This window comes from Eumetopias jubatus, unplaced genomic scaffold (genome assembly GCF_037043125.1).
Source record: "Eumetopias jubatus isolate StellerSeaLion01/CBP00866 unplaced genomic scaffold, mEumJub1_p1.0 scaffold_11, whole genome shotgun sequence".
NCBI classification, from domain to species: domain Eukaryota; kingdom Metazoa; phylum Chordata; class Mammalia; order Carnivora; family Otariidae; genus Eumetopias; species Eumetopias jubatus.
In genome coordinates, this window is record NW_028274817.1 from 77510144 (window position 1) to 77616574 (window position 106431).

At 39.6% G+C, this 106431-nt stretch overlaps 2 protein-coding genes and 1 non-coding gene across 4 annotated transcripts; 2 read left to right on the forward strand and 1 right to left on the reverse strand.

Moving 5' to 3' along the window:
* The first annotated feature begins 2316 nt into the window (after nt 1-2316).
* LOC114200794 (small nucleolar RNA SNORA11) lies at nt 2317-2445 on the forward strand. Its single transcript, XR_003607522.1, has one exon. It is a non-coding gene; the product is annotated as a small nucleolar RNA SNORA11 (small nucleolar RNA).
* A 230-nt stretch (nt 2446-2675) lies between these two features.
* Nucleotides 2676-5938, forward strand: TRO (trophinin). The gene is made up of 3 exons (XM_028093092.2): nt 2676-2790; nt 3766-5678; nt 5854-5938. The coding sequence occupies exons 1-2, from the start codon at nt 2764-2766 to the stop codon at nt 5665-5667; spliced, it is 1929 nt and encodes a 642-aa protein (XP_027948893.2). The 5' UTR covers nt 2676-2763; the 3' UTR covers nt 5668-5678; nt 5854-5938.
* Nucleotides 5939-7784: 1846 nt separating this feature from the next.
* On the reverse strand, nt 7785-102154 carry PFKFB1 (6-phosphofructo-2-kinase/fructose-2,6-biphosphatase 1). 2 transcript variants are annotated; one of them, XM_028093086.2, is made up of 14 exons: nt 101707-102154; nt 42353-42478; nt 38758-38785; nt 37880-37946; nt 36911-36985; nt 36360-36416; nt 32970-33091; nt 28945-29152; nt 26051-26197; nt 22310-22414; nt 12153-12282; nt 9416-9478; nt 8300-8364; nt 7785-7956 (listed from the first exon to the last, which is right to left on the reverse strand). In XM_028093086.2, the coding sequence occupies exons 1-14, from the start codon at nt 101801-101803 to the stop codon at nt 7897-7899; spliced, it is 1350 nt and encodes a 449-aa protein (XP_027948887.1). In that variant the 5' UTR covers nt 101804-102154; the 3' UTR covers nt 7785-7896. The 2 variants fall into 2 exon arrangements, with proteins under 2 accessions (XP_027948887.1, XP_027948886.1); XM_028093085.2 differs by having other exon boundaries at nt 38758-38851.
* Nucleotides 102155-106431: the final 4277 nt, after the last annotated feature.

Sequence of the window (106431 nt, forward strand, 5' to 3'; positions counted from 1 at the left end):
CAGCTGCTCCCACCTCACCCTTCCTACAGACATGCTGAAGGATGTCATCCAAGAATATGATGACTATTTCCCAGAGATCATTGAACAAGCAAGCTACGATCTGGAGAAGGTGAAGGGGCAGCCCTGGGGGATGGGCCCAATGGGGAAGCCTTGAATCAACAAAGACATACATGTCCCTTCTGGGATAGACCACAAAGACTCACTAATCCATCTCCATCACTATGCAGTTGGGCATACAGTGGTCCAACTAGGAACATAGACTAGCCCAGGGTCATACAGCAAATCAGTGGTAAAACACAGCTAAGACTCAATCCTCCCAACTTAGTCCTGTCTGATGCTGGATGTGTCCTGTAATGTATTTCAAATGCTCACCTCTCCTTTTCATTCCCTAGTCTCTATCTCCCTAAATCCCCACTAATTACAGAAGTGATGCTGATAATAGTACATTTCTTACCTGTTTTCTGTAGTGGGGACCACTTAGCTAAGTGCTTTACCTGCACTATCTCACTGATTTCTCATATACACTTAAAACTCCAGCTACACAGGGAACTGTGGGATTCTCAGGAAGCTCACTGATGCCTAGGCTGAATTTTGTGATCTCACGGGCTATTCTTTTACTTGGCAGATGTTTCGAGTCAATCTGAAGGAAATTCATAAGCAAAGTAGCTTGTATATTCTCATCAGCACTCAGGAATCTTCCGCAGGCATACTGGGAACGTAAGCTGGGAAAGGGCTGGGGTGGGAGGGCGGCTCTACTTCTGTCTCTGGCACTACCCCATCCCTGTCATCTCTCCCCACATCTCCTTGGAGAGGCAGGAAGACAGGACCTAAAAAGTCCCCGTTCCAGTTCCTGCACATAGTTGGAGTCCTGCACATGGTAATGGTGCTTGATTATGATTGACTGAAGGGTGTAGAAGCCTGGAGCAGTGCAATCCTCCTGTCAGGTTTTCTGTTTCTCCAGAAGCTTCCCAGGAAAGCAGCCCTGTCATTGGTTGTCTCCTCCTACTGGCTTTGGTAGTGGGGTTCTGTAGGAAAGGTTTCCTGGTGTGGGTGAATCATGATGCTTGAAGGACAGGAGCACCACTGGGGCTGTGCCTAGAATTCTTTTGGGGCAGAGGGGTCTGGGAGAGAAAGAAGGGACTCACATTGGCTGGGTCCCTGGGTTGTCCCAGGTTGACAGGCATTCTTCCATCCTCTTGGCTACCTGGGGTGGGGTAAGATTGGATTTTCCCCTTCTACTCAATAGGAGACTGAGACTCAAGAGTCTAAGAGCCTTGCTCAGGGTCATATAGAGCTTGAAGCATAGACTGGGCAGAATTCTGTCACGTCTGAGGAATCTGGGAGAGGATAGCCTAGTGAGCTGGCTGGTGTGTTTTTTGCAGATGGCCGCTGGACATAAACCTTCTCTCTACCTTGTTATTCCCCTAGGACCAAGGACACACCCAAACTAGGTCTTCTCATGGTGATTCTGTCATTTTTATGAATGGCAACAAGGCCAGTGAGGGTGAGTGGCTGGGCATGCAGCTGAATGGGTGGCACAGTTGGAATTCTACATATTCATTTTCTGTCCCTGTCTCCTTTTGCCTCCCCTTGCAGCTGTCATCTGGGAGGTGCTGCACAAGCTGGGGCTGCGCCCTGGGTATGATTGGGCTCTCTCAGCGCTTGCTGTCCATGTTGTCGTTTGGAAAGAGAGGATGGCCCCAGGACTGCATCAGCTTGGTGGTCTGGTGGAGTGGGTGGGGGTGCTGGACTGGGTAGCGGGTCCAGGGCTCTGACCTGGGTGGATGGGTGATATGGTCCTGAACTCTCTGCATCTTCCCACCCCTATGTCATTCTAAGCTGAGATAGAGGATAGAACTTAAGGGGCATCCCTGACAAAGAACCAGCTGGCCTCAACTTGCTGCTTCTAGTGACCATGTGTTTACTACTTTCCTGGCGTCACTGGGACTGCTGCATGTGCTAGAGAGGTTTCTTCCATGTTGAGAAATGCCTCTTCCCTCATCTGGGAAGTTTTCATTTCTGCTTATGGGTTATTTTTCCCATTGTCAGGGTGAGGCACTCGCTCTTTGGGGAAGTAAGGAAGCTCATCACAGACGAGTTTGTGAAGCAGAAGTAAGTGGTGTTTGGGGGCTTTGTCTGGCCCTGAAGTGTTCCGAGTGTGCTGGTCTGGTTCAGAAAGTGCTCAAACAGCTCTTTTATTACACTAGCTTTAGAGGTAGTATGGGTATCCTATGCCCTAGAAATGAATCCTGTCCACAATTCCCATGAGTGGACAGTTCCAGGACTGGGCTAGACCAAAGACAAGGCCCTTGCTTTGGGGTGTGCTCAGAGCAGGGTGCCTGAAGAATGGCTCCTCTGTTTACAACACACCCAATAGGAACTTGGGTTTACTCCTCACAGGTGGCAAGATACTTTGGCCTTCCTGTGACATCATGCCCTATACATGCCTTCTCTGAAGCATCAAGCGACTGCCTTGCACAGGTCCAAAGGGAAATGACTCAATATTGGAGACCAATACCATGAACTGTGTTTGGGAGTGAGTCTGGGGAAGGAAGGTCTTAGAAATCCTTCTCCAGGAGCTGAGTTTAGTATTTGAAGGAAGTTGCCACCTGGTGCCCAGTGGTTGCACAACAGATTTGTTTGGTTAGAAGCAAGTTTCATTTCCTTTCTCTAAGGTATCTGGAGTACAAGAGGGTCCCTAACAGCAGACCACCTGAATATGAGTTCTTCTGGGGCTTGCGCTCCTACCATGAGACTAGCAAGATGAAAGTCCTCAAGTTTGCATGCAAGGTAATAGGAGAGCTGCCCTGACTTGTCATATTAAGGGTACCCTAGCTGAGGCACACTGTGTGCAGGGATGGTTAGGTACAGGGCAGCCTGCAGTTAGTATATAAGTGTATGGAACTTCACTGATGTCTGAGAATGCTGTCGAACATAAAGTTTACTTTGTTTCATTCTTTCTTTCATAATTTGTGTTAGTCTGCTTGCACTGTCTTAACAAAATAATACAGACTGGGTGGCTTAAACAACAGAAATTTATTTTCTCATGGTTCTGGAGGCTGGAAGTCTGAGATCAAGGTCCAGCAGTGTCAGTTTCTGATGAAGCCTCTCCCTCTGGCTTGCATATGAATGTCTTCTTGCTGTGTTCTCACATGGTTGAGAAAGAGCATCTTATAAAAACACTAATCTTATTGGACCAGGGCCCCACCGTTATGACCTCATTTAACTCTACTTCTATAAAGGCCCAGTCTCCAAATATAGTCACACTGGGGGCTGATGCTTTAACATATGAATTTGGAGGGAGAGACACAAACATCCAATCCATAACATACTTTCTTTTCATTTCCCATCTTCTCAGTGAGGTTAAGTAACTTGTCCAAGGTCACACAGCACCTTAGTTATCAGAGCTGAAATTGGATCTCAGGACTGATAGAGCCCCAGAAAGCTAAGAATTAAAAAAAAAAAAATACGGCTGGAGTGCTGGTGGCTCAGTTGTTAAGCAGCTGCCTTCGGCTCAGGTCATGATCCCAGGGTCCTGGGATTGAGCCCCACATCGGGCTCCCTGCTCTGCGGGGAGCCTGCTTCTCCCTCTCCCGCTCCCCTTGCTTGTGTTCCCTCTCTCACTGTCTCTTCTCTCTCTGTCAAATAAATAAATAAAATCTTAAAAAAAATACGGCTATTGATTTTATACGAAGCTCATAGTGTGTACCTAATGCATAATTACAAATGTTATTGTCCTTATATTGATTATCATTCCCATTTCAGGTACAGAAGAAAGACCCCAAGGACTGGGCTGCTCAGTACCGGGAGGCAGTGGAGATGGAAGTCCAAGCTGCAGCTGTGGCTGCAGCTGAGGCTGAGGCAAGGGCTGAGGCAAGAGCCCAAATGGGGATTGGAGAGGAAGCTGTGGCTGGGCCCTGGAATTGGGATGACATGGATATCGACTGCCTAACAAGGGAAGAGTTAGGTGATGATGCTCAGTCCTGGAACAGATTTTCATTTGAAATTGAGACCAGAGCCCAAGAAAATGCAGAAGCCAGCACCAACATCGACTTCAGCAGAGGAGCTAGCACCAGGGCTACCTTCAGCGATAGTGCTAGTATTAGCTTCAGTGGTGCGCCCAGCCCCAGTGGTGGCTTTGGTGGCAGAGCTGGCATTAGCTTTGGTGGCACATCCAGGACCAGTGCCAGCTTCAGCAGTACAGCCAGCATTTGCTTTAGTGGCATACCCAGCACTAGCACTAGTTTCAGTGGTGCAGCCAGCATTAGCTTCAGTGGTGCAGCCAGCACCAGCTCTAGTTTCAACAGTGAAGCCTGCATTAGCTTTGGTGGCACATCTTGTAACAGTGCCAGCTTTGGTGGTGGGGTCAGCTCCAGTTTCAGTGTCCCACTCAGCAGCAGTCCCAGTTTCAGTGGTGGAGCCAGCTCTGGCTTTGGAGGCACACTCAGCACCACTGCTGGTGCACTCATTACCAGTAGCAGCTTTGGCAGTATACCCAGAACCAGCACAGTTTTTAGTGGTGCACTTAGCACCAGCACTGGATTTGGTGGCACACTGAGCACTAGTGTCTGCTTTGGTGGCTCTCCCAACTCTGATGCCAGCTTTGGTGGCACACTTACTACCAGTATCTGCTTTGGCAGCTCTCCTAGCACCACCACTGGTTTTGATGGAGTACTCAGCACCAGTGTCTCCTTTGGTGGCTCTTCTAGCACCAGCGCTGACTTTGGTGGTACACTAAGCACCAGCATCTGCTTTGGTGGCTCTCCCAGCACTGGTGCCAGCTTTGGTGGTGCATTCAGCACCAGTGTTGGCTTTGGTGGTGCACTCAACACCAGTGCTGGTTTTAACAGTGCTGCCAGCACTAGTGCCAGCTTCAGCAGTGCACCCAGCACCATCTCTGGCTTTGGCGGTGTGTTCAGCACCAGTGCTGACTTTAGTGGGGCACTTAGCACCACTACTGACTTTGGCATTGCTCCTAGTACCAGCATTGGCTTTGGTGGATTTCCCAGCACTAGCCTCTGCTTTGGCAGTGTGTCTAACACCAACCTATGCTGTGGTGGCCATCCTAGCACTAGCACCTGCTTTAGTGGTGCTACCAGTGCTAGTTTTGGTGATGGATCCAGTGTGACTACTGGTTTCATCTTTGGCAATGGGTTAAGCACCAGTGCTGGATTTAGTGGTGGACTGAGCACCAGTGCTGGCTTCGGTAGTGGACCAGGGACCAGTGCTATCTTCGGTAGTGGACTGAGCACCAGTGCTGGCTTTGGTGGTGGACTGATCTCGAGCAATGGCTTTGGTGATGGACTGGGCACCAATGCTGGTTTTAACAGCACACTTGATACAAGTGCTGGCTTTAGTGGTGGCCTCAGCATCAGTGATGGCTTTGGTGCTGGGCCTAATAACGGCTTCAACGGAGGACCAAGTACCATCATTGGCTTTGGCAGTGGTTCCAACACCAGCACTGGCTATATTGGCGAACCCTGCACCAGCACCAGCTTCAATGGTGGACCCAGTTCTATCATTGGCTTCGGCAGTGGACCAAGCACAGGTGCTGGCTTCAGCAGTGGACCAAGCAGTGGTGCTGGCTTTGGCGGTGGACCAAGAAATGGTGCTGGCTTTGGTGGTGGAGCCACCAGCCTTGGTGCCTGTAGCTTCTCCTATGGCTAGTGAGGTTTCAGGTAATTACAACATTGCCACAGCCATGGCCCATGGGAATGGATATAAGAGCTGAGAAATGTTATAAGAAACCCCAAAGTGGGAGGTTTGGGTGGGAAGATGAGGACAATGAAGGAAGTATGAGAAAACAGTATATTTGGTGCTAAAATGTGTTCGTGTTTGGTGTTTTGTTTTCAGGTGTATTTCCCAGGTTTACAGATACGGCTAATGAATTGCAGCAGTTCTTCCCAAGGAGCCAAGGTACATCCTTGGAATTTTTGTCCACACAGCAGTATAAGCAGATATTATCAATTAGCTGAGGGTGACACGCTATGAAAAATCTGCTTGCTGATCCTACTTTGTTGTTTGCTTCTTGTGTGCTGTCATATTTTGGTATCAGAGTTACATTAAATTTGCAAGATGAATTGGAGGTTTTTGTCTGTCTTTTATTGTGCTTAGGTTGTTGTGAGTGACATTACAGGTTCATAGAAGAACTAGAGATCAGTGTAGCTCTTCAAAGAAGGTGGGCTGCAGCTTTAGGCTAAAATGAAAGTATGATTTCAGTGGGATAGAGACCTGGAGAGAGCATGGCAGGCAAGGGGATTATAGATAGAGCAAAGATATAGGGGGGAAAGCCTAGAATAGAAGGCAGAGGGAGAGGGTTCTGGACAGTAAATATAGATTCATTTTGAGATATTTGTATAAGAATGGAGAGATAAAGTGGGACTAGATGTGGACACAGGAACAAGGGAGGGTTTTCTTGAGATAAGAGAGAGAGAGATCTGAGCATGTTGCAGAGAGTGTGGGGGTAAAAGCCAATAAAGGACAGGAGATAGATATAGAATAGTCAAGAATTGACTGAAGTAGCCCATGCCTGAGAAGGTGGGATGGGATAGAGTGCCGGGGAATAGAGGGTGACCCTGACTGAACAGGATTTAAGGGTGGCTGTGGAAGCAGATAAACGTAGGTTTGTTTCAAGCAGTAGATCCTCCCAAAAAAGTAATGTAGATTATACAAGGTTTGGGTCTTGCTGGTGGCTATGATGGAAGAACAAAGGAATCAAGGCAGTGAGTATATGAATGTCTGTCTCTTCACCACTGGGTTGCTGATACCTAGATGCATGGAGTGTGGCTGAAGAAATGGAACATAAGGTTTAATCTGGCTAGGGATGGTAGAACAATGAGGAGGAAGAGAACTGGTGGATTGGAAGACAATGGAGGAATCACAGGATTATACTCTTGATGCAGTACAAGACAAATATTGTTCATTCAAGAAATACTACACACATGCCCACTATGTGGGAGGCATGTTTCTAGGGATCCTGTGGATGACAGAGTTGTAAGGACTTGGGGCCAGTGGTCAGATAGTGGGATCCTTGTATTTAAGAAATCATACTGGAGGGGCACCTGGGTGGCTCAGTCGTTAAGTGTCTGCCTTCGGCTCAGGTCATGATCTCAGGGTCCTGGGATCGAGCCCCACATTGGGCTCCCTGCTCAGTGGGAAGCCTGCTTCTCCTTCTCCCACTCCCCCTGCTTGTGTTCCCTCTCTCGCTGTGTCTCTCTCTGTCAAATAAATGAAATATTAAAAAAAAAAGAAATCATACTGGGGGCGGGATGTCTAGATGATGCCAAGATCCATGGAGTGGATGGCTGAGGGGGAAATGGTCACTAGAGTTGAGGGGGTCAGGGGACTTGGAGGCCAGGGTATTATTTGGACAATTTGTATGGACAGTGAAATCACTCAGGATGGCAGCAGGAGTTGGAGAAGAGAGGAACACTGTGGTCCAGGTACAGATTCTTCTGAGTGTAGGAATGAAAGTGTCAGGTCCTCAGCCATGCTGCCCACCAAGGAACAAGGCCCATATGTACTCATAGAGACTTAATCTCCTCCCTCACTTTTAGAGGTGCTACCTCAGAACCCTTCCCTTCAGGAAGTCCTCATCCATTCCATACCCCACAGCACCAGAAGAATTTCACAAGGTTGGGATCTTAAGAAGATCCTGTGGGAGAAGACTCACAATGACTTCCTCTCCCCTTTTGTGGGCAGCAAGAAAAATCTTTATTGATAAGTGTTTAGCAATTAAGAAAGTTTCATTCACAGCTAGACAGCTCCTTGGTTGTAGCTAGAAATCAAGACCTGTAGGCCAAGTCCAGGGTCTTAAGGTAGGAGAAGTGCAAGGATAGCAGCTCTTAAAAGTGGGAGACAGTGAGAGCAAAGGCAGTTTGATTTCTTGGAAAGGGCTCAGTAGTGGGCAGGGACAGTGTCCAGAGCTTCCTCAGGTTCTCGGGTGATGTCCACATTCTGAGAGGAGAGAGCCCAGGATTAATAGGAAAGAGCCAGCACTGTGGAGACCCAGCCCCTCTCCTGCCTCTTGTTCTCACTGCCAGGCTCCTCTCCTTCAGCCAGGCCTGGATCTTTTTCTCAGGCAAGCCCCTGGGGAATCTCAACCAGAGGACTTTGGAGTAGGTGTTGCTCTAGCCCTGCATCTCTATGGCACCTCAGGCCTGGGCCACGGTTCCAGCATTTCTGGGTGCTGGTTATTCTACCTTGGTATGAAACAAGCTCTGTGGGATTGGGGTGGCCTTTCTGTGCAGGTGGGTGCTTTCACCATGTGCCAGCTTAGGCCACAGAGTCCCTCACCTACCTCAGGTTTCTCCCGATGTGTGTTTACGGCTTCCACGTTCAGGTAGATGGACTCCACTTTGCAGCCTCAGAAAAGAACAACCAGTCCATCCATAAGCCCCCAAGGTATGTACAGATCTTCCCTGAGTTGTCATTCGCTCCCTCACCCATCACTACCCATACCCTGAGCTTCACACAGTGTGCAGATTGTGACTACTCTGTAAGGAGGGGAATGCAGACCAGCTGTGTGTTGTATGGGGAAGACACCAGGTCTAAGAGAAGCCAATGGGATGTTCTCCCAGTTGCCCCTAATAGTCTCAGAGTTCTCTGAGCCTCAGTTGCTCAACTTTGAATGGAAAGGAGATGAGAATAGATGATCTCTGGGGACTCCCCCAACTCTTGTGCCCTGTGAGACAGGAATCTAATCTATATAATAGTGATGGAGCCCTGTGGACCAGCACTTAACAGTGCTGAAGTGGTGGAAGAGTCCTGGGGCCATTGCCTTGGGGCAATCAGTCCCAGGTAAAGTTTATTTAGAGGACAAAATGATTATGGCAACAACAGAGGTGTGGAAGGTCACAAAGAGGTTCTGAGAGCCTGAAGAAAAAGGAGAGTGGTATCACTGGGTGCTGTCAGAGGTGGCCCAATGCCTGTGGAAGCCCCCCTTAGCTCCATCCCTGTGGATTGCAACTTACTCTGGGCTTCAGTGCACTGTCTTCCCTATTCACACCCCAGAAGGTATTTGAGTCTCTCTCTCCACTGCTCATAAATATTTCATAGCAAACCAATGTCCCAAGAGACAGTCTAAACTGACCAGGCTGGTCTTTGAGATCTTTCTTCAATCTGGCCCAACCCACACTTACTCCTCTGGTCCCCTCTGGGGATCTCTTCTACAGGTTAGTGTTCCATGTTTGGTGCTTTGGTAGAGCCAGAGAAAGTTGAGGACAGGCCCCGGATTTAGAGGCCATCCCAGTTCTTCCCTGTTCTCACCCTAATATTGCCAATTCTTCCTTCACCAGGACATCCAATTACCCACCCAAGAAACCTCCCCCAGGACTCTGCTGGGCAAATGGTATGCACTGGAAGCATGCTTATGCTCTCTATGTGTCTTTCCTCAGATGAGGGTGGGGGCACTCACCATAAGCCACAGGTGTGAGTTTAAGCACTGTGTGCAAAGGACACTTGAGATATGGCAGCTCATCTGGAAAGGAGGAGAAAACGGCCATCAGAGACAAGGTACTGGGGAGGGTGCCATCCCCCCAGGCCCCCAGACACTCTTCCTTATGGTCATCTTCATCAGGGTCACACACCCCCACACACACTCTGCAGTGAGCAGTGTTGAGAACAGGGTGGGCAGTGAGGAAGAATGCAGAAAGGTGGCCTCTAGAGCAGAGAGGAAGGAAGGCCCTGGGAAATGCGGACAGACTCTGAGTTCCCCAGGAGAGACAGGCTGATTATTTGGGCTGTGGCTTATCTCCTCACTCACAGGGCAAACATGAGACTAAGGCAGACCTCCCTCCTGCCCCCAGTTTCAGGTCTTCCACAGGTTCTTCTAGCATGAAGGCCCACAAATGTGTCTTGGCAAGTGTTTTCTGAGAGCTTGTTATGTGCCAGGGCCCTTGGAAATGTGTACATGTACCTTGGCAGCTCCCACAGTTTTCTCTCCAGCCCAGGCCTGTGCTTTCTGACTCCTCTCACGCTTGTTGATGGACAAACATTTCTCAATTCACTTGTTTCCAGTTGTTGACTATTGTTCATAAAGTTGTTTTGAATATGCATGTACCATTTCTTATATGAACCTAGGTTTTCATTTATTAGACATCCTTGAGAGGAGGAGATGATCAGGCCCATTCCATGGGTGAGGACACTAAGGCTCTGAGAGGAAAGACACTTGTCCTATGTCACAGTCAGGAAGTGGCAGCATTGGGACTTGAACCTAAGAGCCTCTGAGGCTAAATGCATGCTCTGCCCACTGCAGCCACCAGCCACTGCCTTGGAGGGGCTCACAGTGTCATGGGAGCGACACCCCCATCCCTCACCACTCTCCAACAATAGCCACCCTCTCCCAGCCAGGCTGCCCTTACCACTTCCCAGCTCCCTTCACTGGGCCAGATCCAAACCCCTCATGGCTTCCCTGCCCCCAAGGCTCATCCTGGGCTTTCAAGGCTCCCACCACACTTCCAGCCTCCTGAGAGATCAGGTTTGGTGGTATCCTGGGCATCCATCCTGCTCCTCCTTGTCTTTGTCATCATCATTGTCAGGCCCTGGGGCCCGGTGCTCTGGGTGCAAGATCTCATTCCATCCTTGCTGATACTCTGCGGGGGCTACTGTTCCCCATGGCACACATTTCAAAATGGACCCGGAAAAGGGAAGTGACTTGCCTGAGGTCTCTGACCTAGCTCTGCCACCACCTGGACAAGTGATCTTGGCCCAGCCTTTTCTCTCTCTGGCCCTCAGAGTTCCCACCTGTCACAGCACGAAATTGGGCTAGATAGATGTATTCTGAGGGTGCCCCAGCTCTGAGGTCCTGTGGGTCTGCTTTCCCAGTCACAGCATCTCTCTGGGCCTCAAGTTTCCTCACTGAGTAATAGGGGTAAGAGCATGTACCCAGCACTGCCTGGTCCAGCTCCCAGGGCTGCTGGGCACAGCTGGTGTGGCCTGCTTATGAAAGAAAGTAGGAAGTGGGTAAAGCAGTGGGACAATGACAGGTGCATGTGCCCCTCTCCCACTCTATGCATGTCTGAGGTGGGGGTCCTCTGGAAAGCACCTGAGGTTGACACCCCTCCCTGTCCCACTGAGCCCCGTGACCTTGGGCAGGTCACTTCACCTCTCAGAGCCTCCATCCCCTCATCTGCACAGTTAGGGTTACTTATGCTGCTTGCCTCATGGTCCCAAAGACAGTACCAAGCAGTAGAGATTGGAAGTTATCGGAAATCTAGTAGCACAAGAACCCTAACCCCAAACCACATCCCCTTTTCCAGTGAGGAGACTGAGGACCAGGCAGAGGAAATGACTTGATCAATGTCAAGTTCTCAAGTTCCCTGGGTTTCAGTTTGGGATGACTCCATATTACAAGTGCCGTTTATTTGGCAACTAGCATAGTAGAGAACATTCAAGTCTGTAGGACATTGCACAATATAACTTTCAAGTATAACTTTGCAAGGTCTTCACACACCCTCACAGTATCCTGGAGATGCTAATACTTCAGCATCCACATCAGAAATGGGCTGTCAAACCAAAGAGTGACATAACAGTTCCTTGCCAGTCTCCCTGCCCTAGTTTGCAGTTCAGCATATGTTGTTAGTGTATAGATACTTTGTAAATTACAGTGTCTAGATATCTTTTAAAAAAGAAATTATCATTTAAAAAAGTAAAATGAAAATATCACTATCTTGGGAGAAATCCCCACAGCGAAGACAGAAACCTATAATCAGAATCATGAAGCAACAGAAGGGTCCCATTACCACCTGATGACATCATGTTTCAGAGAAATACTGTCTCAGCTTTTTCAGGTTGATGCATACTGTTAGGGTTGGCTTTGAAAACATTAACTCAGAATAATACTAATACTAAAAATAGCAGCTAACACTTATATAGCCCATACTATGTGTCATGAACTGTTCTAAGCTCTTTACATATTTAATTTATTTAAACTTTATTATTGTTCTCCCCATTTTACAGATGAGGAAATTGAGCCCAGAGAGGCTAAAGTAATTTGCAAAAGCTAGTATGTGACAGAGCAAGAATTTGACCTCAAGCATTCTTAATCTAGATACTGTGCTCTTAACCACTAAGATATAAACCACAGACTGCTGGTGTCAGGGTCCCAAATCATATCCAGTTCCCTATGCCAGGAACAGAGAGGAGAGTGGTACCTGAATTCTTATCCAGGAAGTAGGCCAGGAGGCAGCGCATGACAGCCTGATGGCAGATCACCAGTACATTTTCCTGCCGTTCTAGCTCCATTATAACTGGCTCCAGACGCTGAACCAGATCCTCATAGGACTAAAAATGACAGAATATTTGGGTAAAAAAGGTAGATGAGGAGATTTGCCCAGAGAAGAACTCAGGACTAGGAATCAGGAAAAGTTGGTTCTGGCACCAGTTCAGTAGTTGACCCAGTAGTATGACCTTAGACCACTCACTTCTTTTGTAGGGTCTTAGTTTCTCATCTACTAGATGGGAGCATTCAATACAGTGGACCAAATAACAATAATAATAAAACTTCTCAATATAAAATTCCTAGATTTCTTCCCCTTCAGTTTTCCCTCCCTTCCCTTGTTGTCCTCCATGCTATTCCTTATGTTCCATGTATGAGTGAAACCATATGATAATTGTCTTTCTCTGCTTGCCTTGTTTCACTTAGCATAATCCCCTCCAGTTCCACCCATGTCGATGCAAATGGACTTGGGGAAACAAACTGAGGGTTACAGAGGGGAGGGTGTGGGGGATAGGGTAATCGGGTGATGGGTATTAAGGAGGGTACGTGTTGTGATGAGCACTGGGTGTTATACACAACTAATGAATCATTGAACACTATGTCAAAAATTAATGTATTATATGTTGGTTAACTGAACATAATAAAAATAAATAAAAATAGTATTTTTCTCATTAAAAAATAAAATTCCCAGAAAACTAGATAAAATAAATGTTTGCATTGCTGATCTTTCAACAAAATAAAGGAAAACATGAATGTAGGGTTCCAAAATGAAGAAAAACTTGGGGAAAAAAGAGAGGTAAATGGATGTAGAAGCCACAACTGCCCTGGGGGCATTTGCCAATCACAGTATCTGAGAGGCTTGAGATTTTAAAACCTCATGGAGACAGAGGACAAGGCCTTAGGTGTTCACAAGGTGGAGAATTGGGACTGAAATTTTCACATAAATCTGAGACACTCAAAGGGCTACATCATTAGTAGAAGTGTAAACTAGAAAAAAATATATATCTACAGGCAAAAGGAAATGATAACATTTATCTGCCTCTGCTTGACTCAGTGGAAAAATTAGGAAAAGCTTCCTATAATAATATATTAACCACAAGCCTACTCTCAGGTGGGTTTGTGGTTCAGACTTACAATACACATGTGTTTTAGAAAATGGTAAGATGGGAGTTTAATGCAAAGCAATTTCAAGTCATTAGTTCCCAGAAGTATATGGAAGAAGCAAATGGAAATTATCTCTGAATCCTCTCAACTTAGTCTGTGCAGAATTCTTACATATAAATTTTCTCAAACTGAAGCTCACATTATATGCATGGGAAATAAGCTATCATGAGTGAAAATAAACAGAAACAATAAGAGGAGAACCCTAAAAACATAAGATAAAAGATCCACTTAAATATATATATGTAAAATAAATAAGAAGAAGATATGTTTGAAACTTATAAAGAAATAAAAGATGGGATAAAAGTGTGAGAAAAAATAAGATGCTATTAAATATATGATACAGATTTAAAAATAATAGAATTTTTAAAAATAAAAATATATTTATTAAAATTGAAATGGACTGAATAAACGAAGATTAGACACAACTTAAGAAATAGTGATTTGGAAGATAGAGCTGAAGAAATTACTCAGGAAGCAGAAAAGACATCAAAAATAAGTTAGGAAACATAAAAGATAGGGACAGGATTAACACACATTCAGTTTTATTTCCAGAAAGAGATAACAGAGATTATGCGAAAAGGGGAAGAAGCCATAATGTCTGAGAGTTTCTATGAGAGTTTCTAGAATACAAGAAGATCTAACAGTTGTAAATATCTATGCCCCCAACATGGGAACAGCCAACTACATAAACCAACTGTTCCCCAAAATAGTCATATTGATAATAATATGTTAATTGTAGGAGACCTCAATACTCCACTCTCAGCAATAGATCATCTAAGCAGAAAATCAACAAACAAGAGCTTTAAATGATACACTGGACCAGATGGACCTCATAGATATATACAGAACATTCCACCCTAAAACAACAGAATTACTCATTCTTCTTGAGCGCACATGGAACTTTCTCCAGAATAGACCACGTACTGGGTCACAAATCAGGTCTCAACCAATAGCAAAAGAATGAGATTATTCCCTGAATATTCTCAGACCACAGTGCTTTAAAACTGGAACTCAATCACAAGAAAATATTTGGAAGAAATTCAAACACTTGGAAGTTAAAGACTACTCTGCTCAGGAATGTTTGGGTCAACCAGGAAATCAAAGAACGTAAACAATTCATGGAAACCAATGAGAACCAAAACACATCAGTCCAAAACCTATGAAATACTGAAAGGCGGTCCTAAGGGGGAAATACATAGCCATTCAAGCCTCACTCAAAAAAAACCCAGAAAAATCCCGAATTCACCAACTAACTCTACACCTTAAAGAACTAGAGAAAAAGCAACAAACGATGACTAAGCCATGCATTAAAAGAGAAATAATTAAGATTAGAGCAGAGATCAATGAATTAGAAACCGAAAACACAGTAGATCAGATCAAGGAAACTAGAAGCTCTTTCTTTGAAAGAATTAATAAGATCGATAAACCAATGGCCAGACTTATCCAAAAGAAAAGAGAAAGGACCTAAATTAATAAAATGATGAGTGAAAGGGGAAAGATCACGACTAACACCAAGGAAATAGAAACAATTATTAGAAATTATTATCAACAATTCTATGCCAATAAATTAAGCAACCTGGATAATGGATGCTATCCTGGAAACCTATAAACTGCCAAGACTGAAACAGGAAGAAACTGACAACCTGAATAGGCCCAATAACCAGTAAGGAGATTGAAGCAGTGATCCAAAACCTCCCAAAAATCAAGAGTCCAGGACCTGATGGATTCCCTACGGAATTCCACCAAACATTCAAAGAAGAAATAATACAGAAGAAATATTCTACTGAAGCTGTTTCAAATAATAGAAACAGAAGGATAGCTTCCAGACTCATTCTATGAGGCCAGCATTACCTTAATCCCCAAGCCAGGCAAAAACCCCATCAAAAAGGAGAATTTCAGACCTCATGAATATGGATTCCAAATCCTCAACAAAATCCTAGCTAATAGGATCCAACAATACATCAAAAGGATTATCCACAATGACCACGTGGGATTTATCCCTGGGATGCAAGGGTGGTTCAATATTCGCAAACTAATCAGTGTGAAGGAACACATTAATAAGAAGAGAGAAAAGATCCATATGGTCCTCTCAATTGATGCAGAAAAATCATTTGACAAAATACAGCATCCTTTCCTGATTAAAACTATTCAGAGTATAGGGATAGAGGGAACATTCTTCATGTTCATAAAATGCATACATGAAAAACGCACAGTGAATATCATCCTCAATGCGGAAAAGCTGAGAACCTTCCCCTTAAGATCAGGAACAGATCAAGGATGCCCACTCTCGCCACTATTGTTCAACATAGTACTAGAAGTCCTAGCAACAGCAATCAGACAACAAAAAGAAACAGAGGTATTCAAATTGGCAAAGAAGATGTCAAACTCTCTCTTTTCGCAGATGACATGATACTTTATGTGGAAAACCCAAAAGACTCCACCCCCAAATTACCAGAACTCATACAGCAATTCAGTAATGTGGCAGGATACAAAATCAATGTGCAGAAATCAGTTGCTTTTTTACACACTAACAATGCAACCATAGAAAGAGAAATTAGAGAAACAATTCCATTTACAATAGCACCAAAAACCATAAGATAACTCGGAATAAACCTAACCAAAGAGGTAAAGGATCCATACTCTAGGAACTACAGAACACTCTTGAAAGAAATTGAAGAAGACACAAAAAGATGGGAAAACATTCCATGCTCATGGATCAGAAGAATAAACATTGTTAAAATGTCTATACTACCCAGAGCAATCTATACCTTCAATGCCATCCCGATCAAAATTCCAATGACATTTTTCAAAGTGCTGGAACAAACAATCCTAAAATTTGTATGGAATCAGAAAAGACCCCAAATTGCCAAGGAAATGTTGAAAAAGAAAAACAATGTTTGGGGCATCACATTGCCCGATTTCAAGCTATATTACAAAGCTGTGATCACCAAGACAGCATGGTGCTGGCACACAAACAGACATAGAGACCAATGGAACAGAATAGAGAACCCAGATATGGACCCTCAACTCTATGGTCATATAATCTTCGACAAAGCAGGAAAAAACATGCAATGGGAAAAAGACAGTCTCTTCAATAAATGGTGCTGGGAAAATTGGACAGCCACATGCAGAAGAATGAAACTCAACCATTCTCTAACACCATACACAAAGATAAACTCAAAATGGATGAAAGACCTCAATGTGAGACAGGAATCCATCAAAATCCTAGAGGAGAACATAGGCAATAACCTCCTTGACATTGGCCACAGAAACTTCTTTCAAGATACATCTCCAAAAGCTAGTGAAACAAAAGCAAAAATGAACTTTTTTGACTTCATCAAGATCAAAACTTCTGCACAGCAAAGGAAACAGTCAACAAAACAAAGAGACAACCCACAGAATAGGAGAAGATATTTGCAAATGACACTACAGATAAAGGGCTGGTATCCAAGATCTATAAAGAACTTCTCAAACTCAACACCCATAAAACAAATAATCAAGTCACAAAATGGGCAGAAGATATGAACAGACACTTCTACAAAGAAGACATACAAATGGTAAACAGACACATGAAAAAATGTTCATCATCATTAGCCATCAGGGAAATTCAAATCAAACCCACACTGAGATACCCCCTTCCACCAGTTAGAATGAGAAAAATGGACAAGGCAAGAAACAACAAATGTTAGAGAGGTTGTGGAGAAAGGGGAACCCTCTTACACTGTTGGTGGGAATGCAGGTTGGTACAGCCACTTTGGAAAAGAGTGTGGAGGTTCCTCAAAACGTTAAAAATAGAGCTACCCTATGACACAGCAATTGCACTCCTGGGTATTTACCCCAAAGACACAGATGTAGTGAAAAGAAGGGCCATATGCACTGCAATGTTCATAGCAGCAATGTCCACAATAGCCAAACTGTGGAAAGAGCCAAGATACCCTTCAACAGATGAATGGATAAAGAAGGTGTGGTCCATATATACAATGGAATATTACTCAGCCAACAGAAAGGATGAATAGCCAACTTTTACATCAACAGGGATGCAACTGGAGGAGATTATACTAAGTGAAATAAGTCAAGCAAAGAAAGTCAATTATCACATGGTTTCACTTATTTGTGGAACATAAGGAATAGCATGGAGGACATTAGGAGAAGGAAAGGAAAAATGAGGGGGGGGGAATCGGAGTGGGAGATGAACCATGAGAGACTGTGGACTCTGAGAAACAAACTGAGGGTTTTAGAGGGGAAGGGGGTGGCGGGATGTGTTAGCCCAGTGATGGGAATTAAGGAGGGCAGGTACTGCATGGATAACTGGGTGTTATATGAAAGCAATGAATCATGGATCACTACATCAAAAACTAATGATATATTGTATGGTGACTAATATAACATAATAAAATTAAATTAAATTAAAAAATATATAAAAAATAAAACCTTTGGAATGCAGCAAACGCAGGCAGAAGGGGGAATTACATATCAATACATGCCTTTCTCAAGAAGCAAGAAAAGCCTCAAAGAAAGAAGTTAGCTTTACACCTAGTGGAGCTGGAAAAAGAAGAGCAAATAAAGCCTAAATCAAGCAGGAGATGAGAATTAATAAAATTAGAGCAGAAATCAGTGATAGAGAAATAGAAAAAAACCCAAACAGAATAGATCAATGAAACTAGGAGCTGGTTCCTTGATAGAATTAATAAGATTGATAAACATCTAGCCGGACTTATCAAATAGAAAAGAGAAAGGACCCAAATAAATAAAATCATAAATGAAAGATGAGAGATCACAACCAACCCCAAAGAAATACAGACAATTTTAAGAACATATTATGAGCAACTATATGCCAACAAATTAAGCAATTTGGAAGAAATGGTTGCATTCCTAGAAACATATAAAATACCATAACTGAAACCAGGAAGAAATAGGAAATTTAAACAAACTCATAACCAGCAAAGAAATTGAAGCAGTAATCAAAAATATTCCAAAAAACAAGAGTCCAGCTCCAGATGGCTTCCCAAGGGAATTCTACAAAACATTTAAAGAATTAATACCTATTCTTCTGAAGCTCTTTAAAAAAATAGAAACAGAAGGAAAACTTCCAAATTCGTTCTATGATGCCAGGATTACTTTGATCCCAAAACAAGACAAAGACCCCACCAAAAGGAGAATTAGAGACAAATATCCATGATGAACATGCATGCCAAAATTCTCATCAAGATACCAGCTAATAGGATCTAACAGTACATTAAATGGATTATTCACCACGACCAGGTGGGATTTATTTCTGGGCTTCAAGTGTGGTTCAACATCTGCAAATCAATCAATGTGATACACCACATTAACAAAAGAAAGGACAAGAACCATATGATCCTCTCAATAGATGCAGAAAAAGCATCTTTCTTGTCAAAAACTCTCCGCAGTGCAGGGAAAGAAGAAACATACCTCAATATCATAAAAGCTGTATATGAAAATCCCACAGCGAATATCATTCTCAATGGGGAAAAACAGATCTTTTCTCCTAAGGTCAGGAACAAGGCAGGGATGTCCACTCTCATCACTATTTTTCAACATTGTACTGGAAGTCCTAGCCTCAGCAATCAGCCAACAAAAAGAAATAAAATGCATCCAAATCAGCAAAGAAGAAGTTAAACTTTCACTTTTTGCAGTCAGCATGAAACTCTATGTAGAAAACCCAAAATAGTCTCCCCTCCCAAAAATTGCTAGAACTGATACAGGAATTCAGCAAAGTGGTAGGATATAAAATCAAAGCACAGAAGTCAGTTGCATTTCTATACACCAACAATGAAGCTGCAGAAAGGGAAATCAGGGAATTGATTCCAATTATGATTGCAACAAAAAAATAAGACACCTGGAATAAATCTAATCAAAGAAGTAAATATCTTTAATCTGAAAACAATAGAATACTTACGAAAGAAATTGAGGAAGACACAAAGAAATGGAAAAAACATCCATACTCATGGATTGGAAGAACAAATATTGTTAAAATGTCTATGCTACCCAAAGCAACTTACACGTTCAGTGCAATACCTATCAGAATACCATCAGCATTTTTTACAGAGCTGGAACAATCCTGAAATTTGTATGGAACCAGAAAAGACCCTGAATAGCCAAAGGAATGTTGCAAAACAAAACCAAAGCTGGTAGCATCACTATTCTGGACTTCAAGCTGTATTACAAAGCTGTAATCATCAGGACAGTATGGTACTGGCAGAAAAACAGACACATAGATCAATAGAACAGAAGAGAGACCCCAGAAATGGGCCCCCAACTCTATGGTTAACTAATCTTTGATAACGCAGGAAAGAATATCCAATGAAAAAAAGACAGTCTCTTCAAAAAATGGTGTTGGGAAAAACTGGATAGCCCCTTGACCTTGGCCATGGCAATTTCTCGCTAGAACATGTCTCCAAAGCAAAGGAAACAAAAGCAAAAATGAACTATTGGGATTTTATCAAGATGAAAAGATTTTGCACAGCAAAAGAAACAGTCAACAAAACTAAAGGGAGCCTATGGACTCAGAGAAGATATTGGCAAATGTCTTATCAGATAAAGAGCTAATATCCAAAATCTCTAAAGAACTTATCAAACTCAACTTCCCAAAAGCCAAAAAATCCAGTCAAGAAATGGGCAGAAGACATGAACAGACATTTCTCCAAAGAAGACTTAGAAACAGCTAACAGACACATGAAAAAATGCCCCACTTCACAGCCATCAGGTAAACAAATCAAACCCACAATGAGATACCACCTCACACCAGTCAGAATGGCTAAAATTAACAACTGAGGAATCAACAGATGCTGGTGAGGATGTGGAGGAAGGAGAGTCCTCTTACACTTTTGATGGAAATGCAAACTGGTTTAGCCACTCTGGAAAACAGTATGGAGGTTCCTCAAAATGTTAAAAACAGTGTTACCCTGTGACACAGCAATTGCACTCTGAGGTATTTATCCAAAGGATACAAAGATAGTGATTCGAAGGGGCTCATGCACCCCAATGTTTCTAGCAGCAATGTCCACAGTTGCCAAAATATGGAAAGAGCCCAGATATCCTTCAACAGATGAATGGATAAAGAAGATATGGTATATACAATGGATTATTACTCAGTCACCAAAAAATGAAATCTTGCCATTTGCAATGACGTGGATGGAACTAGAGGGTATTATGCTGAGCAAAATAAGTCAGTCAAAGAATGACAAATACCATATTATTTAATTCATATGTAGAATTAAAGAAACAAAACAGATGAACATAGGGGAAGGGAAGGAAAAATAAAATAAGAGGAAACAGAGAGGGAGGCAAACTATAAGAGACTCTTAACTATAGGAAATAAACTGAAGGCTGCTGGAGGGCAAGTGGGTAGGGGGCTGGGGTAACTGGGTGATGGGCATTAAGAGGTCACTTGAAGTAATGAGCACTGGGTGTTGTATGCAACTGATGAATCACTGAATTCTACCTCTGAAACTGATAATGTGATACATATTAATTAAATTGAATTTAAATAAAAAAATTAAAAAAGAATGAAATATTATATAACTTAAATATAGGTGTAAAAACTCAGGAGCAGAAATCTAAAGAAGGGAGAAAAAGAGAAATATAAACTAAGCATAAAGGCTCAGGGGGAAAAAAAGATCTCAAAAAAAAGAATAGAAATAAGCTCAATTAAATCGGTAATTACAATAAAAGTAAATGTATCAGAATTACCATTCAAAAGACATATTTTCAGGTTGTATTAAAAACAACAAAAGCTGGGGCGCCTGGGTGGCTCAGTCAGTTTTGCATTTGACTTGATTTTGGCTCAGTTCATGGTCTCTGGTTCATGGGATTGAGCCTTGTGTTTGTCTCAACGATCAGTGGAGAGTCTTCTTCTTTTCCTCTCTTTCCCTCTCCTTCTGCCCCTCCCCCTGCTCACTATCTCTATATCTCTAAAATAAAATAAATAAGTCTTCTAAAAAAGCAGTTATATGCTGTTTACAAGAGACATAAAACAAAAATACCCAGAGAAATTGAAAGTAAGTGAATAAAGATGAACTAGGCAAATACTAACCAGTAAACACACACACACACACACGCACACACACACACATTAATATTAGATAAAATACACTTTCAGGCAAAAAACATTATAAGGGGAAATATTATTATTCATAATAAAATATGCAATTCATTAAGAAGATATCATTGCTTTAAATTTGTATGCCTGTAATAACATAGCCTCAAAATATATAAGGGAAAATAAAGGCAAACTCAGACTGACTTTATAATGCCATTTCTGAGGATGAGGATGAAAGTGTGAAATTGCTTTGTATCACAGGATGTCTATTGTTTTACCTTCCCTGGTGTCCTGCTTTTCTGATAATTGTTCCCAGGAATGTATATCAAAAATGGAATATGACTAATAAATACTTTAAGTTGTGGAATTGGCTAAATGAAGCTGCTGGGTTGAAAGTGAGGAGGATCCACCTGATATGGGAATTAGGGAACTGATGGTCTGGTTCATGTGGTGGCAAAGAATCTGGTTTAACTATTAGCCATTGTCCCTTGGGACTCTAACCCACTGTCCAGAGAGACTGTATCTTTAGGCAGCTTGGCAATAAAATGACAGGAGTATGTTAAACTACTTCAGGTATCTTTAGTGAAAGGATACCAGAGACAAAATCTAGGATGAAGCCCCTCTGAAAGCAGGTGGGAAATAAGGAGGCAATTATTTTAGCTTTAATAAAAGAGGAATCTTTTGTCAATAGCCGTGAAGCAGAGACAGCCAAGAGCCAGATTATCATGTGCGTTGTGGGATGGGAGCTGCTACAAAATATGCTTTACTCTGCTTCTAAAGCTGTCCAGGGAACTATGGAATTTTGGCTGTTGGAATGAAGATACTGGGAGGAGTTCTAGGAGTCAGGCAATACTTCCAAACCTTACCTCTCCCTTGGGATAGCGGTAGCGATATTTATCTTGGTCCCGTAGTGCAAATTCTTCAGGATAGTGTTCCTGGATTTCTTCATAGGTCATCTCCTCACAGACACCCTGAGAAAAATTATTTGGGGACAAAAGTATTCACAAGGTGAAATCCATACAACCTTTACCATAGTTCTGAGTCCAGTTATTATGGAACAGCAGCACACAAGCACCTGGTTGTCTGTGAAGACAGCTCTATGTTTGTGCCTATTGTCTGAGTGTGTGCACGTGTGTGTGTGTGTGCATGAGGTGTGTGTATGTGAGAGTGTGCACATGTGTACAAGTGTGTTCAGTTTGAGTTTATAGTATATGGTGGGTACGTGTGTGGTGTTTCTCTATGATTGTCCCAATAGGTTTGTAGATGTACGTTGTGCATTTAAGTATGTATTTTATAAATATATGGGCTTGAGGATTTTAGACTGTGTTTGTGTGTATATGTGTATCATGCTGGTATGTTTAAAGACATATGCCTTGTATTTGTGTATTTGTCTCAGTATTTGTAGTGTGTTTGGCGAGTGTGTGTGTGTACATGTTGTCTGAGCATTTGAGAATATGCCCACATGAATGTCTCTGTGGTCTGTTTCTCCATATGTGTCTCAGTGTGTCTGTGGCATGTGTTTCTGTGAGTGTGTATGTCTCTGATTATGTCTCTGGTGTATATGTGTGAGTAGCTGTATGCTTATGCCTGAGGTCATGTGAATTTATGGTAATATGCTTGAGGTTATGCACATGCACTTTGTACATTTCCATCCATTGTATGCCTATCTGTGTCCGTGTGATGTAGGTATATACAAAGATTGCATGTGTGTCTATGGTGAGTGTCTATATGTATCTCTAAGTGTGTCTGTCTGTGAGTGTGTATGTGTGTGCATGCATGGTGCAGGTGTAGATTGGTAGATGTATCTGAAAGGGATCCTATGTCAGACTAGAAGGTCAATGTGCCTGTGAAGTGTATGTCTGTGAGTATAAGCATATTTGTGGTGGGTGTCTATGACTGTGTATGCAAGCACACACATGTGTGCACATACATAGCAGTACTCTCCCATTTTATAGCATTTCCCATCCCCTCTGCTCCTACCTATGCTCCAGGACCTCTGGCAGATAAAGAAACAGGTATCCACAGATATCTCAGAAGACAAAAATTAATAAATTCCTAACAGTTTCAGAGTGGGCCTTGGTGAAATAGTCTTCTCACCCAAAGCAGGAATCCAGAGCTCAGAGAATGAGTTCCTCAGGAGTACATGAGAGCTTCCCAAGTTCACTGAAAAATCCCTGGAAGTGAGGTGGCTGCTGGGAGTGGGGGTGGGAAGCAATGTTGGGTTTATAAGGTTTCCTTTTTGATTGTGTGGATTTCAATTAGACTTTCCTGTAAGGAGCAACAGGCTCTGGTTGTTGTCTTTTGAATCATATACCAGCCTTTCTTTAGGGGTGAAGTTCACCCCTGCCATAGCCCACAAAACAGCTCTGCAGTGTCAAATTTCTCTACTGACACTGTCCATGGGAGAAAGTGCACTCTACTGGATACACAAGATCCTTCCAGATTAGCTTTCACTTTCCATTTTGAGGCATGCTGGGAGCCTGTTGCCTGTGGTAATGACCACTGACTTCATATTGACTTAAGGCAAATACCCTAACCTCTTTGAATTTTATTTTCCTCATCTGAAAAATGAGGAGAATTACAACTACCTCACAAAAGCGTTTTGAATATTAGAAATAATATATGTAGAAGAGCCTAGCACAGAATGTACAAGGCACATTTTAAAGACTCAATCAGTATATATATATTATATACTGATATTAATATATTAATTAATATTATATTATATAACATTATATAAAATATATTATGACATATAATATAACAATAAATTAATATTATATTAATAATTAATTAATTAATAATATATTATTGATCATGGAAAATAAACCAGAAACTTAGGCATCATTCTAAATTATTACTTCTTCCTTACTCCTCCCCTAGAGCAAATTTCTGTAATTCTAACTGTTAAATTTCTCAAAAATCTATTCCTTTTTCTTTCCCATCTCCACTGCTACAATCTTAGTAGTTACACACACACACACACACACACACACACACACACACACACACACACACTACTTTCTTTGTTTATGTGGCTCTCTGCCTGACATACCATTCCTGATTCTCTCTACCTGGCTCACTGTTAAGTAACTCTCAGCTAGGCATCACTTCCTCCAGGCAGATCCTGGCTGGCTCAGATGCTCTGCCTGGACATCTGTGCATCCATGGTCTAGCCTATGAGAGACTATATCACACATACTGTTTTGTATTCCTCTGTTTGTTTTTTTTTTCTATCTATCCTGTTTCGACTGAAAATTCGATGAAGACAAGGATCAATTTCTCTCTCCAGCACCACCCCAGAGTCTGAAACAAAGTAGGTATACAATAAATGTTTACACCACATGTGGGCCAGAAAAAAGTAGTGACTGATCTCTTATGATGAAGGTTTATATATTTGCTTGAATGTATTTTATAGCAACTATATGTGATATGTAGAACAATATTGTATATTCCTTTTCTAAATATGCATATCTCTGTACATCTGTATGCTAAGTACAAGTGTATGTGTGTAGACACACATATACTTCTTTATAATATCTACTAGGCAAGCAAGTTAACCTAACTACATGCAAGTTATCTATACTTGTGATAAAGCTTTTACTTTTAGGTCTAACAATCATAACCTGTGGACTGCTACGTAATGTCAGCTTACCTATAGCTCAGGTGAGACAATGGGGAGGAAAAAATGCCATCGCAAAGAGCACATGGAAAACCTGACTCTGAAGCAAGATTGCTATGTCATGAGGGTCAGATGGTCTTTCTTCTTCATTCTATTTCCAATGCCACTACTCTGGTTCATTGTCACCTCTTGCCTGGATTAATGCAGCCATCCCCATACTGATCTACATACTCATTCTGGCCCTCTTCCTACCTATTTTCCACACATGACCAGAATGGTTTGTTTGTTTGTTTGTTTGTTTGTTTATTTATTTATATTCATCAAGTATCATTAACATATACTGTTATATTAGTTTTGGGTGTATAATATAATGATTTAACAATTCTATTTTTCAGTGCTCATCAAGATAAGTGTACTCTTAATACACTGTGTCTATTTCACTCATCCTCCTGCCCACCTCCCTTCTGGCAACCACCAGTTTGTTTATTTAAGAGTCTGTTTTTTGTTTATCTCTTCTTTTTTCTTTGTTTATTACATTCTGCATATGAGTGAAATAATACGGTATTGTCTTCTTTTTAAGAATGTGAATCACATTCAGGCCACTTCTTAACTTAGATCACATCACTGGCTTCCCATTTTTAGGGCAGCACCCAAATGCCTCAACATGAATTATAAAACTCTTTGAGCTGCCTTCCTTTCCAACCTCATCTCCCTTATACTTCCCTTCTTACAACGTTTTGTCATAGGATATGCACTGTCTTATTTATGGCTTGCTTTTGGGCTCCATGAGGACAGAGAACATGTCTATTCTGGCCTTCACTGGTTCCCCAGCACACAGAACAGTGTATGGTATATGGCTGGTTGTTGAGAAATATTTGTTGAATTAATTGTGTTCTTCATAGGAGCCAAAGCAGAGGCAATCCAGGGGATAAGCCCAGAGTCAAGTCCCATCAGCCACCAGGAAATCCATCCCCCTCTGTCTCACCGCATCAATTTCATTCAGGGCCTTCCACTGCTCGTAGGGAACACCCAGGGCCTCAGCTGTCTGGATAGTCCTCTTCATGTGGCTGGTCCACACCTTCAGGGAGCTGATGCCCTGGGACTGAATGAAGTTAGCCAGGGCATAGGCGTACTGGGGGGTGGGGTTGCAGAGGTTGAGAAAAGGGAAGAAAGAGAGAGATGAAAGAAGACACAGTAGCTGTGAGATCTGCCATAAATGGTGAAATGATGATGAACAAGAAAGAGTAGAATTTAAATGTTTCCAATTTATGAACAAGGATATGACAAGGATCAAGGGAATAGAAAAGGGTAAGTGTGTTTATGTGTGTGTGTGTGTGTGTGTTCATTGATACTTGCTTATTAAACCTCCTACTCAGTTATTCATTCAAATAGCCCACCTCTCGTATTTGTGGAGCCTGGAACAAGACTACAAATGGAGGCACTCTACCTGGTCAACCTCCTTTCTCTTCCCATTTCTGCCTCCATCCTGCACTTGTAGGTGCCTTGAGTACATGTTTGCAGATAACCTAGTCACATGACCAAATTCTGTCCACACCCTATTTCTGCTGATTCCCATGATCCACAAACAGTGACCCTTCGGCCACCCTTTTGCCTAGGGGTAAACACTAAAAACTAGCCCAGGTGGACAGACTCTGGGATAGACCCACACAGGCATGGTAAGCAAGCCAGAATTTTAGGGGATTCTGGGTTTTGGGTCCTCAGAGTGTGGTCTAGAAGTAGGGGGTGTGGGATTTGGGGGACATTTCTCTTTGACTCTGGGGATTCTTATTTGCTTGAGTTGGAGTCTTGGAACCCAGCTTCTAAGGGCATTCAAACATATATTGAGTGCGTGTGGTCATGTGCTGGGCATCAGGGTGTCCTGTTCTCAAGACACAACCAGTCCAGTAAGGGAAAGAATGACAGCACTGAGAGGAACCATGAACAGCTGTGGGAGCTAAATGAGCAAGTGATTTTTTCTTTCACATAGAGTCATGTTATTAGTCACAGGTGGTATGTGAGGAATATTGGCACAAATGTATAGATGTATTTATATGTACACATGTGTATGTACAAATATAAGTATTGTGTATACACATTCTAATTATGGATTATGAGTCAGTAGTCAGTGTGCTCTGATGGAAAGAGCCCTTGATTGGGAAGCAGGCAACAGGGGTTAATCTTCCCAGCATCCTTATATGGTCCTTGTGTGACTTGGGACACATCCCAGTTTCTCTCTGGCCTTACATCTTCTGCCTATAAGATGTGAACAGCATTAGCTCACTGAAACTTGTCCTATGAACATTACATTAGATAGTGGAAGAGGAGCACATGGAGTGCTCCCTGACATACAATAGGTGACAGCCTCTGTGATTGATTATGGGTGAGAGTCTATGGGAAAGTGCTTTGTAAACTGCATGGTGCACTGTGCCCATAAGTATGAAGGTTGAGGCCAGGCATTTATGTGTACATGCACAAGTTTGTGTGCGAAGGCGGTATGCATTGTGGAGATAGCCATGTGTCTAAACTGGGCATTGAGCTATATAAGGCAGGGCCATACCTGGCCCCAACCCAGAGACCTCTGGCTGCAGGTGGTGCCATGGGGCAGGTGTGATGCCACCAGTACCCTCTACTCTGCTCTGAGGAGTAAGACAGGTGGGAGTCAAAGGTCTGAGTCCACCTCAAGGGGAGCCTGCCAGTCTGAAGGAAACAGAAAGGGAGCCATGAGGACCAGGCCTTCCAGTGCAGTGCCTTGCCTAAGATAATACCACCTCTGCAGTGGGGGGATGTTGAGGGGCAGGCAGGAAAGCCTAGTTTTCAATCCTGGCTCTTTTTTACTGGCTGCATGACCTGGGGCTGCTCTTTTCTCCTCCTTGGGCCTCAGCTTCCTCAGGTTTCATAAACCATTAATGGTAATGTCCACCCCACAGAGCTGTTGTGAAGATTGAAAGGGGCCACACACGTGGAAGCAGATGGTGCTGTGACTGTGCACAGGTGCCCAATAAAAGAGAGTGCTTCCTCCCTCCTGCACCTCATTTCCCATTTGTTCTACCCAAGCCATCCTCCCTGCAAGAACAATACCTGTGTTAACAAGCTTAGGCACAGGGCCAAACACTAAGGAAAATGTGTGCCTTTATTTTATTTTATACCCGTAATGTGCAGGTTACTATGCTTGGCTAGAGAGGAGACTCATGCCATAGTCAGAGATGGGCCAGAACTGGGAGAGATGGAGCCCAGGGCACGGTGACCTGCCTGGGAGGGCAGGAGAGGACAGGGGAGGGCTTCCTGGACCAAACCATGGAGCAGCAGATGGGCCCTGGAAGGGGGTTGGGGGGAGGGCGGGAAAAGAGCAGTAACTGGTGGGGGACAAGTGTTGACAGTGGGATGGGCTGAAGTTGGGGTGGGGGCTGTGGCATCAGCCCTGAGTAAGGAAGAAAATAGATTCAAGGATGGGGCACCTCAGGGCAGCTGTCAGGGCATGTTCATGTGGTGGTCACCAGCTGACAAAGGAGAGCAGCCTAGGTGGGGGAAACTGCACAAGCAAAGGCATAGAGTTGTGAAAGAGAGGAGGGGAACCAGTCAGGCAGGGGTGAAGGGTGCTCACTGTAATGGGGCTGGAGGAGCAGCCAGATCTGGGCAGGCCTGAAATATCAAGACCAAGCTAACAGACGTGCAGATGCTGTTAGCACACATGGGAGTCACTCAAGGATGGATCAAGACAGAGTGGCTGATTGGGTGGAAGAGCGGTTATGACCAGAACCTGCTTTTACCTTGTCACTGAGTCCTCCCATCCTCAGGACCCAGGCAGTGGCTGTACCACCCACCCACAGCCCACCTGAGCCAGCTCAGCCAATGTCTCAGAGTGCATGGGGCCCTTCCTACCTGCTTGCCCCGAGCTGAGAGACCAGAGTCACCTCCGATGCGGCCTCTGAGGTTGAGTTCACTCTCACCATGCCGGCACAGATAGATGGAGCGGGGTGTGACGTGGATGTTCATGAGATAGTAGACTGTGCGGCTCTGGATGTGGTCCTGCACTCGGTTCACCATGTAGCGTGTGCCCACATCGAAGATCTTGATGTAGGATAGGTGGCTGGGCCAGCCCAAGCAGGAGCAAGGGCAGCTCAGGGGATGATGATAGAGAGGCTGATCCCAAGACAAATCCCCAACCACAAACCCCACCTTCAAGCCTCTTGTACAATGCAGGTTTCACCTACCTTTCCTCTAACAAAATGTCATGCCTTGCCCTATTCTGGGTACCTGCTCTAGAGACTTGGCTCCTGGCCTCCCCTAAAGAGCTCACTGCCTGCTACCATCTCCCCCTGTTTCCTTTCTTCAGTTTCAGCTTGATCCAGGCTATCTTTTCACATTCACTTTTTACACTCCAGGGATCTGGGTTCTGTCCTTTATAGTTCACATTCTTGACACACTCAGAGAAAAGCAGTAATCTTGTGTCCCTGGCTGCCTTCCACATCTTACTGGCAGCTCCTGAATTCTCTACTCAGTCTTTTAAATTTCAAGCTGAGCTCTGCACCTCTATTCTTTAAGTCTCTGCTATGATATATTGTCTTTGACACCCTACAGGCTGCTACCAGATTTTGTCTGTGCGCACTTGTGTCTGTGTGTGTATATCTCTTCCCACTCAGAAAGGGAAAGGGGTTGGGTTTTTTTTCCCCTGTCATGCAGTCAACAAACACACTCTTCTTTGTTCTAAGCATTGTATTTGAAATGGGGACTCGGCATCTGCCCTTTGGGAGCTCTTAGGTCAGTCAAGAACATACACTTGGAAACACATGACCAATGCTCAATACCCCTTCCATAAATAGTCATTCACTCTTAGGTGTGCCAAGTACTGGAATGTGGGGATACAGAGATGGTCCACAACACGGATATCTTGTGGTCCTTGTTTCAAGCCCCTTTTTTATCCCCTCAATTCTGTGCTCTAGTCATGAACTAATAACTATACACAGAGTGATAATCAAACTATTCAACAACCTGTCTGCAGAGGAGCTGGGAATGAGCAATACTGACTAATCAGAAGTCTAGAACCATGGAGTAAGTCTTTTGAGGCCCCTGCTGTACCAGGCATGAGTCCTTTAGTTGTTGAACTATAGGGAGTTCAAGGAGATCCCTGCGAAGAGGTGGGGAAGGCTGCACCAATGGGGTGGCATACCAGGAACCCTGGATGCACAGTAGCAAAACAAAGTAAATAGAATTAGCTGCACTAACCCAAGGCATGTAAAGCAGTGGTTGATGGGTTTGGTTTCAGAAAGCCTCTCCTCTGATCTTCCTAGAGAAGGCCTTTTTATCTGTACCATACTTAATCATTCCCATCCCTGTCCTCTTTGTCCAACAGTTCCTACAGGACACTTGCACTTGTTGAGCATTTTCTTTTGTGCATCTGGCAGGGAGTGGGGACTTAAAATACATGAATCCTTATAATCAACCTAGGAATCAGGGATTATTACCTTTGTCTTATAGATGAGGAAACTGAAGCACAAAGAGAGGAAATGATTTGTTTAAGGTTAATCTCTCCAACTATCTTGTCTAGGACTCTCAGAATCTAGCAGTAGAAAATATCTGATGTAGCCTTGTTGCCTAATTACTGTCTGTTCCTGCTGCTAGGTCCTGGGTAGCTCTAGGAGAACTTTCAAATTCCTCACCTTAGTCTGACATTCTGGCCCTGCTTGGCCTCACCTCACAGTCCCACACCCACACCCACGCCCATAATTTCTCTGTTTCAATCTAGCCTTCGTGCTTTTGCTGGTATATTCTCTAAACTCCCCTACTTTTATTCAGATTTAACTACATGCTGTTCTGTTTGCTTGAAAAGGCATTCCTTGCCTGATTTCCAAAGCTGAGCTCCTATGCATCCATCCCTTAAGAGCCAGCACGTTCACTCTCTCTAGGAAGTCTTCTTTGAGCCCGGGATCATGTGAAGTCATTTAGAGGTGCTTCCCACCAAAAGTAATATTATTAGCTAGTGCCTATCTCTACCATGTGTAATCTAAAATAAAAATTATAAACTATATTATAAAATGAAGAGGTCTCATGAAATTTTGTGATTTTTTTTCCATTTTGACCACATTGATGCTGGTTTTGAAATTAAAATAGTAAAAGCTTTCCAGATTGTTTTATTCCTATTTTTGGTAGATTCCACCTTTCTGGTACCCCAAACACATGCCTAGTCTACCTATACTGGGTAAACCTACTCTTCCCAATCTCTTTTCCCAAGCTGGGCTGAGTTTTCTCCTTTGTGTTTCTCTAGCCCACTTGGTTTACCATTTCTACAATTCTGATCAACTGCACATTCATTGGCTTCCCCAACCAACTGGGCATTCTATCATAGCAGGGACAGCCCTTCTCTCTTTAGATTCCTAGAGCACAGCTTTGGTTGGGCCCTGACACATGGACTGTAAATGTCTGTTGATATAAAAATGATTAAATAAAGCCAACCTTCAGAATATGTCATCTTTAGGCCCAAACTGATTCATCAAACACTTAACTGAGCACCTGCAGGAGTCTAGGCTGAAGACTAGGGGCTTTCTCAATGCTTCTTTCACTTTAGCTCCCCTTCTTCAAGCTTCTTTCACCATATGCTGATAGTCTATATGGTGCATTTGTGGAAATTTGAATAAGTTACACTTTTCTGAGGGCAGAAACATCCCCACTCCAGTACACATGCCTTGGTGAGAAAAACAAGTGTACCCTTGACCTGGTTGTCCTTGCACAGTGAATAATCTTTACAATTAATTGTCCATAAAGGTCCTCCTCCTTGCACCAAGTGTCTAAGTCTCATGTGACAATTCTTTATGATTTAGGGATGTGGGAGGGGGAGAACTAGGCTGGAAGTCTGAGATAAGGGTTTGAATAAATGTTCTACTGACTCATTATGTGGCCTTAGGTAAGTCCCTGCCCTGTTCTGGGTCTCAGTTTCTCCATTTAAGGTGCAGTGCAGTAACAATACTTGCCTCTTAGGATTTTGGTTGGGCAAAGCTGGAAGGATGTTGCTTAAACTTCTTAAGGTTTTAATGACTATTTGAGGTCTCCTCATACTTCTCACTTGGGGCCCAAGGGGTCTGGGTGACCAGAGTCTCTTCTCATCACAACCCATTTTGAGGCTTCTGGGAATATCCTATGTCTAAAACTCACATATTCCCTGTACTACTAGCTAACATGTTTCCAATTTTTAGCTGGTATTATGAATGAGAGTTTCATATTTTTCATGTGTCTTCCCATATGTTAAGGCATTATGGAAGCTATCTGCAGATAGAAACCACCTCTCTTGCCATTATTTGTACTCCTATGTACACCACAGCTCAAAGAGGCCAAATACTTATTGATTGAAGAGGTACATGGGTTTGTGAAAAGAGACACGAGTAGGAGACAAAATATATGGTTAAAATCCTAGTTCTACCCCTTGATTTGTGTTGGGAGCTTGGCAAGTGGTTTCAGCTAAGATTCAATTTCCTCTTCTTGAAAATTTATTAACATAAGATCTATTTTGGCTTCCTTTATAGGGGTGCTGAGGGGATTCAATGAAACAAAGAAGGTGAACATGTTTGGAAACTGAAGTGTCATCCATGTGTGAGGAATGCTTTTGAAAAAAATAACAGCAACAACTACAGAAGGGAAGCATTTGTTCTTAGAGATCAGGGTCTTGATCTGCCCATATTGGTCAGGAAGGGACTATTTTAACACTCTCATGGACATTTTATATATCAAGGAATCACTACCCTCAGATACTTAGAGCTTGGAGGGTCCTTGAAGACAAATCATCAAATCTAGCTCCATGATTTTACAGATAGAGAAGCTGAGGCCCAGAGAGGGAGGATATTTTCCCAGGTCTTAAAGGACATCAAAATAGAGTTAAAGATCCAGTCTTGGATTTTAGGGTTCTGGGTTCTTACCTGTCCAGTTCATCATCCAAGGGTTGGTAGTTGACCTCATAGCATTCAATTCTCTTTAGAAAGTCTTCCAGAACCTTTTCCCGGTCACAGTCTGTGTAATCAGGGCTGCCAAGTTTTACTTGCTAGGAAAAGGGAGAACAGAAGAACTGTGAGAGACAGAGACTCTAACAGTGACCTTTGGAAGTGTCCTTAGCGATCATTGAATACAACATCCCTCATCATAAAAATGAAAAAAATTGAGACTTAGACAAAGGGTCTTGCCAAGTTACAAATCAGTCAATTTAAGTGAATTTGGAATGTGTGACTCCTTATGCTTTATTTCTATATGATTAAACAAGGTCTGTTACATTGTACTCAGTTCTAGAGCACACAGTGTTTAAGAAGACCACTTAAAAGAAGACGTGGTGGGGTGTCTGGGTGGCTCAGTTGGTTAAGTGTCTGCCTTCAGCTCAGGTCATGATCTCAGTGTCCTGGGATCGAGTTCCGCATCTGGGTCCCTGCTCAGCAGAGAGCCTGTTTCTCCCTCTCCCTCTGCCTGCCACTCTGCCTACTTGTGCTCTCTCTCTCTTTCAAATAAAGAAATAAAATCTTTAAAAAAATAAAAGAAGATGTGGGTTGGCTAATTGAATTTAAATAAAAAATAAAAGATGTGGTGTGTATATATATACAATGGTGTGTGTATATATATATATATATATATATATATATATATATATATATATTACTCAGCCATCAAAAAGAAGAAATCTTACCATTTGCAACAATATGAATAGAAATAGAGGGTATTATGCTGAATCATAAGAAATAAGAGTAAGAAATAAGTCAATCAGAGAAAGGCAATTATTCTTTTTTTAAAAAAATATTTATTTGAGAGAGAGAGATTGAGAGAGAGGGAAAGAGAAAGAGAGAATGAGTAAGGGGGAGGGGCAGAAGAAGAGGGAGAAGCAGACTCCCTGCTAAGCAGGGAGCCCAATGCAGGACAAAGTTCCAGGACTCTGGGATCATGACCTGAGCCAAAGGCAGATGCTTAACCGACTGAACCACCCAGGTGCCCCGATTTCACTCATGTGTGGAATTTAAGAAACAAAACAGAGGATCATAGAGGAAGGCAGGGAAAAATAAAATAAGATGAAATCAGAGAGGGAGACAAACCATAAGAGACTCTTAACTATAGGAAACAAACATCTTTGCTGGAGGGGAGGTGGATGGGGTGATGGGCATTAAGGAGGGCACTTGGTGTAATGAGCAATGGTTGTTATATGTAACTGATGAATCACTAACTCTACCTCTGAAACTAATACTACACTACATGTTAATTAATTGAATTTAAATAAAAAAATTTAAAAAATAAAAGAGGACCAGAAATTGTGATGTGAGAAGTGGTTGAAGAAAAGGAACAGGAGATTTTGACCAGGGGTCATAATGGCTTACATGTATTGAGTGTTTAATGAGAAACATGGCATGTTGACTTTAAATTTCTGAAAGGTTGATGTATCCTAATCCCGCAATGTCTAGCTTCTCCACCCACATTTGTCATCTCAATGAATGGCACTATCTTCCAGTTACCTGAGCCTAAAAAGAATATGAGAGTCATCCTAGATGCGTCTTCATCCCTCATCTCTCAGCAGGCACCAGATCTTCTCCACTCTATCTTCTAAATATCCCTCCTATTGATTTCCATTCTCTTTCACCTGGACACTTACTCTAGCTTTGTGACTAATTACTTTTGTCTATAGTCTTGTTACTTCTGATGTACTCCTCATACTAGCAGCCAGAAAGATATTTTTAACATGCACATCTGACCGTGGAATTCCCCTGCTTAAAACTCTTCACCATTTCCTTATATGTTTTAGGGCACAGTGTGAACTATTTTATCGGGTGGCCCATTTGTCATAATTGAGTCCAAAATGATTTCTTCATCTCATCTCCCATTGTACTCCTATTCTTTCACACACTTTGCCCTAGCCAACTTAAACTACTATAGTTCTCTGGTGATATCATATTTAGTATATACTATTCCCTTATAGCCAATTCTTCACCTGCTAAATTCCCATGCATTCTTCAAGATTCAGGTCAGCTATTGCTCTTATTGAGAAGCTTTCTCTGATACACATCTATCCTTCCCATGCAAGGTTGTGTACTCAATAGTGTTCTCCTAAAGCCTCCTTTATTTCTTCATCTCAGCACTGACTCAGAGTTATGTCTATAAACTTGTCAGTATCTCTCAGTATCTCTCACTAGACTGTGAGCTCAAGGGCAGGACTCTCCTCTAAGTCTCTAATACACAGAATGGCCCAGTGCAGTTGTATAGATCCAATTTGTGTTGAATCAGTAAATGGACAGATGGAAGAGTGGAGGAAGAACAGAGGGATTGGACATGTTTTATGACCTAAGAGGCATAAATAGGACCAATCAGTTAAAATTTCAGGGAGGCAAATTTTAGATTGATTTGAATGCATTTGATGAAAGCAATGAGCCTTTTTCCATTGGAGGTATGAAAAGAAAATATAGACAAACATTTAGCTGAGATTTCAAGTATCTGATGGAGGATTGAGGGAGGTAACCTATAAGGTCTCTTCTGTTCCTGAGCTCCAATAATTTCATGACATAAGGAACAATAAAATGTGGCAGACGATCCAGTTCTAGCCCATGTGTCTAGAATCTAAGAACAGTTCTATTTCTGATACAAGCCTGAGGTTCATTCCCAGTTCAACTTCTTTCTGGTTGTACGAATCTTTGAAAACTCTTCTCTTGGAATCTCTGTCTCCTCTCTCCAACAGTGAAAGATTCTTAACATGCAGCCTTGTTGTAACAAATCAGTAAGAGTCAAGCTTGGTGCCCAGTGCATATTAAGGACTCTATATTATGGCTTCTTTAAATTTCATAGGACTTTTTTTCAGAAAATATGAATTTTATTTTATATATTTTTTGTTATGTTATGTTTATGTTAGTCATCATGGTTTTTGATGTAGTGTTCCATGATTCATTGTTTGTGTATAACACCCAGTGCTCCATGCAATACATGCCCTCCTTAATACCCATTCCCAGGCTAAACCATCCCCCACCCCCACCCCTCTAAAACCCTCAGTTTGTTTCCCGGAGTCCATAGTCTCTCATGGTTCATCTCCCTCTCCAATTTCCCCCCTTTCATTTTTCCCTTCCTTCTCCTAATGTCCTCCATGCTATTCCTTATGTTCCACAAATAAGTGAAACCATATGATAATTGACTTTCTCTGCTTTGTAGGCCAGGGTAGTCAAGAAATACTTCCTACAGGAAGTAGGAAGAGAAGCTCAGAGAAGAATACCACCTTTAATAGCCTCATAGAGGTCTTTTTAGGTGTTATCCAAACCTGAGGAAAAGTAAGGAGGAAAGGGTAAGGTGCTTCTCACCCTGATGTTTTCTGCAATAATGCCAGGGTCATTACAGATGGACTCAATGAAAAAGACCTATAAGAGAAAAAGAATAGAAATTTCCAGCAGGGAATTATATTTGGTAGGGCCAAACATAGCTTCACCTCTTCTCAGTGGCTCTGAATCATCCCTAGGGACATCTCTGACAACATAATTTCATACAGTGCTACTTTCAGGATTCTGAGCTTTATTGAGGCATATTGACTCTAAACTGAATGGCCCTGGATTATTTTTTTATGTTTTTACTGGTTTTTAGTTCTTATATATGCTTTTTGTAGTAGTTCTCTTCTCTCCTTCCTCATTTCCACCCCCCACAGTGTCAGCCTGTCAGCAATTATCTTCCATTGCCTAATATAGCACCTCTTTCCTGTTCTGTTTTGTTCCTCTAACTGTGATCTGTAATATAACCAAATTAAAATGTTGAGCCTGATTTGTAGTTGATTTGACAGATTAGAATCCTCTGGTTTGCCTTTCTTTGGGGTTTGTACTAGATAAGTAGGCTCTAGATAAGAGTGGGAGTGTTACTATACCTTGTAACCATGTTCCTTAGCAAACTGCAGAATTAGTGACCGTCGTTCTCTGGTAGTGTTGGTGGCATCAAAAACCTAGAGGCCAATGATGAGATTGGTTTACTCTGAATCTGGTTTTGAGAGAACACCTATGCCTTGACTATCCTTGTGCTAAGTGGAGGGCTTCCAGGGTGACATAGAACTTGACTGAGTTTTGAAGAATAGGAAGAATTTGAAATTGATTTATTCCAATTTCTTAAGCTTTCATTGAGCCCTTGTTGTCAGTCCAGAAATGTAGCAGACTGTAGGTACAAACAAGAGGAAAATTGTAAATTTTTATTGGGGTAATTTTATAGGTAAAACAGCCAAGGCTTAGAGGAAAGGTTTGCCTTAACCAAGGCCACCAAGGGTTGCTAACAGAGCAGAGCTAGAATGGATCTTCTCAATTCCTACTTGAGGACTCTTCCTTCCCTATCACTTTGGAGCTCTTCAAGAACAGGAAACAACTCCCTATCTTCAGCACCTAAGGTGGGACCATTTGAGGATCTTTTCCCCTTTTAGAATTCACAAATCTTACCCCAACAGTCTATGAGATTAAATTGACTAGATATTTGGGTAAATCTCTTGAACTCAAAAATGTTTGTACTGTAGTCTTAAAGCGTACTGAAGTCTTACTGAATTCTTGGGGGGGGGGAGTGGTAAAGCATAGTGGTTAAGAGTGTAGATTTTGGACCTCTGCAACCTGAATTCTAGTTTTGGCCTTGCTGCATACATGCTGTGCCACCTTGGGAAATTATTTAGTTTCTCTGTGCCATTTTTCTGGGCTATAAAATGGAGTATAACAACAATGCCTGTCTCATGGGAGAGGGTGGAATTAAATTAATATGTGCAAAGTACTTAGAATAGTGTGTAGAACATAGTAAAAGCTCAATACATATTAGGGGTCCTTCATTCTGTCAGAAACTTGAAGGAAAATGCAAATTTCCTTACTGCAACATGACCTTCCTCATGGCTGAGATAGTCATGGACATCCTTCAGGGCTGCCAGGGCACACTGCCTGAAAAAGATGGAGAAAGAAACACAATCCTTGTCCCCAAGTTGAGTTCCTCTCTATTTTTCTCCATTGTCTTTTGCACCATCCCTCAGATATCTCACATTAAATTATTCATCAATGAAACATCTACACAAGTCACACAGTTGAAAGTGGCTCTGTGTGCACATTTTAGGGGCAGGCATAAAGTGGCATACCCAGGAAAAGTGGACTAATGACAGAGACATAATATTAAAAAACAACCTTTGAGGGGATAGAGCTCAAGTGGAACTGGTCCTTAAACCCAGGTAGAGTTTGAGTATATAGTGTGTGAAGTAGAAGGCATTCCTGGAATGGGTAACAGTACAAGCACAGGTATGATGGTGGCAATATATTTATGCATTTGGCAAAAATCTATTTAGTGATTACTCTTTGCTGGGTTCTATTATAAGGGCATGGATCAATAAATGAGACCTAGGATCTGTCCTGGAAGTGCTTGGTGTCTTGTAGAGGAGAGAGAACTTGAAATTGAATAAGTCGTACTGGAGAGACTGGAATGGGCCATGCTACTGAGACTCTTAAATGCCCAGACTATTAAATTTTCCACTCTCTCCTGTAAGGAGTAGGAGACCATTAGTTCCTAAATTCTTAAGTAGGGGATGGTTATGACCAGAAACAGACTTTGGGTAAGCTAGGGGAAGGGCTTTTCCAACCATCCTTTGAGAGTCTGGAAGACCTTCTTGCTAAACCAAATTACTCTGCCCCACACCCCCATTATCTGAACAAAGCCCTCCTTCAACCAGGGGCAGCACTGATCTCTAAAATATTAGACACTTACTTCCTGATATGTAGGGCCTCCATGTTGTCTGGAAGAAAAAATTCATAGTTCTTGTAGCTCACTGCCTCTCGTCGGTACTGGCCTAAATTAAACACTGAAAGCAGGGAGACCTGGTGAAGGGGTTGGAAAGATTCTAGCAGAAAAATATGTCATTGCTGGGAGGGATTTCAGAGATTGAAGGAGGTATAATTTGTAGCTATAGAATATGCTTATAAAGCTTCAAATTATGGCTACCATCTCATTTATTCCTCACGACAACACTGCAACATAGAAATTATAATCCCATTTTACAAATGAAGAAATTGAAGTTCAGAGATAGGAAGTAACTTTCATAGTTAATAAGTGGGAAGCTGGGATTAAAAACCAGGTCTGTTTGGCCCCAAAGCTAGAGGGTTTTCTGCTATTCTATTCTATCATAAAGTCTAACCCTTCAATGCTCTACTCTATTGGAAAGATAAGGAAAGAGATCCAGTGAGTAAAATCAATCACTAAGGATCAAACAGGTCAGCAGGTAACTTAGTGAGTCAGTAGGTAACAGAACTAGACTGGGCCTCCTGAATCCTAGTCCAATGTTACTACATTTTCCTGTATCATGACAGAGAATCTAAATTTATTGCCCTCTCTAAGCCATACTTTCTCATCAGTAACAGTGAAAAACCTGAGAGAAGGTAAGGAAAGGAGGAGAAAGAGAATAAGAAGCTAATGCAATATTTCATTCATCCATTCAATAAATACATTCTGAAGCACACTCTGTAAAGCAGGACCCATGTTCTGAAGTCTCAAAGATAGATGAGATATGCATGATGGGGTCCCAAGGAGCTCACAATCCAGCAAGTAGGACAGACAGTAAACCAGTAAATATAGAGTTCCCACACAGTTTGTTGAGTTCTCTGACAGGCATTCGAAAGAATAAGGGGGAAGGACAAATTAATTACACTTGGGGTAATCTAAGATGATTTCTTGGAGAAAGCAGCATTTGAACCAGTCCTTTTAGGAAGGCAGGCCTTTTATAGACAGGCATGGGGGATGGGAGTGGGGAACAAAGACATTCCAGGTAGAGGAACACCATAAGCAAAGGTATGACGTTGGCAGAAGGCAGAATACGTTTAGGGGATGGTGAGTCATTCACTGTGACTGAAGCCTGAGAGACTGGCTGGGGTGGATTGTGGAGAGCCTTGAACAACAGGCTAAAAAGCTTGGGCTTAAACCTGCAGATCAAGAAGACCCTTGGAGGCTATAGGTATGGTAAGCTTTGTGCTTTGAAACATGACTCTGAGGCTTTGTGCTCTGTGAGAATGGACTGAACTGGAGCAGATGGAAAGCATGTGAATTAGGGCAGAGACCATCCCATGTTCTCCTAACACCCAACAGAAGCTACTTGGAGCTGCAGTCCTCCACAAGAACTATTCCTTCTTTCCTCTTCTGCCAATGTTCTACTCCTCCCACAAGACCAAGCTCAAATATTCCCTATCTAGGAGCTTTCTCTGCCTTCCAGTTGGTGATTTCCTCTGTGAGTCCCCTCAGTACCCTGATCTAGGATTCCTTAAGTGACCATGAGGTGTTAGTATGCATCCCAGCCAGATAGAAAACTCTTCAAGGGCAGTGTGTGAATCTCATTAATTTTTGTGTCTTCAATGCCTAGCATGGGTTTTGGCACATAAAAAACCATTGGGAAACCCTTTGCCAGTGAATTAGAGAAAGTGCATGAAGGAAAAGAAGAAATGGGAGAAAGAGAAAAGGAGAGTTGAAGAAAGGGAGGGAAGGGGGAAGATAGGATGCTGAGATGGGTAAGAGAAAAGAGAGAAAAATAATGGAGAAAAGATGAGTATAGGGTCAAGGTGGGATTATTTTTTCTTCCCCATCAGTAGAGCCAAGTAGCAAACCTGGCACAGTGAGTGTCGGCTTTGGAATCAACCAGATGTGGGCTCATTTCCTGGTTGTGTCACTCGGTGGCCATGTTCTTTTAGAGGTACTTCACCTCTTGGGCATTAATTTAATCAACCGTAGAATGATGATAATACTAGCTTCTTTTTTTATGGGCATTTTAGAACTTAAGAAAAGATGTTAGTTCTTTGAGGATAGGCATCCTATCCTACTTGTCTTTGCCCAATATCCAACAAGGGCTTTCACACAGCTATCTGTTCAATGAATAATTAATGATTGAATAAATAAATGCCCAAGGAGAACCGTTTGCTGCAATGGGGAGCAGTGCTCCATTTCACAAGAGAGAGTCTAAGTACTTAGTGTACCAGTAAAGGAAGAACATGGTCCCAATAAAATTTTTAGATAAGTTGATATTCATTGAAAGTATCAATATAGTCATCAAGGATAAATAAAAAACACTGGTAGATTTTCTTACCATTACTGTTTTTATTCTGAATGGTATATGATGTGGAGTGACCCTATTTCTTACTGTTTGGAGCCTCTAAATGTCTTAATCTGGCCATACTTGAGAGAAGGAAAGGAATATGACCTGGTCCCCTGTTCCCAGAACAGCTCCTGGGGAGAGATACCCAGACACACACTACAACAGCACACTCTGTAATTAGTGTTGGCATAGAGGGGGCTGTTGGGAGGGTTGGTATGGGAGCTCAGAGAAGCACAGTCCTCTTAGGGGGAACAGAGCAATCAAATAGGAATGGAGATACAGGGTGGGGGTGGGTAGAGAAATCAAATGGGGAATAGGAGAGAGTGATTACTAAATAACTGATAGTAAGCAGAAAAGAGATCACACTGAGGAGAATGGAAAGTTGGAAGCAGTGAGTGAAGGAGGAGGTTGACAGGCAGGGAAGGAGGCCCTTCTGGAGGTGGAAAAAGGCAGGACCACTTCCAGCTGGGGAGGGGAAGTAAAAAAGCTCAGACCTAAGGAGAAGCTTGGAGAGAGTGGACATGTTCTGAACTCCATAGGATGAGGTGAATGAAGGTGCCCAGCTTTAGTGAAGACCCTGTGGGAACCTCTGGGCTGTGGCTTCAATATGCTTCATTCTACATACCCTAAGGCTTGAAGAAAATCTTAAGGTTTTGGATAAATGGTAATGCTAATCAAAATAGTATTATTGGTGTGATAATAATAATAATGGTAATAAAATAATAATAATGGTAATAAAATAATAATAATGGTAATAAAAATAGTATATTACTCATAGGATTGTGTTAAGTTCTTGCAAAACTGGAGGTCTTTGAGAACAGACATATTTTTATTATTATTTTATTTTATTTTATTTTTATTTTATTATGTTATGTTAGTCACCATACAATACATCATTAGTTTTTGATGTAGTGATCCACAATCCATTGTTTTCGTATAACACCCAGTTCTCCATGCAATACATGCCCTCCTTAAGAACAGACATTTAATCTTACTAGTTTTCCTATACCTAGTACCTAGAATACAGTTAGGCATAGAGTATGTGCTCAAGAAATTGTAAAACTTTTAAGGGTGTGGTGGTGGTGGTAGTAGTAGTTGTTGTAGTAATAGTATTAGTAGTAATCCTAAGGTTGGTAATAATGTTTTGAGGCATTCTGAAGCCGGCTACCTTACTCTTCAGCCAGTGGCTGGTTGGGGGCTATAGAACAAAGGGTTTCAGAGACATACCTTTAGTTGGTGTTCCTATCCAGTTGAGATATCTTGTGAGCTTCGTGGAGATGTAGGTCTTTCCTCGAGCTGGTAAACCCACCATGATCACCATTGTGGGGGAATTGGTAAACTGGGGTATTGATGCTGGAAAATAAACAAAATCTCAAAGGCTTATCCCCAGGTCCCCATCATCTTCTTGTATCAGCTCAGAGATGTTGAATTGGGAAAACATCTTCCCTACTATTATAACAATGACAACAATAACAAAAACCTGGAAATTTTCAAACTGACTTCCAAATTCATCAGAAAACTGAGATTACAGTGTGAACAGCTAACCCCAAATCCATAGAGACAGGGAGCAATAGGGCCCAGGTATTTGTTTATCTTTCATAGATACTACTGCACAACATATAAACTCATAAGAAGATTCAGCTAAAAATTTTTAATAATTGCTAAAGGTTCATTGTGGGCTAGCATGAGAATGTGAAGCCCCTGGGGCTGAAGACATAGGCTGTTTTGCATCCTCTAGGAATTCCACCAAGTACAGAAGAATCCTGAAAAAGATGTCCTGTAGTTCTGGCTTGGAGAGGAAAACAGAATAGCAGCCATTGCTGAAATTGTGCCGAGGCCATTCTCCCTTTGTATTCTATGAAACAAAAGCCTTAGTCTTCATAGAGAAAGGGAACACAACTGTAGTTTGAGAGCACTGGTGGAAATTAAGTGCAGCTGACAGAGAGGAATGGCCAACACTATTGAAACTCTGCTGAGACCAATCTACTCCATCTCCCCTAAAGAAAGTAAGCCTTAATCTGAAGAAGGAAGGGCAAAAGAAAGTGAGAACACTGGTGGAAACTCAACACAGCTGGAGAAGGAAAATGGAAAAATGCCGTAGCCCAGGAGGCATCGGAATATGCACTAGGAGCACCATTATAGTTAAAGTAGAGTCAGGAACACATGGGAAGGTCACACCTCCAAGACTGAGGAGAAGCCTGCCTAAGACGGAGACTTAATCAGACTAACATGAAATGTCATTAGTCCCCCATTCCCTACTATCGGCTAAAATAAGTAAAATAATAGAAGACTACATCTTCAAAGGATGCAAAAGATCATTGTCTCCAGACAGCAGCCCAAAGGGAAGAATCAAGGCAAGAAAAAAATGTCTGAAGAGACAAATCATTAGGATCAGACTCAGTTATGATATTCATGTTGGAATTATCAGGCAAGGAATTTAAAATAGTTATGATTGATAAGTTAAAAGCTTTATTGAAAAGGTAGACAGCATGCAAGATCAGATAATTTCAGTATGGGGATGGAAAGTATAAGAAATAATCAAATGTAAATGCAAGAGAAGAAACACAGTAATTGATCTGAAGAATGTCTTCAATGTTCTCATAAGTGAACTTAACATAGCTGAGAAATATATGAACTTGAAGATAGATCAGTAGAAATTACACACCCTAAAATGCAGAGAGAAAAAATAGTAAAAAAACAAACAAACCAAACAAAACAACCCAGAACAAAACATCCAAGAGCTTTGGGAAAGTATCAAATAGTGTAATATATATGTAACATAGAAATATCACATATAGACATATATATGTAATTAGAATATATATATAATGTAATATATATGTAATTAGAATAACAGAATAAGAGGGAGATAATGGGAAAGAAGAAATTTGAAGAAAGCACTGCCAAAATTTTCCAAAATTCAGTTATTGATACCAAACCACAGATTCAAGTATCTCAGAGAATACCGAGCAAGGTAAATAAAATTTTAAAAAGAAGCACACCACACGTAGACATAGTAAATTCAAACTGCAGAAAATCAGGCAAAAATAAAATACTGAAGGAGGCCAGGAAAAAGGGGTAGTAGGAACACCTTACTTACAGAAGAACAAGGAGAATTATACTGGATTTCTTGTCAGAAGCCACATAAGCAAAAAAAAAAAAAAAAAAAAAAGAAGCCACATAAGCAAAAAAGATAGTGGAATAAAAAAATTAAAATATTGAAAGTAAACAACAACAGCAACAACAACAAAAACGCTCCACAAACCCTGCCAATCCAGAATTCTAAATTCAGCAAAAATTTCCTTCAAAAATAAAGGCAAAATAAATACTTTTATTTCATACAAAAAAAACCCACAAAAAACAAACAAAAAAAAACCAGGAAATTCATCACAGGCAGACCTTTCTTATAGGAAATATTAAAGAACAATATTTAGGTAGAAAAGATCTGATATAGGTCAGAAAATTGGATCTACATCATTAAAGAAGAGCATTGGAAAAGGAATAAATTAAGGCAAAATATACCTTTTATTTTGCATATTCTCAATTGTTCTAAAAGATAACTGACTGTTTAAAGCAATAATAGTAATAATGTATTGGGTGTTCATAGCATATATCAAAATGAAATAAATACAACATTGACACAAGGAAAGGGAGGAAGAGTCTGGGAATATTCTGTTATAAGGTATTTGTTCTACATGTAAAGTAATATAGTGTTATTTGAAGGTGAACCCAAATTATTTTAAAACATACATTGTAAACCCTAGGGGAACCACTAAAAAAGTAAAAAAAATAAAAAATAAAAAGCACGAAGATATATAAATGATAAGTAAACACAAGCAATAAAATGGGATCATGAAAAATGCTCAGATGAGGAAAAAGCAAAAAAAAAAAAAGATAAAAAAGAAACAAAGAAATCTGGGAAGATGGTGGTGGAGTAGGAAAACTCTAGGCTTGCCTTGTCCCACATATACAACTAGATAACTATCAAATCATCCTAATAATCCCAAAACCAACCTGAAGACTGGCAGAACAAACTTCACAACTAAAGGTAAAGAAGATTCCACATCGAAGACAGTAAGAAGTGGAAACACACTTTGGGAGAGAACCAGATCATTGTCACCATGGTGGGGAAGGAGCTGCAGTTGCAGAAAAGGGTGAGACAGACTAGCACACAGGGGAGCCTACACAGGGAAGACAAGCATCAATGGAAATTATCTTAGAAAGTAAGAGAGGCTGAATTTTGTGAGTTCTTGCAACCACCAAGGCTTAAAGCCTGGAGATTTAAAGGCAGCAGGATTGGCTCTGGGAAAGCACAGAGGGCATTAAGGATGCTCTTGGAGAGAAAGCAGGGCAAACAGTCTGCGGGCATAAAACTTGAAAACAGCAATCTGAAGAGTGCCTGGGACACAAAATGGGGAGGTTATTTGCTCATCTTGGAGTGTGTCACTGAGTGGTAGCATTCAGGGAAAGATCCTACTGGGAACAAAGGGAATGACAGGCACAATTTCTCTCCCCTACCCCTCAGTTTAAGAACAGGACCACTTGTGGGACCCAGCCAAGGCCTACACTTGCAACCAAACTAGCTTATACCAAACTGTGACCCTCCCCACACACACTCTGGTGGAACTGCCCTTCCAAGTCATGCTTGCCTCAGTTCCATTGTGGCAGGACCCTTCCCCTAGAAGACCAGCTCAAACCCCTGCCCACATTGCATCCCTCGAACCAGAGTTTTGCAGGGCCTTGGTTCTGGCAGCAATGGTGGAAGCACAAGCAGACCAGAACACACCTAGTTAAAAATTGCCACACTCAGACCAGATACCAAATATTACCCACAACAGGTGAAGAGAGCCTTTTCAGATGACTAGCCCGAAGGATAAAGCAGCCATGATACAGTGGCAGAGCACATGCAGAACCAATTGAAGACATGCCCTGAAGCACTAGGCCACGGGTAATAGAGGACACTATACTACAGGGTATTATAGGACCTCTTCTTCATAAGGCCATTATCCTCAAGAACAGGAGAAGTAGCTGACTTTCCTCACATACAGGAACATGTATAAGGACTTACACAAAATGAGAAAACAGACAAATTTATTCCAAATGAAAGAATTGGATAAGGCCATGACCAGAGGTCCAAGCAAAATGGATATAAGTGACATGCCTGACAGAGAATTTAAAGTAATGATCATAAAGATACACACTGGACTTGAGAAAAGACTGGAAGGCATCAATGAGTCCCTTAATACACAGATAAGGAACAACATAACAGGGACAAAGGGTTTAATAAATGAAATGAGAAACACACTTGATAAAATGAACAGCAGGCTGGAAAAAGCAAAAGAACAAATTAGTGATCTAGAAGACAGAGTAACCAAAAGTAATCAAGCTGAACAAAAGAAAAAAGAATTGTGCAAAATAAGAATAGGTTTAGGGAACTGAGAGACTCCATCAAACATAATAACATTCATATTATAGGGATCTCAGAAGAGAGAAAATAGTGGGCAGAAAATTTACTTGCAAAAATAACAAAAAAATTCCCTAATCTGAGGAAGGAAACAGATATCCAGATCCAAGAGGCACAGCGATGCTCCAACAAAATAAATAAAACCATATCCACACTAAGACATATTGTAATTAAAATGGCAAAATTTAGTGATGAAGAAAAATTTTACAGGCAGCAAATCAAAAGATACATACAAGGGAAACCCCATAAGGCTGTAAGTGAACATTTCAGCAGAAACCTTGCAAGCCAGAGGGAGGGAAATGATACATTCAAATTGCTGAATGGGAAAAATCTACAGCCAAGATACTCTATACAGCAAGGCTATCATCCAGAATAGGAGGAGAGATAAAGAGTTTCTCAGATAACTAACATAACATAATTTAAAAAAAAGTTTCTCAGACAAATAAAAACTGAAGAAGTTCATGATCATTAAACCAGCCTGCAAGAAATATTAAAGGGGACACTTTTAGTGGAAAGGAAGGATTATAAATGAGAATATGAAAGTAGGAAACACAAAAGCAATAAAAATTAATACTTCAGTAAAAAACCAGTAAAGGAACTCACAAAATAAAAGCTTGCAAAATATGACACCGTATCTTAAACATGGGAAGGAGAGGAGTAAAGAATGAGTTCAAACTTAAATGACCATCAGCTTGATATAGACTGCTATATACAGGAGATGTTATATGCAAACCTAATTGTAACCACAAATCAAAAACCACTAATATGTATGCAAAGAATAAAGAAAAAGAAATCTAAATGTATCACTAAGGAAACCCAGCAAACCATGAAAGAAAGAAAGAAGGAAAGAGAATGATCAGAGAAAAATTTCAGAAACAACCACAAAACAAGTAATAAAATGGCAAGGAATACATATACATCAATAATTACTTTGAATGTAAATGGACTAAATGTTCTGATCAAAAGACAAAGGATAATACAATGGATTAAAAAGCAAGACCGATCTATATGCTGCCCACAAGTGACCCATGTTAGACTGAGACAAGTGCAGATTGAAGCTGGGGGGATGGAGAAGCATTTACCATGCGAATGGATGTTAAAAGAAAACTAGAGGAGCAAAAATTATATCAAACTAGATTTTAAAACAAAGACTGTCACAAGAGACAAAAAAGGATACTGTATAATCAAATGGGGACAATCCAACAAGAAAATATAACAGTTGTAAATATTTATGCATCCAAGATGGGAGCACCCAAATATGAAAAAGAGATAAAAACAAACACAATGGGGAAGAGCAAGATGGCGGAGGAGTAGGAGACCTAAATTTTGTCCGGTCCCAGGAATTCAGCTAGATAGGTATCAGACCATTATGAACACCTACAAACTCAACAGGAGATCAAAGAAAAGAATAGCAGCAATTCTATAAACAAAAAGTGACCACTTTCTGGAAATTAGGACTTGCAAAGAAGTGAATACGAGGTGATATTTGGGAAGATAGACCGCAGGGGGAGGGAGCCTTCTTCAGTCAGCTACCAGCAAGTGACAGAGCAGCAGAGCAAAAAAATGGGAACTTTTAAAAGTCAGTTCCGCTGAGGGACGTCGCTCCAGTGGCTAAGCGGGAGGTGGAACTCTCACTGGGACAGTGTGGTGTCAGGACCCTCAGGGTCACAGAAAGACTCGGGGGGGGGGCTGAGTGTGGCAGAGCTCCCAGGTATCAGAACGGGGAAGCCGGCTAGAAAGATGAGCCGAGAAGTGGGCTCTCAGCTCGGGGTTGCCATAAACTGATCCGCGGCACAGTCAGACAACTGTTCTTCAAGCAGGGACCCAAAAAGCAGCAGATCTGGGGAGACTCTCCTTCCTCCCCTGGGAGGAGTGGTGCAGGAGTGCACTGCAGAAATCTGTTGGGTTTGGAGGCTCCAAACGGGGTTGTGTGTCAGAGATAGAAATGCTTGGTCACAGGCCAGGTGATCACAGAGTGCAGCCAGAGACTGGGGAGACAGGAGTGATTGACTGCTTTTCTCTGAGGGTGCACTGAAGAGTGGGGCCCTGAGATCTTGGCTCCTTCGGGATCAGAGACTGGGAGGCCGCCATTTTCATTCTCATCCTCCAAAGCTGTATGGAAAGCTTTCAGGGAACAAAAGCTACCGAGAGCAAACCTGAGCAGGTTACCTAGCCTGGTCCCTGACAAGGATGGTGCAATTCCGACTTGGGCAAAGACATTTGAGAATCACCGCAACAGGCCCCTCCCTCAGAAGATCAGCAAGACCATCCAGCCAAGACTGTTTCCCAATCAATGAGAACTGCAAAGCTACAGCACTAGGGGAATTCAGCACACAGAATTCATGGCTTTTTTCCCCATGATTCTTTAGTCTTTCAAAGTTAATTTTTTAAATTTTCTTTATTTTTTTTCCCTTTTTCAACCATCTTATCAATATTTTTCTAAAATCTTTTTAAATTTTCATTTTTAGAGTCATATTCTATCCCTTCATTATACTTAACCTTAAGTTTTCTCTTTTCAAAATTTTGGGATAAAGTTTCTTCTAACAGACCAAAGTACACCCTAAATCTCTAGTGTATGGATTTGTTCTAGTCTCCTGCCTGATCACATTCTCTCCTTTTTTTTTTTTTATTTTTCTTCTTTCTTTTTTCAACAAAGTTCTTATCAATTCTTTTTATAAAATCATTTATAATTTTTTTAAAATTTTATTATGTTATGTTAGTCACCATACAATACATCATTAGTTTTTGATGTGGAGATACATGATCCATATTGTTTTTGTATAACAACCAGTGCTCCATGCAGTACGTGCCCTCTTTAACACCCAGCACCAGGCTCACCCATCCCCCCTCCCCCCCTCTAAAACCCTGTTTGTTTCTCAGTGTCCATAGTCTCTCATGGTTCATCTCTCCCTCCAATTCCCCCCCCTTCATTTTTTCCTTCCTTCTACTAATGTCCTCCATGCTATTCCTTATATTCCACAAATAAGTGAAACCATATGATAATTGACTTTCTCTGCTTGACTTATTTCACTTAGCATAAAATCCTCCAGTCCCATCCATGTTGATGTAAAAGTTGGGTATTCATCCTTTCTGATGGCTGAGTAATAGTGCATTGTATATATGGACCACATCTTCTTAATTTTTATCTTTAGAGTCATATTCCATCCCTTCATCATATTTACCCTTATTTTTGTACATATTTAAGTTCTTCTTTCTTTAAAATTTTGGGGGCAGTGTCTTCTAACAGACCAAAATACGCCCAAAACCTAGTGTGTGGCACTGATCTATTCACCAGCCTGATCATATTTGATCATATTCTTTTTTCTTTCTTTCTTTCCTTTCTTTTCCCCTGGTTTCGGGTCTCTTCTGACTTATTTAGTGTATATTTTTCTGGGGTCGTTGTTACCCTGTTAGCATTTTGTTCTCTCATTCATCTATTCTCCTCTGGACAAAATGACAAGACGGAAAAACTCACCTCAAAAAAAGAGCAAGAGGCAATACCAACTGCCAGGGACCTAATCAATACAGACATTAGTAATATGGCAGAACTAGAGGTCAGAATCACGATTATAAAGATACTAGCTGGGCTTGAAAAAGCATGGAAGTTACTAGAGAATGCCTTTCTGGAGAAATAAAAGAACTAAAATCTAACCAAGTCGAAATCCAAAAGGCTATTAATGAGGTTCAATAAAAAATGGAGGCTCTAACTGCTAGGATAAATGGGGTGGAAGAAAGAATTAGTGATATAGAAGACCAAATGATGGAGAATAAAGAAGCTGAGAAAAAGAGAGAAACAACTACTGGATCACGAGGGGAGATTTCAAGAGAAAAATGATACCATAAGATGAAACAATATTAGAAAAATTGGGATCCCAGAAGAAGAAAGAAAGAGAGGGGCAGAAGTTATGTTGAAGCAAATTTTACCAGAAAACTTCCCTAATTTGGGGAAACAAACAGGCATCAAAATGCAAGAGGCACAGAAAACCCCCCTCAAAATCAATAAAAATAGGTCAACACCCCAACATCTAATAGTAAAACTCATAAGTCTCAGAGACAAAGCAAAAATCCTGAAAGCAGCTCAGGACAAGAGGTCTGTAACCTACAATGGTAGAAGAATTAGATTATCAGCAGACCTATCCACAGAGACCTGGCAGGCCAGAAAGGACTGGCATGATATCTTCAGAGCACTAAATGAGAAAAATATGCAGCCAAGAATACTATATCCACCTAGGCTGTCACTGAAAATAAAGGAGAGATAAAAAGATTCCAGGACAAACAAAAACTAAAGGAATTTGCAAATACCAAACTAACCCTACAAGAAATATTGAAAGGGGTCCTCTAAGCAAAGAGAGCCTAAAAGTAACATAGATAAGAAAGGAATAGAGACAAAATACAGTAACAGTCACCTTACAGGCAATACAATGGCACTAAATTCATATATTTCAATAGTTACCCTGAATGAAAATGGGCTAAATGCCCCAATCAAAAGACATAGGGTATCAGATTGGATTAAAAAAAAAAAAACCCAAGACCCGTCGATATGCTGCCTGTAAGAGATTCATTTCAGACCCAAAGTCACCTCCAGATTGAAAGTGAGGGGGTGGAAAACAATTTACCATGCTAATGGACATCAAAAGAAAGCTGGGTGGCAATCCTTATATCAGACAAATTAGATTTTAAATCAAAGACTATAATAAGAGATGAGGAAGGACAGTATATCCTACTCAAAGGGTTTATCCAACTAGAAGATCTAACAATTGTAAATATCTATGCCACTAACATGGGAGCAGCCAATTATATAAGCCAATTAATAACAAAATCAAAGAAACACATCGACAACAATACAATAATAGTAGGAGACTTTAACACCCCCTCACTGAAATGGACAGATAATCTAAGCAAAAGATCAACAAGGAAATAAAGACTTTAAATGACACACTGGACCAAATGGACTTCACAGATCTATTCAGAACATTCCAACCCAAAGCAACGGAATACACATTCTTCTCTAGTGCTCATGGAACATTCTCCAGAATAGATCACATCCTAGTCACAAATCAGCTCTCAACTGGTACCAAAAGTTTGGGATCATTCCCTGCATATTTTTGGACCACAGTGCTTTGAAAGTAGAACTTAATCACAAGAGGAAAGTCAGAAAGAACTCAAATACATCGAGGCTAAAAAGCATTCTACTAAAGAATGAATGGGTCAACCAGGAAATTTAAGAAAAATTAAAAAAAATCATGGAAACAACTGAAAATGAAAACACAACTGTTCCAAATCTTTGAGATACAGCAAAGGTGGTCCTAAGAGGAAAGGATATAGCAATACAAACCTTTCTCCAGAAACAAGAAAGGTCTCAAATACACAACCTAACCCTACACCTAATGGAGCTGGAGAAAGAACACCAATTAAAGCCTAAACTCAGCAGGAGAAGAGAAATAATAAAGATCAGAGCAGAAATCAATGAAATAGAAACCAAAAGAACAGTAGAACAGATCAAAGATACTAGCCGTTTCTTTTAAACAATTACTAAGATTTATAAACCCCTGGCCAGACTTATCAAAAAGAAAAGAGAAATGACCCAAATAAATAAAATCATGAATGAAAGAGGAGAGATCACAACCAACACCAAAGAAATACAAACAATTAAGAGAACATATTATGAGTAACTATATGCCAGAAAATTAGACAATCTGGAAGAAATGGATGCATTCTTAGAGATGTATAAACTACCAAAACTGAACCACAAAGAAATAAAAATCTTGAACAGACCCATAACCACTAAGGAAATGAAAGCAGTAATCAAAGATCTCCCAAGAAAGAAGAGCCCAGGGCCAGATGGCTTCCCAGGGGAAATCTAACAAACATTTAAAGAAGAATTAATACCTATTCTTCTGAAAATGTTCCAAAATATAGAAATGGAAGGAAAACTTCCAAACTCATTTAATGAGGCTAGCATTACCTTGATCCCCAAACCAGAAAAGACCCCATCACAAAGGAGAATTACAGACCAATATCCCTGATGAACACAGATGCAAAAATTCTCACCAAAATACTAGCCAATAGGATCCAACAGTACATTAAAAGGATTATTCACCACAACCAAGTGGGATTTATCCCTGGGCTGCAAGGTTGGTTCAACATCTGCAAATTAACCAACACGATACAATACATTAATAAAAGAAAGAACAAGAAACATATGATCCTCTCGATAGATGCAGAAAAAGCATTTGACATATACAGCATCCTTTCTTGATCAAAACTCTTCAGAGTGTAGGGATAGAGGGTACATACTTCAGTATCATAAAACCCATCTATGAAAAACCCACAGCGAGTATCATTCTCAGTGGGGAAAAACTGAGATCTTTCCCCTAAGGTCAAGAACACAACAGGGATGTCCACTATCACCACTGCTATTCAACATAGTACTATAAGTCCTAGCCACAGCAATAAGACAACAAAAAGAAATAAAAGGCATCTGAATCAGCAAAGAAGAAGTCCAACTTTCACTCTTTGCAGATGATATGACACTTTTTGTGGAAAACCCAAAAGACTCCACCCCAAAACTGCTAGAACTCATACAAGAATTCAGTAAAGTGTCAGGATATAAAATCAATGCACAGAAATCAGTGGTATTTCTATACACCAGAACAAGATAGAAGAAAGAGAAATTAAGGAGTTGATCCCACTTACCATTGCACCCAAAACCATAAGATCCCTAGGAATAAATCTAACCAAAGAGGCAAAGGATCTGTACTCAGAAAACTATAAAATACTCATGAAAGAAATTGAGGAAGACACAAAGAAATGGAAAAATGTTCCATGCTCATGGAATGGAAGAAAAATATCATGAAAATGTCTATGCTACCTAGAGCAGTCTACACATTTAATGCAATCCCTATCAAAATACCATCCACTGTTTTCAAAGAAATGGAACAAATAATCCTAAAATTTGTATGGAACCAGAAAAGACCCCGAATAGCCAGAGGAATGTGAAAAAAGAAAAGCAAAGCTGGTGGCATCACAATTCCAGACTTCAAACTCTATTACAAAGCTGTAATCATCAAGACAGTATGGTACTGGCACAAAAACAGACATGTAGATCAATGGAACAGAATAGAAAACCCAGAAATGGACCCTCAACTCTATGGTCAACTAGTCTTTGACAAAGCAGGAAAGAATGTCCCATGGAAAAAAGTCTCTTCAACAAATGGTGTTGGGAAAATTGGACAGCCACATGCAGAAGAATGAAACTGGACCATTTCCTTACACCACACACAAAAATAGACTCAAAGTGGATGAAAGACCTCAATGTGAGACAGGAATCCATCAAAATCCTAGAGGAAAACACAGGCAGCAACCTCTTCGACCTCAGCCGCAGCAACTTCTTCCTAGAAACATCGCCAAACATAAGGGAAGCAAGGGCAAAAATAAAGTATTGGGATTTCATCAAGATAAAAAGTTTTTGCACAGCAAAGGAAACAGTCAACAAAACCAAAAGACAACCGACAGAATGGGAGAGGATATTTGCAAATGACATATCAGATAAAGGGTTAGTATCCAAAATCTATAAAGAACTTATCAAACTCAACACCCAAGGAACAAATAATCCAATCAAGAAATGGACAGATGACACTAACAGACATTTTTCCAAAGAAGACATACAAATCGCCAACAGACATATGAAAAAGTGTTCAACATCACTTGGCATCAGGGAAATCCAAATCAAACCTCACTGAGATACCACCTCACACCAGTCATAATGACTAAAATTAACAAGTCAGGAAACAACAGATGTTGGCAAGGATGCGGAGAGAGGGGAACCCTCTTACACTGTTGGTGGGAATGCAAGCTGGTGCAGCCACTCTGGAAAACATTATGGAGGTTCCCCAAAATGTTGAAAATAGAGCTACCCTATGACCCAGCAATTGCACTACTGGGTATTTACCCCAAAGATACAAATGTAGTGATCCAAAGGGGTACGTGCACCCCGATGTTTATAGCAGCAATGTCCACAATAGCCAAACTATGAAAAGAGCCAAGATGTCCATCAACAGATGAATGGATAAGGAAGATGTGGTATATATACAATGGAATATTATGCAGCCATCAAAAAATGAAATCTTGCCATTTGCAATGACGTAGATGGAACTAGAGGGTATTATGCTAAGCGAAATAAGTCAATCAGAGAAAGACAAATATCATATGATCTCACTGATATGAGGAATTTGAAAAACAAGACGGAGGATCATAGGGGAAGGGAGGAAAAAAATGAAACAAGGTGAAACCAGAGAGGGAGACAAAACTTAAGAGACTCTTAATCTCAGGAAACAAACTGAGGGTTGCTGGAGTGGTGGGGGGTGGGAAGGATGGGGTGGCTGGGTGATGTACATTGGGGAGGGTATGTGCTATGGTGAGCACTGTGAATTGTGTAAGACTGATGAGTCATAGACCTGTACCTCTGAAACAAATAACACATTATATGTCAAAAAAAAAAAAAAAAAGAAGAAGAAGAAGAAGATAGTAGGAAGGGAAAATGAAGGGGGGGAAATTGGAGGGGGAGATGAACCATGAAAGACTATGGACTCTCAGAAACAAACTGAGGGTTTTAGAGGGGAGTGGGTGGGGGATGGGTTAGCCCGATGATGGGTATTAAGGAGGGCACATACTGCATGGAGCACTGGGTTTTATATTAAAACAATGAATCATAGATCACTACATCAAAAACTAATGATGTAATGTATGGTGACTAACATAAGTTACTAAAATAAAATAAAAAAAAAAAGAAATCAGTTGCATTTCTATCCACCAATAATGAAGTAGCAGAAGGAGAAATCAAGGAATCAATCCCATTTACAGTTGCACCAAAACTTTAAGATGCCTACAAATAAACCTAACTAAAGAGTTGAAGGACCTGTATCTTAAAAACTACAAAACACTGGGCGCCTGGGTGGCTCAGTTGGTTAAGCAACTGCCTTCGGCTCAGGTCATGATCCTGGAGTCCCGGGATCGAGTCCCACATCGGGCCTCCTGCTCAGCGGGGAGTCTGCTTCTCCCTCTGACCCTCTTCCCTCTCGTGCTCATTCTCTCTCTCAAATAAATAAATAAAATCTTTAAAAAAAAAACTACAAAACACTGATGAAAGTAATGTGTGAAGAGGACACAAAGAAATGAAAAGACATTTCATGCTCATGGATTGGAAGAACAAATATTGTTAAAATGTCTACTTGAAGCAATCTACACATTTAATGCAATCCGTATAAAAGTACGAACAGCACTTTTCACAGAACTAGAACAAACAAAACTAAAATTTGTATGGAACCACAAAAGACCTCAAATAGCCAAAGCAAACTTGAAGAAGAAAAGCAAAGCTGGGGGGATCACAATTCCTGATGTCAAGTTTTATTACAAAGCTGTAGTGATCAAGAGAGTATGGTGCTGGCACAAAAACAGACACATAAATCAATGGAACAGAATAGAAATCCCAGAAATGAACCCACAACTGTAGGGTCAATTAATCTTCAGCAAAGCAGGAAAGAATATCCAAGGGGAAAAAGTCTCCTCAACAAATGGTGTTGTGAAAACTGGACACCAACCTGCAAGAGAATGAAACTGGACTACTTTCTTACACCATACACAAAAATAAATTCAAAATGGATGAAAGACCTAAATGTGAGATCTGAAACCACAAAAATCCTAGAGGAGAACACAAGCAGTGACCTCTTTGACATTGGGCATAGCAACTTCTTTCTATCTATGTCTCCTGTGGCAAGGGAAACAAGAGCAAAAATAAACTATTGGGATTATATCAAAATACAAAGCCTCTATATAGCAAAGGAACAATCAAGAAAACTAAAAGGCAACCTATGGAATGTAAGAAAATATTTGCAAATAACTTCCCTGATAAAGCATCAGTATCCAAATATATAAAGAACTTATAAAATTCAACATCCATAAAAGTAATAATCTAATTAAACATAAGCAGGAGACATGAATAGACATTTTCCCAAAGAAATAGAAATGGCCAATAGACACATGAGAAGATGCTCAACATCACTGATCATCAGGGAAATACATATCAAAACTACAATGAGATTCACCTTACACCTGTCAGAATGGGCAACATCAACACAAGAACAAAATATGTTGGCAAGGATGTGGAGAAAATAGAACCTCTTGCACTGTTGTTGGGAATGCAAACTGGGGTAGACGCTGTGGAAAACAGTATGGAGGGTCCTCAAAATTTTAATAATAGAACTATCCTATGGTATGGTAATTGCACTACTAGGTATTTAGCCAAAATATACAAAAATACTAATTCAAAGGGATACATGCACCCCAATGTTTATAGCAGTATTATCTACAATTGCCAACTTATAGAAACAGCCCAGGTGTCCATCGACTGATGAATGGATAAAGAAGATGTGATATATAGATATAGATATATAAATGAAATATATATATAATGAAATATATATGAAAAATAAATAAGATGTGATATATATATATTTCATTACATATATATGTAATGAAATGTTACTCAGCCATAAAAGAGAATGAAATCTTGCCACTTGCAAAGATATGGATGGAGCTAAAGAGTATTATGCTAAGTGAAATATGTCAGTCAGAGAAAAACAAATACCTTATGATTTCATTCATATGTGGAATTTAAGGACAAACCAAATGAGCAAAGGGGAAAAAAGAGAGAGAGAGTCAAACCAAGAAAGAGATTGTTGACTATAGAGAACAAACTGATGGTTATCAGAGGGGAGTTCGTTGGGGGTTAGGTTAAATAGGTGATGGGGATTAAGAAGTGCAGTTGTGATGAGCACTGGGTGTTGTATGTAAGTGATGAATCACTGAATTCTACTCCAGAAACCAATATTGCACTGTATGTTAGATAAGTAATTTTTTTTTTTTTAAGTTTGAGGGGCAGAGATGAGGGAATGTGAAAAGGACACAAATGCTATCCTGAAAGAGCTCTTAATGGCCAATGCTGGAATAAGTTGAGCAAGAAAATAAATAAGTATAGTATTGAGTTATAACCTAAATAATAAAGGAGTCCATACATTTATATATAAATAATTGAATATATAAATTGTAGAGAAGAGACAAATCTTCTTTATAGTAGGATTTCAAATAATAAATGTAGAAGGAATTAGGGAAACAGAAAATCACCATTAGAACACCACTGCAATGATTGCAGCATGCACAATCCACTGATGAATGCCAAAATTGGTGAGGGAAACTTTAAGAAGTATCTGAATATTTTCATAGCCTCAAATTATTTTCCCCACATTGCTGTGGTGGTTTTAATATATTTTTACAAATTATTTAGTGTTTCTTCCTCCAGGAGGTGGTGTTTGATTCCCCTTCTTTTGAGTGTGGGCTAGATTTAGTGAGTCACTTCCCAAGAATACAGTATGGAAAGGAAAAATAGTAACCTGGCAGACCCTACCTAATTCAAGTATATCATGTCATCAATAATGTCATTTTTATATTATGTTGCCTCTGATATGATGATGAGAAGGGCCCTTTACCTGTAGGGTATTCCTCCTAAAACCCATAACTCCAGTCTAAACATGAGTAAATATTAAACAATCCCAAATTGAGGGTCATTCTACAAACAAACAAACAAACAAACAAACAAAAAAAACACTGACCAAAATTTCAAGGTCATGAAAAACAAGGAAAGACTGAAAAACTGTCACAGATTTAAGAATTCTAAGGCAATAAATCCAATGTGGTATACTAGATTGGATCTTGGAACATAAAAAAAAAAACGTGGAAAAGTTAAAGAAAGCCAAATTCTGTAGTTTAGTTAATACTATCAGTGTTGATTTTTCCTTTTCACAAATGTACTATGTTTATGTAAAATGATAACATTAGTAGAAGTTAGAGGAAGGATATATAGGAACTCTATTAATCTAAAATTATTTCAAAATAAAAAGTTAAACAAATAAAAATCTTATTCCCAGGACTGACTTAGCCATCCACTTCCTGAACTCTTTGCATACCTATCTAGCCACTTCAGATGGTGAAACTGTTATTTTTTTCCACCCCCAAATCTTGTTCTTTGGAAAGGATCCCATGACAGCCAGTCACACTCTCCCCAAGCACTTCTGCAAACTTCCAGGTAATTTTAAGTAGTACAATATTTGACTCAAGTTCTATATGGTAGAAAGCATATAGTAAATAATTTCACTCTGGCAATATTTTGAAATAGATTTGTAGAGTCCTCAGCACAAAACACCTAGAAGTACTAGATTTAAAACAAATTAAGTATGGCCGAAGTGGTGCAAAAGAAATGGAAATCCCCAAAGGTCAGAAATGAGAAAAAAAAACACAGATCTGCGAGATAAACAAGCACTAAAACCCATGTTTACCATGGTGGTCTGGAGCAGCGTTTTACAAACTGTGGATCAAGAACCCATCAGTAGGCCATGGAAATCAATGTAGTGGGTGCAATAAGCAGCATATAATATGGTTTCTAATGATTTCTACTCTTTGTTACTCATGCAATTTTGTAGTCACTTTCCTTTGAGTGTGAGCTGAGTCTAGTGACTTATTTTTTTAAATTCTTTTTTAAAATATTTTATTTATTTATTCATAAGAGACAGAGGGAGAGAGAGAGGGAGAGAGAGAGAGAGAAGCAGAGGGAGAAGCAGGCTTCCAAGGAGCAGGGAGCCCGATGCGGGACTCGATCCCAGGATCCTGGGATCATGACCTGAGCCGAAGGCAGACACTTAACCATCTGAGCCACCCAGGCGCCCTAGTGACTCTTATTTTTAAAAAGTTGATAAAATAGGGCACAAATGATGGGTTATCACTTTTGAGATTTTATCAAAAAAGATTCTGGCCTCTATTTTGTTGGCACTGTCTTGTTTTCTTACTGGTTTGCTCTGTTGGAAAGCATCTGTCATATTGTGAGCTGACCTATGAAGAGGCCTTTGTGGCAAGGAGCTAAGAGTAGTCTCTGGCCAGCAGTCAGTAAAAAAAATTGAGGACAAAAAACTATGAATAACATTTCAATAGAATATGAGGAACTGACTCTTGCCAATAACCATAGGAGTAAACATGGAAGTGGATTCTCCCACAGTACACCTTTGAGAAGAGTGCAGCCCCACTCCATAGTTTGATTGTAGCCTTGTGAGATCCTGAGCCAGAGGACCCAGCTTAGCTGTGCACTAATCTTTGATAGACAGAAACTGAAAGATAATAGTTGTTTACTGTTTTTTTAATTAAGTTTTTAATTCTACTGTAGTTAACAGTGTTATATTAGTTTCAGGTGTACAATATAGTGATTCAACAATTCCATACATCGCCTGGTGCTCATCGTGACAAGTGTACTCTTTAATCCCCATCATCAATTTAACTCATCCCCACACCCACCACCTCTCTTGTAACCATCAGTTTGTTCTCTATAGTTAAGAGTCTGTTTCTCAGTTTCTCCATTTTTGCCTTTGCTCATCTGTTTTGATTCTTAAATTCCATATATGAGTGAAATCATAAGGTATTTGTCTTTCTCTGACTAACTTATTTCACTTAGCATTATGCAATCTAGCTCCAGCCATGTTATGGCAAAGGGCAAGATCTCATTCATTTTTATGGTTGAATAACATTCCATTGTATATATACCACACCTTTTTATCCATTCATCTACTAATAAACACTTGGGCTGCTTACATAATTTTACTATTATAAATATTGGTGCTATAAAAATAGGGGTGCATGTATTCCTTCAAATTAGTGTTTTTGTATTTTAGGGTAAATATCTAGTAGTGTGATTACTGGATCATAGGGTAGTTCTAATTTTAAATTTTTGAGGAATCTCCATACTGTTTTCCACAGTGGATGCACCCATTTGCATTCCCATCAACAGTGCAAGAGGGTTCCTTTCTCTCAACTTCCTTGCCAACAGTTGTTTCTTGTGTTGTTAATTTTAGCCATTCTGACAGGTGAGATGATATCTCACTGTAGTTTTGATTTGCCTTTCCCTGATAATCAGTGATGATTAGCATCCTTTCATGTGTCTGTTGGCCATCTGTATGTCTTCTTTGGAAAAATATCTATTCATGTCTTCTACACATTTTTTATTTGGATTATTTGGTTTTGGGGGTTGAGTTTTATAAGTTCTTTATAAATTTTGGATACCAACCCTTTATGGGATATGTCATTTTCAAAGATCTCCCATTCTGTAGGTTGCCTTTTAGCTTTGTTGATTGTTTTGTTTGCTGTGCAGAAATTTTTATTTTGATGCAATCCCAATAGTTTATTTTTGCTTTTGTTTCCTTTGCCTCATGAGGCATATCTAGAAAGAAGGTGCAGGGCTGATGTCAAAAAAGTTACTGCTTGTGATCTCTTCTAGGATTTTTTTTTCATCCAAATCTCCAAAATCTTTATTCAAATCTATAGCACACATTTATATAGCACTGAAGTTCCCATTGTTGAAAATGGAATAATATCTAATAACTTCATTTCACACATCAGCCCATATTTATTTAGTGCCCAGCATGCCCCAAACACTAGTGAGACACTGGGGGTACAGAAGTGAGTAATACACAGATCTTGCCTTAAGTTGCTCAGAATGTAGATTTATTTTTTTCCTTTAAATTTTTTTCTTGTAATTTAAATTTAAATTTTAGTTCGTTAACATACAGTGCAGTATTGGTTTCAGGAATAGAATTCAATGATTCATCACTTATATACAACACCCAGTGCTCATCATAACAAGTGTCCTCTTTAATGCACATCACCCATCTAGTCCATCCCTCACTCACCTCCCTCCCTCAACCCTCAGTTTGTTCTCTAACATTATGAGTCTCTTATGGTTTATTTCCCTCCCTCCTTCTTTCCCCCTTCCCATATATTCATCTGTTTTGTTTCTTAAATTCCACATATGAGTGAAATCATACAGTATTTGTCTTTCTATGACTTATTCCACTTAGCATAATACACTCTAATCCATCCACATCATTGCAAATGGCAAGATTTCATCCTTTCTGATGGCTGAGTAATATTCCATATATATATATATATATATATATATATATATAGAGAGAGAGAGAGAGAGAGAGAGAGAGCACAACTTCTTTATCCATTCATCTTGGATGGACATTTGGGCTCTCTCCATAGTTTGGCTATTGTTGATAATGCTGCTATAAATATTGGGGTGCATATACCCTTTGGAATCAGGGTTTTTTTTTTATCCTTTGGGTAAATACCTAGTAGTGCAATTGCTGGATCATAGGATAGTTCTAATTTTAACTTTCTGAGGACCCTCCATACTGTTTTCCAGAGTGGCTACACCAGTTTGCATTCCTACCAGCAGGGTTCCCCTTTCTCTGCATCCTCGCCAACACCTGTTGTTTCTTGTGTTGTTAATTTTAGCCATTCTGACAAATGTGAGGTGGTATCTTGTGATTTTGATTTGTATTTCCCTGACAATGAGTGATGTTGAGTATCTTTTCAAGTGTCTATTAGCCATCTGGATGTCTTCTGTGGAAAAGTGTCTATTCATGTCTTTCACCCATTTCTTAACGGATTATTCAGTTTTTGGGTGTTGAGTTTGATAAGTTCTTTGTAGATTTTGGATACCAACCTTTTATCAGATATGTTGTTTGCAAATATCTTCTCCAATTCTGTAGGCTACCTTTTAGCTTTGTTGATTGTTTCCTTCACTGTGCAGGAGCTTTAATGAAAACTGGACCATTTTCTTACAACATACACAAAAATAAATTCAAAATGGATGAATGATAAATGTGAGACAGGAAACCATCAAATCTTAGAGGAGAACACAGGCAGCAACCTCTTTGACCTCGGCTGCAGCAACTTCTTACTAGACACGCTGCTGGAGGCAAGGGAAACAAAAGCATAAATGAACTATTGGGACTTCATCTTCTAGGACTTTTATGGTTTAAGGTCTCACAATTAGGTCTTTCATCCATTTTGAATTTATTTTTGTGTATGGTATAAAAACAGTCCAATTTCTTTCATTTGCATGTTGCTGTACAGTTTTCCCACTGCATTTGTTGAAGAGACTGTCTTTTTCCCCTTTGGATATTCCTCCCTGTTTTGTTCAAAGATTAATTGACCATATAGTTGTGTGTTTATTTCTGGGTTTTCTATTCAATTCCATTAATCTGTGTCTACTTTTGTGCCAGTACCACACTCTTTTTATTACTACAGCTTTGTAATAAAACTTGAAGTCTGGAATTGTGATGCTTCCAGCTTTGCTTTCCTTTTTTGACGTTGCTTTGGCTATTCAGGGTCTTTTGTGGTTTCATACAAGTTTTAGGATTTTTTTGTTATAGTTTTGTGAAAAGTGCTTTTGGCATTTTGATAGGGATTGCATTAATTGTGTAGATTGCTTTGGGTAGTATAAATATTTTAACACTAATTTTCCTTCCAATCCATGAGCATGGAATTTCCATTTCTTTGTATCATCTTCAGTTTCTTTTGTCACTGTTTTATAGTTTTTGGAGTACAGGTCTCTCACCTCTTTGGTTAGATTTATTCCTAGGTATCTTATTATTTTGGATGCAGTTGTAAATGTGTTTGTTTTCTTAATTTCTCTCTCGACTGATTCATTATTGGTGAATAGATATGCAACAGATATCTTTACATTGATTTTGTATCCTGTGACTTTACTGAATTTATTTATCGGTTCTGGCATTTTTTTTGGTGGAGTCTTTTGGCTTTTTAAATGTATAGTATCATGTCATCTGCAAATGAAAGTTTTACTTCTTCCTTATCAATTTGATGCCTTTTACTTTTTGTTGTTGTTGTTGTTTTCTGATTGCTGTGGCTAGGACTTCCAGTCATTTGTTGAATAAAAGCTGTGAGAGTAGACATCCTTTTCTTCTTCCTGATGTTAGGGGAAAAGCTCTCAGTTTTTCCCTATTAAGGATGATGTTAGCTGTGGGTTTTTCATATACGGCCTTTATTTTGTTGAGGTATATCTCTAAACCTACTTTGTTAAGGGTTTTTATCAAGAATGGATGTAGTGCTTTGCCAAATATTTTTTCTGCATCTATTGAAATGATCATATGGTTCTCTCTTCTTTTTTAAAGATTGTATTTATTCATTTGAGACACAGAGATACAGAGAGAGAGCATGAACAGGGGGAGAGGCAGAGGAAGAGGGAGAAGTAGGCTCCTCCCTGAGCCAGGAGCCTGATGTGGGGCTCGATCCCAGAACCCTGGGATCATGACCTGAGCTGAAGGCAGATGCTTAACCATTTGAGCCACCCAGGTGCCCTGATCATATGGTTCATATTCTTTTTCTTATTGCTGTGATGTATCACATTGATTAATTTGCAAATACTGAACCACCCTTGCAAACAATGAATGAATCCCACTTGATCATGGTAAGTGATTCTTTTAATGTACTGTTATATTCATTTGCTAGTATTTTATTATTTCTGCCTCCATGTTCATCAGGGATATTGGCCTGTAGTTCTCTTTTTTTAGTGGAGTCTTTATCTGGTTTTGCTATCAGGCTAATGCTGGCCTCATAGAATGAATTTTGAAGTTTTTGTTCCTTTCCTATTTTTTCTAATAGTTTGAAAAGACCAGGCATTAACTCTTCTTTAAATGTTTGGTAGAATTTGCCTGTGAAGCCAGCTAGTCCTGGACTTTTGTTTGTTTGGAGCTTCTTGATTATTGATTCAATTTCTTTTCTGTTTATTGATCTGTTCAAGTTTTCTATTTCTTCCTGTTTCAGTTGTGGTAGTTTATATATTTCTAGGTTGTCCAGTTTCTTGGCATATAGTTTTATTCATAATATTCTGATTATTTATATTTCTGTAGTGTTGGTTGTTATTTCTCCTCTCTCATTTGTGAGTTTATTTATTTGAATCCTTCCTCTTTTTTTCTTGACAAGTTTGGCAAGAGATTTATCAACTTTATTGATTTTTTCAAAGGACCACCTCCTGGTTCATTGATGTTTTCTTTTTTTTTTAATTTGGTGTATCATTTATTTCTGCTCTAATCTGTATTATTTATTCCCTTCTGCTGGCTTTGGGTTATTTTTTTTGTTCTTTTTCTAGCTTCTTTAGGTGTAAGATTCATTTTTTTTTAACTGAGATTTTTCTTGCTTCTTGAGGTGGGCCTGTATTGCTATATACTTCTCTCTTAGGACTGCTTTTGCTGCATCTCAAAGGTTTTGGACCATTGTGTTTTCATTTTCATTTGTTACCATGTATTTTTAAATTTATTCTTTGATTTCTTATTTTATGCATACATTGTTTAGTAGCATATTATTTATCTTCCATGTATTTGTGCTCTTTCCAGATTTTTTCTTGTGGTTGACTTCTAGTTTCATAGTGTTTTGGTCAGAAAATATACATGGTATGATTTTGATCTTCTTTAATTTGTTGGGGTTTGTGTTTTGTGGGCTAATATGTGATCTATTCTGGAGACTGTTTCATGGGTACTTTAAAAGAATGTGTATTCTGCTGTTTTAGGATGGAATGTTCTGAACATATCTGTTAAATCCATGTGTTCCAGTGTATCATTCAAAGTCATTGTTTCCTTGTTCATTTTCTGTTTCGATTATCTGTCCATTGATGTTAGTGGGGTATTAAAGTCCCCTACTAATGTATTATTATCAACTATTCCTTTATTTTTGTTATTAACTGCTTTATGTATTTGGGTGCTCCTGTGTTGAGTATACAAATATTTACAATTGTTATATCTTCTTGTTGGATTATCCCCTTTATTATGATATAGTGTCCTTCTTTGTCTCTTGTTACAGACTTGTTTTAAAGTCTAGTTTATCCTAAAGAAGTATTGCTACTCTGGCTTTCTTTTGACATCCATTTGTATGATAGATAGTTTTCCATTCTCTCATTTTCAATCAGGAGGTGTCTTTCAGTCTAAAATAAGTCTCCTGTAGGTAGTATAGATGGGCCTTGTTTTTTCACCCACCTTTTTACCCTATGTATTTTATTTGGACCGTTTAGCCCTATTACATTCAAAGTAATTGTTGATAGTTATATATTTATTGCCATTTTATTACTTGTTTTGTGGTTGTGAAGGTTTTCTCTGATCCTTCTATTTCTCTCTCATGGTTTGCTGGTTTTCTTTAGAGATATATTTGGATTTCTTTATCTTTACTCTTTGTATATGTAATACTGGTTTTTGATTTGTGGTTACCATTAGGTTTGTATATAACCTCTTCTGCATATAGCAATTTGTGTTAAGTTGATGGTCATTTAAGTTTGAACTCATTCTTTACTCTCCTACTCATGTTTTAGGTATATGTTGTCATATTTTACATACTTTTATGAGTTTTTTGATGTTATTTTTTACAGAAATATTCATTTTTATTGTTTTTTTGTGTTTCTTACCTTCATACTGTAACTTTTGGTCTTTCATTTCCACTCGAAGTGTTCCCTTTAATATTTCTGGCAGGGCTGGTTTAATGATCATGAACTGCTTTGGGTTTTTGTTGTTGTTGCTGTTGTTATTGTTATTTTGTTTTTGTTTGTTTTGTCTGAGAGACTCTTTATCTCTCATTCTATTCAGAGTGATAGCCTCGTTGGATGGGGTATTCTTGGCTTCAGAGTTTCTCCATTCAGCAATTTGGATATATCATGCCATTCCCTTCTGCCATGTGAAGTTTCTGCTGAAAATCCACAAATAGCCTTATGGGTTTTTTCCTTGTGTGTAATGGTCTTCTTTTCTCTTACAGCTTAATTTTTTCTTTATCACTAATTTTTGCCATTGTAATTGCTATGTGTCTTGTGAACCTCCGTGAGCTGATTTTTTTGGGGGGGGATCTCTGGAGCACTTGGATATGAATATCTGTTTTCTTGCCCAGATTAGGGAAGCTTTCAGCTATTTTTTTTATTCAAATAAATTTTCTGCTCCCTTTTCTCTCACTTCTTCTTGGACCCCTATAATCTGAATATTATTACATTTGATGGAATCACTGATTATCCTAAGACTCAATTTACATGATTTTTACCTCTCATTTGCTCAGCTTGGTTACATTCCATTCCTGTCTTCCAGGTCATTAATTCATTCTTCTGCTTCCTCCAGCCCGCTATTTACTCTATAAGGTGCATTTTTAAATTTCATTTATTGTGTTCTTTATCTCTGATTGGTTCTTTTTTATCTCCTTGCTAAGGGTCTCACTGGTGTCCTTCTCCCTTTTCTCAAGTTCAGTGAGTATCTTTATATCATTACTTTAAATTCTCTATCAGGCATATTTCTTATATCCATTTTGCTTATGTCTCTTGATGTATTGTGCTCTTGTTCTTTCATTTGGGACGTATTTCTCAGTCTTCTCATTTTTTCTCTCATTGTCTGTTTCTCTTTGTTAGGAAAGTCAGCTATATCTCCTGTTCTTGAGGGTAATGTTGTTATGAAGAAGAGGTACTGAAATGTCCTGCAGTGCAGTGTCCCATGTCCCCAAGGACATGGCACATCAGGGAGTGACTCCTCTATATGTTGTCTGTGCCCTGCTGTATTCTTCCTGCTTTTCCCTTCAGTCCTTTGGTCTACAATGACTCTCTTTGCCTGTTGTGGGCATTGTTTGGTCCCTGGCAGTGGTGGGTGTATTTTACCAAGGTACATGCTGGTCTTGTTGCTAAGAGACCTGGAGCCACCACTGCCTGGATTGGGCAGGTCTAAGGGGATCGTCAAAGCATGCATAGGTGGGGTGTGCTTTTTAAAAAATATTTTATTTACTTATTTGACAGAGAGGGAGAATGAGCACAAGTGGGTGAGCAGCAGGCAGAGGCAGAGGGAGAAGCAGGCTCTCCACTGAGCAGGAGCTCAATGCGGGGCTTAATCCCAGGACCCTGGGATCATGACCTAAGCCAAAGGCAGACGCTTAAGTGACTGAGCCACCAAGGCACCCCAGGGTGTGCATTTTTAAGAAGGAATGTCTTAAAATGTCAGTCTTTTGCAGTGCTCTCTGCAGCTTCCAGGACCAAGGCCCCACAAAAGGTGTGGATTGGGAGACATGGTACTGGCAAGGTTTGTATTGGTCTTCTGAGGGAGGGGCCCCACAGCACTGGGTGTGGTGCAAGCATGACTGCGGAAGGCAGATCTGCTGAAGCACAAGGGGTGGGGGGGCTTGGTGCAAGCAAGTAGTGAGTGTTGGTGCTGCACTGTTTTCCACAGGTGGCCATGTATTTATGACGGGGTGGAGAAGGGAAATGGTGCCTGCCAGCTCCTTTGTTCTTGGAGGGGTCTCCTTGTGATCTCTGGCTCTCCAGGCCATGCTATGAGATGAGTAAATTTTTCTCTCTCCCATGTGCCGCAGGCAATTTTTAAACTACTGGTTCTATGTTGTATCTGTTCAGGCTGTTTGGTGTGCTGCCTCTTTAAGGTCAAGGACTCAGTTTTCTAATGCCTTCAGGGCTCCTCCAGAGCCCAGCTTACTGATTTTTAAATTCCAGGCTTTAATTCTCACTGGCTTTAAGAACTCATGAAATTTGGCTTATCTCACTTCCAAAGCCAAATATTATGGGTGTTTGTCTTCCCCATGTGAAGACCTCAGTGTAATCATCTGTTTGTGGCCCTTCACTGTGCTCCCAGCTCCCTCCCACCTGAGAATAGCCACATTCCATTTAAATCTCAAATAGTGTCTTTGCCTTTCCTACCTTCTTCGATGTGGCCTATTTTCTACCTTTGGTTATGGGGTTTGTTTTGCCAGTCTTTGGGTCATTTCCTGGGTTATTTACACTTTTGTGAGTGTTATCTAGTTCTATCTGTAGGATGAGGTGAGCTTTGGGTCCCCCTACTCTGCCATCACTCCCTCTCTTCTAGATGTTTGCTGTTTCAAGCCACCAAGTTTTAGATTAAAAAACTCCTGCCTTAGAACGTTGGCTTTAAGAGACAGCATATACAGGGTATACTAAACAAAATTCTGGGCTCAAAGTTGGAGGCTGAATCAGAGTCTGCCTAAAGTCAGGACACAACAAAGTGACGTTATCAGTTGGTTAAAAAACAAACAAAAAACACCCAGCTGAGAAAGGCTGTCTCAACCTTGTTTTCGTGGAGGAAACAAAAACATAAATAAGTGAGTTTTTTTTGTTTCTTTCTGTTTTCTTCAGGTTTATTTTGTTTGTATTTCTCAGCATTGTTGTTGTTGCTATTTTTGTATTTTTTCTCTCTTTCATGTATTCTTTTCTGGAAAAAGTGATGAGATGGAGAAACTCACCCAAAAAGAAAGAACAGGACAGTACTCACTGCCAGTGATTTAATCAATATGGATATAAGTAAGATGTCAAAACTAGAATTCAAAACAATGGTTATAAACATACTAGCTGGGCTTAAAAAAGCATAGAAGACACTAGAGAATCCTTTACTGGAGAAATAAAATAACTAAAATCCAATCGGGCTGAAATTTAAAAGGCTATTATGGACACACAGTAAAAAATGGAGGCTCTAACAGCTAGGATAAATGAGACAGAAGAGAGTGTCAGTGATATAGAAGACAAAATGCTGGAGAATAAGGAAGCTAGGAAAAAGAGAAAAAACAACTGGATCATGAGGGCAGAATTCAAGAGATCAGTGATCCCATAAAGTCAAATAATATTAGAATAATTGGGATCTCGGCGGGGGAGGCAGAAGCTTTATTTGAACAAATTATAGGTGAAAACTTCCCTTATCTGAGGAAGGAAACAGGCATTCAAATCCAGGTGGCACAGAGAACAGCCCTCAAAATAAACAAAAATAGGTCAACACCTCAGCATATTATAGTGAAGCTTGCAAATTTCAGACATAAAGAGAAAATCCTTAAAGCAGCTCAGGACAAGAGGTCCTTAATCTACAAACATAGAAACATAAGGCTGGCAGCAGACCTGTCCACAGACACCTGGCAGGCCAGAAAAGACTGGCATGAAATATTAAAGGAACTAAATGACAAAAACATGCAACAAGAATACTTTATCCAGGAGGGCTGTCATTCAGAATAGAAAAAGACATAAAGAGAGACTGAGGAAAGATGGCGGAGGAGTAGGGGACACTATTTCAACTGGTCCCTGGAATTGAGCTGGATAACTACCAGACCACTCTGAGCATCCACGAAACCAGCCTGAGATGTAAGAAGATCTGGATCTCTACAAACAGAATATCGCAGGCGGTTGGTTTTGAGGTACAAAGCGGGGAGCCCTGATTCCGGGGGGAAATATCACAGGATAAATGGCAACGGGAGGGAGCCTGTCCATGGGGATCCTACACTGCTGGTGAGCGACAGCCTCCCGCAGGGGATGGAACACAGACTCGCAGACCGGTAGCGGCAGGGAAAGGACTTTAGGGCAGCCCCCGATGTGGAAACCAGAAGCAGCGGGGTCGCGCATGCGAACTGGGAGCGGCTGGCGGTTTTAGAAGCAAAAAGGGCAGAGATGTGCCCCGACCTGGAGGCAGGACTGGGGGCGCTGTGGAAGGGCGCACAACCCAGGCCGCTGCAGTTTATAGCAGCACAGACAGAAACGGAGACAGTGTGGCCTGGAGAGCTCACTGAAGAACAGACTGCGGGCTCTCTGCTCTGAGGCAGAGGGTTGGAAATGGTCTCTTCTGCTCTAACTCATGGAAGAGACACTGAAAGCTGCCAGGGAAAGCCACCAGAGAACAAAAGCCCCCCAAAAAGGCGGTCCTAAGGGGGAAATACATAGCTATCACGCCTCATTTTAAAAAAATAGAAAAATCCCAAATTTACCAATAACTCTACACCTTAAAGAACTAGAGAAAAAGCAACAAACGATGCCTAGGCCACACATTAGAAGAGAAATAATTAAAATTAGAGCAGAAATCAATGAATTAGAAACCAGAAACACAATAGATCAGATCATCGATACCAGAAGCTGGTTCTTTGAAAGAATTCATGAGATCGATAAACCACTGGCGAGACTTATCCAAAAGAAAAGAGAAAGGACCCAAATTAATAAAATTATGAATGAAAGGGGAGATCACAACTAACACCAAGGAAATAGAAACAATTATTATCAACAACTATATGCCAATAAACTGAGCAATCTGGATGAAATGGAGGCCTTCCTGGAAACCTATAAGCTGCGAAGACTGAAACAGGATGAAATTGACAAGCTGAATAGGCCAATAACCAGTAACGAGATTGAAGCAGTGATCAAAAACCTCCCAAAAAACAAGAGACCAGGGCCTGATGGATTCCCTGGGGAATTCTCCCAAACATTCAAAGAAGAAATAATACCTATTCTCATGAAGCTGTTTCAAAAAATAGGAACAGAAGGAAAACTTCAAAACTCATTCTATGAGGTCAGCATTACCTTAATCCCCAAACCAGGCAAAGACCCTATCAAAAAGGAGAATTTCAGACCAATAACCCTGGTGAATATGGATTCCAAAATTCTCAACAAAATCCTAGCTAATAGGATCCAACAATACATTAAAAGGGTCATCCACCATGACCAAGTGGGATTTATCCCTGGGATGCAAGGGTGGTTCAACATTCACAAATCAATCAATGTGATTGAACACATTAATAAGAGGAGGGAGAAGAACCATATGGTCCTCTCAGTTGATGCAGAAAAAGCATTTGACAAGATACAACATCGTTTCCTGATTATAACTCTTCAGAGTATAGGGATAGAGGGAACATTCCTCAAGTTCATAAAATCCATCTATGAAAAACCCACAGCGAATATTATCCTCAATGGGGAAAAGCTGAGAGCCTTTCCCTTAAGATCAGGAACACGTCAAGGATGCCCACTCTCGCCACTATTGTTCAACATAGAACAATAGAAGTCCTAGCAACAGCCATCAGACAACAAAAAGAAATAAAAGGTATTCAAATTGGCAAAGAAGAAGTCAAACTCTCTCTTTTCGTAGACGACATGATACTTTATGTGGAAAATCCAAAAGACTCCACCCCCAAATTACTAGAACTCATACAGCAATTCAGTAATGTGGCAGGATACAAAATCAATGCACAGAAATCAGTTGCTTTCTTATACACTAACAACGCAACTGTAGAAAGAGAAATTAGAGAAATGATTCCATTTATAATAGCACCAAAAACTATAAGATACCTTGGACTAAACCTAACCAAAGAGGTAAAGGATCTATACTCTAGGAACTACAGAACACTCATGAAAGAAACTGAAGAAGACACAAAAAGATGGAAAAATATTCCATGCTCATGGATCGGAAGAATAAACATTGTTAAAATGTCTATGCTACCCAGAGCAATCTATACCTTCAATGCCATCCCGATCAAAATTCCAATGATATTTTTCAAAGTGCTGGAACAAACAATCCTAAAATTTGTATGGAATAAGAAAAGACCCCGAATCGCCAAGGAAATGTTGAAAACGAAAAACAAAGCTGGGGGCATCACGTTGCCCAATTTCAAGCTATAGTACAAAGCTGTGATCACCAAGACAGCCTGGTACTGGCACAAAAACAGACACATAGACCAATGGAACAGAAGAGAGAGCCCAGATATGGACCCTCAACTCTATGGTCAAATAATCATTTGACAAAGCAGGAAAAAACATGCAATGGAAAAAAGTCAGTCTCTTCCATAAATGGTGGTTGGAAAATTGGACAACCACACGTAGAAGAATGAAACTTGACCATTCTCTAACACCATACACAAAGATAAACTCAAAATGGATGAAAGACCTCAATGTGAGACAGGAATCCATCACAATCCTAGAGGAGAACATAGGCAGTAACCTCTTTGTCATCGGTCACGGCAACTTCTTTCAAGATACATCTCCAAAAGCTAGTGAAACAAAAGCAAAAATGAAATTTTGGGACTTCATCAAGATAAAAAGCTTCTGCACAGCAAAGGAAACAGTCAACAAAACAAAGAGGCAACCCACAGAATGGGAGAAGATATTTGCAATGACACTACAGATAAAGGGCTGGTATCCAAGATCTATAAAGAACTTTTCAAACTCAACACCTAAAAAACAAATAATCAAGTCAAAAAGTGGGCAGATGATATGAAAAGTAGACATACAATGGCTAACAGACACATGAAAAAATGTTTATCATCATTAGCCATCTGGGAAATTCAAATCAAAACCACATTGTGATACCACATTACTCCAGTTAGAATGGCAAAAATGGACAGGGAATGAAACAACAAATGTTGGAGAGGTTGTGGTGAAAGGGGAACCCTCTTACACTGTTGGTGGGAATGCAAGTTGGTACAGCCACTTTGGAAAACAGTGTGGAGTTTCCTCAAAAATTTAAAAATAGAGATACCCTATGACCCAACAATTGCAGTACTGGGTATTTATCCCAAAGACACAGATGTAATGAAAAGAAGGGCCATATACACCCCAGTGTTCATAGCAGCAATGTCTGCAATAGCCAAACTGTGGAAAGAACTGAGATCCCCTTCAACAGATGAATGGATAAAGAAGATGTGGTCCATATATACAATTGAATATTACTCAGCCATCAGAAAGGATGAATACCCAACTTTTACATCAATATGGATGGGACTGGAGGAGATTATGCTAAGTGAAATAAGTCAAGCAGAGAAAGTCAATTATCATATGGTTTCACTTATTTGTGGAACATAAGGAATGCCATGGAGGTCATTAGGAGAAGGAAGGGAAAAATGGGGGGGGGGGGACTGGAGGGAGAGATGAACCATGAGAGACTATGGACTCTGAGAGACAAACAGGGTTTTAGAGGGGAGGGGGGAGGGAGGATTGGTTAGCCCGGTGATGGGTATTAAGGAGGGCATGTACTGTATGGAGCACTGGGTGTTATATGAAAACAATGGATTGTGGTTCATCACATCAAAAACTAATGATGTATTGTATGGTGACTAACATAACATAATGAAATTAAAGAAAAAAAAAAAGAAAAAGACATAAAGAGTTTCCAGGACAAACAGAAACTAAAAGAATTTGTAATCACTTAACCAGCCCTGCAAGAAATACTGAAGGGGATCCTCTGAGCAGAGAGCCCAAAAGTCACAAAGACCAGAAAGGATCAGAGACAATCTACAAAAACAGTGACTTTAAGGTAATACAATGGCATTAAATTCATGTTTTTCAATAATTACCCTGAATGTAAATGGACTAAATGACCAGTCAAAAGACACAGGATATCGGGTTAGATTGAAAACAACAACAACAACAACAACAACAAACAAGACCCATCAATATGCTGTCTACAAGAGCCTCATTTTAGACCCAAAGACACCTCCAGATGGAAAGTGAGAGGGTGGAGAATCATTTACCATGCTAATGGATACCAAAAGAAAGTTGGGGTAGCAATCCTTATATCACACAAACTAGATTTTAAAGCAAATACCATAATAAGAGATGAAGAAGGACACTATATCATATAAAAGGGTCTATCCAACAAGAAGATCTACCATTTGTATATATTTATGCCCCTAACTTGGGAGCAGCCAAATAATAAACCAATAAATAACAAAATTAAAGGAACTCAATGTTGAAAATACAATAATAGTAGGGGACATTAATGCCCCCTCACAGTAATGGGCAGACCATCTAAGCAGAAGATCAACAAGGAAACAGAGGTTTTGAATGGGGACATTAACGCCCCACTCACAGTAATGGGCAGATCATCTAAGCAGAAGATCAACAAGGAAACAGGGGCTTTGAATGACACGCTGGCCCACATGGACTTAATGCATATTCAGAGCATTTCATTCTAAAGCAGCAGAATACACATTCTTTTTGAGTATACATTCTTCAGGATAGATCACATACTGCATCACAAATCAGGTCTCAACTGGTACCAAAAGATTGGGATTATTTGCTGCATATTTTCAGACCACGATATTTTTAAACTTGAACTCAAAAACAAGAGAAAGTTTGGAAGGATGCCTGGGTGGCTCAGTCAGTTAAGTGTCTGCCTTTAGTTCAGGTCATGATTTCAGGGTCCTGGGATCAAGCCCCATATCAGGCTCCCTGCTCATCGGGGAGTCTGCTTCTCCCTCTGCCCCTCCCCCACCTCATGCTTTCTCTCCTTCTATCAAAAAAAGTAAATAAATACAATCATTAAAAAAAGAAAACAAGGGAAAATTTGGAAGGAACACAAATATACAGATGTTAAAGAACATCCTACTAAAGAATGAATGGGTCAACCAGGAAGCAAAAGAGAATATTAAAAAAAAAATCAAAGAAACAAATGAAAATAAAACACAACTGTTCAGAACTTTTGGTATGGAGCAAAGATGGTTCTAAGAGGGAAGTATATAGTGATACAAGCCACTCTCAAGAAACAAGAAAAGTCTCAAGTGCACAACATAACCTTACACCTACAGGAGCTGGAAAAAGAAAAGCAAATAAGGCATACATCCAGCAGGAGAAGAGAAATAATAAAGATTAGTCTAGAAATCAATGAAATAGAAACCAGAAGAACAGTAGAACAGATAATTGAAACTAGAAGCTGGTTCTTCTAAAGAATTAATAAGATCAATAAATCCCTAGCCAGATGAATGAAAAAGAAAAGAGAAAGGAACCAAATAAATAAAGTCATAAATTAAAGAATAGAGATCACAACCAACACTGAAGAAGTACAAAAAATTATAAGAGCATATTATGAGCAACTATATGCCAACAAATTAGGCATCTAGAGGAAATGGATGCATTCTTAGAGACATATAAACTACAAAACTGAAACAAGAAGAAATAGAAAACCTAAAGAGACCCATAACCAAAAAAGAAATTGAATCAGTAATCAAAAATCTCCCAACAAACAAGAGTCGAGGACCAAATGTCCTCCCAGAGGGATTCTACCAAACACTTAAAGAAGAATTACTACATATCCTTCTGAGGCTGATTCAAAAATAGAAACGGAAGGAAAACTTCCAAACTCATTCTATGAGGCCAGCATTACCTTGATCCCAATACCAGACAAAGACCCCACCAAAAAGGAAAATTATACACCAATATCCTTGATGAACATGAATGTAAAAATCCTTACCAAGATACTAGGTAATGGGATCCAAATGTACATTAAGAGGATTATTTACCACGATCAAGTGAGATTTACTCCTGCGCTGCAAGGGTGGTTAAACATTTGCAAATCAATCAATATGATACCTCACATTAATACAAGAAAGGGCAAGAACCATATAATCCTCTAAATGGATGCAGAAAATGCATTTGACAAAGTACAGCATCCTTTCTTGATTAAAACTTCCAGCCATGTAGGAATAGAGGGAACATACCTCAATATCATAAAATCCATATATGAAAAACCTACAGTGAATATCATCCTCAATGGGGAAAAAATGAGAAATTTCCCTCTAAGATCAGGCACAAGACAGGGATGGCCAGTCTCACCACTGTTATTCAACATAGTACTAGAAGTCCTAGCCTCAACAATTAGACAACAAAAAGAAATGAAAATCATCCAAATTGGCAAAGAAGAAGTCAAACTCACTCTTTGCAGATGACATAGTATTCTACGTTTAAGACCCAAAAGACTCCACCCCAAAATCACTAGAACTCATACAGGTATTCAGCAAAATGGAAGGACATAAACAAAATGCACATAAGTCAGTTGCATTTCTATACACTAACAATGAGACAGAAGAAAGAGAAATTAATGAAACAGTCCCATTTACAATTGTGCCAAAACCCAGATGATACGTAGGAATAAACCTAACCAAAGAGGGAAAGAATCTGGACTCTGAAAAGTATAGCATACTTATGAAAGAAATTGAGGAAGACACAAGGAAGTGGAAAACCATTCCCTGCTCATATATTGGAAAAACAAATATTGTTAAAATGTCTATGCTACCCAAAGCAAGCTACACATTCAATACAATCCCTATTAAAATACCATCAACATTTTTCACAGAGCCAGAACAAATTATCCTAAATTTTGTATGGAATGAGAAAAAACCCCAAAGAGCCAAAGGAATGTTGAACAAGAAAACCAAAGCTGGTGGTATCATAATTCCAGACTTCAAGCTCTATTACAAAGCTGTAATCATCAAGACAGCATGATATTGGCAGGAAAAGTGACACATAGATCAATAGAACAGAATAGAGAACCCAGAAATGGACCCTCAACTCTATGGTCAACTAATCTTTGACAATGCAGGAAAGACTATCCAATAGAAAAAAGACAGTCTCTTCACTAAATTGTGTTGGGAAAATTGGACAGCCACAAGCAGAAGAATGAAACTGGACCATTTCCTTACACCATGCACAAAAATAGACTCAAAATGGATGAAAGACCTCATTGTGAGACAGGAATCCATCAAAATCCTAGAGGAGAACACATGGCAGCAGCCTCTTTGACCTTGGCCACAGCAACTTCTTGCTAGACATGTTTCCAAAGGCAAGGGAAACAAAGGCAAAAATGAACTTTTGGGACTTCATCAAGATAAAAAGCTTTTGCACAGCAAAGAGTAGACAAAACCAAACAACAACTGACAGAATGGGAGAAGATATTTGCAAATGATATATCAGATAAAGGGCTAGTATTCAAAATCTATAATGAAGTTATCAAACTCAACACCCAAAGAAAAAATCCAGTCAAGAAATGGGCAGAAGACATGAACAGACATTTCCCTAAAGAAGACATACAGATGGCCAACTGATGCATGAAAATATGCTCAACATCACTCGGCATCAAGGAAATACAAATCAAAACCACTATGAGATACCACCTCACACCAATCAGAATGGCTAAAATTAAGTCAAGAAACAACAGATGTTGGCGAGGGTGGAGGGAAAGGGGAACCCTCTTCCTCTGTTTCTGGGAATGCAAACTGGTGTAGCCACTCTGAAAAACAGTATTGAGGTTCCTCAAAAACTTAGAAATAGGACTACCATACAACCCAGCAATTGCACGACTGGGTATTTATTCAAGGGATACAAACATAGTGATTTGAAGGGGCACATGCATCCCAGTATTTATAGCAGCAATATCCACAATTGCCAAACAATGGAAAGAACCCAGATGTCCATCGACAGATGAATGGATAAAGAAGATTTAATATCTATATCCTATGGAATATTACTCAGCCATCAAAAAGGATGAAGTCTCGCCATTTGCAAGAATGTGGATGGAACTAGAGGGTATTATGCTTAATGAAATAAGTCAGCCAGAGAAAGACAAATATCATATGATTTCACTGATATGTGGAATTTAGGAAACAAAACAGATGAACATAGGGGAAGGGAGGGAAAAATAAAATAAGACAAAATCAGAGAGTTAACCCATAAGAGACTCTTTTAACTATAGGAAACAAACTGAGGGTTGCTGGAGGGGAGGTAGATGGGGGGATGGGGTAACTGGTGATGGGTATTAAGGAGGGCAATTGATGTAATGAGCAATGGTTGTTATATGCAACTGGTGAATCACTAAACTCTACCTCTGAAACTAATACTATACTGTTATTTAATTGAATTTAAATATAATAAACAAAACCATTGAAATTAAATATGTAATGTATAAATTAAACAGCAAATTTAAAAAAGGTGAAGAAAATTCATGAACTGGAAGATAAATCTGAAGAATTTATAAAGAATATGCCATAGAAAAAAAGATATAAAAATATGAAATTAAAATAAAGGCTTGGATAGAGTGGAAAGTCTATCATGAGTCTGACTGCAGTTCCAGAAGGAGAAGATAGAGATAATGTGGGAAAAGCAACATTTGAATAAATTATACGTGAAAGAATTTTTCAGAATTGATGAAAAACATTAGTGCTCAGGAAAGGAAAGCCCAGCTTAAAAAAATAAAAATGAAAAGAAGCAACATTTAGAAAAACCATAATAAAATATAAGACCACTAAAACCAAATAAATATTGAAAAGCAATAAGGAAAAATATTCCCTAATAAAAGTAACATTTAGATTTGCAATTCACTTCTCAATGCAGTAATAAAAACCAGAGATAGAGGAATAATATCATCAAATCCTATGAGAAAATACTATTAAATCAGTATTGTTTATTCACCAAAACTCTTTTTAAGAATGAGGATGAAATAAATACATTTTCAAGCAAAAAATTGAGAGAATTTATCAACAGAACTTCAGTATGAGGGGTTCTATGGGATATACATAAGGAAGAAGAAAAATCATCCCAGAAGGAAGGGCTAACAGGCAAGAAGAAATGGTGAACAAGTAAAATGGTAAACATGTAGGTAAAAATAAGTCAACATTGACTTGGGAAATGACAATAAAAATGTCTAATTTGGGGGTTTATAAAGTAACCAAGGAACTTTCAGTTTCAGTTCCAACAGCTTGTAAGTTAGTGCTCTTTACAAGAAAATTTTGGTCAATCTGAAAATCAATGACTTTTCTTGGACCTATCTGAGAACTGAGGTCATATAGAAAACTGCCACCCTGACATGTGAAGTCAGGCACTTCTAAAGATAGACAGCATCTGATTCACTTACCTGGAGCAGAAAGCACTTGATGCCAGAAACTAGTTGGAATAATTAAATAGTAATTTTGACAAACTGCTGGAGACTATGGACTAGCATGAGAATTAGGAGCTCCTGAGGCCTGTGTTGTTAGGGGTCTCCACACTTTGGCAGAAATTTCTTTCAGGAATTCCATAAGGCTTTCACTTTGAGGACACAAGAGAGCTCTCAGTTATGACATTGGCAAGAGGAGGACAAGGGTAACCATTGTGAACTCCTCCTAGACCCTTCTCCCTAACAAATGCCTGGATTCCAAAAGGAAGGACTGCAATTCTAAAATTTTACAACAGCTGGGGGAAGAAAAGTCTGACCCACAGCAACCTGCTCACCTAAGGAGAATAATAATAGCCACAGTCAACAGAAGAGAATGCTTTAAGGTAATAGACTAGCAATGCTATAGCCAGAGAAGGATCAAAATACTTCTGATGGACATAGCCCCCAAACACTGGCCCCTTGTGCAATCCAAAGATTAAAACTTAATGAGAGGACTAGAGAACACCACCCTTCCCTCACACCTTTCTACCACACTAATATTCCTTCAATAATAATAACAGCAATTACAATTGGGAAAGCTTCAAGAGAGACACTCTCTCTGAAGTACAACCTAATGCAAAGCCCGAAAGCCAAGAGGAGAGACAAAAAAGGTCACTAGAGAAATGTAAAGCCTCTTGTACCTATAACTACAACCAACTTCAGAAACTCTGAGACAAAGAGAAAATCTTGGGGGAAGCCATAAAGGGGTTGGGGGAGGCACCTTACCTGTAGAGGAACAATGATAAGAATTACAGAAGATTTCTTATCAGAAACCATGCAAGCAAGAAAACAGTGGAATTAAATCGTTGAAGTGTTGAAAGAAAAAACATGATAATCAGCAAAATTTTCTCTAAAAAGAAGAATCAAGACCTCATATAAACACACATATTAATTCACTGGTAGTTGCTACAGACTGAATGTTTGTGTCCCCCAAAATTTATATGTTAAATTCTAATGCCCAATGTATTTGGAGGTGGGACCTTTGGGAGGTGATTAGGTCATGAAGATAGAACCCTCATAAATGAAATAACTACCCTTATAAAAGAGACCTCAGAGAGCTCTTGTCCCTTCTGCTATGTGAGAACAGTGAAAAGATAGCCATCTATCAACTAGGAAGTGGATCCTCACCAGACACTGAATCTGTTGGCACTTTGATCTTGGATTTCCCAGCCTCCAGAACTGAGAAATAATTTTTTTGTTGCTTACAAACCACTCAGTCAATGGCATGCTGTTATAGCAGCTTGAACTAAAACACTAGCAGAACTGCCCTGCAAGAAATGTTTAAAGTTCTTCAGGCGGAAGGAAAATTATAAAACTCATAAATTTGGATCTACATAAAGAAAGGAAGAGAATGGGAAAAAAACCTTTTATTTTTCATATTTTAAATTGATCTAAAAGATAATTGTCTTTGTAAAGCAATAATAATAGCAATGTATTGGGTTATTATACCATATGATTAAGTGAAATGAGTAACAGCAATATCTCAAGGGAAAGGATGGAGGAATTGCAAATAATTGGATATATGGTACTTGCACTACACCTGAAATAGTAGTGTTATTTGAAGATGGCCTTAAATTATTTAAAAATGCGTATTTCAAACCCTATGGGAATCATTAAAAATGTTTTGAAAAGGAAGCATCACTAATAACTAAAGAGAGGAGATAAAATAGAATAACATAAAATACTCAATTTAAAATGAGAGAACACAGAAAAAAAGGGGGAGAATAAATAGCAATAAATACAGAACACTTAAAAGGGTTGTAGATTTCATTCCATCTATACCAGTATAACCCAATGTAACCCAGAGAATGAAAAGAAAAAGAGAAGCAGAGGAATAAGGAGCAGAGAAAATGAACAGGAAAATAAAATTTTAAATGGTACACTTAAACACTAACTTATCAATAATTATGTTAAATGGTCTAATGACACCAATTTAAAGAGATTGTAAGAGTGGATAAAAACTATGTGATCCATCATTATACTGTCTAAAAGAAATGCATTTCAAATTCAGTGACATAAGTAGAGTTAGATTACTAGATCATATGGTGGTTATATTTTTCAATTTTTTGAGGAACCTCCATACTGTTTTCCATAGCAGCTGCACCATTTTACTTTACTATCAATAGTGTAAAAGGGTTTGGATTCCTCCATATCTTCTCCAACACTTGTTATCTTTTTTAAAAAAGTAATAGCCATCGTAACAGGTATGAGGTGATATTGTGGTTTTGATGTGCATTTCTCTGATGATAAGTGATAATGAGCATATTTTTAAATAAGTATTTTTATATACACCTATTGGCCATTTGTATGTCTTCTTTGAAGAAATGTCTATTCAAGTCCTTTTAGCATTTTTTTATCAGTTTTTTCTTTTTCTTTTCACTATTGAGTTGTAGGTGTTCTTTATATATTTTGGATATTAACCCCTTATCAGACATATGGTTTGCAAATATTTTCTCTCATTCCATAGATTGCATTTTTTACTCTCTTGTTTTTTGGGTTTTGTTTTTGTATTTCATTTTACTTTTTGTCATGCAGAAGCTTTTTTAGCTTGAGGTAGTCCCAACTTGTCTATTTTTGTTGTTGTTGTTTATGCTTTTGGTGTCATATCCAAGAAATCACTGCCTAGTCTAGTGTCTAATTTTGGTTAATATCAAAGAAAAATATAATTATCTAAAAACAAAGACTAGTAGCATATTGCTGTTTTCCCAAGCTACTGTATGTGAGGATAAATTTTCTCTATATATTTCACCAAGATAAAATATTGCAACAGATTGAATGTAGAAGATATAACAATACATCTGCTATTAAGCCACAGATACAAGAGATTTGCAAATATGGAAAACAGATTTTCTTTCCCATTTTTTGAAAGTAAAATTATTTTTAATGGAAAGATACGCTATTTATGTTAACATGTAATGGGTTTATTATTTTCATACTTAAATGAGTTAATAAATGTGTATTTTAAACCAAAAAGTAATATATCATGCAATCATTAATTTACAAAAAAGCAAGAGTGGCTCTATTAATATCCAGTAAATTAGACTTTAGTGCAAAGAAAATTACTACATACAAAGTACATATATACTACATACATTACATAATGATAAAAGGAGTAATCTCTAGGAAGATATAACAATCTAAAGTATATACACATTAGACAACAGAGACTCAAGATAAATGAAGCAAAAACTGATAGAGCTGAAAGGAGAAATAGACAAATCTACAGGAATATTTGAGGACTTCAACACACATTCTCAGCAACTGATAGAATTATTAGACAGAATCAGCAAGAATATAGAACTAAACAATACAATTAATCAGAATATCTAACTTACATATATAAAACACCACACCTAGAAACACCAAAATAAATATTTTGTTCAAGTGCTCATGGTGCATTCACCATCTTCTGGGCCATTAAATAATACTCAGTAAATTAAAAATGATTGGAATTATACATAATATATTGTTTGGTCATAATGAAATGGCACTGAAAAGCAAAAGAAAGAAGAGAGGAAAGTCTTTAAACACTTGAAAATTGAAGAACATACTTATAAATAATCCATAACTGAAAAAAGAAGTTTCAAAAGAAATTTTTAAAATATGCATAGAATTTATGGAAAATACATCTTATATGTGGAATGCAGCTAAAGCAGTATTGATGGGAATTGGTAGCACTAAATGCTTACATTGGAAGCAAAGAAAAGTCTCAAATCAATAACCTAAGTTCCGACTTCAGAAAACTGGAAAAATGAGAGCAAAATAAACAAAAGAGAGCACAAGGAAGGAAATAATAGACAAAAGCAGAAATCAATGACATTGAAAACAGAAAAAACAATAGAGAAAAAAAACCCAGAAAGCTGATTCCCCCCCCAAAAAAACTAAGTGAATAGATAAACCTGTAGCATGAATGGCAAATATGCAAAGAGAGGACACAGATAGCCAATATAAAAAATGGAATAAAAGACATCACCATATATCCCATAGTCAATAAAAAGCTAATACTGGGAGGGGGGAAGCTAATAAGGGAATACTACAAAAATTTTGCACTTATAAATTTGACTTCTTAGAATTCCTTAGAATTTCAATTCTTTGAAATGAACAAACTCCCACAACTCAGCCAAGATAAATAGACAATCTGAATATTCCTATAACCATTAAAGTAATTGAATTGAAAATAAAATCTCTATAAAGAGAAATCTCTAAGCCCAGATGTATTAGTTTGAAAAGTCTATCACACATTTAAATTAACAAACTTTTACATAATATCTTCAAGAAAACAAGAAGAGGAGAGAGCATTCCCAACTAATTTTATGAGGTCAGAATTACTCTTATACCAAAACAAGACCAAAAGAGTACCCCAAAAAAGCCCCATAGTTCCTCTCATGAAATAAAACCAAAAATCCTCAAGAAAATATTGCCAAATAGTATCCAAAATTTCATATGAAGAACTATATTCAGTGATTAAGTAGGACTCAGTACAGGTATGCAAGGCTAGATTAACAATAAAAAAAATCAGTGTAATCCACGATATTGACAAGGAAGAAAAATTTATCAATTTATGCAAAAAAGTAGTTAATAAATTAAACACCCACTGATGATAAAAATTATCAGGAAGTTAGGAATAGAGGTGAATTATTTAACCTGTTGTAGTAACCTCTACAACAAATATCTATGTTCACCACTACCCATAAAAGTGACTGAGTGCTTCCCCCCCTAAGATGAGACCAGTGTAAGGATGTCCACACTCTCCATTCTTTTGACATGGTACTGAAAGTTTAACCACTGCATTAAGGCTGTAAAAAGAAACAAAAGGCATACAATTTGGAACAGAAAAAATAAAATACTCCCAGTTTTCTGATGTCATAATTATCTACAGTTGAACCTTGAATAACACAGGTTTGAACTGTGTGGGTTCACTTATATGCAGATTTTTTTTTTCGGTAAATACAGTATAGCACTGTTAATGTATTTTCCTTATGATTTTCTTTCTTTTTTTAAAGATTTTATTTATTTATTTGACAGAAAGAGATACAGTAAGAGAGGGAACACAAGCAGGGGGAGTGGGAGAGGGAGAAGCAGCCTCCCCCTGAGCAGAGAGCCTGATGCGGAGCTCGATCTCAGGACCCTGGGATCATGACCTGAGCCGAAGGCAGACGCTTAACAACTGAGCCAACCAGGTGCCCCTTCCTTATGACTTTCTTAACATTTTCTTTTCTCTAGCTAGCTTTATTGTAAGAATACAGTATATAATACAAATAACACAAAATATGTTTTAATCAAATGTTTATGTTATTGGTAAAGCTTCTGATCAACTGTAGGCTATTAACAGCTAAGTTTTGGGTGAGTCAAAAGTTATATGTAGATTCTCAATTGTGAAAGGATTTGTGACCCTAACCTCTACATTGTTCAAGGTCAGCTGTACATAGAAATCCCCCCAAACTATAAAAATTCCTAGAACTAACAATTGAGTTCAGCAAAGTTGCAGGATACAAGGTTAATACATAAGAATCAATTGTGAGGCTTTTACTTCCATCATTAGGAGCTCCATGAACCCACTCCCCAGTGAAACAAGGAAAATTGATATACATTATATTTTAAAAAAGCAACCTTTTAAAGTCTCTAGAAATTGCCCTAATGGAATATAGCACATGAAGAAGCATTTATTCAAGAAAATCTACTAAAATTCAGTAAGAACAATGAAAGTCTGTGACATTTATGCCATGACATCACTACTTCCCCCCAAGCCTAGCTTGGTGGAACCTCCATTCCAGGTATGTGTGGCCAAGAAGGTGAAGCTCCTTTCTCCTTAAGGAGATCATCCAATCAAATGATATGCTACCTCACTAAGTGGAACAGCCAGCCAGCACTTCACATCCTTTCCAGCTCCAAGTTGCAATGGCAAGTGTGGCTAAGAGGTTGAAGATTCCCTTCTATCTACCTAATTCCCACCCATGGAATGAAGGCTACTCGTCAGGGTACAACAGGTTTAGAATATTTGGTCCTGACCACCCTCACTTCAAATTGTTCATATGCCAAGCGTTTCACACCAGGATAAGCAAATGGAGAAGATTGAAGGTAACTGCCCAACCCAACACTCACAGCACTGGCTCAGAGGGTTTGCCATGGAGAGAGGCAATCCAAAAGACAAGAAAGCTCTGACACTTTCCCCAAAGGAACTGACTTTACTTAAAACAGAGTGTAGAGAAGCTTAAGCCTAAGGGTGTGCTTAAAAACAATAAGTTCATTTAATTAAGAGCAATAGGCTAAACTATAGGCCAGCTAGATCACCAGAAAGAACCAAAGAAAGGGGCAGATAAGAGCTATATACAGAAAAATGAAACTCAACCATTCTCTTACACCATACACAAAGATAAACTCTAAATGGATTAGAGACCTCAATGTGAGGCAAGAATCCATCAAAATCCTAGAGGAGAATGCAGGCAGTAACCTCTTCGACATTGGCCACAGCAACTTCTTTCAAGACACGTCTCCAAAGACAAGGGAAACAAAAGCAAAAATGAACTTTTGGGACTTCATCAAGATAAAAAGCTTCTGCACAGCAAAGGAAACAGTCAACAAAACAAAGAGGCAGTCCACAGAATGGGAGAAGATATTTGCAAATGACACTACAAATAAAGGGCCAGTATCCAAGATCTATAAAGAACTTCTCAAATCAACACCCAAAAAACAAATAATCCAGTCAGAAAATGGACAGAAGACATGAACAGACACTTCTCCAAAGAAGACATACAAATGGCTAACAGACACATGAAAAAATGTTCATCACCATTAGCCATCAGGATAATTCAAATCAAAACCCCATTGAAAAACCGCCTCACACCAGTTAGAATGGCAAAGACTAACAAGGCCGGAAACAACAAATGTCAGAGAGGTTGTGGAGAAAGGAAAACCCTCTTACAATGTTGGTGGGAATGCAAGTTGGTACAGCCACTTTGGAAAACAGTGTGGAGGTGCCTCAAAAAGTTAAAAATAGAGCTACCCTATGACCCAGCAATTGCACTACTGGGTATTTACCCCAAAGACACAGATGTAGTAAAAAGAATGGGCACATGCACCCCAATGTTCATAGCAGCAATGTCCACAATAGCCAAACTGTGGAAGGAGCCAAGAAGCCCTTTGACAGAAGAACAGATAAAGAAGATGTGGTTCATATATACAATGGAATATTGCTCAGCCATCAGAAAGGGTGAATACCCACCATTGCATCGACATGGATGGAAGTGGAGGGGATTATGCTAAGTGAAGTAAGTCAGCAGAGAAAGACAATTTTCATATGGTTTCACTTATTTGTGGAATATAAGGTATAGCACAGAGGACATTAGGGGAAGGAAGGGAAAACTGAAGCGGGGGGAAATCAGAGGGGGAGACAAACCATGAGAGACTATAGACTCCAGGAAACAAACTGAGGGTTTCAAAGGAGAGGGGGGTTGGGGGATGGGGTACCCGGTGATGGGTATTAAAGAGGGCACGTGCCCTCTGCCCCTCTCCCCACTTGAACACACATGCTCTCGCTCTCTCTAAAATAAATACATAAATCTTAAAAAAAAAAAAAAAAACGAGAGAGAAATGATGGCGGAGGAGTAGGGGACCCTATTCCAACTGGTCCCCGGAATTGAGCTGGATATCTACCAGACCACTCTGAGCACCCACGAAATTAGGCTGATATGTAAGAAGAGAGATCTGGATCTCTACAAACAGAATATCATAGGCGGTTGATCTCAGGGAGTAAGTGTGGAGCCATGATTCCGCAGGCAGATATCGGAGGATAAGCAGCAGTGGGAGGGAGCCTGGCCGTGGGGATCCTACACCACAGTGAGTGACAGCCTCACACGCTGGGGACCGGGCACAGACTTACAGACCGGTAGTGGTGGGGAAAGGACTTTAGGGCAGCCCCTGGGATGGAAACCCGGAGCAGCAGGGTCACGCTTGCGAACTGGGTGACACTGGCGGTTTTAGAAGCACAAAGGGCAGAGATGTGCCCCGACCTGGAGGCAGGACTGGGAGCGCTGCAGACGGGCACACAACCCAGGACACTGCAGTTTATAGCAGCACAGACAGAAACAGAGACAGTGTGGCCTGGAGAGCTCACTGAAGAACAGACTGCGATCTCTCTGCTCTGAGGCAGAGGGTTGGAAATGGTCTCTTCTGCTCTGACTCTCGGAGGAGACACAGAAAGCCACCAGGGGAGGCCACCAGAGAATAAAAGCCCTAAAAACTGGTTCCCACTGAGCCCATCCCCTGCCACAGGGGGGCAGGGCAACTCCGCCCAAACAAGGTTGCCTGAGTAACAGTGTGGCAGGCCCCTCCCCCAGAAGACAGGCCGGGAAAACAAGAGGCCAGCAACCCTCAGGTCCCTAGAAAACAGGTGCATCTTGCTTGGGTTCTGGTCAATAATTTGGACTTTATACATTCCCTCAACCACCCCTCAACAGAACGACTGGGAGGAGGAACCCCCAAAATAGGAAAGACTCAGAGATTATGACTTATGCTACAGATTTACAAATGGATGCAGATATAACCAAGATGCCAGAGATGGAGTCAGGCTAGCAATTGTGAAGACAATAGCTAGAATGGAGAAATCAATTAATGGCAACTTAGAGTCTCTAATGGCAGAAATGAAAGCTGAATTGGCAGAACTTAAAAATGCTATCAATGAGATCCAATCTAATTTGGATAATCAAACAGCTAGGGTAAGTGAGGCAGAAGAATGAATAAGTGACCTGGAAGACAATTTAATAGATAAAAAGGGAAAAGAGGAGGCCAGGGAAAAACAACTTAGAATCCATGAAAATAGAATCAGAGAAATAAGTGACACCATGAAGCATTCCAATGTCAGAATAATTGGAATCCTGGAGGGAGTGGAGAAGAGAGGGGAGTAGAAGATGTATTTGAGCAAATAGTAGCTGAGAACTTCCCTAATCTGGGGCATGAAACAAACATTCGTGTAATAGAGGCAGAGAGGAACCCTCCAAAGATCAAGGAAAACAGGCCAACACCCTGGCATGTAATACTAAAACCTGCAAATCTTAGCACCAAGGAAACCATCTTAAGGGCAGTTAGGGGGAAGAGATTCCTTACATGCAGAGGGAGGAACATCAGAATAACGTCAGACCTATCCGCAGAGACTTGGCAAGCCAGAAAGGCCTGGCAAGACATATTCAGGGTACTAAATGAGAAGAACATGCAGCCAAGCATACTTTATCCAGCAAGGCTGTCATTTAGAGTGGATGGAGAGTTGCAGACCTTCCAAGGCCGGCAGAAATTGAAAGAATAAGTAACCACTAAGCTGGCCCTGCAAGAAATATTAATGGGGGGTTCCATAAAAGGAGAAAGACCCCAAGAGTAACATACAACAGAAATTTACAGCGACAATCTATAAAAACAACATCTTCACAGGCAACATGATGACAATTAATTCATATCTTTCAATAATCACTCTCAATGTGAATGGCCTAATTGCTCCCATAAAATGGCACAGGGTTGCAGATTGGATAAAAAGACAGGACCCATCCATATGCTGTCTACAAGAGACTCATTCTGAAACTAAAGATACATCCAGACTGAAAGTGAAGGGCTGGAGATCCACCTTCCATGCCAGCGGACCTCAAAAGAAAGTGGGGGTAGCAATTTTTATATCAGACAAATTAGATTTTAAAGCAAAGTCTGTAGTTAAGAGACACAGAAGGACACTCTATCATTCTTAAAGGGTCTAACAATTGTAAATATCTATGCCCCCAACATGGGAGCAGTCATCTACATAAGCTTACCTTTAAACAAAATAAAGAGTCATATTGATAACAATACGTTAATGGTAGGAGACCTCAATACTCCACTCTCAGCAATGGACAGATCATCTAAGCAGAAAATCAACAAGGAAACAAGAGCTTTGAATGATAACACTGGACCAGATGGACCTCATAGATATATACAGAACATTCCACCCTAAAACAACAGAATACTCATTCTTCTTGAGTGCACATGGAACTTTCTCCACAGTAGACCACATACTGGGTCACAAATCAGGTCTCAACTGATACCAAAAGATTGAGATTATTCCCTGCATATTCTCAGACCACAAGGCTTTAAAACTGGAACTCAATCACAAGAAAAAATTTGGAAGAAATTCAAACACTTGGAAGCTAAAGACCCCTCTGCTCAAGAATGTTTGGGTCAACCAGGAAATCGAAGAAGAACTTAAACAATTCATGGAAAATAATGAGAATGAAAACACATCGGTCCAAAACCTATGGGATACTGCAAAGGCGGTCCTAAGGGGGAAATACGTAGCCATCTAAGCCTCGCTCAAAAAAATAGAAAAATCCCAAATTCACCAACTAACTCTACACCTTAAAGAACTAGAGAGAAAGCAGCAAATGATGCCTAAGCCATGCATTTAAGAGAAATAATTAAGATTAGAGCAGAGATCAATGAATTAGAAACCAGAAACGCAGTAGATCAGTCAAAGGAAACTAGCAGCTGGTTCTTTGAAAGAATTAATAAGATCGATAAACCACTGGCCAGACTTTCCCAAAAGAAAAGAGAAAGGACCCAAATTAATAAAATTATGAATGAAATGGGAGAGATCACGACTAACACCAAAGAAATAGAAACAATTATTAGAAATTATTATGAACAACTATATGTCAAGAAACTGAGCAATCTGGATGAAATGGAGGCCTTCCTGGAAACCTATAAGCTGCCAAGACTGAAACAGGAAGAAATTGACAACCTGAATAGGCCAATAACCACTAACAAGATTGAAGCAGTGATCAAAAACCTCCCAAAAAACAGGAGTCCAGGGTCTGATGACTTCCCAGGGAAATTCTACCAAACATTTAAAGAAGAAATAACACCTATTCTACTGCAGCTGTTTCAAAAAATAGAAACAGAAGGAAAACTTCCAAACTCATTCTATGAGGCCAGCATTACCTTAATGCCCAAACGAGGCATAGAACCCCAACAAAAAGGAGAATTTCAGACCAATATCCCTGATGAATATGGATTCCAAAATCCTCAACAAAATCCTAGCTAATAGGATCCAACGATACATTAAAAAGGATCATCTACCACAACCAAGTGGGATTTATCCCCAGGATGCAAGGGTGGTTCAACATTCGCAAATCAATCAATGTGATAGAACACATTAAGAACAGGAGAGAGAAGAGCCATAGTGTCCTCTCAAGTGATGCAGAAAAAGCATTTGACAAAATACAGCATCCTTTCTTGATTAAAACTCTTCAGAGTATAGGGATAGAGGGAACATTCCTCATGTTCATAAAATCCATCTATGAAAAACCCAGAGCGAATATCATCCTCAATGGGGAAAAGCTGAGAGCCTTTCCCTTAAGAACAGGAACACGTCAAGGATCCCCACTCTCACCATTATTGTTCAACAGAGTACTAGATGTCCTGGCAACAGCAATCAGACAACAAAAATAAATAAAAGGTATTCAAATTGGCAAAGGGGAAGTCAAACTCTCTCTTTTTGCATATGACATGATACTTTATGTGGAAAACCCAAAAGACTCCACCCCCAAATTACTAGAAGTCATACAGCAATTTAGTAATGTGGCAGGGTAGAAAAATCAATGCACAGAAATCAGTTGCTTTCTTATACACTAACGACGCAATTGTAGAAAGAGAAATTAGAGAAGCGATTCCATTTATAATAGCACCAAAAAGCATAAGATACCTCAGAATAAACCTAACCAAAGAGGTAAGGGATCTATACTCTAGGAACTACAGAACACTCATGAAAGAAGTTGAAGAAGACACAAAAAGTTGGAAAAACATTCCATGCTCATGGATTGGAAGAATGAACATTGTTAAGATGTCTATGCTACCCAGAGCAATCTATACCTTCAATGCCATCCTGATCAAAATTCCAATGACATTTTTCAAAGTGCTGGAACAATCCTAAAATTTGTATGGAATCAGAAAAGACACTGAATTGCCAAGGAAACGTTGAAAACGAAAAAGAAAACTGGGGGCATCACGTTGCCCAATTTCAAGCTATAGTACAAAGCTGTGATCACCCAGACAGCCTGATACTGGCACAAAAACAGACACATAGACTAATGGAACAGAATAGAGAGCACAGATATGGACCCTCAACTCTATGGTCAAATAATCTTCAACAAAGCAGGAAAAAATATGAAATGGAAAAAAAACAGTCTCTTCAATAAATGGTGCTAGGAAAATTGGAGAGTCACATGCAGAAGAATGAAACTTGATCATTCTCTAACACCATACACAAAGATAAACTCAAAATGGATGAAAGACCTCAATGTGAGACAGGAATCCATCAAAATCCTAGAGGATAACATAGGCAGTAACCTCTTTGACATCGGCCACAGCGACTTCTTTCAAGATACATCTCCAAAAGCTAGTGAAACAAAAGCAGAAATGAACTTTTGGGACTTCATCAAGATCAAAACTTCTGCACAGCAAAGGAAACAGTCAACAAAACAAAGAGGCAACCCACAGAATGGGAGAAGATATTTGCAATGACACTACAGATAAAGGGCTGGTATCCAAGATCTATAAAGAACTTCTCAAATTCAACTCCCAAAAAACAAATAATCAAGTCACTAAATGGGCAGAAGATATAACAGACACTTCTCTGAAGAAGACATACAAATGGCTAACAGACACATGAAAAAATGTTCATCATCATTAGCCATCAGGGAAATTCAAATCAAAACCACATTGAGATACCACCTTACACCAGTTAGAATGGCAAAAAAGGACAAGGGAAGAAACAACAAATGTTGGAGAGGTTGTGGAGAAAGGGGAACCCTCTTACACTGTTGGTGGGTATGCACATTGGTACAACCACTTTGGAAAACAGTGTGGAGTTTCCTCAAAAAATTAAAAATAGAGCTACCCTATGACCCAGCAATTGCACTCCTGGGCATTTACCCCAAAGTCACAGATGCAGTGAAAAGAAGGGCCATATGCACCCCAATGTGCATAGCAGCAATGTTCGCAATAGCCAAAGTGTGGAAAGAGCCAAGATACCCTTTACCAGATGAATGGATAAAGAAGATGTGGTCCATATATACAATGGAATATTACTCAGCCATCAGAAAGGATGAATACCCAACTTTTACATCAACATGGATGGGTCTGGAGATTATGCTAAGTGAAGTAAGTCAAGCAGAGAAAGTCAATTATCATATGGTTTCACTTATTTGTGGAACATAAGGAATAGCATGGAGGACATCAGAAGGAAGGGAAAAATGAAGGGGGTGGAAATCTGAGGGAGAGATGAACCATGAGAGACTATGGACTCTGAGAAAAAAACAGAGGGGAGGGTTTTAGAGGGGAGGGGGGTTGGGGGGATGGGTTAGCCCGGTGATGGGTAATAAGGAGGGCACGTACTGCATGGAGCACTGGGTGTTATACGAAAACAATGGATCGTGATTCAGCACATCAAAAACTAATGATGTATTGTATGGTGACTAACATAACATAATAAAATTTAAAAAAAAAGAAAGTAAAAAAAAATCATACAAACTGCAACCAGAAGGAAGTTGGAGTGTCTATACTAATGTCAGATGAAGTAGATGTTTAAAAACATTGCTAAAGATATGTAAGGACACTTTATAAGGACAAAAGGGTCAATCCTTAAAGAATATATAATCATTATAAATATATAACCTTAAGAACAGAGCCCTAAATAGTTGGAGCAAAAACTGATAGAATTGAAGGGAAAATTCAATGACAAATGCTAGAGACTTTAATACTCCACTTTCAATAATGAATAGAACAACTGCACATAAAATCAATAGAGAAACAGAAGACTTGCACAACACTATGCACAAATGAGTCCTAACAGACATCTTTAAAACATTTCACCCCAAAACAGCAGAATACACATTCTTCTTAAGTACACATTGAACATTCTCCAGGATAGATCATATTCTAAGCCATAAAACAAGCTTCTGTAAATTTAAAAGGATTCCATTCATATAAAGTATGTTCTCTAATCACAAGGGTGTGAAATTAGAAATTAATATCAGAGAGCACTTTGGGAAATTCAAAAATATGTGAACCAGAAGGAAGAATATAATAATTAAACAGAGAATAAGAAAGCATTAGAGAAAATCAACAAAACCAAAAGTTGGTTCTTTGAAAAGATTAACAAACACAACAAACCTTTAACTAGATTAACAACAGCAACAACAAAAAGCCCTCAAATTAAGAAATTCAGGAATGAAGGAGGGGTTATTATTATTGACCCTACAGAAATAAAAAAAGAATTATAACAGAATACCATGAGCAGCTTTATACCAACCCACAATAGATGATTTAGATGAAATGGACAAATTATGAGAGTGATACAAACTCCAAAACTTACTCAAAAAGAAATCTGATTTGATCTATAAGTAAAGTGATTGAATAAATAAACAAAAAATTTGCTATGAAGATGGTAATTCTTTTTTTTTTGCTTTTTATTTATTTTTTATTTTATTTTAAAATAGCTATGACTCAGCAATTGCACTACTGAGTATTTACCCCAAAGACACAGAAAGGAGTAATACTTATGATTTACATCAATGTGAGTGGAACTGGAGGGTACTATGCTGAGCAAAGTTAAGTCAACCAGAAAAAGGCAATTTTATAGTTTTATCCATATGTGGAATATAAGAAACAGCACAGAGGATCATAGGAGAAGCGAGGGAAAACTGAATGGGAAGTCATCAGAGAGGGAGAAAAACCATGAAAGACTCTTAGCTCTAGGAAACAAACTGAGGGTTGCTGGAGGGGAGGTGAGTGGGGGGATGGGGTAACTGGGTGATGGGCATTAAGGAGGGCATGTGATGTGATGAGCACTGGCTGTTATATGAAACTGATAAATTATTGAACACTACATCTATAACTAACAACTAAGTTGGCTAATTGAATTTAAATAAAAAAATAAATGATATATAAAATTTTTAAAAAAAGAAAACATCAATGAAACCAGGAGATGGTTCTTTGAAAAAAATCAATAAAAGTGATAAACCAGTCTTGTCAAGTAAAAAGGAGGAAGGGTTCAAATAAACTCACAAATGAGAGAGGAGAACTAACAACCAATACCACAGAAATACAAATAATGATTAGAGAATATTATGAAAAAACTATATGCCAAAAATTGGACAAACTAGAGGAAATGATAAGTTCCTAGAAATATATAAACTACCACAACTGAAACAGGAAGAAATAGAAAACTTGAACAGAACAATAACCAGCATAGAAATTGAATCAGTAATTAGGAAACTCCAAACAAACAAAAGTCCAGGACCAGATGGCTTCACAGGTGAATTCTACCAAACATGGCCAAGAGATACATGAAAAGATGTTCATCATCACTTACCATCAGAAAATGCAAATCAAAACTACAATAATATATCACCTCACACCTGTCAGCATGGCTAAAATCAACAACACAAGAAACATCATGTGTTCAAAAGGATGTGAAGCAAAAGAAATCCTCTTGCACTGTTGGTGGGAATGCAAACTGGTGCAGCCACTGTGGAAACAGTATGGAGATTCCTTAAAAAGTTAACCATGGAACTACCTTATGATCCAGCAATGGAGCTAGTGGGTATTTAACCAAAGAATACAAGAGCACTAATTCAAAGGGATACATAAACTCCTATGTTTATAGCAGCATTATTACAATACCCATGGTATGAAAGCAACAAAATTATCCATTGACTGATGAATGGATAACAAAAATGTGTTATATATTTATAAGAGAATATTACTCAGGCATAAAAATGAATAAAATCTTGCCATTTGCAATGATGTGGATGGAACTAAAGAATATACTGCTAAGAAAAATAAGTCAGTCACAGAAAGACTAATACCATATGATTTCATTCATATGTGGAATTTAAATAACAAAACAAGCAAAAGAAAAAACAATGAGAGAGAGACAAAACAAGAAGCAGATTCTTAATTATAGAGAACAATCTGATGGTTACCAGAGTGGAGGAGGCTAGAGGGATGGGTGAAATAGGTGATGGAGATTAAGAAGTGCACTTGTTGTGATGAGCACAGGGTGAGGTATGGAAGTGTTGAATACTATATTGTACATCTGAAACTAATATGACACTATATGTTAATTAACTGGAATTTAAATAAAAACTGAAAAAAAAACAAATAACTTTGGATTAGACACTGGTTTCTGGGATCTGATACTTAAAGCACAAGCAAGAAATGACAAAAGAAATAGATAATTAGACATTATCAAAATTATTATTATTATTATTTTCTTGCTTCAGAAGATACTATTAAGAAAGTGAAAAAGCAGCTCAGAATGGGAATAAATATTTGCAAATCATATATCTGGTAAGACTCTAATTTTCGGAATATATGATCTCATACAAATCAACCTTAACAAAAAGACAAATAACCCTTGGGGCACCTGGGTGGCACAGTCAGTTAAGTGTCTGATCCTTGGTTTCGGCTCAGATCATGATCTCAGGGTCATGATCTCGGGGTTGTGAGATCGAGCCCCACATTGGGCTCTGCACTGAGTGCAGAGTCTGCTAAAGTTTCTCTCTCTCTTTCTCCCTCTGCCCCTCCCACCCACTCACTTTCTCTCTCAAATAAATATTTTTATTTTTTTTAAAGATTTTATTTATTTATTTGAGAGAGAGAGAATGAGAGATAGAGAGCACGAGAGGGAAGAGGGTCAGAGGGAGAAGCAGACTCCCTGCCGAGCAGGGAGCCCGATGCAGGACTTGATCCCAGGACTCCAGGATCATGACCTGAGCCGAAGGCAGCTGTTTAACCAACTGAGCCACCCAGGCGCCCTAAATAAATATTTTTAAAAAGACAAATAATCCAATTTAAAAATAGGCAAAGCATTTGAATAGACATTTCTCCAAAGAATATAAATAGCCAATAAGTTTATGAAAAGATGTTCAACATCATAGGCATTAGTGAAATGCAAATGAGCATCATGAGATATCATTTCATATTCACTTAAGATGGGTATTATAAAAAATGGACAATAACAAGTGTTAGTGAAGATACAGAGAAATTAAACCCTTATATGTTGCTTTTGGGGATGTAAAACTTTGAAAAACAGTTTGGCCACTTTGAAAAACAGTTTGACAGTTCCTCAAAGCATCATAGATTGAGTTATCAGATGACTCAGCAATTCTGCTCCTAGGTATATATCCAAGAGAAATGAAAACATGTCCACACAAAAACTTGTACAATGTTCATGGCAGCATTATTCATAATCGCCAAAAGTGGAACCAGCCCAAATGTCCATCAATTTATGAGTAGATAAACAAATGTGGTATAGCCATACAGTAGAATATCATTCAGTTATAAAAAGAAGTACCTACACATGCTACAACATGGATTAGCCTTGCAAACATTTTGCCCAATGAGAACAGGCAGGTACAAAAGGCTACATATTGTACGATTCCATTTGTATGAAATGTCCAGGACAGGCAAATCTATAGAGACAATAAACAGATTAGTGTTTGCCAGGGGCTGAGGGGAAGGGGGATCTGGAATGACTCTAAAGGGTATAGGGTCTCTCTTGAGGGTGATGAAAATGTTCTGGAATTACTGGTGATACTATACAACCATGTGAATATAATAAAAACCACTAAATTGTATATTTTAAAATGGTTTATTTCATGGTATGTGAATTATATCTCTATCAAAAACAATTTTTTAGAAAGCATAGGAAAAGTTATACCAAGCAAATATTAAGCTAAATAAAAGTAATGTAATATCAGAAAAAATTTTTTATTTTAGGGCAAAATGCCAAAGATACTAAATTACCAGAAATAATTTCCTTACACATTGATAAAGTATTAAATTCACCAGGAAGATATAACAGTTGTAAATTTTTTATAATTATTTACAAAGCTTCAAAATTGACATAGTTACAAGGAGACAGTAACAAATTTTTCATATCAACAAGTAGACAACACCCCAGAAGAATGTAGAACATTTGAGCTAGATTAACAAACATGACTTAATTGAAGTATATACTACACTAAACCCAACTATAAAATGTGTATTTTTTGAAGTGCTTATGGAATGTTTACTAAAAGTGACCTTTTGTTGGTCCATAAAGCAAATCTAAACAGGTTTCAAAGAACTGAAATCATAAGAAGTTTATTCCTTGACAAGAATGTAATCAAAATGGAAATGGCAAGGGCACTGATCTGTCAAGACAGAAGCTGGCCAACTGACAGGCACCAAATTCCTGGAGACCTCCTGCTGTGTCAGGCATTAACCCTTTAGTTGCTAAATGGAGATTAGTAGGTCCCCGCAGTCCTGAGTAAAGGGCTGAGGTGCCCAGGGCAAGGAGTAAGTGGTGGGGAAACTAAGAAAGCTGGGAACAGTGATTATTTACCAAATAATCTGGAAATATTTAAAAAAATCCTTATGTCCATACAATTATGCATCTGAGGAATATCAGTCCTATTTTTTTTTATCACCTCTATTTAGTAGGTAAATTATAGCGTCGGATGCTTATACTCAAAAACAGGAAAGTCTGAAAAGTAATGAGCAGAAGTTAAAAAGAAAAATCAAAAGAAAGTGAAAGAAATAGAATAAGAAAAAACAGTTAAATAGGAAACAAAGATATAACAGAGATGTAAAAAGCCAGAAGTTGATTATTTTTAAAAACTTATAAAAGTGACAAACTTCTGGCAAGACTGATCAAGAAGAAAACGAGAAGATACCAATAAACAATATTAGAACAAAAGAGAGGACATAACTGCAAATTCAACATTTAAAAATCTAAATATAAGAACTTCAAGGAAATAAATTTGAAAAGTGATCTGAGATAGAAAAATTCCTAGAAAACCATAACTTAACAATATTAACAAGTAGAAATAGCAAACTGGAATGATTCCATAACTATTTAAAAGATTGTATCAGTTAAAAATTTTCTTACAAAGAAGATAGTAGGCTCAGATGTTTTTATTTGGAAGTTGTGCCACCTTGTATAACCTCTGTCAGAAAACAGAATGAAAGGAAATCATTCCCACTTCATTTTATGCCACTAAAATCAAATAGAGAAACATGAGAACCATGGTAAAATTAGAAACCAAGCTCATTCATGAACAAAATACCAAATTCCTAAATAAAATATTAATGAAATAAATCCAGCAGTTTTTATTTATCCTAGGACTGTGAGATTAGTTCAACACAAGAAACAACATCAATATAATTCACATTAACAAATTAAAATAGAAAATTAACATGTCATCTCAAGAAACAGAGAAAATACATTTAATAAATTTCAAAGTTTACTCACTTAAAAAAAATCCTACTGGCAAACTAAGAGTAAACTGGAACTTTCATTTTTTTTTAGATTGAGATTTTATTTACTTATTTGACAGAGAGAGAGACAGATTGAGAAAGAGCAAGGGAAGAGGCAGGCAGAGGGAAAGGGAGAAGCAGACTCCCCACCGAGCAGGGAGCCCTGATGTGGGACTCAATCCCAGGACCCTGAGATCCTGACCAGAGCCAAAGGCAGAAGCTTAACCAACTGAGCCACCCAGGCACCTGGAACTTCTTTAACCTATTAAATGAAATCTACAAAAAACTACTGCAAATTTACTCAATGGTGAAACTTTAAAAACATTCCCTTTAAAATTAGGATCAACATAACAATGCAAACTATTAACATTTCTATTCAGCACTGTAGTTAAAACGGTGTGTTTGTGTTGGAGATGAGAAGTCCCAGGAGTGCAGTAATATAAGAAAAAGAGATACAAAAATATAAAGATGGGAGGTGAAAAAAGAAAATTGTCATTTACATATAAATTATCAAAATTAATAAGAAAGTTTATCAGGTTTTCTAGTTACAAATGCAATATACAAAAACTACAATTATATTCATATACATTAGCAATAAACTGTATAAAATGTAATTTTCTAAAAAGGTATTGTTTACAATAGCAACAAGAAATAAAGGAATTTCTTATAATGATGTGCAAGCCCCTTCAAATTATAAAACTTCACTTGAATAACATGAAAATGTTTTAAATAGATGGAGAGACATACTGTGTTTACAGAAGACTCAATGTCACAGAGACTGATCTTAATTTGACCTTAAATTGATCTACAGATTGAATGTAATTCCAATCAAAATCCCAGAATTCTGTGTGTATAACTTGAAAAGCTGATTCCAAAATTTATGCAGACAAAAAATTTTACTGCAGTACTGTTCATAACCAAAAACTAGAAACTACCTAAATGTGCATCAACAGTTAGATGGAAAGGGGCACCTGGGTGGCTCAGTCAGCTAAGCGGCTGCCTTCAGCTCAGGTCATAACCCCAGGGATCTAGGATGGAGTCCCGCATCACACTCCCTGCTCAGTGGGGTGTCTGCTTCTCCCTCTGCCCCTCCCTCCTACCCATGATCTCTCCCTCTCTCATGCACTTGCTCTCTCTCAAATAAATAAACAAAATCTTAAAAAAAAAAACAGATGGATAAACCATGAGGTATTCACAAAATGTAGTACTACACAGCAAGGAGAATAAACAATATAACTATATGCAACAATAATATAGATGGCACACAAAACATAACATTGAATGAGAAAACAAGTCCAGATGGACATACACAGCTTTTCAGGCACTTTACACATGTTAATGCATTTAATTCTCAGAACAACATCATTGATTGTGTTCATCTCCTCACCCACTGCCCCTTTTGGAATCAGGCAGGTCTAGAGAGGATGCTCCAAGCAAAGGATGATTAAGATCTTTCAGTGGTAAATAGACTCCCCAGCAAGGGAGGTGAGGCAGACATTTTCCAGGGCAGGATTTGGCAAACATTAAGTTTACTGTGTCTGCGGTCTGACATAATTCAATCAATCACTAATGAGCAACTGTCTTGTACACACAGAGCCCATGCTTGCCTATGGTGAGTGGTAGAGTGAGTGGAAGTAGAGCATTAAACATCTGCTATGTGCCAGGTTCTGAGCTTGATGCTGAGGATATGATGGGCAGAAAGACCACACACCCACCTTCTTGTTTAAATAATAACTAACATTTACGGAGCACTTACTATGAGCTAGACATTCTAAGCATTTTATATATTTTATTTTCTAATCTTCACGACAACACTATTATTCACTTCTTTTTACAGATGAAGAAACGGAAGCACAGGGAGGTAAAGAGACGTGCCCAAAGTCACAGGGGCAGGAGGTGGCAGAGCTGGGATTGAAACCTAGGCAGTCTGGATCCAGACCTCTGAATCACTGAATCATCCCAACAACACAGTGTGAGAAATAGTTATTAGTTCTGTTTTGCAGCTAAGGAAAGAGAGGCTCAGAACTAAAGTGAGCACATATTTGTTTTGCACTCTCTATGTGACAGAGACTATATTAGGTGATTTATGTATATTATTTCTGCAACCTGAAAGACAGAGTTCACGGGAATATAAAGGTCCTAACTCTGGAGGACCCAGATATGCAGAGACTGGCTTGCCTCTTGTCAACTAAATCCAACAGCCCCTTGGAAAGAAATAAAGTGGTTGACTGGATGGCGGTGGGATGTAATTCTCAGTCTCATCCAGGCTCCTAGATCTCTAGATGAGTGAGTGAAACTGCTGGTGGAGAGAAGGAAAGAGAACAGGAGGCTGTTTTTTTTCTGCCTCTCCCTCTTCTTCCTCCACCTACATCTTGCATACTATATAACATATTTAATATCCTACATCTTCCTGTATACTCTAAGCAACTACCTCTCCTCACAATAGCACTGAGCCTGGACCTCCTCTAGCATTAGCATAGTGGGAGCTTGGTCAGCTGGACCTCAAAATGTCTGGGTCCCACAGTCCACAGCTGTCTTATCTCTGCCCACCTCATGGCTCCTCAGGCCATAATCCTTGGGCTGGAAGCACCTTGGTCTACAACCGTCCCCTGTTATCTGTGGGAAATGGTATACTTCAGTGTTTTAAAAAAAAATATTTACAAGTTTTGTTTGCTTCTCCTTTGTCTCTGTTTTCTTAAATTGTCAAAGTGAATATTACACAGCAGGCTGTTCCTGAGAGGCTGTTTTCTCTCTCAAATTCCCAGAGCAGCAAAAGTGTCCATGTGTGCCAAGAAGGCAATGCAGGAGACAGGACACCCAGACTTTCCCAACTCAGACAGGTATAGACTTATTAGAATAGGCTTGAGAAAAGGGAGGAGCAAAACTGACCAATGGCATGGTACTGTTGTGTATCCAGCACCTGTTCCCTGAGAAATTATGCCAGGAACCATTACCTTATTTCACCCAAGCACTATCAGACAGGACCAATTTCCAGACACTTCATTGAGGTCACCAAAATGAAACATTCTAGGCTAGCACTGAACAGTTCCAAACTAGCAATGTCAAATTTCAAACAAGAAGCATTTCAAATAAGTTCTGGATGAGAAAGGAAAAAAAGTGCCTAGTCAAAAATCCCTCTAAGATGGTCTTTACCTAATCCTCATTCTTTCTCTGTCCTTCATCTCTCTCCTTCTCTTACTCTTTCTCTATCTTTTCTGACATTATCCTTTTGTTGTTCTACAGTTACTTCATTCAGCTGCTTATCTAGTCCAACTTTCAGGTTGGGTTGGGGGTAGATGTGGGGGGGGGCATGTCCTTTGCTCTTCTTCTACACCCACTCTACCACCACCACCTTGAAGCCCATGAAAGCAAACCACACTTACAGCCCCTCCTCCGCTGTAGCCGGCTGCTGCCACTGCTGTGTGGAATCCAGATCTTCTGCAACCTGGTTTGGGTGAGCTCTCCCATCTCTCGAGACATCTTAGGTGTTGCAGCTAATGACACCACTGTCCACAAGGTACTGGGCCTCACTTCCTGTCTTACTAGCTGTCTCTTCTGTTAATGTGGCCACAGCAGTAGGTGGACAGAGTTGGGACAGGGAGGTGCACTGGGCTCCAGCCCCCTCTCCTCTTTCCTAGTCCTTGCCTGACTTGCCTGCCTCTGCCTGTATATACCAGTGGGGGCTTGGGTGCAGAGGGAGAGGTTGGGCAGAGGTCAGCAGAGGCCTCTGAACTCCAAGGGCTGTGTACATAGGAGATAAGTTGGAGCCCAGCAAGGAAGGCAGCCAGCAAGACAGCCCAGGTCTGGCCAGTTACTTCCCTCCAATGAAGACAGGACTAGTAGAACATGCAAATAAAAGACCAAAGATCATGTGCTTATATCCTGTATGGGGTGGAAAAGGTAAAGGTGATGGAGGCAGGTCTCAGCCGCTTTCACAGCTTTGAAATAATTAAAAAAAAAAAAGGGCCCAAGTAGAATGTCAAGTTCTAACCCAGAAACAGAGATCCACATCAGAATTCAAGGTTCTCAAGCACAAACAAAATCCCTATTGAAAAATGCAGTTTTGAGCTAGCAATCAAAAACCAGAACTGGAAGTGGAAAGGCTCATTGTCTCACTGTTTCCTCCCACCCAAAATGTTATTGCGACCATTGTCTTCCCCTGAATTCCGCTGCCTTTCCTACCACAGGGCCTCTCCCTCCTAAAATGTGCTGCTTGGGGTCACTCTTGGGAGAGATGGGCACCATCTGATCATCTTTATGTTCTTCCCAGCCAAGGCTAAATAAATTAGAGTAAACCTGACACCTTGGGAAGAGAAGTGAATGTAGCCATTTCTGTGGGGAGAGATAGTAAGCACTGCATACATGGCTGCCAGCTGCCATTAGGTGTCCTAGGGAGAAGGGCCTCGTGATCTGATCCAGAACTTGACTACAGTTCTTCATGCCAAGCTGAGGAGATGGAGGCTTAGGGTGAAGGCTGCAGCAGGCTGAGTGTGGGGAGCAGGGAGCAATGACCTCAAAGTAGGACAAGTCCATAGGCCAGAGCCATCCCACCCAGATGTGTCTACTTTACCTTCCCCCCTTCCCCTGGAGGGGAAGAGCTCATGTAATGACACAGCATACCTGGAATATGTCCAAGTGTACTCTTACTTCATTCTTTTGCAACCTTCCCACCCCCTGATGAACCTCCAATGATTGGCTACAAGGAATCTCAACTTTCTTCCATTGAACTGGGCTACACAGGAACAAGCTTTTGGGTATAGAAATCTCTAATCCCTTTCCTCCAATGTTCTTGGCTGCACTTTGCCTTTTAAGAAGTTCCCTAAAAGTTTATTCTCAGTATCCTAGTCTATACAAAGGTTAGATTCCCTCTAGTTGTGTATAAATCAACCCAAACCTTCAATACATTTTGGAGCCTGCCCATCTAAATGAATTTACTGAGGCAGTGAATCACAGTGGTTAACAGCAATGGGCTTGGGGAGCCATACTACCTGAGTGGAATCCCACCTCTTCCCCCATTATGAGATCCTGGGCAGAAAACTTAAATTTACAGTGCCTCAGTTTTTTCATCTGATAAGAGTATCTACCCACTTAAAGTTGTTGAAAACTCAACATGTTTATACACATAAAGCAACCTGGGAAATGTTCAAAATACATTAGTTAACACCTATTCCCTTTGTGACGTAAATGATCAATCACCTCTTTGGCTAATCTGAAACTTCTAATGTAATGCTGGGTATACAAGAAACAATAAGGGGAATTTATAACATATAACAAAGAGTTAACATTTATAATAAAGAGCTCCTGCCAATCAATTAGAAAGGTAAATTTACTTTTACTTTTTTGGTTTTGTGATACAAAGGCCCTAGAAATCATTTCATCTGATCTTCTCTGGTAATAAAATGGAGGCCTAGAGAGGGGAAGTATTTTCCTAAGGTCCTGTAGTAAACAAGTGCCCAAGTCAGAACAATGAGGACCTGATTTTTCCCAGTCCAAGGCTTTTTTCTGTTAATTGATCAATTTAGCTTGACTTAAGAATGTGGTATTCCAAATTATCTCAGAACCTTTAGAGTTTCAGAACTAGACTTTGGAAGAGATACAACTCTCTTAATCCTAATAAGTCTCCTAATAAGTATTACTCTGCCAATGCTAATATTTTTTTTTCCTCAGCATTGGCTTTGCTAGCTACTGAGTTGTTTTTTTTTTCTTTTTCTGACATTGCAATATTGCATATTTTGTATATTTTTGTTACTTTTTTAATTGAAGTATAATTAACACAGTGTTATATTAGTTTCAGGTGTACAGTATAATTCAATAATTCTATGCGTTTCTCAGTACTCATCTAGATTTAAGTGCTCTTAATCCCCTCTAACTATTCTACCCCTCCCCTCATCAACCCCATCCTGCAACCACCAGTTTGTTCTCCTGTTCAAGAGTGTGTTGTCTTTATTCTTGTTTGCTTCTTAAATTCCACAAATGAGTGAAATCATATATTTGTCTTTCTCTGACTGACTTCACTTATCGTAATACTCTCTAGGTCCATCCATGTCATTGCAAATGGCAAGATCTCCTTCTTTTTATGCCTCTTATGCCTGAGTAGTATTCCATTGTGTGTGTGTGTGTGTGTGTGTGTGTGTATCAGATCCATTCAACTATTGATGGACACCTGGGCTGCACCTTAGCTTTGTAAATAAGGCTGCAATAAACATAGGGCTGCATATATCTATTTGAGTTAGTATTTTAATTTTCTTTGGGTAAATACCCAGTAGTGGAATTGCTGGATCATATGGTATTTCTATTTCTATTTTTAATTTTTTGAGGAACCTCCATACTGTTTTTCACAGAGGTTCCATCAATTTGCATTCTCACTAACAGTGTATGAAGATTCCTTTTTTTCTCCCACATCCTTGCCACTTGTTATTTCTTGTGTTTTTGATTTTACCCATTCTGATAGATCTAAGGTAATATCTCACTTTGATTTGCAATGCTAATAATCTTAATAACCCTTTACATGTAAGTTTTCCATTGCCCACAAAGTAACAACATACTCCATATCCTAGTTGCTCCTTACAAACATTCTCACTAGTTTCTTAGGGTAACTAAGGTCTAGGGAGGGGAAGTAGCTTGTCCAAGGTAATTGAGCCAGTCACATGAACCCCCTTCTATGTTTATAGTTTTGTCCTCATGACCCTGCCAAGAGGCAGAAAGATAATTTTAGCAGCAGGAAATCTGAGATAGGAGGCTAGCAGGCTATTGGCAAGGTCTGAAAGGGTAAACCTGGGGTCCAGGCTTGAAAACCCAAGTTAAAATTGCCTGGAACTGGAACTAGCTGGCTGGTTGTTTGTTGTTGTTATTGTTGTGTTGTTTTGTTTTATTTTGCTTTTGTGGTTATGTGTGTGTTGTTTATCTGGGTTTTTTTGTTTGTTTACCTCTGTTACCAACTTTGATCCTAGAAGCAGGAGAACTAAACAAGCTTTATGGAAAGGTCTCAGAATGGCTGTTCTAAATCAAGCCCCAACCTAATTCTCTAGCCATGTCTCTCTTTAGACCCCCATGCTTAAACTGCACTGGCTGACTCAATGAGTCCCCAAACATAACATATACTTTTTTACCTCTGGACCTTTGCTCTACCTGAAATACCTTCTCTTTCCTTCCATTCTCAATGAAATCTGACTCACTCTTCAAGAACTGGTTCAATGTTGCCTCCTCTGGGAAACTTTCCCTGTAACCTGGGATAGGCATTATCTTTAGTTTTCATATTGTCTATATGATTCCATTTATCTGAGCAAGTATCCACCAGTTTTTACTGGTGTACTTCCTTACTAGACTGTGAGTTCCTTGAGGATGGGGACTAGACCTCAATTATCTGAGATGAATGTTTCCAGTGTCCAGCTCAGGTGCTGGCAAAGAGGAGACACTTGCTCAATGAGTATTTGTACAATCTATCTCTCTGCCCTAGATGAGATGAACATATAGACAAATAATTCCCCATTCAGAAAGTTAAATATTATAACTGAGATCTATGCAGGGAACTGGGTGGGCAAACTAACTGGGTCTGAAAATACAAGGTGGTATCAAGGAAGTTTCTCAACCTTGAATGGGGTAGAATAGAATAAACAAAAGAATGAAGTCCCCTACCCCGAAAAAGTCCAATTAACAGGTTGCAGAAAAAGAGTTCACTCAGTATCAGAGACTCACTCAAGACCAAGATCTGAACCACAAATTCTAAAATGGGGTTAACTCTAGGGAGAGAAAGCACACAGTGTGACTTCCTGAGGCCCACAGATCCTGACCATCTTCCCAAAGTATGGGGTGCATAGAAGAATCCTATTAAAAGCATTATTAAGACCATACTCATGGGTTACAAAATCACAAATGGGGTATCTCTATTAGTAATTCTTGGGAGTGTGTGGGTATAAATGCATTTGTGGGGGACAAGGATGTACAGGGGAGATTGGCCACATGCTTATAGTTTATGTGCTGATACGTATTAGGCTTTCTGTGGCAGCAGCCTAGGTACCACTTCCTTTGTAGCCACTGCTCAAAGCCACTGGCTCACTATCCCCCCACTATATTCAGCCCCATGCCTGGGGCCCAAGGCTCACTGCATC

Excerpts from the sequence above, each read along its gene's own strand:
- TRO (XM_028093092.2), top strand. The coding sequence starts at position 2,764 with ATGAAAGTCCTCAAGTTTGCATGCAAG. Across the intron at positions 2,791-3,765 it reads TCCTCAAGTTTGCATGCAAG|GTACAGAAGAAAGACCCCAA; the intron begins GTAATAGGAGAG and ends TTCCCATTTCAG.
- PFKFB1 (XM_028093085.2), bottom strand. The coding sequence starts at position 101,803 with ATGTCTCGAGAGATGGGAGAGCTCACCCAAACCAGGTTGCAGAAGATC. Across the intron at positions 22,415-26,050 it reads CCCTGAATGAAATTGATGCG|GGTGTCTGTGAGGAGATGAC; the intron begins GTGAGACAGAGG and ends AATTTTTCTCAG. Across the intron at positions 9,479-12,152 it reads CTTCCTGGATAAGAATTCAG|ATGAGCTGCCATATCTCAAG; the intron begins GTACCACTCTCC and ends CCTCCTTTCCAG.